The sequence below is a fragment of the Cynocephalus volans genome, chromosome X, assembly GCF_027409185.1.
Source record: "Cynocephalus volans isolate mCynVol1 chromosome X, mCynVol1.pri, whole genome shotgun sequence".
Lineage (NCBI taxonomy): Eukaryota > Metazoa > Chordata > Mammalia > Dermoptera > Cynocephalidae > Cynocephalus > Cynocephalus volans.
Window position 1 is genome coordinate 5,921,379 of NC_084478.1, and position 144,179 is coordinate 6,065,557.

General features: G+C 43.0%; 1 protein-coding gene across 1 annotated transcript; it reads right to left on the bottom strand.

Annotated features, from left to right (window-relative positions):
- Positions 1-27,307: 27,307 nt before the first annotated feature.
- On the bottom strand, positions 27,308-112,917 carry PUDP (pseudouridine 5'-phosphatase). Its single transcript, XM_063083632.1, has 4 exons — positions 112,811-112,917; positions 75,585-75,803; positions 47,514-47,743; positions 27,308-28,161 (listed from the first exon to the last, which is right to left on the bottom strand). Exons 1-4 carry the CDS (start codon positions 112,878-112,880, stop codon positions 27,985-27,987), a joined length of 696 nt encoding a protein of 231 aa, XP_062939702.1. The 5' UTR covers positions 112,881-112,917; the 3' UTR covers positions 27,308-27,984.
- Between the last annotated feature and the right edge of the window lie 31,262 nt (positions 112,918-144,179).

The window sequence follows — 144,179 nt, forward strand, 5'->3', positions numbered from 1 at the left end:
CCTTCCATATGATGATTTCCATTCCTTTGGGTATATACTCAGAAGTGGGATTGCTGGATCATATGGTAGATCTTTCTGTAGTTGTCTGAGGAAACTCCAGGCTGTTTTCCATAACAGCTGCACTAATTTACAGTCTCACCAATGGTGCAGGAGAGTTCCCCTTTCTCCACATCCTCGCCAGCATTCGTTATTCTGTCTTTTTGATTACAGCCAGTCTAAAAGGGGTGAGATGATGTCTCGATGTGGTTCTGATTTGCATTTCCATTATGATTAGTGATGTTGAGCATGTTTTCAAGTACCTGTTGGCCATTTGTATGTCTTCCTTCGAAAAATTTCTCTTCAGATCCTTTGCCCATTTTTTAAATGGGTTATTTATATTTACGGTGTAGTTGTTTGAGTTCCTGGCATATTATTCTGCTCCACTGGTCTGAGTGTCTATTTCTATGCCAGTACCATGCTGCTTTGGTAACTACAGCTTTGTAGCATAGTTTGAAGTCAGGCGGTGTTGTGCCTCTGGCTTTATTTTTTTCTGCTTAGGATTGCTTTGGCTATTCGGGGACTTTTGTTGTTCCAGTGTGTCAGATATTCTGCATTGCCATGACATTTGGGGAACTGGCACAAGCCTAAGCTCAGCTTGCCCTCTCTGGTCTTGTCCATGGTGCTGGGATTCTGATGACACCCATTCCAATGGTCTGTCTCAGTGATTCTCCATCAAGGGTCACATCGCCGACTGCCCCCAACCCACTGGAGACATGTGATAACATCTAAGACATTTTTGGTTTCCACAATTGAAGGTGGGTGCAGCTGATGTCTAGTGGGTGGCAGCCAGGCATGCTGCTAAACATCCTGCACTGCACAAACCACCTCCCGCAACAGAGAATGACCTTGTCCAATGTCAGTAGTGCCAAAGCTGGGGACTCTGGACTGTCTGACAAGGAAACCTGACATTCTCTCTTTTCTAGGATTGGGCTCCATCCCATAACTCCACCTCCATGACTGGGATTTTGATGCCTAAATCTTCCCAGCTTTCCTCAGGAAACGTCCTTATCCTGTCAGTGCTCCCCAGCTGGAGTTTGACTTCATGTTGTTATTGGTTTTCTGGAAATCCCTACTGAGTTCTCTCAGGCATCCATAATGCCCAAACCATGCCCACGTGTGAAACACTGTGTTTAGATTGCACAGCATCACACGTCAGAGTTGTTCCCGGCAGACCTGCTTTGGCTCATCCTCCTGCCCTAGCCCTGGGTTCCCTGCAGGTCTCCCACCTGAGCTTGCTTCCCCAGGATGAAAAGTGTGGCCAGGAGACAACATATAATGAGGCAAGTTTCAGAAGTCATCTCAAATGCTGCCCACCATCAATTGAGTAAATAAACATTTGCTGCAGAACCAGCCATGCACGTAAATGTTGACTAATATTTTTGCTGATTTTTCTGAGCCTATACTAAGAGAACTTTTTCACGCTTCATTTGCAAAGTGGGAAGACTCTCTCTTTCTCCTTCTCTAAGCCTGTGTGTATATATGTGTGTGTGTATATATGCACGCATTTGTGTGTGTATGCATGCATGTGTGTGTGTGTACAGAGAGAGAGAGAGAGAGACAGCGAGAAAGAGAGAGAGAGAGAGAGAGAGAATGGAGAAAGATATACAGCTCACTTTTTACCCCAGGTGAGACCCAAATACATGTATTACTGAGCAAAGATACCTGAGCAGAGATAAGAAAATTCAAATTACTGGCAAGGTTCCACATATAATTGTGAAAAAATATCAAGCTTTTCTACCTCCCAGCCAAATCACTCTGACTCATCACAAGATCATGCAGACAGGCTGAGTCATGTGAGCTACAGGCTGCATGAGAGGTCCCAATTCACCCAGGGTGCAGGACAATGAAGTCAGGACACAGATGCTGGGGCAGCTGGTCTGTGCAGAGATGAGGTGGGGAAGGCTGGGTCAGTGGAAGAGCAGAAGAGTGGTCCTAGAGAAATGAGCTCAAGATGTAGCATAGCAGTTCAAGGTGCTTCGTTCTGAGGTCACAGGAACTAAATGGCTCAGTTACTGCTGGCCACCAAATCACAAGGGTAAGAAGGGTCACTTGAAATGCACAAACCAGCATGACTAGGAAGATTTCATAAGCATCTATCAGTATTAGTCTGCCAGGGCTGCCATAACAAAGTACCACAGACTGGGCGGCTTCAACAACAGAAGTTTATCTCTCACAGTCCCGGAGGCTGGAAGTCTGAGATCGAGGCATGGCAGGGCTGCTCTCTCGCTAGGCCTCTCTTCTTGGCTTATAGATGCCGTCTTCTCCCTGTGTCCTCACACGGTGGTTCCTCTGTGCCTGTCTGCATCCTATAAGGACATCAGTCCTAGTGGATCAGGGCCCACCCTAGTGACCTCATTACCTTTATCATCTCTATAAAGACCTTATCTCCAAACACAGTCATATTCTGAGTTCCCTGGGGTTAGGACTTCAACATATGCACTTTTCTGGGGGAGGCGGGTACACATTCAGCCCAGAACAGTATTGTTCTGGTGGTGATTCTAAAGTGTTATTTTAAGGCAAGGATTCATCTAAACAATCACAGTGGAAAAGACATAATACAAGTAGTAGGGTCCTCCTGGGATAAAGGGCCCCTTCCAGGCAAACCCTAATAGGGCAAGGAATTGAATCAATCAAGGGCATTCACCGAGTACAAGGTGAGGGGTGACGAATGCTCACTTACCAGTGCCGATTTCAATCTCGTTATAGATTTCCATTTAGTATGCTGTAAAAGAAAATATCCCTCCAGACACCCACATGTGTGGGATTACAGTGCTGGGGGGAATTCCCTTATTTATTTGTGGAATCCAATGAAGCATATTACTGGCCACCTTCTGGGGATAACCTATTCACTGCCATCCAGTAAATCAATAGCCTTCATTTAGATCCTTAATTGGCAATTTAATCTCATTCAGTTTACCCAATAGTCATTGGCTGGCAGGATGATGGGGATTGGGAACATGTTTCTGGAAAAGGTTTTGAAAATGTTATTTCAACAGAGATCAATTTGAGGAATTTAGAATTTCAGAAAGGTTCATGTTATTTTCTAAAGCTCTTCTAAGCCAATCTTAAATGAAGACTCAGAGGCTTTATTTCAGAGTGTGTGTGTGTGTGTGTGTGTGTGTGTCTGTGCATGTGTGTGTGTGTCTGTGTGTCTGTGTGTCTGTGAGTGTGTGTCTGTGTGTCTGTAGGTGTGTGTGTCTGTGTGTGTGTCTGTGCGTGTGTGTGTCTGTGCATGTGTGTGTGTCTGTGCGTGTGTGTGTGTCTGTGCATGTGTGTGTCTGTGCGTGTGTGTGTGTCTGTGTGTGTGTGCCTTGCCCCCTCCCAATTCCCCATCCCCAACTGAAGAGGATGAAGGAGTCAGAGTGCAATCAGGTGGATGACAATGCTGATGAGGATGATAGTGTCAGGTAGCTTAGCAGTCCTCACCAAAACACGGGTCATTTTTATCTTCTCCTCTCATTTTTCTGCACTGTTGGAAGCTAAGTTAATCACCCTTAGGAAATACTGAGACTTACCAGGGGGTTTGGGTCTGCGGCTCCCACCACAACCTATTGTTAGTTTTCATGCCGATGCTTCCCGGCTGAATGACAGGAATAAGAATAAGAAAAAACTAACAACGCCTTTCCCCAGTGTGTTAGACGCACGCCTCTCAAAGTGCGTCTTGAAGCAAATGCACATGAGCTATTTGATAAAAGGGTTCCACGATGAGATGACCTTGGAAAGGCTGAGTTAAATGAAACCAGACTTCTGTGCCACATGGCTCCTCAGACCCTTCACTCTGCTGATGACATGTGTAAAGTTTCTTAGACGAGCACAGTACCCTCCATCTTCCAGGCTGACGTGACCCTGTGAACACCCCTGCTCAGCCCCCTTTCCCAGCTGATGGTGTGTAGAGCAAACATGATAGGAAAATGCTGAAAGGGGACGTTCACTCTCTCGCTTGGGTGCAGTCCTAGCTCTGGCACAAACTGATGAGGTGACATTGGCTGATTTGTTTCATCTCTGTAAGCTGCCTTTGCTCATATCTAAGAGGGCACTGCATGCTGACCTCTCCCAAGCCATCTGGCTGTATCATTTTTGCCAAAAGAAATAATAATGGTGGATGTGGAGCTGACCAGCTACCCACTGGCTTCTGAAACAGAATGGACCGACATTGATCTCTGAGGATAAAGCAAGCCACCAGCTTTTCCCCTCCAACTTCATGACGAGCTTTCGTAAATCTTCTAAACCTATCTCACCTTCTGCTCTAAAGCCTCAAGGACAACCAGCTAGAAATCCTGCACCAGATGAAGATCGGCCTTTTGAAAAGATTCCTCTGATATTACTGTAAATATGTTCCCTTTGACCGATGTCTCCCCAACCCTTCCTCCCCACTAACTACCACAGCTTTTGGAAACCACCACTCTACTCTTTGCCTCTAGGATATCAGCTTCCTTTAGATCGTACAGGTGTGTTAGTTGTGCAGTGTTCATCTTTCTGTGTGTGGCTTATTTCACTCAGCATAATGTCCTCCAGGTTTACCCACATTTCCTTTTCTAAGGCTGAATAGTATTTCATTGTGTATATATGCCACGTTTTCTTTGCGGCTGTAGTTAATGATGATATATTGTCTTTTTACAAAATGCTGAGACAGGATGGTGTGTTCTCACCACAAAAATCACAACTATGTGAGGTAATGCATTTTTTAATTAGCTAGATTTAACCATACCATAAAGTATATATACTTCCAAAGACCATGTTGTACATGATAAATACATGCAACATTATTTGTCAATTAAAAAATAAATTTAAAAAAATTGGCCTTTCTAAAGGCTGAATTATATTTAAAAGGAACTGCGTACCACTTATACAGTCCATTGATTTTGAACAAAGCTGCAAAAGCAATTCAACAGGAAAAGAATAGTCTTTTTTAACAAATAGAATTAGAGAAACTGGATACCCATATGGATAAAAATGACCTTTGACCCCCTACTCATACTATACACAAATATTAGATTGAGATTAACTAACATTTCACTTAAACGTAAAATCTAAAACTATGAAGCTTCTAGTAGAAAACAAAGATTCCTTAGACAAATACCTAGCAGCAAACATCAGAAAATTCATACATTGTATTTCATCAAAAATAAATCTGCTCTTCAAGACAGATAAAAAGGCAATTCACAGGTTTTGAGGCCAAGTATTTGTGCCAGAATATGTAAAGAGATCCTGAAAGTCAACATTAAAAAGACAAAAAACAAAACAAAACAAAAACATGGGCCAAAGAACAAACAATATAATATAGGCAAAATATTTCCGCAGAAACTTCACAAAAGAAGATATACAAATGGCTACCAACCACGAAGAGACTCGCAGCATTACCACTCACCACGTCTCCCACTCTAGCACGGGTGTTGTTGAGGGTGGAACTGAAACGGTCACGTACTGAGGGAGCACATAAAATGGTTCAACCACGTTAGACAACTACCCTGTGACCCGGCACCTCCACTTATAGGAGAACACCCAAGGGACATGGAAGCACGTGCCCATCCACACACAGACCTGTACACAGATATATTGCATCATTGCTCATAATAGCTCCAAACTGAAAAGAACCGAAAGGCTCACAAGCAGATGAAGGGATAAACATACTGTTGCATGCTCACGTAAGGGCCCATGGCTTAGAAACAGAAAACAAACTACTATTGCTACATGCAACAAAAACATGGATTGGTGTTCAAAACAGTACATTGTTCAGTAGGCCAGATGCAAAGAATATACATTGCATGAGTCCATTTATATAAAGTTATAGGAGAGGCAAAACCAAGCCGTGGTGATAGGAACCAGAACAGCGGCTGCCTCCTGTTCTGGCGGGGTGGTGTCCTGAGAAATTTTCTGGAGTCACGATGATGTTTCCATGGGTGAATGTATTTTTCAAAACAGAATATATAAAAAGATCATGCAACTCAAACTAAAAAAATAAAACACAAAAAACCTGTACACTTTTTATTATACATAAATATATCCCAATTAAAAAGCAAGCCTTCTCAATCCCCCAAAAGAGAGTTTCTGTCTGAAACGTGACCATAAGTTTAAAGTTTGCATTCAATAATGAATTTGTAAAATACCAGAAAATAGCATTTGGTATTAATTTATTTGCTGAGCACTATCGGTGTGGTTGGGTGTGGAGTGGGTGGACAGGACAGCCATGTTCCCTGCTCCTCTGGCTCACGGTTGGTCGAGGGGATGGAGAGAGTTGGGGCATTTGCAATTGGGACTTTGGAAGCGGTGGGAAGGTGGTGATGCCAGGCTCAAGGATTCATCTCAGGAGTAGAGGGAGGACTAGGATTGGAGACATGAGATATGGGGCAGGTCAACAATACAGTTGCTGCACTGAGCCAGTGCATGGCTAAGACGGAGGTGGAAAGCACGGCAGGGATCCCAGAGTTTAAACTGTCAGTACAGAGAAATTATTCTAAGATGGCGGTGGCTGCGGCGGTTGGCGCGGAGTAGCTGAGGTGGAAAAGGTGGCCACTGGGCCTTAGGCAACCGGGAAACTTGTGGACCTTCCTCTTGCTGTCTCTTAAGGGAGGACCGCTGCTGGTGGCCGGTCGTGGGGAGTGACCGCCACTTTGCCCCCAGCAGGAGAGGCTGCCTCATTTACAGGCAACAGCTTTGAAGTATGGAGCAGGAAAAGAACTGTTTCTTAGCTGCAAAAGCGAGTCTCTAAACAGGGAACACGGCGGCGGGGCTGCTGTTAATGCTGCCAGGATCCTGGAGGCCGGGGCCGCGCTGAAGGTGGCCAGCTGCCCTATTCAGGATTCGAGGTTTCAGGCCGGCATTAAAGAAGATTCCTGGGAGTGCCTGAGCCACGCGGCGGGACCGAGTGAGCAGCCTGAAGTGGTGGCGGCCGAGAATGGGGACGCCGACGATGCAGAGGCAGAGAGGGAGCCGCCAGACCAGCACAGCCCCATGAGTGACCCCCAGCCCGGCCCTGCTCGGGGGGGTGGACGCCCACCCGGCTACCGCCTGCCCCACCGGGGCACTCACCAGCCCCGGGGCTGCCTCCATTTTCTCAGGTGGTGGCGGCACAAGCCCGGCTCGGCCAAGCCTGTCCTCCTCGCCCAGCTCAGCTACTCACTGAGCCCTCCCACATGCTTGCCCTGACGCGGGGCTTCTGGGGCCTGAGGGCTGGCCTCCCCTCCCACTCCCTCTGTGGTTCTCTGGCGGGGCTGGTGTCGTTAGGCATCCCCGGCCAGCATCGGGAGGGCAAGGAAGTACGTACGGGTTGGGCCGACTGTCACTCCACCACACCCTGGGCTCCGGCCCCCAGTAAACTTCCTGTTACCGGGAGGCAGATACCATCTCTGTGGCCACCAGTTCGGAAAAACGCCTAACCGATTTCTGGTTAGGAATAGTGTGATCGGAGAGTTCCCAGGTTCGCTTGAACCTGCCGGACAGCTGACTGCGAGTGAGCACCAGACTCGGTCAGCGCCGGGGGGATTCAAAGGTGAACTGTGTGCTGCGGGCTCCTCCCCCGAGGAGCTCACACTCTGGTGTGGGAGATAAGACAAGTACACAAATAACTGCGATACCAGGAGGAAAGTGATAAGTCCCGAAGAAGATCTACACAGTACTACAAAGGCACCCAGAGCGACTGGTCATCTGTGCCTAGCAGAAACCTGGTAGATTTCCTGGGCGAGGCAGTGCCGAGCAGGGTCTTGAAGGCCCAGATGATAGACGAGGGTTGCAGAAGACACGTCCCAGCCCAGCCCAATGCGCACAGAGCGGGGAGACATCTGGCTAGGGAGGCGGAGACTCGACAGAAACCACACACACTGTGGGGTCGCCACTGCATGATCAAACAGCCCGGGCCAGAGTGCATGGAACAGGGAGAAGTCCTGCATGGGAAGTGGAAGCTCAGCAGAGACCACACACCCTGCGGTATCGTCCCATGATCCAGCAGCCCAGCAGAGTCCAAGCTGACCAGAGAGGTGGCTCCCCAGAGAGGCCCAAGACCCGAGGCAACCACACACACAAGGCACTAGAGGCCAACTGAGCAGTCACGGAGGTAGCCATACCAAATTGGCAACCACAGCAACATCTTAGTTAGTCAATAGTCTCAAACCGGTGGACTATGAAACTCCCTGCCACAATGAATAAACATCAAAAAGAAGATACCAGAAATACAAAAAATCAAGAAAGTACACCACCAAAAGTTAATAAATCTCAAACTCTAGATCCTATAGAATAAGAAGCCCTAGAAATGACTGATAAGGAATTTCAAGTGATAATTCTAAGGAAACTGAATGAGATACAAGAAAACTCAGCTAGACATCATGATAAAACAAGGAGAAGTATACAGGACCTGAAAGAGGAAACGTACAAAGAAATCAATGTCCTGAAAAAAAATGTAGCATAACTTGCTGAACTGAAGAAGTTATTCAGCGAAATAAAAAACACAACGGAGAGTTTAACCAGCAGGCTTGTCAAAGTTCAAGAGAGAACCTCTGAACTTGAAGATGGGCTGATTGAAATAACACAAGCAGACAAAAAAAAAAAGAAAAAAGAATCAAAGACATTGAAGAAAATCTGAGAGAGATATCAGACAACCTTAAGAGCTGAAATATCCAAGTCATGGGTATTCCAGAAGGGGAGGAAAACAGATTGCATTGAAAATATATTCAACAAAATAGTGGCAGAAAACTTCCCAGGTATAGGAAAAATCACAGATCTTCAGATCCAGGACGCTCAACGATCTCCAAACATATTCAACCCAAAAAGGCCTTCTCCAAGACATGTTATAGTCAAATTGGAAAAACTCAGAGACAAAGAGAGAATCTTAAAAGCAGCAAGAGAGAAGCGTCAAATCCCCTATAAGGGAGTCCCAATCAGGCTAACATCAGACTTTTCATCACAAACCCTAAAAGCTAGAAAGGAATGGGATGATATTTTCAAAATACTAAAAGACAAAGATTGCCAGCCAAGAATACTCTACCCTGCAAGGCTATCCTTCCGAAATGAAGGGCAAATAGTATATTTCTCAGACAAACAAAAACTGCGGGAGTTCACTACCACACGACCACCCTTACAAGAAATCCTCAAGGGAGTACTGGGTTTGGTTCCTGAAAAATGGCTACCACTGCCATAAAAACTCAAGAAAAATCAAACCCACTAGTATAAGAAAAATGGCATTCATGAAGAGAAAACAAACAAACAAAAATGCTATGTACAACCTAAGGAACCAACAAACATAGAAACCAAACAGTAAATCAGAAAGCAAGGAACAAAAGACACCTAAGACAACCAAACAACCAATAAAATGTTAGGAATAAATCAACACCTTTCAATAACAACTCTTAATGTAAAAGGCTTAAATTCCCCAATCAAAAGACACAGACTGGCTGACTGGATTAAAAAGGAGGACCCAACTACATGCTGCCTACAAGAGACCCACCTCACCCATAAAGATTCACATAGACTAAGAGTGAAAGGATGGAAAAAGATTTACCATGCAAACAGAAAAGAAAAACAAGCTGGAGTAGCTATTCTTATATCGGACAAAATAGACTTTAAACTAAAAACCATAAAAAGAGACAGTGAGGGACACTACTTAATGATAAAAGGACTGATCCATCAAGAAGACATAACAATCATAAATATGTACGCACCCAATGTTGGAGCAGCCAGATTTATAAAACAAACGCTATTAGACCTAAAGAAGGAAATAGACACTAATACCATAATAGCAGGGGACCTGAACACCCCACTGTCAATATTAGACAGATCATCTAGGCAAAGAATCAGCAGAGAAACACAAGATCTAAACAAGACTCTAGACCAATTGGAATTGGCAGATATCTACAGAACATTCCATCCAACAACCTCAGAATATTCATTCTTCTCATCAGCACATGGATCATTCTCCAGGATAGAGCACATATTAGGCCACAAACCAAGTCTCAATAAATTCAAAAAATTGGAATTATCCCATGTATGTTCTGAGACGACAATGGATTAAAACTAGAAATTAATAACAAACGAAACTCTGGAAACTATACAAACACATGGAAATTAAATAGCAGTCTACTTAATGACCTGTGAGTCCAAGAAGAAATCAAGCAGGAAATCAAAAAAATTTATTGAAACTAATGAAAATAATGATACATCATACCAAAACCCGTGGGATACTGCAAAAGCAGTATTAAGGGGGAAATTTATTGCATTAAATGCTCACCTCAGAAGAATGGAAAGATGGCAAGTGAACAACCTAACACTTCACCTTAAAGAACTAGAAAAACAAGAACAATCCAAGCCTAAAGTTAGCAGACGGAAAGAAATCATTAAGATCAGAGCAGAACTGAATGAAATTGAAACCCAAAAAACAATACAAAAGATCAATGAATCAAAAAGTAGGTTTTTTGAGAAGATAAATAAAATTGACCAACCATTAGCATGGCAAAAAAAAAAAAAAAAGAGAGAAGATTCAAATAACAAAAATTAGAAATGAAAAAGGCAATATTACAACTGATCCATCTGAAATACAAGGAATCATTCGAGACTACTATAAACAACTATACACGAACAAATTTGAAAATCTGGCGGAAATGGATGAATTTCTGGACACACACAAGCTCCCAAAACTGAACCATGAAGACGTAGAAAATTTGAACAGAACAATAACAATAAAGGACATTGAAGCTGTTATCAGAAGGCTCCCAACAAAGAAAAGCCCAGGACCAGATGGATTCACAGCAGAATTTTACCAAACATTCAAAGAGGAATTGACACCAATTCTTTACAAACTATTCCAAAAGATTGAAACAGACACAAATCTCCCAAACTCATTCTATGAAGCAAACATCATCCTGATACCAAAACCAGGTAAAGATACAACCAAAAAAGAAAACAACAGGCCAATATCCTTGATAAATATAGATACAAAAATCCTCACTAAAATACTAGCAAATAGAATACAGCAACACATACGTAAAATTATTCACCACTATCAAGTGGGATTCATCCCAGGGATGCAAGGTTGGTTCAACATACGCAAATCAATAAATGTGATACGCCATATTAATAAAGTCATACACAAGGACCATGTGATCATCTCTATAGATGCTGAAAAAGCATTTGATAAAATTCAGCACTCATTCATGACAAAGACCCTCTATAAGTTAGGTATAGAGGGAAAGTATCTCAACATAATTAAAGCCATATATGACAAACCCACTGCCAATATCATCCTGAATGGGGAAAAGCTTTCAGCTTTTCCTTTAAGAACAGGAACTAGACAAGGATGCCCACTCTCACCACTCCTATTCAACATAGTGTTGGAAGTACTAGCCAGAGCAATCAGAGAAGAAAAGGAAATAAAGGGCATCCAGATTGGAAAAGATGAAGTCAAACTGTCCCTGTTTGCAGATGACATGATCCTATATATCGAAGAGCCTAAAACCTCTACAAAAAAACTGTTGGGATTGATAAATGACTTCAGCACAGTAGCAGGATACAAAATCAACACACAAAAATCACTAGCATTTCTTTTCTCCAATAGTGAACATGCAGAATGAGAAATCAAGAAAGCCTGCCCATTTACAATAGCCACCACAAAATAAAGTACTTAGGAATTGAGTTAACCAAGGAGGTGAAAAATCTCTATAATGAGAACTACAAACCACTGCTGAGAGAAATTAGAGAGGATACAAGAAGATGGAAAGATATCCCATGCTCTTGGATTGGAAGAATCAACATAGTGAAAATGTCCATACTACCCAAAGTGATATACAAATTCAATGCAATCCCCATTAAAATTCCAAAGACATTTTTCTCAGAAATGGAAAGAACTATCCAGACATTTATATGGAATAATAAAAGACCACACATAGCCAAAGCAATGCTGAGCAAAAAAAATAAAGCTGGAGGCATAACACTACCCGACTTTAAGCTATACTACAAAGCTATAATAACCAAAACAGTATGGTACTGGCATAAAAACAGACACACTGATCAATGGAATAGAATAGAGAATCCAGAATTCAACCCACACACTTACTGCCATCTGATCTTTGACAAAGGCACCAAGCCTATTCACTGTGGAAGGGACTGCCTCTTCTGCAAATAGTGCTGGGATAACTGGATATCCATATGCAGGAGAACAAAACTAGACCCATACCTCTCACCGTATACTAAAATCAACTCAAAATGGATTAAGGATTTAAATATACACCCTGAAACAATAAAACTTTTTAAAGAAAACATAGGAGAAACACTTCAGGAAATAGGACTGGACACAGACTTCATGAATACGACCCCAAAAGCACGGGCAACCAAAGGAAAAATAAACAAATGGGATTATATCAAACTAAAAAGCTTCTGCACAGCAAAAGAAACAATTAACAGAGTTAAAAGACAACCAACAGAGTGGGAGAAAATAATTGCAAAATATACATCTGACAAAGGATTAATATCCAGAATATATAAGGAACTCAAACAACTTTACAAGAAAAAAACAAGCAACCCAATTAAAAAATGGGCAACAGAGCTAAGCAGGAATTTCTCTAAGGAAGATATACAAATGGCCAACAGACATATGAAAAAATGCTCAACATCATTTAGCATCCGGGAAATGAAGATCAAAACCACGCTGAGATACCATATCACCCCAGTTAGGATGGCTAAAATCCAAAAGACTCTGAACGATAAATGCTGGCGAGGTTGCGGAGAAAAAGGAACTCTCATACATTGTTGGTGGGACTGCAAAATGGTGCAGCCTCTATGGAAAATGGTATGGAGGTTCCACAAACAATTGCAGATAGATCTACCATATGAGCCAGCTATCCCACTGCTGGGAATATACCCAGAGGAATGGAAATCATCAAGTCGAAGGTATACCTGTTCCCCAATGTTCATTGCAGCACTCTTTACAATAGCCAAGAGTTGGAACCAGCCCAAATGTCCATCATTGATGAGTATATACGGAAAATGTGGTACATCTACACAATGGAATACTACTCAGCTATAAAAACGAATGAAATACTGCCATTTGCAACAACATGGATGGACCATGAGAGAATTATATTAAGTGAAACGAGTCAGGCACAGAAAGAGAAATACCACATGTTCTCACTTATTGGTGGGAGCTAAAAATTAATATATAAATTCACATACACACACACAAAAAAAATGGGGTGGGGGTAAGAATATATAACAATCACAATTACTTGAAGTTGATATGACAAGCAAACAGAAAGGACATTGTTGGGGGGGAGGGAGGACAGAGTGGAGGGAGGGAGGTTTTTGGTAAGGGGCAAGAGTAATCAACCACAATGTATATCGAGAAAATAAAATTTAAAAAATAAAATAAAATAAAATAAAATAAACTGTCAGTACACATTGGGGTGTGACCAGCAGATTGATGGACTATGGCAAAGAGAAGGGAGGAGCGGCAATACTGAATAGTGTAAGGTGTAAAGGAACAAGGGATTTTGGAGAGAAAGGAAAGGCGATGGTCCTGAAGCCGTGGTAGTATCTGTGGCCCTTCCAGCCTTAAGCAATGACAGGTAGGACAGGAAGGAATCAGAGTCCTCAGGGGATGGCCTAGTTTTAATGAAAGCAAGAAGTGGACAAGAGTGTACTGAGGAACATTCAAGGCCACATGACAGTTTCCTGACTATGGGGAGGGGTAGAATAAAGTAGAGGGATTTGGAACCATGTTCTGTTCCTTATAACAAAATACCTACAAGTGGGTAATTTGTAAAAAAACAAAATTTATTTCTTACAGTTTTGGAGGCTGGGAAGTCCAAGGTCGCGGGGACCATCTGGTGAGGACCTCCTTCCTGGACAGGACTCTCTGCAGAGTCCTGAAACAGCACAGGATATTAGACGGCAGGAAGGCAAGAATGAACTAATGTGCTTTCTTCCTTTCCTTATGAAGCCATTGGTCTGCCCCCATGATGACCCATTAATCCATTCACCCATTGATCCATTAATCCATGAATGAATTAATGCATTTATGAGATCCTCAATCATCCAAGCGTCTTTTAAAGGCTCCACTTTTCAAATACCATACCAGGGGGTTAAGGTTCAACATGAGCTTTGGAGGGGACACACATTAAAACCATATCAGAGGGTAAGGATGGGTCCACACCAAGCAGGAAGCCATGACCTTTCCCTTACTTGAAGAACCCACATCTGTACTGTTTCAGCCCATTTGAGGCAGGAATTACATGACTTAAAGCTGAACCATCCTGACCTATATGAGTGGTGATACTAGTGGTGGTGATATGAGCCAGCACGAAACACAAATATGTTTTGTGGATTCATCCGTGTAACGTTTTTTGCCTGAAAAGTTCAAACTTCTATTTGGGGATTTATTTTTTCAACGGTATCCTAAAGAGGTCTTTATCATGCAGGTGTTTATAGGAAAGGCATATAAAAGAGAACATAAGGTCATTTCTAGCCCATAGTGTCAATACATACATCTCACAGATTTGGGTCTAATTATGACTGTTGGGTCTATGGGTATTTCATGTAGTAGAACTGTAAAAATTACAATACTGGGCCATGCCCACTGCCCCTCACTGTTTTTCATCTTCAAAATCAAATTTCTGGACACAGGCTGCGAAACATAAAATGAAACAGCTCATGTGCAATGGGCTAACACTCTACTGCTGAAGAAACCCGCAACATCCAACTGGGTTTTTCATTTTTCACACCAGCAGGTCTAGTTCTCTGTCATCGTAGAGGGTATTTTAATTTTATTAGGGAATAATTCACTTTTTATAAGAAAATTATTAGATACCAAAATATAAAAAATCTCTTTATAAATACAAATAAATTATGTGTATGGGCACAGGTTTTTTCAACTTAAGGACAACAACATTTCTGTTCCCTGCATGTTATTTTGAAAGTTTGAATTAGGGATATAAACTTCCTGAAGACGATATAAACTCACAGTTGAAAACTACTCACACTTTGTATAGAAGTTGCTTAATTAATATTGGTGATTTTTATTGAATTGAAATAAAATCCACTGAAACTTTCTATGGGGTATATATTTGCTGGAAAATAGGTAAAACGCTTCAATATTCACATTTCGAGATAAATCACATAGTCTGCACATATTAGGTTTCCTGGCACCATTAGCCACTTATGCAATTATTTTTATGAAAGGAATAAGCATGCTGTATAGCAATTTTACTTGATGTGAGTTTGAAAACAATACCCCTTGAAAGCTTGGAATTCAAAATGAGAAAATTAGCATCTCTCCCATCTCGGTTTCATTTCATCTGCAGTTACCGTTTTCCTTTTTTAATTGGTTACATTATCATCTGTACATTGTCATGGTCGGTTGCATTTATTTTCTTTTCTGTGACCATAATTTCCACAGGTTTAACTATAATGCATCCTGGAAGTTCAAAATGAATCTTTCAGACATAGATTCTCTTGGTTGCTGAGAATTAAACTTATTTTCATCCGTGTGTTGGTTTTCTTCATGAACATTATTCCTTGAGTTGTGTGCTTTGACATAGCGCTTGTATGGCCTGAAATTTATGGAGTTCTGGCTGCATTCTTGGGACACACTTTCTTTTTTCCTGGAGGACTTTTCATATCCTGCTACACTGTCTTCTGGCATTTCATGTATGACATAAAGACATCTTAGCTTCCTGGGGTTTTTTCCTGAATATTAACCAAATTCGTTTCATGACTTAAAATACCAGTCATTGACTAGACTATTTCTTTGTTGACTGATCTATGTAAACACAGCCTTGGGGTTCATGGTGCTGGTTCTTTCTGCAGATTCAGATTTCCCTGTACTTTCAGGAGTTTTACCTTGAAATACATGGTTGAGTATTTTTTTGCTCCGTTCATTCATTTCTCACTTCCGCGCGGCACCAGTTTTACACGTTCTCTCTTCCACCTCCTCCTTGGTCTGTCTTTCCCTCCGTCTTGCATATCTACGATTTTCCCCGATTTGCACTTTTTGTTCTTTTCCGTTTCCCGTGCTGTTTTCTCAGAAGTGCCCACATGTCCCTTCACCTTCTTTCGGTGGTGTCCCATCTCCTTTCCGACACTTCTACCATGACCTTTGCTTTTGATCTCTCTCTCCGTCTCTTCGTCTCAGAGACCCTGAGGCTCTGCCTACAAACTTTTCATTCTCACTTATTCCTATTCTGAGGCTCTACCTTCTCACTTTTCGTTCCCCTCTAATCTAATGTATTACCAATTCTTCCTGAAAGCCTCATATCCCTTTGTCAAATTCTCCTGTCAGAGAAACAACATTTTCTTTACTTGATTTCTTAGAGATCTCTTTGTTTGTGGTTTCGACTGCTTTATGGTATAATCTTTCTGGTTCTTGTCTTTATCAATCACGGTCTGTTCTTTTTTTCTTTCAGCATCTTCTTCAAAAGGCCCCTGGCTGGCTCCATCTTTTCAAAGTAGTATTATTTCTCATCTTTTTAAACCAGGTACTTGAGCACAATGTGGGGGAAGGAAGCAGAAGGTGGGGTTAAAGGGATGGGCAGTGTCAGATTCAAGCTGTTATCCCCGGGACTTTTGTCAACTGCACTTGGCCTGTGGTGACCTTGCCCAGCTACCCCTGGACCCATGAGGCTATGCGTCTTACAGAATGTTTTCATTTTACCTTGACTTATCTTCAGCAGGCAGCTTTGGGCAAAGATGGCCCGCTGGTTCATTTCTTATTGATCCTTCCTCCCATCTTATGCTGTGACTGAAGCATGATTTTAGGGGGCTTCCAAGACCAGCCCATGAATCCTGACCTTACTCTTCTGAGCAAGGAATCACTGCTTTTCCTCCTAACGTGTGCCACCTACTGTGGAGAACTCCGAGCTGGGCCGTCTGCTTAAGGCAGGCACAGAGAGACTTTTCTTGGTGTGACCACTTCCCTTCTTCCAGTGTCTTATGCACTTGCCCGTGCTGTGACCCAGGGTTATGGGGCACCCCTAGCATCATCAAAGATAACATCTGTTTGTTGTTCTCTTGGTTGTCTCAAATTGGCTTCATAAAGGTAATGAGACAAAACTGTGTTTATGCCACCACTTAAAACGGAAGAGAAAGTCCTTCCTTTAAATCCTTTTTTTTTTCTCCCCAATGAGCTTGATGAGAGTCGCAGGTGCAGGGCACAGAGAGTTCTATGAGGACGATGGTGGCACTTTTTAATGCTATGTGAGAACAGGGGAAGCAAAAATGATGTTTATGAGGATAAAGAACTTACAGAAACAAACCTGACAGGGAATTTTAATTCTTTCTATTAGAGAGATGGTATATAGCCATAGTATTTTTTTTCTTACGTACCAAGCAATTTAATTGCTTATACAGATAGCCACACTCAACTCTTTTTAGGTTATTTAATTGAAATGCACCAGAGGATGAAGATATATGTGCGTGTATGTGTGTGTGTGTATATGTATATACATATATATATGTATATATAAATAGATATACGAGGGTACTTCAAAATTCATGGGAAAATAGGATTGAAATAACAGAACGGTTATGAGCTGAATTGTGTCTCCCCCAAACTCATGTCAAATTCCTAACCCCCAGGGCCTCAGACTGTCACTTTGTTTGGAGATAGGGCCTTTACAGAGGCGATTATGGTAAAATGAGGTCACAAGAGTGGGCCCTGGTCCAGTGTGATGGGTGTCATTATGAGAAGAGGAGATTAGGACACAGACACACATAGGATGACCATGTGAGGACACAGGGAGAAGACGCCACGTACAAGCCAAGGAGAGAGGACTCAGGAGAAACCAGCCCTGCCACACCTTGATCTCAGACTTCCAGCCTCCAGGACTGTGAGAAATAAATGTCTGTTGTCAAAGCCCCCCGAGTCTGTGGGACTTTGTTAGGGCAGCCCTGGCAGACTAATACAAGGACTTTCTTAAAATAACGCATACCAATCCTCATTTGGAAATCAGTATCCAGTAGTGAGTTCAAAAACTTTATCTTTATGGTTGCTGCTCTGGGTAAGTGTATAACTTATGGGTATAATATAGACATTGTTTGGGGAAAATTCTGCATGTAGTCAGTGCAGAAAATGGCACAGAATGATGTTTGTTTTATAAATGTCCTCCCAGCCGCCGCCTGGTTTGGGTCACAAGGGGGAATGCTAGCTGTGCCAATCCTAAAAGGTGAAATTGAGGAGACAGGGTGTACAGGTTTCTTTGTGTGAGTTCACCCCCTCTGAACCTCACAGGTAAGGGTGGGAGATGAGGCACAGCAGAGAGACAGAGACACCTGCCATTTTAATGTGACCTTTTATCCAACACCAAGGCTGAAAATTCCATGTGGAGGAAATCTCACTGCACCAATGGACTTCCCTTTGTCCCCACATGGGGGCATTTGTCTGGAGGTGAATTTTTTCCTGGAGAGCTCAGGGCACTCTGCTCTCCAAACCTGGTCCGGCTGCGTCTGTGCCGCCTGCAGGAAGAGCTCTGTTGAGTTTTCACAGACAAGAGAGAGCACTGAATTGTGCAGGAAAAATATGTGCTTGAATCACGCAGTATGTACGCACTATTAAACTCTGGAAAACGTTACAGGCCCCTCTGATATTCAAGGTCCCCAAAGGCTCACGTCAACGTTCTAATTCCCGTCCCCAAGTGCACATTTACCTACTCTACCCAACAACTAAACAACACAGGATGCGTAAAATCATGGATGCGTGTTGTCGTCCCCTTACTGGGACCCCTCCCCACTAACCCTTGTCTTAGTCCCCTTTCCTCCCAGCACAGGCAACCTCTCCCGCATTCTAAGAAACACCTGCTGAAACCTCCTTCCTCTCCTGCGGTGCTTCTTATCCAAAACATCTTTGCTTTCACCCTCCCTTCCTTCCGTGCCCTCTTCCCTGCATCAAAATGTGATTCCCTCTTACAAGCAGCTCTCAGCCAAAAATGAGAAGGAAGCAATCTGATTCAATGGGTAAGGGGGGAGTCATGTTCTTAGGGAGGATTTGCATTTTTAAAAAGAGACCAACGAACATATCTGACAATGTCACCCTGGAATTTTAGGCAGAGAGACAGGGGAGCAGGGACAAGCTCCGTTCAGTGCAGGGAGCGAGATTTTGGATCTGAAGTATTTTTCAGGTGCTTCGAGGACAGGAGAGTGAGGCTGCTTCTTTGGTGGAGCTGTAAACAAACACCTCTTCTGACAAGTGCGGTGAAGAGAGCTCGAGAACACGATCCAAGAGCCCTTTCATCCCCGGGCTGTTAGACGTGCAGGATTAAATGGAAGTGAGTGGAAAAATGCCTTCCCTCCACTCAGCTGGCCTGTCACCTTGCTTTCCCCTGTCCTGTCTCTCTGAGGCTCGTTTCTGAAGAGAGAAATTTAAACTCTGTCCACCTCTGACGGGTCCACATTCCTCTAGGAGAAGCTTAAGACTGCCTGACAAGATCCTTTCGCATCTGGAGCCAGAAGCTCCCCTCCTCTGCCCACCCTGCCTGAGTCTCTCATTGCACAGCGAACTTCAAGTGCTCTGTCTTGCTCATAGGGACAGGCCTAGCTTCTCGGCTTCCCTGATCAGCAAAGCTTCCAGGAGTCTTCTACATTCACGTCTCCACTTTGTCCCTCTGGCCTTCTCCTATTCATCTTGGATCTCCAGGCGTCCCTGATGGTCCTGTCCAAGCCACCATGACCACCCTGTTGTCACACACAGTGCCCACTCCCCTGTCCTCCCCTTTCCTGACCTCTCAGATACACCTGCTGGGACTTCCACTTGCACGAAGCCCTCTTCTCCTCTGGCTGCTCAAGTCCCTTCCCCTCCTTTCCTTTAATTCCTTTTTTTCTATTAACAGACCCATCTTCTACAAGTGATTCATTTTCCTCTAAGCCAGAGTTTGGCTTATCTTGCAAACTGAGTCTTGAATGACAATATCCACTGAAATACAAGATAAACCCTGAAGTGATGTAAGCTCCTTCTCTTCTGCTTTCATCTCTCTTGGTTCTTCACACCACTGTCCCGTACTGCAAGTAGGCTCATGCTACTAAAACATGCACATATTTTACAACAGAAAATGGACTGGGTCCATCGATTCATTTGGCATACTTTACATCCCTAGCTGAGATCTTCGTCTGTCTCTTGTCCAAATTACATAAGTTGTTAGAAAAACAGGAACAACTTTTTGATGTGAGCTAATTAGGGGGAAACACATTGAGTGTTGGTAGAAGGTAGACATAACACTGGACTTTGTGTGATTTCACTGGAGAACCAACTTCCCCCAGTCCTTCACATGTTTCTCTCTTTTGCTGGCTTCTGGTCGTTTTCTCCTTTGGGCTGTTATCAATAGTGCTGTGAACATTTGTGTACAAGTCTTTGTGTGAACCTATGTTTTTATGTATCTTAGGTAGACACTTAAGAGTGGAATTGCTGGGTTGTAGTCAGTCTATGTCTTATCTTTTAAGAAACTGGCCAGGCTAACTTTTACTGCCTTCCGATTTCATCTTCAACGACATTTCTCCTTGACCCTGTAAGACCCAAATTAGAAGCTCACTGCAGTTCTCTCTTAGGCTCTGTTCTTTTACTTGGCAGCAAGTGTATCAATTTGCGATTGTACTTTTATGTGTGTGATTTCTTAATGTGTCTCCCCCACTAAAACACAAATTCCAGGTGTGCAGGGCAATGTCCATCTGGTTTACCACTTCATCTCCACTGCCCAGCATGCTGCCATGAGACCCTAGATAAACAGTGGGAAACAAGAGAGTCAGGGGAATTGTGTGCAATAGATTTTTTATTGCCTCAGAAGTCCTGGAATATGTTTTTGGCTATGGTAGAAGGGCAGGTGACTGTTCATAGACAACACGAGGACGTGGACATTAGCGGGACCTGCAGGAGGCAGGAGGACACGTACACCTGCCTGTCTCTGAGACACGCATCAGGACACAGGGAACAATTTAGCAATAGGTTCAAGGCATATTTTCATCATACTGAAGTTGGGGTACCAAGAGTTCTCACTGGTGGTTGTTGAAGGTGGTGGTGTGGAGTGTGGAAGTGAGCGGTCTGGAAAGAGGAGATCAAAGTAGAAAAATGGAAGAATTGAGGTTTGAAACAGTCTGAGGGAGGGAAGTGATTGTGAAAAAACAGGTATGAATCCTTGAGAGGCCTTAAAAAAACCTTACTTAGAGGTAATTAGATGTTATTAGTATTAGATGTTAAGAACTTTGAGAGTAGACATGTGCTGACTTTTAGGAACCTGCGCTGTGGCTGACAACGCACGCAGATCACCGTTGACTCAGATCCACTCTTGAACTGGCTGATAACTTTCTTCATAAACATGACTGTACATTAGTAAGGACATCAGCAAGGAACAAAATAGCTCATCACACAGGCCTGATACGTATTTGCAAAGGAGCACTCGAGACTGACATTTTTCAGTGTCTTCCAGAGACAGGTTCAGAATATTGAAGACCAAAGTAACAAGGGAGCATCTTGTGCATAGTTAAGCAGAAGCGTTCCAAGAGCCTAACGTTTTCCCAGGTAGCGACGATCTCGAACTTGTCTAAGGAAAACACTTGATAAATGGACGGTGCAGCTAAAACAGAAATGCCTCCTGTGTACTGCCTTAAACCCCCTGGGCACATGTCCAAACGCTGGGAGGACTCAGCTCCCAGAAGGACCCGCACGAGTTGAGTCTACGCCGGCAAAGTGACAGTGGGACTCCAAACATCCTGTTTTTTACGCTAATTACCATCAAAATTATTTTTTTCCCCAATGGCTGAAGAAACCACTGTTAGGAATGATTACTCTTTCTAGAGTGTAAAGTGACTTTGCCATAGAACCTTGATCCTCAGCGTCACCACTTCACCAGTGGCTTTGCAAGTTCTATAACCTAATTGTGCCTCGGCTTCCTCAGAGGTAAGTCTTGGGATGTCCTCAGGCACTATAAGGTGGGGGTCTCAGACACAAAAAGAACAGAGCAGAAGCCCCTGGGGCGTACACTCATGAAGCGCCTGGCACGTGATCAGAAATGGACAAATGTCAGACAACCTAGTTCTGCAGAAATGGAGAGTATTCTGCAATTTTCCAGTGATCAGTATGTGTGAATTCTTTATGCCAATTTAAAGTGTTTTCCGTGAGGTTTTATTTCAGCAACTGGCCACCTTTCTGTTCCTGGTTTTGCCCTCATACAAGATGAAGAGCTTGCACCTCTGGTAAAGGTGAAGGAAGGGTTCCCTTCAGGGATACAGGTGGCGTTTGGGCTCTACCCTGGGCCTTCGGCAGATGCCCTCGTTCTTGATTCTCCGGATTTCTGACTAGTGATATACTTGATTCCTGGTGGGGAGGGTGCTGGTCTCTTCCTGGTTAGTATCGGTGTGCCTACGTTCTGGTTTCATTTAAAAATCTAACTCTTTTTAGGTGCATATACTCTGATTATGCTTCCCAGTCCCTAAGTTCCCTCATTCGTTGGCACGACCCCTGCCTGGGCACGACTTACTGATGACAAGAATTGCTAAGAATTCACCTTTTTTTGATCTGTTATTATCAAAGTGACCCCAAGAGGTGAGCCAGGGATATCTGAAGACCTAATGGCCTAGAGCTTTGGTCATACGTAAAACAAACCATAGACCCAGGAAGATCTACAAAAGCCAAATAAGATTAAAATGAAGCAAGACACACCTCAGCAGATGAAAGACCAGGAAAAAAATTTCAGTGGTAGCTAGAGAAAAGAGACAGATCGTCTTTTTTTTTTTTTTTTTTTTTAAACAAAAAGATGACTGGTAAGGGGATCTTAACCCTTGACTTGGTGTTGTCAGCACCACGCTCACCCAAGTCAGCCATGGGCCGGCCCCTGTGACCGATTGTCTATAAAGGTGTAACTATAGGACTAATAACTCGTTTTTCAACTGAAACTGAGAAAACCAGATAATAAGGAAACTGTATTTTAAAAAAAAATTTATTTATATTTCTTTTTGTGGGGTACAGTGTGGATTCCATACATGTGTATCCTTCGCAATGACTCACTTAGGGTAGACGGCATAGTTTTGTACCTGTTAGTCCACCCCTTCTCCTCCCCTCCCCCACACCCCTCACCTCCCAGCCTTTGGTAACCATTATTCTACTCTCGGCTTCTACAACAACCACTTTATTATTTTTTTTTTAGATTCCACATACGAGTGAGATTATGTGGCATTTGTCTTTCTGCACATGACTTACTTCACTTAACATGACGGTTTCCAGTTCCATCCACGTTGCAGATGACAGGACATCATTTTTTTTTTTTTTTTTATAGCTGAACCGTATTCCATTGTGCATATACACCTCAGTTGTTTAATCCATTCATCTGTTGATGGGTATTTAGGTTGATTCCATCTCATGGCTATTGTGGATAGTGTTGTGACGAACATGGGAATGCAGGTGTCCCTTTGACATATTGATTTCATTTCTTTTGGGCATATACCCAATAGTGGGAAAGGTGGGTTGTAATGTAGATCTCACTTTAGTTCAAGGAACCTCCATACTGTTTTCCTCAGTGGCTACACCAATTTACACTCCCACCAAAAATGTAGGGGTTCCCTTTACTCCACATCCTCAGCAGCACTGGTTATTTTTAAATGGTGAAAAAAAATTGCACTCAAACTGGAATTCAATATCCAGTGAAAACATCCTTAAGAAGAGTGTCAAGTAAAGGCACTGTCAGAAAAACAACTAAGATAATTTTTCACTATGAGACCGATATACATGTATATATATATAAATATTAAATGGTGCTATTCACTGACTGGAGTTTAAGAATGATGAAAGTTAATTGTTAGTGGGAATCCTTTTTTGTTCACTTGTATTATGCACTCAGTCATGTCCACTCCAAATTCACATGTTGAAGGCCTAACCCCTAATGTGACTGTATTTGGAGACATGGCCTTATTAGGAGGTACTTAAGGTCAAGTGAGGTCCCAAGGGTGGGTCCTAATCCAACAGGATTGGTATCCCTATAATAAGAGGAGATTAGGACATGAACACACATACAGGGAACGCCCATATGAGGACACAGGGAGAACATGTTCATCTAAAAGCCAAGGAGAGAGGTTCCAGGAGAAACCAGCCCTGAAGACACCTTGATTTTGGACTTCTAGTCTCCAAAACTGAAAGAGAACAAATTTCTATTGTTTAAGCTGCTCCGTCCACGGTCCTTTGTTATGGTAGCTTGGGCAGGCTAAGACACTCTGTTTCTGACTTAAATAGATTGCCTATTTTACCAGTAGGTACAATACTGACTCTCGGTTTACAAAGAAATAGGTATTCTTTATCATGTTAGTTAAATATCTGTCTATTCTTAATTTATTAAGACTTTGAATATGAAATTCATGCCAATTCTTTTCTAAAGTGGATTTTAAAAATAGAACATTTTCAGCGACTTTGCATAATACATATATGAATTCACCATTCCTTTGACAAGGTTGTTAAATACATATGACTGCATGTTTTCCAAGGCTTCATGCCTGCTAAAAGAGATTAGAGAATATTAGTATTCTTAAATAATTTTTAAAATAAATTTTGTCCCCTAGAGAAATATATTATTAACATTGTGATAAGTATTCAAAAACATTTTAATGAAAAAAATATTCATTTCCCTCACAATGTTGCTGAAATCCATGTAGAACTTGGGAATCATGGGCATTTGCCGTAAAGAAAAAGCAATGCTGTCATACCAAGGTGATAGTTTTACTGTTTCAGAAAGACTTTGTGACAGGCACCTGCTATTGGGAACAAAGAAACAATTGGCAATTACTTAATCCTTCAAAAACAACTTGGGTCAAAGGATGCACAGAAAAGTTGAATTAATTTGAGGAACAATCAAATCAGACCAGGCAACACCATGGTCTCATTGCAAACTTCATTTCTATCTCTGTCCCTTGTCCTGCAGACATGATGTTAACCATGGTGCTGACAAAAGATGTGGACACCAACTGAAGAATTTTGCGACTAAAGTTTAAAAAGATAAACGTCCTAAGACATGTTCTTATTCAGTTTTGCATGTCTGCAATGTCTGGCGCATCATACATAAACAATGGTTCTTGAATTCAACCTGGATAATGGTTTTTCTGATGAGAACAGTCAAAACCCATGGAAACATCATGTGGCTAATGACCGAGATAAAAATCCAGTGCTTATGTGCACAAGATATTATCCATTCAAGAGACTCACAAGGAACCAGAGCATTTTGAGGCATCCTGAAGATCTGCTTTCAGTGATAATGTGAGCTCTTCAATCAACAAATATCCTCCCAAATATCCTTTGTAAAACCAAATTATCTTCAATCAATAAAAACTACTGCAGAATAGTAGGTAGACTTTGAAATAGCAATAACGTCCATTGCTCCTTAATGCTTCTTTTTCTCTTGAGAGAAAATGATGATTGTAGAGATTGCTCATGATGGGCGCAGGTTTGAGAGGCTACTTGGAAGACCAAGGAGTTTTAGACCACTCCTTGGGGACTGGTGGGATAGTGTAGACTGTAGAACAAGGTTCAGCAGAGGAGTTACTAGAGATAGGCTAGAATTCCCTATTTTTTATTATAAAACTTATTATAATGTGCAAATTTGTTTTTGAAAATATGGAAACGCTATTCAAAGCATGCCAAATTTAGCATCAAAGTGTCAAGTGTATTCAAAGAAATATGGACTGCAGTAGGTAGGCGTTGACTATGGCTGCATAGCAGAAATCGTTCCTGTCCCTTAATAAGTCGATTCTTGCAAGTGTAAAACAGGTGTCTTCCAGATCGTTTTTCTTTCATATAAATCACTGAACTCCAACTGAGGATTTATTAGGTGGAAAAAACTTTAATAAGAAGCAATTAGCAAGTTCTTAAAAGTGTCCTGTGTGTTTAAGTGTTATTAAGAGGAGATTGATAGTGCCACCTCTCAAGGACTGTCACTAGTATCTCAGACCTTTCTCATGGGCGTTCACAAGCGAACACTAGGTGCTAGTTGGGGCACAGCTGTATGAATTCCACTAATCACTGCATGTCCCTAACCGAACACACTTCAAATGAGCTACGAAGCTATGATGATTACTCTATAAACTTTCTTGGCATGTGTCATTGTGGTGTAAATTTTCATAATCATACCTCCATGAGATCAGTGAGTTATTCAGTGGAATATCATCACTAAAATGTATTGAAGCAGGCAGGCTGGTGTGAAAGAATAAAAAACAACGTATGTGCTTTGGCCAAGGATGAGTATTTTTCATCTGTACAAAAACAGAAAAACTGGGCTGCAAATCTTAAGAATTTGAAACCTTGCAATTCTTAAAAACTTGAAACCTGCAATTCTTAAGAATGCGAAACCTCGGTTCAAGCAACACCACACTTGAGATCAAATCTACCCTATGGGAAAACCTACCCTGATGTAGATCTGCATCATTTACATATGTATTATCTTTGTCTAATTCATGATTAGAAGACATCAACATAAGTAGGTTGGAAGGACAAGATACCAAATCAAACAAGCGACTACTTCATCCAGAACCTGTATTTGCTGTATGCAAGGGCACTAGTGTTCAGTGTTCACCTAAAATATTTGTCATTTTACAGGTTAATAAAAAAAAGCTAATTAGCCGCCTTTATATTTTACATTTGTTACAGCATTTTTTTTTAAAGGTAAAATCATGACTCCCAGATAAATACTACATGAACGTGTTTGAAAAGATTTTATTTAAATTAATTTGTGAGGGAAACAGTAAAATGTTATAACTGGTTTAAAGCAGAATTCAAAGAGCAGAAACATACGCAGGCAATCAGGAATGCTGGAATAAATTTGCTAAATGGATGCAAAGATGGTCAACAACCAGGGGCCACCATCAACAGACAAACACAGGCACTATTATGGTTTTTCCATAACTTACAGAGTTGAAAAATAGCTCAACGACAATAAAGGGCAGAGACCAGGGGGTGCTAAGCCAGGACCTAGTAGTGCTCCTTTATTCCCCAACTCCACGGCTTTCACAATTTTTCTCTAACAAATTCCAGAGGCTGAGTAAATCTACAAAAGGGGTTAATCATAAAAGTGTAATGTCCTATAAATTATTCCAAAAGCGTGCCGTGGCTCTCAGTCTTACCAAGCAGATATTCTGAAACCAAATTCTATTTCTATCAAAGAAATGTAGAAAATCAATGTTCTTAAAGGAGGGAAATGATTTTTCTTGGGGAGAACACATTCTCCAATGTGGATGAGGATGTAGGTACTCGATGTATGCTACAGCTGCGCTCACACTAAAAATAATCTATTAATGACATGGCTCAGAGGTAGTCATTCAGTGAAGGTCCAAAGACATATTTTGAGGTCACAAGAGGAATTTTAATGTTAGATAAAAAGGAGAATCATTTCTTAGGGCTCATCAAAAACATGGCTTTCCCACTCAGATCAGAAACCAGAAAGAACTACCACCTCCACTTTATCAGTTGCTGTGGCGTGTTAAAATCAACACTGAGGAGATGGAGGGATGGAGCATGTAACATACATAAATATAATATCGATGTACATACAGGTAACATATCTGCATATATAGATTATATTTTCCAGCCTGTGTTCAGAAAAACTAAAATGAAAAAGAAATGACCAGAAGTATAATTTCACTCTGTTCTGGAAATGTATTTTACCTATATATATGCACACACACACATATACATGAGTACATATATATATACATGATACGCACGAGTATTCACAGACTAGTATGCATATGTGTTATGTGTATTCATTTTTTCATACACTAATTACATCAGTTTGATTTTTCACGCAGTAATTAAGGTTTGAACGTGGTTCTGGGCTGTGTCAACTTTGCTTTTGCTCAACTGTCAAGTTCTGGTTTATCAGCACGTTAGTGAGAGTGGGTCGAGCCAACAAGGGAGGAAAAGGCTGACTGCACAACGCGGCCTGCAGCTCAGGGGCTGCCAATTTCCTTCTCTTTCCCTGGGCAGCAGGGATCACGACAGCGGGCCCTCGGGCACTCTCACTCATAGGGCGGCAGGCCAAAGAGCTCGGGCTGGAAGTCGAGCAGGGAGCCCAGCACCAGGGTGGCCTTGCTCGTCAAGTCGGGGCTCAGGTTTGCATCGGGCACCATGACCACCTGCATACCAGCTGCGAGGGCCGCCTCCACTCCGTTGGGAGCATCCTCAAAGACAAGGCACTGCAGGAAGAAAAAGAAAAGTCGAGATGGCCTTTTACTTAACCAGATACCCAGATTAAGCGGTTGTTAGAATCGGTGCCATCGGCTTCGCGATGGTGCAAAACGAGACAGAAATACAGCGTCGGCTTCCCAGCGCACGCACGGTGCCCACAGGCTGCCCACCAAGGTTGCTCTCAAGGGGACAGGCTTCTGTCGCTGCCAAAGCATGATCGAAATGAGCGCAGCTGTGGAGAGTGGAATTCTTGGTTTAAAACTTTATTTCGATCATAAACATGTGTTCAATCAATAATTGAACATTCAGAGCAGGAGGGGAAACTGTAAAAAAAAAAAAAAAAAAAATCATGATTTGAAAATGTAGTACCACTTCAGAGCTGCTCATGTTTTATGTAGTGTAGTTTGAAAATTAAATGGTTAGGGTGTTTTAGTTAAAAATTCAGTCCCTGTGTGAGCTGGTGTTATTCGAGAAAAAAGTCCCGAGCACAAAGGTTTAGTGCGTGTGCTCTCTCTTAGGGACGGCCATGAAAATCCGCTTTATTATCAGGATTAATGACACAACAGCATTCGGAACCTCTGTGCTCTCTTCGTTCACACGCCCACATTGAGAATGTGGAGTTTGCACGCTGCACTTATCAGTGAGCTCCTACAGAGGCCACCATGGCAACATTACAGCAAGTGTGCGGTGAGAAGGACTCCCTCCAGACAAGTCACCGTGGCGTGTATTCAACGGTAACAAGCACAGCCTGTGTGTGTTGTCTCTGCGTCACCCTCCGTCTCAGGAAAGCACGCACCTGGAAAGTGTCTTGACTGCGTTCCTGTGACTTGACACACTGAATGTGAAAACAGGCTTATGGATGCTTTTAATCAAGGTCCTGCAGGGGCCCAGGCAGCTGTAAGGCGAGGGGACCTCCACGCCTGCCCTCTCCACTGTGAAGCGCTCTGCTTGGTCCCATTCTCCACGAGCGGCCAGGGCTCTAGCAGTCCATGGTGAAGCTTGCAGCCCTCCAGTTATCTGTTCTTTAAGCCCTCTGTCCCTTTGTCATTTGTTCAAATCCTTTCTCCCCTCATCACCAGGCATAGTAGCGACCCAATGTGCTGATGTCCCACGAAGGGCTCGTGGAAGCCAGATACCAGGTCAGATACTGAAGCCCCGTGCCCTGGGGTGCCCGAGGAGCAGAAAGCTCTGCCCTCAGATGCCCAAAGTGGTGCAAAGTCCTACTTCCTCAGATGCCCCAGGCTGTGGAAAGCGTTTTCTCTCTCTCTCTCTCTCCCCGCACAGACACAATCCTAACTACTAGTGGGCCACTCTGCGGAAAGGACAGCTTTTTCTTTACCCTCCTTCCTTCCCTCTTTCTCTTCTAGCGTCCTGTTCTTGTTCTTTCCTGCCCTCTGGGGCTAACACATCTCATTAGCCAACTTCCCCCTGGGGACGAGGAGTTATTTCCTGACCATAATGACATTGAGTGCTGTGCTGCCTTCACAGAGGAGGCTGGCCTGTCCACCTGCTCCTGGTTGTTCAGGACCGAGAGGTTAGCATGAGGCAGGACTCGCAGAGCCCTGGGCAAGCTGCACAGTGAGTCCCACCCATCGCCTTCCTTCTGAGAACTTCAGAAGCCCCCTCTTTTCCTCCCTTGAGACACCGCTTTCCTTCTGAGCACGGAGGAAAGGATGCCGGTTACCCCAGCCTGGTTGGTTATCTCAGTTACCTGACTCACAGGCTACCTGTTCCTGGTTTTCTATTCCAGACTTTTCAAAGTTATGACTTGATCGTACTCAAAACACTCTCAACTGGTTTTCTCTGGGACCACAGACTGGCACTTAAACATCAAATGACATTTTTAAATATCTGCCATCTCCTCTGGGGATTCTGAAGTTTTGTGGAGTCCGCCTCTGAAATTTAGGCGGGGGCAGAGGAAGGGATTGTTTTATCCCTTGGGGTGATGGCTTGGCTGAAGTCATGGAAGCAGCTTTTATTCAGTATCTGTGCGAAGCTGCTTCCGAGGAGCACGTGGGCAGGTGTGACGGAAGACGGGTGGCTCACAACTGCGACACTTCCCAGACAAAGAGACAGCTGGAGCAGACACACCAACACATCTGCACTCCCCTACAAGGAGTCTGCAGTTCAAGGGGATGAGAACACTGTGGCGTCCATTCACACCAGCTAGCTCTTTCTACATGCCCAGCTGGAAGGTACAGGAAACAAAATGAGGACCACAAGAGTGGCGAAGGAAAACACTCCAAACGAGGAATGCAGGGGAGGTGAGGGAAATGACGTACAACAAGCACCCACAGAGCACAGGGAGAGGAACTGACACAGGCGCTCTCAGAAATGTTTACTGTTTTTCTGTTTTCAATTCCTAACGTATCCCCACTTAATTTCAGAACGAATAATGCAGATTTGGCACTGACACCTGAAACATTATGTACAATGGATGAGACAGGCGCAGTAGATAAAGGCAGGGAGCCCTGAAAAGCATAGAGTGGTGAGAGGTCCTCAGCACAGTAAGAGGGCCACGTAAGAATAAGCTCACTCAGCAAAAGGGCCATTTGAAATTCGCCGACGTGCCATATGTGAGTAAGACCCCAAGCACTCAAGCAATTTAGGGAAAGCCAGGAAGACGGGCCAGCTGGTTTGGGTTGCCCAGCTCAAGCCACATGCAATGCCGACTGTCCCACAGGTCAGAAGCAACTGTGGTTTATAATGTGAATACAGTCTTGGGTTACTTCAGTCGCAGGAAAACAAGTAGAAACTCTGTAGACGTTGTGTGAATGGTGCCTGAATTCCCTGTCTTTTTCCTCCTTTCATGGGGCCATTTCACTTAATAGCTGTCAAGAAATGCTCTTCAGTAACACTAGCTGAACTCCTGCACCTCACGTCGGCTCACAACGATTCCAGCCGAGAAGCGTGGCAACGATTCCAGCCGAGAAGCGTGGAACGTGGAAACGGGATGCGCGGCTTCAAAGGCAGGCAGGACAGTCCATGGCAGCAATGTTCTGCCAGACCAGAGCCAGCCCTTCTCAGGAAAATGGAAATGCTGGCCCCCTGAGACCAGGCACCATTTCCACGCAATTTCAAACCAAGCAGCCAGCACAGGACAGGACAGACACCAAGTACAAACCCTGCCGAGAGCCACCCCGGCAGGGCCCACGCGGCCGACCACACCTCACACTTGCACAGAACCCAAGGATGCTGAGGGATCCCACGGCATCTCCACTTTCAGTTGATTCATCTCAGAAGCAGTAGAATTATAAAGCAGACCAACTATTATGTTTTGAAGTACCTATTAAAAATGTACCAGCAGGTTTTCATGTCTTTATCAGACTGTGTGTGTTGAGTCCAGTGATCGAGTGCACTTCTAAACAGGACCGTTCCTGCGAGAAAAGTACCGAGTACCTAAAAACCTAGACATTTTAAGAATTTCCACAGCATGGCTTGTGTATCTACTGAAATCAAAGAATAAATCTTTAAAAGTCACCTGGAGAGACAGCCTGCTAATCACAGGACTAAAGGGAGAAAAAAAAAAAAAATTGAAGGTATAAGCTAAAGCATTACAGCTTATGCCTTACACAAACACAAGTAAGGAGGAAGTATTGTTTTCGTTCTAAGAGTAACATATCTCAGGGTAGTTTCTGTCCACCACGCCCAGTGGGAGGGAAAGGAGTTTCACTCTTGTTGAACTTGGCCTCCAAGCTTCCTTTTAAGCACCTGGTTTCTTCCCTCAGGGACTAGGCCATCCCTTCCCACCTCTGGCTAACTGATTACTCCTGACCTTAAACTCATTTGTACCATCAGGCACACAGTGAGTCATACATTTGCATTCTGGCATCTGTGGAAAGAAACCTTTCACTCTACACAAAAGGACTAAAGCCTCTGCAAGCAGGTGGGTGAGGCTGGGAGCAGGCTCACTTTCCCTACATGGACATGGTGGGCTGCTCCTTTGAGGGTGGCCTGGGGCAGGTGGGCTAGGGAGGGCATCGATCCTGGTGCTTTTCTATCATGGCTCCCGTGCCATCAGTGAAGTGGGAGACCTGGGCTTGGTGCAGGGGTGCAGGGCATGGTGCTGGGACCTGAGCGTGCTCCCAGAGGCCCTTCCTCCGCAAGTCTTCCTCCTCTACCCACATTTCATCTCTCAGCCAAGAGATGTGTATGAATGTGCCTGTGCACACCCATGTTTTATAAGACTTTAATTCACTTAGTGGTTATTTTGTTGCATGGTGTGTTTAGTGGACATTCTAAGACACACTTCCACTACTTCAAGGGAGTTTTCTGTTCCAGAAGAATCTTCTCTCAGCTTGTGCTGACACCAACGTATCAGCTGTCACTAGGCAGGGCTGGTTTTCACGGCACCTTCTCATGGTGCTATGGCAGAGAATGAGCATCTGATAAAATGCTCACTAAGCTAGCGAGGACGGGGGAGGTGTCCTGGGCCAGGGCTTAGGGACACAAAGGGGCCACAGAATGTCGAAGCTGGAAGACAGGAAGCAGGGAATCTGGCCTCTCCTCATGTGCGAAGGGCTGAGTCGAGGTAAGTTTAGAGGTGAGCTGGAGGTCACACAATCATGCGGACGACAGAACTTTGGAACAGAATCTGGGTCTACAGAATACAATGTTCTTTTCACTCTACCAAGCTGAAGGCTAAAATATATCTGATTTCCATCTCCAGGAGAGGAGATGAGCTTAATTAAACTGTTGCTACAGGGATTTAATTTAGAAAGAATGACATTTCCAACTATAAGGGAGGTAAAGCATTTTGGTGGCTTATTGCCTAGAGGGACTGAACTTACTTCTCTGAAGACGCTTAAGCTCAGCAGTGGCTGTGAGACAGTCCACGTCTCTGTTCATTGCCCAGTCTGCTCGTCGGGACCACAAGGGGAGCTTAAAGGTTCTTGCACTTTAGGTTTTTAAAGATAAATACCATATAACTAAGAAGTTCCACTTTATAATTAGGAAGTTCCACATAACAATATCTTTGTCTGATAACACAGCCAGGTGTCTTGGTCCCTTTGAGCTGCAATAACAAAGTACCATAGACTGAGTGGCTTAAACAACAGGCATTTACTGCTCACAGCTTTGGAGGCTGGAAGTTCAAGATCAAGATGTGGTAGAGTCGGTGTCTAGTGAGGACCCTCTTCCTGGTTCATAGACGGCAGCTTCTCACTGTATTCTCACATGCTGGAAGGGGTGAGGGGGCTCTCTGGGGTCTCTTTTGTAAGGGCACTAATCCCATTCACGAGACTCCACCCTCATGACCTCATTACCTCCGAAAGTCCACACCTCTAACGCCACCACCTTGGGGCTGAGGATTTAAACTTCTGAATTTGAGAGGGACACAGACATTCGTTCTACAGCACAGGAAACAAGTAAAAGTGGAAGGGATGAGAACCACTTAAGAGGCTTGGGGGAGCTCCAAGATAGTCTCATGAAAAAGCTGACCCCAAGGTTTCTAAGGCGGTGGGTGCTGGGGCCACCTTTTGGTGGAGGGAAGGAGAGCTGGATTTTGTGACAGGCTGGGTCTGAGGCCATGGTGGGACAGTCAAGCAAGGGATTGGAGTCAGTGCATGTGGTGGGTGTGAGCTGGAGGAGTGGACGGGTGTCACTGCAGCAGAGAAGCAGCTGAAGCTGCAACTAGGAAGAGGCAGGAGGCGCGCTGACGAGGGACCCAGGCAGCTCCCAGAGAGCAGCAGGATCCAAGATGAGGTTGCAGAAGGGAGGAGCACCACCACCGCTGTGACATTTGCTCCGAGGTGTGTCTGTCCCACGGACGAGGATTGCCCTTGGCTCTCACTTCCAGATGATGCTGTGACGTTCAGTTCATTACACATTCCCAATCACCATCCCCAGAGTGTTCCTACGTCATTTCTCCTCATCCGTCCAGACAGACAGGGTTAGGAGCAGATCAGATGGCCACCAGGGGGGAAGAGACAGCAAGGAGCAAGTCACTGTCAGTCCTGGGCACTCGGATCCCTTCAGGTCTCACAATGAATCTCATCCTATTCTCCCTGGGACTGCATTTAGTACTGATTTCATATTTAAAACAATTATGAGTGTGTGTTTTAAATTATACACTTTAATGGAAATAGCAAGCTTCTCAAATGTAACTGTATCGTCTCGAAGGACTAAACCTTTTCCTTCTGCTTAGTGAAACCCAGCATTCGGTATAAAGTCCCTGAAGGGTCACTGTGCACGCTCTCAGAAGATCTGGACTCCTACAGCAGTGCCTGTGCCTGCTAGTCCTACAGAAAGCCGTGCGTGGCCCGCAGCTCATCACTAAAACCAATACTTTTCTACGGTACACTTTTCCTACACATTAATTTTGTAATGTCAAGTGCAATTTTCACATTATGAGACACTGAAACTTCAAGAGGACCCTAAACTTTATTTTCAGTTGATTTTCCATCAGCAGTGCTCATGTCTGAGGTTTAAGTTATGTCTCCCTGTTCTTTGACAGTTAATTATCTGTAAATAAGCATCATAATCTTGTAAGGTTAAATATGTATACTTCATTAGATATTTGTTTAAATAAAAAAAATCTTTAAGTAATGCTATAAAAATAACAGTTGAAGTTTGCATGTATTTTCTGTTACTCATTAGTACTTCATTTATATTATTCCTCTGTCCATCCACCCATGTCTGTCTGTCATTCATCTATCCATCCATATCGATCAATCTATCATCTACCTATTATCGATCATTTATTCTATCTATCCATACATACCTACCTACCGTAAACCAGGTGGTGTGCTGTGTTCCCTAAGTAACAGTGTTTGATGTGGAGTTCAGTGTCCCTTGCACATGGCAGAGCTACTGTCTTAATGAATTAATTATAAAAATTAATTCAAAATAAAACTATAAAACCAGCACTGAAATAAACATATTTATAACCAAACCCTCTAGAGTTACCAGCTAGGTAAATGAACAGACCGTAACACTAATTAGATTCCTTGTCCTTTTGAAAAAAGTCTGTGAAAAAAATTTAGGACTTCACAACTTGGACAAGGTGGAAAGCTTCCTAAAGAATTCTCTCTGTGTCATTTTACTCATGAAAAATACATTACGAGGCACTCTCTGCATCCATGTTAAAGTGCATGTACGTAAATTAAGTGCTGAGCAAAAGACCTCAAGGCAGCTCAAAAAACCTTGCCTAATTTTCTCTTTTAATAATACAGACTCCACGTCCACCCCCCTGTCAGCAACCAATGAAAAGTCCAGCAAGGCCCTCAAAGGTGCCAACTGTTTATGAGTCATAAAATAAGTCTTAAGAATTGGTCAACAGAATGCTTGTTTTTGTTTTTTTTTTTTTTTTTTTTCTTTCTCTACTTCCTCCATGTACTCAAGTAAAATGTGCAAAGTCATATCAGGTTTCTGCAGCCTTCTGCATGAGACTTGTAGTACGCGGCAGTGACAGGAAGCCTACATAAGTTTCACGTGTGAAGAGGTACAGGATGACCACAGACTCTTGACAATTAACCATCTACACAGACGATATGTTTGAACACGGAGAACAACAGGTTATATTTAATTTTCAGTTAGTGTCTTCCCAGTGGAGAAACCACGTTTAGGTATCTCAGGTCAGAGCTGCTTCTGGTTTGGGAGAAGAAAACCACTGTCTCCTGGAGGACTCGGTCCCACATAGCCCACAACAGCAGAGCACAGCTGCACTGCACCTGCCCCCGAGCAGAGCTGCCGAAGAGGCTTCACCAGTCGGCACTATCACAGCACACAGGGTGCCTCTGCCCACCCGTGCGAGTGATTATTCCACACCGTCTCCAAGTGTGCTATATAGGAGAGGCTGACGACTAGTATGGGAAGCGAGCCACACAGAAGAAAACACCCAAGAAACTCTTTGGACTTGAAGGGGAAAAAACTCGCGATGAGCAAATGAGCCTCCAGAGGAGCTGTCCAGGTGGTGACCAGGTGGCAGCCTCCAACGCAGTGGCCTCTCCTCAGCACCTAGCATGCCACACCCGGGATTCTGACCTACAGAACTGGGAGATGAAGTTCTGTATTGTCTGAAGACACAAAGTTTATGGTGATTTGTTACGGCAGTGGTAAACAGTGAATCCAGGTGGCTCATTCAAGGTTAAGCATCAAATTCATTTTTAAGGCTTTGTAAATGTACCTAGCTATAGATAGTGTAAATAATGGTAGGGAAAGAAATAAAACAAAACCGGCATACCCTGTGGTTGTGCTGAGAGGCCTTCAGACAACCATCTCACCAGATGGACGCAGCAACTGGGAAACTGGAGGTGTGGTGAGAACTCCAGGCAGAGAGAAGAGCTGGGAAAAGGCACTGAGATAGTTACTGGTAACCCCCAGTGCAGAGAAGCTCATGTGGATGTGACAGGCATGGGGACAAGTAAACATTTGTGTGTATGGGGGAGACAAAAGAGAAGGCTAGTCCAGAAAACCTGGAGCAGAACAAGGGAGAAATGGCCAGGACAAGAGGTTGACATTTCTGGGGGTGGGGGTGGGGGTGGGAGAGTGGGAGGGGTGGTCAGAGCACGACAACCTGATCTTATCAGTGCTTTAGAAACTTCTAAAAGGCAAAACCACTGACTTACAAAGAAATTTTTACCACTGCTGAATGTCCTTGCTGCCCTATTCTAGCAATGTTGTTTATATCTGGTAAGATTATCTGAGGGCATGATTGCTTAATTTTTTTAGAAATCCAAGCTACAACTCATCCTTTTAAACATCTGGCTTAGTGGCAAATGTTTCATTCTGTGATGATGGCTTAATACTGATAGCTTATATGCTACATGCTATTATGATAGCCTAATGAGAAGCATCATTCCTCGAAATCACTGATACGTGGAGACTTCACAACTGCATGTACAAATTTACACAGAAGTGAGATAACCACTTAGCAGTTCCACTGATGCAACACCACTGCAAGAACAAATCATGAATGAACCCTCAAGCACCACAACACACAAGGTAACAGAAAGTCGCTATGGCATATCATTGCAATTTACATGTTGTTTGATGTATGCGTCTATATGCATGAATCTAAAGAATGAGAAAAAACTGATTGCTTTGTGATCTACTTATCAGGAGTTATCCTGAATAAAACTTAACAAAAACACCAGAAGCAGCTGCGGCATGGAGCTTCTGTCGGGCCACGGTCTTTGTCATTGCAAAGGAAAATGCTGTTACCATCATCTCTGTGTGTTCAGTTCGGTTTGTCTGAAGCGGCTGGGAGACACTGAGAGCAATTATTAACTGAACTTGATGTTAAAAGGAAGGCATGTACCATCCAGTTGCTGTGGGAAGAAGCGTGTGTATGAGGTATGGTACTTGCTGTCTAGGGGAGACTGAATCTCCCCCGTCATTCCATGAGCTGCAGGGCATGCCAGATCATTTTATTTTTAAATACTGCAGGTACAGTACTGTGAGATATGTGTTCCCAAGGCTAGGAACTGCTGCACAGCCAACTTCTTAATGACAACTGCAAAAATCTACGAATGCCTGTATAACTTGATGATTACAACTGTGTACTACGGTCTTTATTTCAAGCATTCATATGAGAGAAAAGACAGGTTATGATATGCATCTAGCACTTCTCTCTATGTTGGGACACACACTGGCACTTCCTTCTTACAGTGAGTGGTCACTGGACGGAAGAGTTTGGTATTTGGTTGTAAGATCTCCTATTTGGGGAAGAGATACAAAGATTGCAACCATCACACACTGCCAAAAAGTCTCGATTAGAGACAGGCAAGTTGCTGATGTATATTTACTGGATGTCCATTAATGAATAAATGAGGAGGACACGTTCCATGCTGAGGTGGTGGGCAGGTGATACGTTCACTTGGTAACACAACCAGAAAGTGTAGCTCCCAGTGGTGTTATTTTTCAGATATGACCACTTGGAATTGATACACAGAGCTGGGGAAGAGGCAAGTACGGAGGTGGGGAGGAGAGTAAGACTGCCCCATTCCTTGCTCCTACTCAGGTTTTCAATTGTGTGGAAGGTATGCTTCATGATTCACTGGACACCAAGGCTGCAAGCCTGGGAGGTACTGAGAAGGCCCCACATTTGCACTGGATGTTCCAAGAATCACACTTTTCGTTGAAAGTTGTATTTGGAGGACAGCATACAGAGAACTTGGTGAAGCCCCTTGACTCCAGGCTTCCAGAACCTCCCAGGCTGATTCCAAACAGTATCAGATTCCTTAAGCCACAGAAATTTAGCTCAAACAACAATACTTTGGATGATCCACAGACAATGTCTTTTCTACAGAAGACATTTTCGTAACCCCCAGTCAGAATAACAGATAAAAGAGTAAGAAAACATGAAGTATATGAGACTAAAAATGTACCTATTCGGTGAGAAATTTAACACTCGGATATTAAGAAAACCAGTCCATCCTTCAACTTTTTTCTTTCATTTTTAAACAACATCAAAATGGTGGTTCTGCTATTTCAATTTCCTACAAAAAGACAAACGTGTGAATAATGACACGCCACCCATGCACGCATGATGCTAGTCTCTCAAGGCTGACACTCGGCAGAATCACACACTGAAGGGGTAGTGTGGCCTTCTATTGCTCAGCAGGGTCTTTCTGTAGTGCACCTGCTCACCTTAGAGAATCGCTCCTCCCTGCCCTCATTTTATCACAGCATATACAATCATGTGTCATATAACAACAGGATATGTTCTGAGGAATGCGTCATTAGATGACTTCAGCATTGTGCAAGCATCATAGAGTGCATTCATGCGAAGCTACATGGTATAGCCCACAACACACCTAAGCTATGAGGTACAGTCATTATAATTGTACAGGACCACCATCTACATGGTCTGCTCCTGAAAATATGCCCTGCACAAAGAGCACTGCTTTGCCACATTGTGGTTATTTCTGCTCTCTAAGCCAGCTGTTTTCAGTGTGGGAGTCCATAAGGCACTTCTCAAGGGTCCACAAGGTCAAATCCACACCCATGGCACTACTAAAGCACCATCTGCCTCGTGCATTGTGTTGACATCAGCATTTCTGGTGCAGAAGCCAAGACATGAGGAAGAGCCGTAACCTGAGCAAGCATCAGGGAGGGGGAACGGTGGTCCTCCAGTGAAACCATTTGTTCATCCACTGGGATGGCAAGGTGCAATGGACACATAATTACGGCTTTCCTTTTCTGTGACATAGTTTTTAATTTGAAAGAACGACTGATAGACAAGCTGTGATTTCTCTGATTTGGGCATCTGGCAGAATTTTCCCTGAAAATTAAAGAGAACAAAAGAAGATAGAAAGATATCCCATGCTTTTGGATTGGAAGAATCAACACTGTGAAAATGTCCATACTACCCAAAGTGATATACAAATTCAATGCAATCCCCATCAAAATTCCAATGACAAGAAGATGGTGGACTGGGTGGGACTGCACATGCACAATCACATTAGACAGGAACAAGGAACACCTGGGTGCACATGCGCATATTTACATAACATGCTTGGCAAGATTCAGACCATCTGAGGGGCCCTGACCATTTTTTAAATGTTTTCCCAAGAGGACTAGAGAGGCACCCACCCAGAGAGGCCAAAGTCCCGCGGACATAATGCACCCCACGGCGCCAGCACACGAACAAGCAGACACTGAGGCAGCTGTGCCAAATTGGCAGCCCCAGCAGGATCCTAGCCAGGCAATAGTGCTGAACCAGTGAGCAGTGAAATCCTCTGCCACAATGACTAAACATCAAAGGAAAGATACCAGAAGTATGAAAAATCAAGAAAGTACACCACCAAAGGTAATAACTCTGAAGCTGTAGATCCTATACGACAAGAAGCCCTTGAAATGTCTGACAGGAATTTCAAGTGATAACTCTAAGGAAACTAAATGAGATACAAGAAAACTCAGCTAGACAACACGAGGAAACAAGGAAAAGTATACAGGACCTGAAAGAAGAAATGTACAAGGAAATCAATGCCCTGAAAAAGAATGTAGCAGAGCTTGCGGAGCTGAAGAGTTCATTCAATGAAATAAAAAACACAACAGAGAGTTTAACCAGCAGGCTTGCAGAAGCAGAAGAGGGAACTTCTGACCTTGAAGATGGGCTGTTTGAAATAACACAGGCAGACAAAAAAAAAAGAAAAAAAGAATTAAAAACATTGAAGAAAATATAAGAGAGATATCAGACAACCTTAAGCGCTCAAATATCCAAGTCATGGGTATTCCAGAAGGGGAGGAAAAAGGAGATTGCATTGAAAACATATTCAACAAAATAGTGGCAGAAAACTTCCCAGGTATAGGAAAAGACACAGATCTTCAGATTCAGAAAGCTCAAAGATCTCCAAATGTATCCAACCCAAAAATGTCTTCTCCAAGACATGTTATAGTCAAATTGGCAAAATTCAAAGATAAAGAGAGAATCTTAAAAGCTGCAGGAGAGAAGCGTCAATTCACCTATAAGGGAGCCCCAATCTGACTAACATCAGACTTTTCATCACAAACCCTAAAAGCCAGAAAGGAATGCGATGATATATTCAAAATACTAAAAGACAGAGATGGCCAGCCAAGAATACTCTACCACACAAGGCTATCCTTCCGAAATGAAGGGCATGTAGTATAATTCTCAGACAAACAAAAACTGCAGGAATTCACTACCACACAGTCACCCTTAAAAGAAATTCTCAAGGGAGTACTGGGTTTGGTACCTGAAAAATAACTACCACTGCCATAAAAACTCAAGAAAAATCAAAACCTGGGGGTAAAATAAAATGCCAAAAATGAAGAGAGAGAGAGAAAAAAAAAAAGCTTATCTACAACCCAAGAAACCAGCAAATACAGATGACAAACAGTAAATCAGAAAGAAAGGAACAAAAGACACTTAAGACATCCAAACAAAAATCAATAAAATGCTAGTAGTATATCAACACTTTTCAATAACAACTCTTAATGTAAAAGGCTTAAATTCCATAATCAAACGACACAGACTGGCTGACTGGATTAAAAAGGAGCACTCAACTATATGCTGCCTTCAAGAGACCCACCTCACCCATAAAGACTCACATAGACTCAGAGTGAAAGGATGGAAAAAGATTTACCGTGCAAACAGAAATGGAAAATGAAGTGGAATAGCTATTCTTATATCTGATAAAACAGACTTTAACCTAAAAACCATAAAAAGACATAATGAGGGCAACTACATAATGATAAAAGGATTCATCCATCAAGAAGACATAACAATCATAAATATATATGCACCCAATGTCAGAGCAGCCAGATTTATAAAGCAAAGTCTATTAGACCTAAAGAAGGAAATAGACACTAATACCATAATAGCAGGGGACCTGAACACCCCACTCTCAATATTGGACAGATCATCTAGGGAAAGAATCGGCAGAGAAACATAAGATCTAAACAACACTCTAGACGAGTTGGACTTGGCATATACCTACAGAATATTCCATTCAACAACCTCAGATTATTCTTCTCATCATCACATGGATCATTCTCCAGGATATATCATGTTAGGTCACAAATAAAGTCTCAACAAATTCAAAAAAATTGGAATTGTCTCATGTATTTTTTCAGACCACAATGGATTAAAATTAGAAACCAATAACAAGTGAAATTCTGGAAACTATAAAAACACATGGAAATTAAACAGCATTCTACTTAATGACCTGTGGGTCCAAGAAAAAAATCAAAGAGGAAATAAAAAAATTTATTGAAACTAATGAAAACAATGATACATCATACCAAAACCTGTGGGATGCTGCAAAAGCTGTACTAAGGGGGAAATTTATCACATTAAATGCTTACTTCAGAAGAATGGAAAGATGGCAAGTGAACAACCCACTACGTCACGTTAAAGAACTAGAAAAACAAGAACAGTCCAAATCCAAAGTTAGCACATGGAAAGATATCATTAAGATCAGAGCAGAACTTAATGAAATTCAAACCCAAAAAACAAACAAAAGATCAATGAATCAAAAAGTTGGTTTTTTGAGAAGATAAATAAAATCTACAAAACTTTAGCAAGATTAACTAAGAAAAGAAGAGAGAAGACCCAAATAACTAAATTAGAAATGAAAAAGGTGATATTACAACTAACACATCAGAAATACAAGGAATCATTAGAGACTATTATAAACAACTACATGCCAACAAATTTGAAAATCTGGAGGAAATAGATAAATTCCTGGACACACACAAACTACCAAAACTGAGCCAAAAGGATGTAGAAAATCTGAACAGACTAATAACAATAAAAGAGATCGAAGCTATTATCAGAAGGCTCCATACAAAGAAAAGCCCAGGACCAGATGGATTCACAGCAGAATTTTACCAAACATTCAAAGAGGAATTGACACCAATTCTTTGCAAACTATTCCAAAAGATCGAAACAGAGGTAATTCTCCCAAACTCATTCTATGAAGCAAACACCACCCTGATACCAAAACCAGGTAAAGATACAACTAAAAAAGAAAACTACAGGCCAATATCCTTGATAAATATAGATGCAAAAATCCTCAATAAAATAATAGCTAACAGAATACAGCAACACATACAAGAAATTATACACCATGATCAAGTGGGATTCATCCCAGGGATGCAAGGTTGGTTCAACATACGCAAATCAATAAATGTGATACACCACATCAATAAAATCAAACAGAAGGACCATATGATCATCTCTATAGATGCCGAAAAAGCATTTCATAAAAGTCAACACTCTTTCATGACAAAGACTCTCGGTAAGTAGGGTACAGATGGAAAGTATTTCAACATAATTAAAGCCATATATGATAAACCCACTGCCAATATCATCTTTAAGAACAGGAACTAGACAAGGATGCCCACTCTCACCACTCCTATTCAACAGAATGTTGGAAGTACTAGCCAGAGCAATCAGAGAAGAGAAGGAAATAAAGGGCATCCAGATTGGAAAAGATGAAGTCAAACTGTCCCTGTTTGCGATGACATGATCCTATACATTGAACAGCCTAAAGGCTCTACAAAATAACTCTTGGAGTTGATAAATGATTTCAGCAAAGTTGCAGGATACAAAATCAACACACAAAAATCAGTAGCATTTCTATTCTCCAATAGTGAACATGAAGAAAGAGAAATCAAGAAAGCCTGCCCATTTACAATAGCCACCAAAAAAATAAAATACTTAGGAATAGAGTTAACCAAGGATGTGAAAAATCTCTATAATGAGAACTACAAACCACTGCTGAGAGAAATTAGAGAGGATACAAGAACATGGAAAGATATCCCATGCTCTTGGATTGGAAGAATCAACATTGTGAAAATGTCCATACTACCCAATGTGATATACAAATTCAATGCAATCCCCATCAAAATTCCAATGATGTTTTTCTCAGAAATGGAAAAAAATTATCCAGACATTTATATGGAATAACAAAAGACCACACATAGCCAAAGCAATTCTAAGCAAAAAAAATAAAGCTGGAGGCATAACACTACCTGACTTTAAAATATACTACAAAGCTATAATAACCAAAACAGCACGGTACTGGTATAAAAACAGACACACTGATCAAGGGACTAGAACAGAGAATCCAGAAATCAACCCACACACCTACAGCCATCTTATTTTTGACAAAGGCACCAAGCCTACACACCGGGGAAGAGACTGCCTCTTCAGCAAATGGTGCTGAGAAAAATGGATATCCATATGCAGGAGAATGAAACTAGTCTCATACCTCTCACCATATGCTAAAATCAACTCAAAATGGATTAAAGAATTAAATATACCCTCTGATACCATAAAACTTCTTAAAGAAAACACAGGAGAAACACTTCAGAAAGTAGGACTGGACACAGACTTCATGAATATGACCCCAAAAGCATGGGCAACCAAAGGAAAAATAAACAAATGGGATTATATCAAACTAAAAAGCTTCTGCACAGCAGAATAAACAATTAACAGAGTTAAAAGACAACCAACAGAGTGGAAGAAAATATTTGCAAAATATACATCAGACAAAGGACTAATATCCAGAATATACAAAGGAACTGCAACAACTTGATGACAAAAAAAACAAGTAACCCAATTAAAAAATGGGCAAAAGAGCTAAATAGGCATTTCTCAAAGGAAGATATACAAATGGCCAACAGACATATGAAAAAATGCTCAACATCACTCAGCATTCAGGAAATGCAAATCAAAACCACACTGAGATACCATATCACCCCAGTTAGGATGGCTAATATCCAAAAGACTCTGAACAATAAATGCTGGCAAGGTTGTGGAGAAAAAGGAACTCTCATACACTGGTGGTGGGACTGCAAAATGGTGCAGCCTCTATGGAAAATGGTATGGAGGTTCCTCAAACAATTGCAGATAGATCTGCCATATGACCCAGCTATCCCACTGCTGGGAATATACCCAGAGGAATGGAAATCATCAAGTTGAAGGTATACCTGCTCCCCAATGTTCATTGCAGCACTCTTTACAATAGTCAAGAGTTGGAACCAGCCCAAATGTCCATCATCGGATGAGTGGATAGGGAAAATGTGGTACATCTACACAATGGAATACTACTCAGCTATAAAAACGAATGAAATACTGCCATTTGCAATGACATGGATGGACCTTGAGAGAGTTATATTAAGTGAAACAAGTCAGGCACAGAAAGAGAAATACCACATGTTCTCACTTATTGGTGGGAGCTAAAAATTAATATATAAATTCACACACACACACACACACACACACACACACAAAAGAAAAAAAAAAAAAAACCGGGGGTGGGTGGGGAAGAAGATGTAACAACTACAATTACTTGAAGTTGATACAACAAGCAAACAGAAAGGACATTGTTGGGGGGGAGGGGGAGAGTGAGGAGGGAGGGAGGTTTTTGGTAAGGGGCGACAAAAATCAACCACAATGTATATCGACAAAATAAAATTAAAAAAACAAAACAAAACACTATGTTTCCATTAGTATCCTGGCTTGCAAAACAAGGACTACGTGTTCTTGAAACTTATTTTAACCATCTTAGCAATGCCAACAGATCACAGTAAAAAGGCACATATCTAACCTAGTCTTTATCTGCTTCCTACTCTAGTTCAAAAGCAAGTGCCTAGCTACTGTGATCCACTCAGGGAACCTGTTTACAGAATATGGCACTTTCCCTTTGCTAGCGAACAGCAACTTATGCTGAACGGAGAAGATGGGATTTCTGGGAGGAAGACTTTAGAACCTGAAAGATTATTTTATAAGGCGGGCAGTTCTTAGGAAAAATGAAGACCTTTGGGTGGAATTTTTGAAAGGATGCCAAGTACGTGGACATGTCCAGATACAAGAAGCAGATGCACACCCACCCAGGACCTGCTCCAGCTCCACTGGAGGCTCCACTTTGACTCTCTGACAACTTCCCAGCTGGGAGGTCTCAGGCATGTCCCATGTCACAAAACTGCTGTCAAGCTAAATTCAGTAATGAGATCTGAGTCAGCCCAGGTATATGTGTGTTGCTACAAACACGTTCTGTCGTTCAGTGATTCTTTAGGCTGCAGGATCATAAAAATACATGTTTGGTCATCATCCCTGGTTCATGGCACAGAGTTTCTAAAACCCTCGGTATTTCCTGAGGGGTTAACAAGCCCTTTCCCACCATACCTGAGTTCATGCTAATAAGGTACTCTTGGTGGACCACAGGACAGTTTCGGTATGGGGTCTGGACACCAGAAAGACCAGATATGTGATTAGAAGCGTGGAAATTTCAGCACCACTCCCGACCTCTGGGGACAAGACAGGGGCCCGAGATTGAATTCCGTGATCGATGGTCAGTGATTTAATCACTTGTGTCTAGGTAATAAAGTCTCCACAGAAACCTCTAAAAGGCGGGGCATGGGGAGCTCCATCCCAGGGGAACACATGGAGGTGCAGGGGGGGTGGCCTGCCTGGGGAGGGCACAGGAACCCCCTTACACCCAACACCACACCCCATGCATCTCTTTTACTTGGCTGTTCCTTAGTTGATTCGTTTATTACAAACCAGTAAATGAGAGCTCTGTGAATCATTCTAGTGAATTATCAAACCTGACGAGGGGGCTGCAGGAACCCCCAATCTGTGGCTGGTCGGTCAGAAGTAGAGTTGGGCCCTGGAACTTGCGACTAGTGTCTGAAGTGGCGGCAGTCTCCTGGGACTGCCCGTAACCTGCGGGGTCTGCACTGACTCTGGGAGTTGAATTGTTGGACTCTGGCTTGGTGCTGGAGAATCAGAGGACGTTGCATTGAGTCACATACTTCACCTTTTTTTCCAGGTTCCACGCAGTAAGTCAGACCCTGGGGCAAAAAAACAGGTCATTCAAAAATACTCCACTGGCCCAGATTTACTTGGAAAGAAGTTTCTGAGTAATTTCCCAGAAGCTGGTGATCTGTGTAGTTAAGGACCAGTGACCCTATCTCCGTCTCACCAATTAGAGGTGAAGAATGAAAAAGACCTTTCACTGACACGAGCTTCTGAGAACTAACTCGCCCAGACAACTAAATTCCTCAAATACAGGAACCAAGAGGGGCAGAGGAAGCAGCAGCGGCCCCACCATCACCCCAGTGAACGCCCCTGGGCTAACACATGGCATCAGCACAAGGAACCCCCCTCCAGAAATGTCCTGCTCCCGTCCTGGACTCTGTTCCTGCAGATGGTTCAGGCCAGGTATTCCACCTCAGCAGTCACAGAGCGGCCGAACCACCAAGATCGATTCTCCCCTAACACTCTGGCAAGCCTCAGCCAGGAGGAGCCGTGTGGCGGGCAGCAGGAGGAAGGCTGTGTCCACGGCGCACGCTGTGTGATCAAGCAGTCCGCCCAGGCAGGAGGGGGCTGCAGCTCCCAGTTCCTCTGGCTGCCTCATCCCCATGGAGAAAGAGCCGCGAGTCCGAAGATGTCACGACACCAGCAAAAACTCTGCACTGACAAAGGATTGCTTTACAAGCAACTGGGGAAGGGAAGTGAGACTTGATGACTGACGTCTGAGTTGCAATGAATACCTGCCTTACGTCTGTTAGTTAAAAATATGGATGTGGAAAAAATATATAGATAGATCAGTGTTGTAAGCACCAAACTGTTGAAGCCCTGTTCCCCGTGAAATGTCAGAATAGGTTGTTCTGCCAAATGTGAACTCACTCAGATACGATCGTGCAGCCCAGAAGGTTCTGGCCAAGCGTCACTGGCCTGGAGACTATGGCACGGTGGCTGTGATCCGTCACAACATCTTTCAACAGGTGATCTCCCCTCCCTTACAGCCACGTCCTAAGGAGCATTCCACAGTGGCCCCTCAATAGGGACAACAAAGACCTCCCGGAGCTAACAAGCTCCACGTGGATGTTATTTGGCGAAATGCGGCCTGTTGGGGCCATTTCTCATCAACACCCAACTTACCTTTTCCACGGGAGGAGGAGGCGAAAACCTCCTGGCACAAGCGAGAAATATGTCGGGGTCTGGCTTGCCACTCTTCACCTCGGGATCGTCTCCCAGAACGATGTGATGAAATGAACTGAAGAATTCCTTGTGCCTGCTTGTCTTCATTTCGAACGACACGAGCTCTGAGCTGGTGGCGACGGCAGAAGGTATGTTGTGCTGTTGCAGGTGGCAGATGAGTTTTTCAGCCCCTGGGGAGGAGGAGGGAAAGCTTCGGTGAGCTGGCGAGGCACCGACGGCAAGGCCTCCGTCCCCGGCACGGCTCTCCGGGCTGCGCATCAGCCCGCTCCTTGCTACCTCTTCTGAGCAGTTATTTGATCTACCAGAGAGACTGTCTACACCAGTGTTATCAGATCTGAAACATCCCTACCCCAAGCAAACAAACAAAATAAACAAGGCAATTCAGGGCTTAGCTACATAGCATTTCTCTAAGTAACAGAAGATGACTTGACCAGAAAGAAACTAGCCTTGTTTGCTGATCGTCATTGAATTGTGGAAAACAGGCAGAGAGGAAGCAGCGGAGGTGACTGTCAACTTTGGGAAGGCGATGATGCCAGCAGGGCCTCCTTGGACCATGTTTTTTGTTTTGTTTTGTTTTGTTTTCTCTGAAGCAATGACTACACAAGGGCTAGGCTTCTGCTGTTTTCTGAGAAAACCCCGTGCCCTACAGAAAGCAATTCAGTCATTCCTCATATTCCTGCAAGAGGAAATCATAAAACGGCCTCCACCACGTAAGAAAAGGTCAGAGAATAAAATGAACCTTGCTTCCTACAGCTGAGCAACAACGTACCCTGTGCAAAGAGCACTCCCACGTCATCACTGGCTGTCAGGATTAACCGCAGGGAACACACAGACTAACGCAGTTATTCATAGAGCCAATTAAGAGAGGGCTAATTATCAGAAATGTGTCAAAAATAAAGGGAGTACTTTCCTCCTTTAACCTGTGATGATTGGGGCAACAGTCACATCTAAATCCACCCAAAGCACGATGGTTTATCTAAAGTGAAATCTTAAATGATCATATAATAATTACTGCTTTAATAATAACATGAGGGAATGTCTCTACCTTGTCATCTGCTACAAAAAACATTTTTTTTTTTTCAAACACCTGAAACCATTTGGGGGAAAGCAACAGACAGACTATGAGCACATGACCATCTAGAGAGTGGAAGTCATGGACAGACCGTAACTCTGTGCCTGGACAACATTAAACAGAGCAAACAGGATAGAGCAAACTCTAGCACTCCACTGGATGTAAATTCATGTCTACCATCCAATCAAACAAATCACCAAGCCTGGACAAATGCAATGCATAACCCAGAGGGGGAAGAAAAAAAAGTAATCAGCAGAAATGACACAGATCGATAAATTAGGTCAGATAATGACCTTGAAACAGCTTCATAAGTATTATAAATAGCCCAAGGTAGAGACTGTTGGAATTGAAAAAAAAAAAAAAAAAACAAAAACAAAAGCAACACCCAACTGCATGTTGTCTACAAAAACCTACTTTAAATACAAGTACACATTAGTTAAAAATGAAAGGACAGAAAACAATAGAACATGTAACTACTACTCAAAAGAGAGTTGAGGTAGCTGTATTAATAACACACAAGAGGCTTTAGAACAATGAATGGCTGTAATCAGGGATAAACAGGAACATTTCATAATGACAAATAGGTCAGTTCATCAATAAGACATAATTCTAAATAAGTATGCATCGAACAACAGAACTACATAATCAAAACACATAAAGCAAAACCAACTGAATGAAGAAACAGACAAATACAGATGAAGGTTTCAAACTCTTTCCTCACTAGCTGATACAAACAGACAGAAAGTAAGGATACAGCAGACTTCAAAGATGCTATCAAGCGACTTGACCTAATTGACATACTTCTCCCAACAACAGTAGAATCCACATTATTTTCCAGTGCACATGAAACATTCAACAAGATGGAACGTATCATGAGTCATCAAACGATTCTCAGAAGTTTCTGAATGATTGAAATGATACAAAATATGTTCTCTTACAACAGAATTAAAATTGACATCAATGGGCCGAGCCCGTGGCGCACTTGGTAGAGTGCTGCGCTGGCAGCGCGGCGACGCTCCCGCCGCGGGTTCGGATCCTATATAGGACTGACCAGTGCACTCACTGGCTGAGTGCCGGTCACGAAAAAACGACAAAAAAAAAAAAAAAAAAAAAAAAAAATTGACATCAATAATAAAAAGAAATTTGGAAAAATCACAAATATTTGGATTTTAGACATGGGTGAAAGCTAAAATCACAATGGGAAATTAGATAATATATTGTAGAGACCTAAATCATATCAGAACTTGTGGGATGTAGGTAGCTAAAACACTGTATAGGGGAAAACTGATAATGTTAAATGCTATATTAAATAAGAACAAGGTCTCAAATCGGTGATCTAAGGAGTCACATTAAAAATCTGGAAGAAAGAAGATCAATCATGATTTAAGCTTTCACCTTAAGACAGTGAAGGAAAAAGCAAATTAAACTCAAAACTAATAAAGAGAAGGGAATATTAAAAATAATAGAGGACATCAATAAAACAAAAAATAGAAAGGAATACAGAAAATCAACTAAAACAAAAGCTGATTCTTTGGAAAGATCATTTTAGCTATACTCATGAAGAAAAAAGAAACAATATCCAAATTTATCAATATTAATAATGAAAGGGGGGACATCACAACAGCTTCTAAAGTCAATAAAGGAATAAAAAAGCATAAACTTAATGCCAATAAATTTGACAATTTTTGGTACTTAGCCTTAGACAAAATGAGTTAATTCTTTGAAAAATACAAAACTCACTCAAGAAGACACCATTAGCCTGAATAGCCCTCTATCTATTAAAGAAATTAAATTTGTATTTAAAAACCTTCCCATACGTAGAATCAGATGGTCTCAATGGTGAACTTACCAAACACCTGAGTTAGAAATAACACCAATTCTACACAAACTTTTCAAGAAATTGGAGGGAATGCTCCCCAACTTATTTTGGGATACCAGTACTTCCCTGATACCAAAACCAGACAAAAGCCAGACAGGAAAATTACAGATGCATATTTTTCATGAACATATACATATACCTGCACATGTAAATTCAACATTTGACCAGTGTAAAAGTATTCTGATTGAAGAGTTTCTATGCAGCTTGAATCCATTAGTTAAAAATATGGAATGCCATACCATTTAATTAGTTTTCAACAATCACTGATTAGTATTGTGGAGGATTAAATTTACTATCTAAATTTCAGTATAAACCTTAACCTAACTGGTAAATAAGGATTTTTTTAAAAAAGGATAAAAATAAAAATACAGCCAATAATGAACTTCTGTCTGTATATACATAGTGACTAAAGCTAAGTACCAAATGACCTAAATTTAAAACAATATCTTAAAATTACTATATCACACAATTTTAAACCAACATTTTAAAAAAGTCATGGGAGCATACTCAAACACATGGTTTTCTCTGAAACACTGTATAAAAAAATTGTTAAAGATCTTTGGTGCTGTTAATTTTAAAAATTTAAATAGTTTAATTCTATTTTAACTCATACTTCTAACATTTCTGTGAATATCCTGTAACATACCTAATGTAAGAGTGTGCCCGTGTACTTTGACAAATGCACATCAACGTGCACGTCAGCATCTTCACTGATAGAGAAACAGGTCAACACTGTTTTCAGATGGCTGCTTTAAACCACCCACCGCACACTGACATCCTTCAAAATGTCTGGGGCCAGTGTGAAGATGAAACCCAGCATGAGGCCCTGACTGTGGTGCTCAGGCTTATGGGACAGCAAGCAATTATATTCCCTTTCTGGGCCTCACTTTTGCCACCTGTCAAGGAGCAATGATTAATTTCCCGATGGAGTTGCGGCGAGGTAACGTGCAAAGGGCAACACGTGCAGAAGGACATGGGGAGGCACTTTCCCTGCAGGAAGGGAAGCCCAAATAAATGTTACCTGCTATCATTACCATTAGAGAAAACTTCAGTGTGTCATCAGTAGTAAATGATTCTAATCTCCTGACACGTAATTGCCTGATTCCTTCACAAACTCTTCTGTCCTTTAAATATTGCACACCAACTAATTCGGATGCTCCCCCTGAGGAGTAAAAGATTAAAAACGTAAACGTTCTGTCCTAGGGAGAGGCTGGTTAATTAAGTATATAAATGAAATCCAGCTAATAGCTCCTCGCACTTGGTGCACTTAAGTCGGTTTAAGAGAAGGGAAGAAAGATATCTATTGCTACAAAGAATCAGCTACCACAGGATTAATCCCTGCGGGAAGACATAGGAAACGTGAAGAATCAGCAATCTTCATAGGAGGAATGCCTCTATTTTCTATTTTACTTCATCCTAGAAACCAAGGCAGGTGAGAACAGGAATGCTGCAATAAAAGTGGATGAAAAATGAGAAATGCAGAAAAGACTCACAGCTGGCATGGGTTCTCTAAGGAACGCTCTTGGGATTCAGTCCTTGAGTGGATGAGCCCTCGGGGCTCAGGCAGTATCTGTAATACCCGGCCCTGACCATAGAGACCAGCAGTGGGAAGAGAAGCGAGCCTGGGCTGTCAGGGAGGCGACCACCTAAGAACTGCCCACGCCACTGACGCCGTGTGTGGTGAGAACTGTGCACGGGTCTAAATCTGCAAGTCCCGGGACCAGATATACTGTGTGGTAGTCTGCTGAGCCTCCTACACAGGTACCTCGGTGAGGCCACGTGAAGACAAAGGCAGACACTGGAGTGACATGGCCAAAAGCCAAGAGGTGGCCTCCTCCCAGCCAACCCTCGCTGCACGTAAAGTGCTTTGGCAGATCACCTTTCTTAGAAGGTGACTTTTGCAACCACCTGCAAGGTGGGCTGGCTAACACCACAACGTTGCAGATCAAAGGCTATGTGACCGAGTATAGTGGGTTGAATAGGACCCCCAAAAGATATATCCAAGTCCTAATGCCTGGTACTTCTGAACATGACCTTATCTGGATATAGGGTCTTTGCAGATGTAATTAAGGTAATGGCCTTGAGATGAGGTCACTTGGGATTTAGGGTGAGCCCTAAATCCAATGACAAGTATCCTTATAAGAGATGAAAGAGAGGTGATACAGACAGATACAGAGGAGAAGCCACGTGAAGACGGAGGCAGAGACTGGAGTGATGTGGCCACAAGTCGAGGGACACTTGGAGCCACCAGAAGCTGGAGGAGGCAGGAAGGATCCTCCCCTGGAGCCTCCAGAGAGGGTGCGGCTCTGCCACACCTGGATCTCAGACTCGTAGTCTCCAGAACTGCTGTTGTTTCAGGCCACCCAGCTAGTTGTAACTGGATACAGCAGCCATAGGAAACTCATATGCGCACCCAGGGGGGCAGAGCTAGAGAAACTGAGGCCTTGACTTGGAGAAGAGGGCATAATTCAAGACTGTAAAAATGAAAATGTGCTGGCAACATTTCAGGGATTGTTAGCAATCAAAGTCAGAGTTCAGGAAAGAAAAAGGGAAAAATACCCAAAACCCCCACAAAAAGTCTAGAAGCTGCTCTCTGTATCAGTAGGAGGAGGCCCTAGGAATCGCTAGCTACCACCTCAGACACAAAAGGGCTTGGCATCAGTGGTCATTCCATACTCTGACAATCCCCCTCCCTCCCCGAGACATTCAACAATGTCCAGAATGTCCAGGTTTTAAGTCTGCTCCTTGTTTCTGATCAGCACTTTGCAGTGGAATGCACACAGGCAATGTGGTCACGTTCCTAGGAGAAAGTAAACTGCAGACTCACAAAGAGGACTTGGGCCTGGCCCTTTCCACAGTGGATCCAACCAGGTCTGAACTAAGCTTGGGGTGATGACAGGGGTGACCGGGCATTCCGCCCTCACTCCAGGATGCTGAATTTGGAGAACAGACCCTTCAGGACAACCACAACCCTTATGAAGGGTTCTCCTTCCGAGGTGGCCCTCACTGTGGGGCATGACACAGGAGCCTGGAATTCCCTCCCGTCTCATTATCCTTATAAGAAGGGAGGACACAGGGACACGGGGAAGGTGGCCACAGGAAGATGGAGGCAGATGTGGCCACCAGCTCAGGGACACCTGGAGTCATCAGGAGCTGAAAAGGCAGGAAGGATCCTCCCCTGGAGCCTCCAGAGGGGCACAGCCCTTCCACAGCTTGACCTCAGACTTCTGGTCTCCAGAACTGGGCGAGAGTGAATTCCTGCTCTCAGCAGCTGGTCAGTTTGCAGTGCTTTGTTATGGCAGCCCAAGGAAATGAAGGCACAAGTCCTCTGTTTCTGAATGTGAATGAGCAGAATAAACATCAGCAGGTGTTCGTGGAAGGTCTCAAATGTGTAAGACTGCAACAGAGAGGAATCTGTCAGAAACAAAAACCTTCCGCAGGAAAGTGGGGGCCGAAGCAGCAGTTTTAATGATAGCATTTGCAGAGATACACAAGTTACTGAATCTATAAAACAAAACTAGAACAGAACGCTACAAAAGACCAGCACTCAGAAAGAGAAAGAGCCCTTGCAGGTTAAGAATAAGACAAACTCTTTCTAAAAAATCAGGAGAGGAGAGAGAAAACAGGAAATCTCAGTGATTAGGCCAGGCTCTGTCTGGGTGTGGGTCTAGGAGACTGGGGTGGGGTGGCCAGACGTCTGCTCTCTCTCTCTTTAGAAATCTATGACTCATGTTTGGTTTTCCAAACACTGAAAATGCTAAAAAAAAAATAACTTGAACAACACTGCCCAGCTGCTGTTGCTTTATTTCCTGCAAGGTAGTCTCCGTTCCTTAGGGTCAGGGGAAAACCCTGCGCCCAGCCTTTGCAGGCCACCCAGTTCCAGTCACGCCACCTCTTCCCTCCGCCGTCAGCATCTGGGCTGTTCCCCACTTCTTTGCTGTTGCTCTGTCAACGTCCACTGAAAACATTCTCTGTCCCCTTCTGTCCACGGGGGAAGCATGCTTCTGTGAAGGCTCGGCTCACTGTCGTCCTTCCTGGGAACTTTTGCAGACCTTCCTCCCCAGGCACAGTGGGCCATTCCCACCTTCGTGACCTCTGGCACTGGCTGCAGGTGCCAGAGCTGTACGCCTCTGGCTACACACCTCGGCTAAAGAAGGGACATCAAGCCCTTCTACCTGCAGCACTTCTGGGCCACACGTGCCTGCAGCATAAAGGGAGTGTATACGGTGATCGGTCGGCACATGTGCTGGGCTTCCTTTGGTCACCTCCATGGCTTATGAGGCCAGCGGCAGTCAAGCAAGTGCACACGGGTGTGCCAAGGCCCTTCAGACAACAGCGTCCGGGCGTTCTCGGGTCCTGCATTTCGCATTAGAAGGCCACCTCCACCATTTCACACACAGCTGGCATGTGCTGGCCCCTCAACAAATAGCTGCGGGCCATAGTGAATGAACAGATAAGGCAAAAGTCATTAAAAATAGCATTCAGCTACTTGAAAACGCTGAGAGAGCAGATTTTAATTGTTCTTCTCACAAACATGGTAAGTATGGGAGGTAATGCATACGTGAACCAGCTCAGTTTAGCCATTCCACAACGTATACATATTTCAAAACATCATATATACAATTTGTATTTGTCAATTAAAAAATAAATGTTAAAAATTAGTGTTCAGATATTTGAGCTCATGAGGGCGCAGCCTTTCTGTGAGTCTGTTAGCATTCTTCTCCACACATCATGCACTTCCTAACTTTTATAATAAAATACTGCCTATTGGCAAATGTTTATTTAGGGAGCAACCACCCTCCAGTTGACTGTTGTTAGAGCATATCACATATAGGCAGAGAATATGATTTGACTGACAGACGCAGTATTAATCCCACAGAGCATTTTCTAGATCTGATGGAGCAATAAAGCATCGAATATCGGGAACTTAGGTGTCCATTCTTGTTTCTCCACCTCACTGGACCTCAGCTGAGCGAGCTGGAACCCCTCATTCTTGCGATGCTTCCTAAGAAGATGCCTGTTCCACGTTCTTCACTGACATCGCACATGATCGTAGAAGTGAACCATGTTCTGGATGATCAATGGACAGTCGGGCGCTGCAGGCAGAAAAACTGCAGGTGTGTGGAAAAGCTGAGTGAGTTCCAAAGAGCAGAGAGAAACCTTTACGGGTCAAACGGGCCCCTAGGCTTCCATAAAATGGACGCACGTTAGCTTTAAATAAGGCATGTAGGTCAGGGATTCATATGTGGTGTGTAAAAGGGATTTTAGCTAACTTCCTTTCTTTTTTATATTTTTTCTTAAACATACACTGATGCATTCATTTCTCTCTCAAAATTTATTGAAGGAAACAATTTGTAAGAATAGGTAGCTAGCACTGTGAGAAACAGATTGGTCCCTCCTGGTGTCAAAGCCTCTCCTTGACCAAACTCCAGCCGGGCTCCTCTGGGCCCTCTTCTGGACTCAGCCTTAGCCTTGTAATGTAAAGAGTTGGACAAACACTAACATAGTTTCCCACAGTTGCAACCCTGGTGTCACCGGCCCCCTTAAAGTGCTCGGCTGAAAAAACTCAAGGCTGCGAAAAAAGTGTATGCTTTGTTCCACAAACAACTAAAGACAGCACGCCACCCACCCCCAGCCTCTAACCTCCACAAGCGCCCGAGCACACCCAGACGGGTTTCAAGGGGACCAACCCCCATCCTGCTTTCTGTAATTTTTCACTTCCCTGACTCTACTGTGCCCCAGACTGTCACCTCCCCACTTCCTCAATTTTCCTTTAAAACATCAGTCGCCTCCCTTCAAATGAAAGTTCAGTTCAGTTCACGCTGGACTCTTTCTTCCCTATTTTAGTAGCATATTATCGATGAAAATATGTGCTGACCACTTGAACAAGTGTCCGGTTTTGTTTATCTTTGACACTAGAAAATAAGCAAAATCAAACTCCCCAAAGCATCTGGTATTCATGTTCATATGTAAAGTTTTAAAAATTGTAACTTTAATTATAAATTTAAAGGAAATACTACATGATTTAGGAAATCTGGCTAATACACAGATTTTTAGTATTTTTTATAAGTTGTATATATTTACCGATTACAACAGAACCATCATTTAAAAACACTGCTGTCTGCTTGTTAGTTTCCTTACAGGAAACTTATATTAGCCACAGCCACTGTTACTGGTCATCTCTTAATTTAATTCAGAGCCATGCCTCGGGCCATCAATTTTCAGATAGTTTCCAAGCTCCTGGGAATAAGCTTTCTTCTTAGACATCACTGATTTCAGCAGAGCACCTCTCTCCTTTTTCCAGGCATTCCAAGTGAATTTTCCTGCTTTGAAAAGATGCTGTCTGTGAGGCATAGGGCCTGTGGCCGTACTCAGATCTTCACTACTAATTTACTAGGGACCTTGCACCAATCCAAAGCTGATACCCTGGATCACAACTGCTTGCAAAACTGTATCCATTTTATGGAACTGAGCAACTCAACTATACCAACTGGTGGCATGGAAGGAAGCAAATCAGGAGGAAGGAGTTGGGTGGAGGGGCTGGAAGATGAGAGCCCTCAAGCAAGACTAGCGGGACCCCAGACATTCTGGAGAGATGCACATAGCTGACCTAGGGTCCCTGCTCAGAGCAATGAGCCTCTGGGGCACCTTGGACAGTGATGGCCTGACTGGGAGCACGAAAGTATGGATGGTGTTGTACTGGGTTAAGCATTGAGCAGAGCCCTCCCCGCAAAGGTCATGTTCACCTGACACCTGGGAAAGGGACCTTATTTGGAAACAGTCTTTGCAGATGTAATCAAGTTAATAAGAAGCCATACTGAATTGTGGCTGGGCCTGAAATACAACAACTGGTTTCTTTATAAGAGCAAGGAAAGAGAAATTTGGAGACAGAGGCAGACAGGGAAGACAGCCATGTGAAGACGAAATCAGAGACTGTAGAGACACCGCTGCCAACCACAGAATGCCAAGAACTGCTGGCACCCCCTGCAGCTGGAGAGGCAGGGAAAATGCTCCCCTAGAGCTTTCAGAGAAAGCATGGCCCTATCACACCTTGAACCCTGATTTCAGACTTGGAGCCTTCAGAAGGTCAGACAACACATTTCTCTGTTTTAAGCCACCCAGTTAATTTGTTATGTCACACAGCAGGGATACTGGTCAACGTAGGAGAGAATTTGAGTGGATTCATGTCCCATCTTTGAGACACCTCAGAGAACACTGACTCTCCTTTCTAAAATTCTGGTACTTGGGCCGGCCCATGGCTCACTTGGGAGAGTGTGGTGCTGGTAACACCAAGGCCAAGGGTTCGGGTCCCTATACAGGGATGGCCGGTTAGCTCACTTGGGAGAGTGTCGTGCTGACAACACAAAGTCGGAAAGGGAAGGGAAGGGGGAAGGGAAGGGGGAAGGGAAGGGGGAAGGGAAGGGGGAAGGGAAGGGGGAGGGAAGGAAGGAAGGAAGGAAGGAAGGAAGGAAGGAAGGAAGGAAGGAAGGAAGGAAGGAAGGAAGGAAGGAAGGAAGGAAGGAAGGAAGGAAGGAAGGAAGGAAGGAAGGAAGGAAGGAAGGAAGGAAGGAAGGAAGGAAGGAATTCTGGTACTTGCCATATACATTTATGATACTTGATAAGATAGTGCATGAAACCTGTGTTTTCTTCGTCAACAAACCTTAATGACAGAAGTAAAGCAGTTGTGAAAATAAGTATAAAGGAACTCCCTTCCAATCTTCAAAGACAGCTGAACGAGTCAGGTCTGCGTTGACGGGGCCCGATGGTCCCCGGTGACATGGGCGTGAGGACCAGACTGCCTTCACCGCACTGCTGTTTACCCATTGCAGGTCTGGTGGCTTGCAGGGCCATGCTGCTGCCAAATGTTCTCTGGGGTCACCAAAAATTTTATCAGCCTGTCTGCTGTTATTGGCAAAAACTCCTCCAACCAAAGCTGCACCTTTCTCTAGAATCTCTTTATCAGTATCACAGATGGTGCACTTTGTGTCTGGGTCCAATTTTGTAGATGTAAGTTGTAATGGAATCTTAGACTGAGTGGAAACCCACAAAGACAATTCACACCACTGAGCAATGCCTACTGACTACACAGTGGCCAAATAATAGAAATAGTCATTGAAAATAAGCAAAAATAGACAAGACAATATTGCAAGTAATACAGAAATCTTACTTAGGAAAAATAGAGTTAGGAATTCTACATTGGTTTGTATAAAATCAGTGGAGGGCTAAGGACTATAGCACAGTAATGAGGGTGACCCTCTTGTCTTTCTCTTTCCTCCCCTACGCACTAGGACTTGAGAGGGAGGGGGTCTCAACCTGAGCCTTGTTCCCCTCAATGCCCCTTGTCCAGGTGAGCCTTGAAATCTTAATGTTAAAAACTGGCCCTAAGTTTACTTCTGTTCTTGATTTGCCTCTGTAACACTTACACGCAAATTTCCCTGTGACTCTGGCATGGTGTACTGATTCTTGATCCCTGCTTTCTGCCCTTACAGAGCAGGACGAGGCTAGGACTACAAACAAGCCGTGATGCTAACAGTGCGGCTGCATGCAGGCTGGCCTCCGTTCTAGATCTGGGACCACATGCACGTGAATTGCCCCCTGACTCTAACATCGGGGACTGACTCAGGATCCCTGCTCTCCCCCTTTTGGAGAATGGCTCTACGAGAACTGTACAGTATAATATCAATAACAATGACTACCAGAGACCTAAGACAAGCATTATAAATGACAGAAAATGCTTCCTTTCCCTGTGTCTGTTGTGAATGAGTGAAGTTGAAGTTCCAAGTCTCCTGGAGGGAAGGGAAGAATAAATATACAGATGACAGGGGTGTGTATGAAGAGCACAGATGCCCCCAGAGAGGACACGATTGCAGACCTGGGTCCCACAACAGAACGGTGGGACCCAAGCAGCCAGGGGAACGTGTGAGCCACACAGTGCCAGCGTGGGCACAGGCAGGCAGGAACCCGCCTCACCCGAAAGTCGCTGCCTGTGGTTGGCTTCATCACCGCGGGCCTCGTGATGTTGGTAGTTGATGGTCTTTGTTCTGAGGCAACTTCTTTCTCCAGAGAACAGTTTTCCGGTAACTTTTTTGGTTGTGCATATAAAGGGAGTGAGGGGAAGGGACCCAGGGTCTCCCAGCTCGGGTGCAGACATCCATCTCCAGTTCTGTCTGCATTCTCCATGGGACTGTCGCTGGAGGTCTCAGGCCTCCGACTCTGTGTCTGAGCAGAGCACTTGCCCTGTTTTCTGCCCACGGCGGCATTGTGGATGCACGGCTACTGATGCAGGGCCTTGGCCAGTCCTGCCACTCTTTCCTTCCCTTTATCCTGCCTTCTGAAAACACAGATCTGTTTTTAAATGCAAAAGGGGTCAAAAGAAGTATATTTTGTGACACATGGAGAAGTGACGTAAAATTAAAATTTCGTGTCCTCCGAGAAAGTTGTCCTGGAGCACAGCCACAGCCACACATTTCAGTGCGTCTGTAGTTAGTTTCCTGCTAAAATGGCAGAGCTGAGGGCTTGCGACAGACACCGGAAGGTCTGCAAAGTTGAGAACACCAACCCCCGCTAGACAGCAGACAAATCCTGTGAATGCACAGGAGGTAAAAGAAAAGAGAGGACGTTGGAAGAGATTGAAAAATAAGAGGTGAATTTGTAATGAAGGAAGCCAGCCAGGTGCTGACAACCGACCCCCTCCACCCTCACCCTCTGATGCTAATGAGAAGAATCACAGTTAATGTGAATTCTTCAGGAAATGGATGCATAGACCAGAGAGGAAACTAACCTTATTAGAGAATGACCATCCTAGAAGATGAATCCAAAATCCCCAACAACTTTCTTCCATCATCCAATTATTCTCTAATAATGCTCAAATTATTAGAACATTGTTAGAGCAAATTATCAACAATCATGTTGAGAATTTAATGGAGAAGCGTACTTTCAAAAGCTCATGGAAAGATTTAGATTATCTTTCAATTCTATTTTTCGATGAACTTTTTGAAGTACCCTTGTATATACAGTATCTACATATTATATATACTATAAAATATTATTTCTCATGGAAAAATACATAGCATACAGGTTAATTAGTGTTTATTAATGTCTAATGTTCAACTCCTGAACTATGCAGCCAAACCCCATTATGGATAGTGTTAGTTTACCGTACATAATTTTATAGACCCCCTGTTTCAACACAATTAGTAAGTGGAAGAATTTTTTAATTAAAAAAAAAAAATCTTAATTCTCCTATGAGACTGAGTTCATAGAAATCCCTAGTAGACAAAAAACATGCATACAAAGATTCAATTCATTTGATACACCCACACTTAAAATCTCCTTATTAAACTGCCCTTCCAATAGGCTGTGCACTGAAAAATCAGTCAAATAAGATTCATACAACCCAGATGGTATCTGAGTTGAAAGTTTCACATTACTTTCTGAAATGTGGGACATTCAAAAAATGAATGTCTTTTCCCTCAGGCTAGCAAGAAAGTGACCCTTTCTTTGATCACAGGTCTCACATCTAGTCTCAATTTTATAGGGACATTGGGTTTCAACATAGGAAGTTTCTCTGTTCTCACAGTACGGATGCTAGAGACTTCAGTGCAGGTTTCCACTGCCTTCCCTTCACCTCCAACCCCAGGCCCAACCCTGCCTCCCCAAACATAACCTTCTGCCCTAACCACATGTGACACAGGTTACCATTGCAAATTCCCAGTTCCATGTAGAAATCTGTTATCAGATTCACTTTCAGATCTGCTATCTTAGTGCTGTGGATTGAATTGTGTCCCCCAAAGTCCACGTATTGGAACTTAATCCCCACGGTAACTGTGCTAAGAGGGTGGGAAATCCTATTGTGGTAATTAAAAGATGGGGCATTAAAGAGATGATTGGATTGTAGGACCCTGCAGTCGTGAATAGATTAATAATGGTGGTCATGGGCATGGTTCTGAGGGCTTTAAAAGCAGAGGGCATGAGGTTAGTCTCTCTTGCTTCTGCCTTTCTTGCAACGCGAGACCCTGCGCAGCTGAAGTCACCACCAAAGAAGGCCCTCTCCAGATGCATTCCCTGGACTTTGGACTTCCCAGCCTCTGAAACTATAAGCAATAAATATTGTTCCTTTACAAAGTACCCAGTTCCAGGTATTTTGTTATAAGCAATGGAGAAGGACTAATGCACTTAGCTTTCAAGTAAAATGTGTTCTTTTGGGTTACATAACAGACGAGACAGGAGGAGAGACTTTGCAAAGTTTTATTTCAACGTGAAACAAATTACACTGAAGAGTTCAAGTGTCACTGGTGATTCAGTTAAAAGACTTTATGATCATCAGGCGCTTCCTGTCCTTACACAAGCAGTAACACCATTCTTTGTGGAGTTACTCCGTGTTTGTCAGTCATTATTTTATTTAATGAATAAAATAAAAAAGGGGGAAAGAACTCGATAGCAGAGCATATTTTGCTCTAATCAAGTGATGCCTACCTAGTTCATTACCTGACTGGTAATTCAGGTCTCTCCGTATTCAGCAGAATCAAGAGAGATCTGGAAACTCAAAGAAAAAGCATGTTTAACTGGGACTTTGTCTCCCACTGGCTTTGTTAAGATCTGAAGAAAATAACCAACTATTTCAAAACATCAACAATCTTGGGGGAAAATATTTCACTCTGTACCTTCATTTATTTACTTGAAAGCTGCTTAAAGTACTAATTTTATTTACTTCTAAAGTAAATATCTTTTAAAGTCGCTCCTTGTAAGGATCTGTCACTACAAAATCAATGTACAAAACAGCTATTTAAATAGCTTATTATTAACAGCCAAAGAGAGAAATATAAATTAGAAAGTGTTGGTAGCTCATTGAATCTTCCTGATTCTCTGTTACAGCTCTATATGTGACAAAGCAATTTAAATTCACTTATCTAAAAAAGCACCAAGAGGTTTACAAAACCAAGTCTAAAGTAAGGCATTTAATTCTTCATAGACGACACTATATTTGATATTCCTGATAAAAGTAGCCTGGTAATGGCCTACATGTCCAGAGGTCAAATTTCTCGTTCTTCACTTCTGTATAACTGTATCCTCACCTATAAATTTGAATAAGGCTGGCCCTGCCTACTTCACAGAACCAGTATAAAACTGCAAATGATATAAACATGTAGGAAAGACGTTCAGTTTTCAATTCCTACAAAGACAGGAGGTGACAGAAAAGAAAGGTATGCTCCTTCTAGATAACTGACATAAAAATTGGATTCCTTTTGCCTTATACTTTCCACAATAATACGAAAACGACAGTACACCTTACTGTGGCAATCCCAAACTCATCTGAAAGCTATCAACCCAATTTGTGGCCTTCAACGGTAAAATACGATAGTTTCCCATTGCTAATTATTTTTTCTTGCTAAAGAAATTTCAACTCTGTGGTCAGAGTTTTTGTTGTAATGAGTTTCTCTTGACGTTTTCTGTCAATAAACTCGAACATAAAATTCTTGCCATTATATTCTACGCTCCGAGGAATCCTGTAGTCTTGTGTCTCCTCTGCTATAGATATGCAAAGAAGGTCACCCCGGGATTTGTGTTCCCTACTTTCCGTGGCTGCTTCGGGAGCAGGATGGGCAGTCGGGTGCTCCTGACTTCATTACACTGGGCTGAAGTCACCACGGAGTGGGTGCTCAGGGGGACAGGAAAGAAAGGTCTCCTCCCTGATGGGGTGTGCAGTCAAATCTGGGGGAGGAAAGACAAGCCTATCTGCAAGGTTTCTGTGAAAATTTATAGTGCACACTTACCATGCTTTCTACCTCATCTGCTCAGGAACGTTACCAAAACACAACCACGGAATCTTTAAATGGCTTCTTACATTTTAAAAACGAAGTATAATCTTTTTTTTTTATTGTGGTAAAATACGTATAATATAAAACTTACAATTTCACCCATTTTCACTTGTACAGTTCAGAGGCATTAAGTACATTCACGTTGTTGTGAAACCATCACCCATCCGTCTCCAGAACTTTTTCATCTTCCCAAACTCAAACATCTGTCCTCATTAAACACTAACCCCCATGCCCTGTGCCCCTGACAGTCACCATTCTGCTTTCTGTCTCTAAGGGTCTGGTTACCTTAGGGGCCTGTACAAATGGAATCATACAGCACCCTTTTGTGACCGGCTTATTCCACTGAGCGTAATGTCCTCAAAGCTATCTGCATTGGCGCACGCTTCAGGATTTCCTTCCACTGTCTGAACACACTGCACTTTATCCACCCACCCACCCATCGATGGACACGTGGGCTGCTTCCACCTTTTGGCTCTTGTGAACAATGCTGCTGTGAATGTGAATGCACAAATATCTCTTTGAGACCCTGCTTTCAATTCTTTAAAAAAGAAATTTAATTTTTTTTTTATTGCTTGAGAAACAATAACCAAACGCCAAAATACTTCATTTTGTCAGTTGTGTAATACATCCCTGAAATAATGCTATGAGCAGACTTTCCCAGATTGAAAATAAGAAAACAGACCCACGCTGTAAGTCTGTATGTGGCTATCTATTCCCATCACCACTGCGGTTGGGATGCTCTACGTGAGCTGTGGGATCCTGGGTGACATGGGCAGCGTCCTGCACCCAGCTGCTCATCGGCATGGCACGTCCCTCCCCGCTCCAGCAGGGGCCACCACATCCTGACTGCACCTGTATGGCAAAGTACCTGCAACCAACACACCCAGGGCCTTTCTGAGCGGCCCCCGTGCTGCCATCTTATGCTTCAGGTACCCCATCCCCAGGAGGCAGAGACTTGGTTCAACCCACAGTGCTCAGTTATCCATTTTCTCTCCTTGAGGTCCTTGAGAGTCCTTGAGGTAAGGATCTCACCTAACCATCATCTTATAAGAACTTAAAAATCCACAGGAAAACTACCACACATTTTAAAATAGAAAATGTAAAAGCAGTATTACGGGAGAAATTTATTGCATTAAATGCTCACCTCAGAAGAATGGAAAGATGGCAAGTGAACAACCTAACACTTCACCTTAAAGAACTAGAAAAACAAGAACAATCCAAACCTAAAGTTAGCAGACGGAAAGAAATCATTAAGATCAGAGCAGAACTGAATGAAATTCAAATCCAAAAAACAATACAAAAGATCAATGAATCAAAAAGTTGGTTTTTTGAAAAGATAAATAAAATTGACCAACCATTAGCATGGCTAACAAAAAAAAGAAGAGAGAAGATTCAAATAACAAAAATTAGAAATGAAAAAGGCGATATTACAACTGATTCATCTGAAATACAAGGAATCATTTGAGACTACTATAAACAACTATACGAGAACAAATTTGAAAATCTGGAGGAAATGGATAAATTTCTGGACACACACAGGCTCCCAAAACTGAACCATGAAGATGTAGAAAATTTGAACAGACCAATAACAATAAAGAAGATTGAAGCTGTTATCAGAAGGCTCCCAACAAAGAAAAGCCCAGGACCAGATGGATTCACAGAAGAATTTTACCAAAGATTCAAAGAGGAATTGACACTGATTCTTTACAAACTATTCCAAAAGATTGAAACAGACGCAAATCTCCCAAACTCATTCTATGAAGCAAACATCACCCTGATACCAAAACCAGGTAAAGATATAACCAAAAAAGAAAACTATAGGCTGATATCCTTGATGAATATAGATGCAAAAATCCTCACTAAAATACTAGCAAACAGAATACAGCAACACATACGTAAAATTATTCACCATGATCAAGTGGGATTCATCCCAGGGATGCAAGGTTGGTTCAACATATGCAAATCAATAAATGGGATACACCATATTAATAAAGTCAAACACAAGGACCAGACAAGGATGCCCACTCTCACCACTCCTATTCAACATAGTGTTGGAAGTACTAGCCAGAGCAATCAGAGAAGAGAAGGAAATAAAGGGTATCCAGACTGGAAAAGATGAAGTCAAACTGTCCCTGTTTGCAGATGACATGATCCTATAAATTGAACAGCCTAAAACCTCCACAAAAAACTCTTGGAATTGATAAATGATTTCAGCACAGTAGCAGGATACAAAATCAACACACAAAAATCAGTAGCATTTCTTTTCTCCAATAGTGAACATGCAGAACGAGAAATCAAGAAAGCCTGCCCATTTACAATAGCCACCAAAAAATTGAAATACTTAGGAATTAACCAAGGATGTGAAAAATCTCTATAATGAGAACTACAAACCACTGCTGAGAGAAATTAGAGAGGATACAAGAAGATGGAAAGATAGCCCATGCTCTTGGATTGGAAGAATCAACATAGTGAAAATGTCCATACTACCCAAAGTGATATACAAATTCAATGCAATCCCCATCAAAATTCCAAAGACATTTTTCTCAGAAATGGAAAGAACTATCCAGATATTTATGTGGAACAATAAAAGACCACGCGTAGCCAAAGCAATGCTGAGCAAAAAAAATAAAGCTGGAGGCATAACACTACCCGACTTTAAGCAATACTACAAAGGTATAATAACCAAAACAGTATGGTACTGGCATAAAAACAGACACACTGATCAATGGAATACAACAGAGAATCCAGAAATCAACCCACACACTTACTGCCATCTGATCTTTGACAAAGGCACCAAGCCTATTCACTGGGGAAGGGACTGCCTCTTCAGCAAATGGTGCTGGGATAACTGGATATCCATATGCAGGAGAACGAAATTAGACCCATACCTCTCACCATATACTAAAATCAACTCAAAATGGATTAAGGATTTAAATATACACCCTGAAACAATAAAACTTCTTAAAGAAAACATAGGAGAAACACTTCAGGAAATAGGACTGGACACAGACTTTATGAATACGACCCCAAAAGCATGGGCAACCAAAGGAAAAATAAGCAAATGGGATTATATCAAACTAAAAAGCTTCCGCACAGCAAAAGAAACAATTAACAGAGTTAAAAGACAACCAACAGAGTGGGAGAAAATATTTGCAAAATACACATCTGACAAAGGATTAATATCCAGAATATATAAGGAACTCAAACAACTTTACAAGAAGAAAACAAGCAACCCAATTAAAAAATGGGCAAAAGAGCTAAGTAGGCATTTCTCTGAGGAAGATATACAAATGGCCAACAGACATGAAAAAATGCTCAACATCACTGAGCATCCAGGAAATGAAGATCAAAACCACACTGAGATACCATCTCACCCCAGTTAGGATGGTTAAAATCCAAAAGACTCTGAATGATAAATGCTGGCGAGGTTGCGGAGAAAAAGGAACTCTCATACATTGTTGGTGGGACTGCAAAATGGTGCAGCCTCTATGGAAAATGGTGTGGAGGTTCCTCAAACAATTGCAGATAGATCTACCATACGACCCAGCTATCCCACTGCTGGGAATATACCCAGAGGAATGGAAATCATCAAGTCGAAGGTATACCTGTTCCCCAGTGTTCATCGCAGCACTCTTTACAATAGCCAAGAGTTGGAACCAGCCCAAATGTCCATCATCGGATGAGTGGATACGAGAAATGTGGTACATCTACACAATGGAATACTACTCAGCTATAAAAACGAATGAAATACTGCCATTTGCAACAACATGGATGGACCTTGAGAGAATTATATTAAGTGAAATGAGTCAGGCACAGAAAGAGAAATACCACATGTTCTCACTTATTGGTGGGAGCTAAAAATTAATATATGAATTCACACACACACACACACAAAAAAAAACCGGGTGGGGGGGAGAAGATATAACAACCACAATTACTTGAAGTTGATACGACAAGCAAACAGAAAGGACATTGTTGGGGGGGAGGGAGGAGAGGGAGGAGGGAGGGAGGTTTTGGTAAGGGGCAACAATAATCAGCCACAATGTATATCGACAAAATAAAATTAATTAAAAAATAAATAAAAAATAAATAAATAAAATAAAATAAAATGCAAAAAATAAAAATAAAATAAAATAAATAGAAAATGTAATTCTTTGAGAAAAAAATCTTTACGTGCAGTTATGTACTATCTGGGATCAATGAAAGCAAAGTCTCTATTTTATCTCTAGGATGTCTTCACTGTAATTTCTAAATAACAAGGCAATTAGCAGTCTTTGAACACCAGAATGTTTAAATCAGAAAAAGGAATTATGCCCATGTACATCAACAAATGAGCTGATATTTCAGAGAAAAAAGGGGGTAAGAATTTTAAAGGCTTGTCACTTACATCTGACCAGCAAACAGTCTGTTTCTAGGGCTTCTTCCCCCACAATCATAAATTTTCCGGGACACGGGCCTAACTTTGATTTGTTAAACAGGAAAGGCGCACGGCATAAGCTGAACGTATTACCATAACTGCTAGCTTACAATCTTCCTTTTCGCTTGTTTAGTCGTGTGGTTGCCCAATAAATACAACAAGCCTAATGAAGACTCAGGACTCCCAGCTTAGCCAGTATAGCCTCCAGTAATTAAGAATCAGCTAAGTGCCCCAAATCAAGAGCACTGCCAAGGACAGAGCCTTTAAAGGCAGAGTCCCTACACATGCAGGCCTTCTCTACATGGATCATGTATGACTTAAATGGTCAATCACTGTGGACTATGTTGGAACACGCCCTCCAACCTTTCTACCGTACTGCTGTCTACCTTGACCACAGGCCACCACCCACATAATGGGGCAGCAGAGCGTCGTGGCTAAGTCTGGACTCTGCATTCCCTGCCAGGGGTCGAGGCCAGCCTCCATAACCAGAGGCTGTGTGATGCTGGGCAAGTCACTTAAACCCTGCAGCCCTTCAAGCCATTCCCTCTGAAATCCCTGAAACAGGAATGCTGAGGGATGGCTTCTCATCAGGGGGCAGGAGGATGACATACAACCCCCAGGGTGAAAACTGAGAACTCGACCCCCAGGGAGAAGAGCCCTCAGTGCTTGTTAGCCAGTGTGACCCTAAGGGATGCTGACTATGACGGGGGGCTTACAGTCCCTCAGGTGCACCCCCATGTGGCTTGCTTCCTGGATGTTGCAAAGGGGACCATGCTGGGAGTTCCCAGGGACGGTCCTAGGAGACTGGAAGCCCCCATGCCCTCAGTAGGACTGATATGGGTTGAATGTCTGTCCCTGCAATTCTCATGTAGAAGCTTGACCCCCACTGCAACAGTGCTAAGAGGGAGGAAAATCCAATGGTGGCGTTTGAAAGCTGGGGCTTTTAAGAGGTGATCAGGCGGTGAGGGCTGTGCTCTCCTAAATGGATTCATCTGTTCATGGAGTAACGGTTGATGGTTTAACGGGTTGTCATGGGTGTGGATTGGTGGCTTTATAAGGAGAGCACTTGAAAGCTCTTTCTCACCATGTGACACCCTGGTCACCACAGGACCCTGTAGAGAGTTCCCACCCAGAGGAAGGCCCTCACCAAATGCACTCCCTGGACTGTGGCTTCCCAAACTTCCCAGCTTCCAAAACTGTAAGAAATAAACCTCTTTTCTTTATACACCACCCAGTTTCAGTTATTCTGTTATAAACAACAGAAAATGGACTGAAACAAGGATGTGACTGGCACAGCCCCATGACTGAGTGAGGCAATCTGGCCAGGGAGGCCAGCACTGATGAGGACGTGGAGATGCTGCTGTGACACTTACATGATGGGTCCCTTTTCTCTGCCACCTACAGGTTATCCTGCCCCCAAACTGAGGCCGCCTGCCCAGAGGAACTGTAAAGTAATGGACTGTCAGAGCATACTGTCAACCACGGGCTGCAGTTTCTCTGCTGGCTGCCTTACTGGCCTGGAAGCTGACCTAGGTGCTTTCTGGTTCCTAAAGGTAACAGGGCCCTGAGCCCACTGGGATAAAAGAGAGATAACGAGATGTGACTGTGCCAATCTGGATATAAGAGACTCTACAGGAGGGTAGTGCAGCAATATTAGAGCACTTAACTCCTCTGTCATCAATGAGGAGAAACGAGCAACACAGCTTGCTGTCATCTTCATGAAACTGTACCCAACACAAGAATCACGTCAACACTGCAGCAGATTAACCGAGCCTTGTACTGCTCCAGGCACGAAGTACTCAACGCACCTTCTAGTTCCCAAGGGATACTCTGCCCTTCAAGGGGCCACAATGGGGACTAATGTAACATCCCAGGAAATAATGTCCTCACTTGCTTTATACCTGCCTCTTTCCAAACAAATTACCTAACAATTCGGTTAAATAATTCAGGATTTCCATCCCATGAATCAGATAGAGAGGCTCCTCGACTTACAGTAGGGTTAGGTCTTGATAAACCTGTAAGTTGAAAATATCCTAAATCGACTAAACCACAAAGCTTAGTGAGCCAACCTTAAATGTGCTCACAATATGTACTAGCCTATAGTTGGGCAAAATCATCGAAGCCTACTTTACAATAAACTTATGGTTAAATAATTTTGAATCAAAATTCAGAGTACCATTTCTACTGACTGTGTATCCCTTTCACATCATCATAAAACCATATTCCTAAGTGGAACCACAATAAGTTGGGGACCGTCTGTACGTCCTTGCTTTGGATCTTGGTGAATTGTGTCAGCTGCCTCATTCCTTGAAGGTGCACGTGGGGGTGTGTCTGTACATCTGTGAATATGTCCACATCAAATACATCAAAGAAAGGGGCTGGGGCGAGGCACCCTAAACACTTAGACTAAGTAACAAAGCAGGAATGAGAAGGATCTTCCATTTTTACTCTATATTTTTGTATTGTGTGAAGCACGTGTCTTTGGTGTAATTTAAAAAGCAAAACAAAAGTAAATGAAAAAGGAGAGTGACATCATGATTGTGGTTTGACAGCAGGAAGGGATACTTTCTCTACTTAGTACGTTTCTTTCATTCCTACAGTGATACATTTCATGAGGTGAAAAACTACATATATCCTGAGACTCTCACCTTCTCTCCTCGTGCTGTCTACTAATATGAGATTCCTTTCATCTGCGCAGTTCCACAGCCTCAATGCTCAAGTAATGAGTCTTACAACTTCTGTCTGGCACCAGTTTCTTTTTGCCAACACCATGTCACACCATCACCTTGCGTGGGCTTGCGGTCCAGGCAGACACCGTGTATCTATTCCTATTGTGAGGAGCTGGCTCACGTGATTATGGAGGCCGAGCAGTCCCACAATCTGCCACCTCCAAGCTGGAGACCCAGGAAGGCCAGTGGTGTAATGCAGTTGAAGTCTGAAGGCCTAAGAACCAAGGAACTCTACGGTTTAAATCCTGGTCCAACATCAAGAGAAGGCAAGATGAGATGTCCCAACAAAAGCAGGGAGGCAGAAAAAAGGGGTAAATTCTTCCTTCCTTCACCTTTTTGTTCTCTTCAGGCCCTTAACGGGTTGGATGAGACCTACCCACAGAGGGGAGGGTGATCTATTATCACTGATTCTACCAATACACATGGTAATCTCATCCAGATACAGTCACAGACACACCAGGAAAGATGTTCAATCTAGACACCCTGTGACTCAGGCAAAGGGACATAAAAAATTAACCATCACACTGGTCTTCCTCTAGCCCATCTCTCCCTAGCTCCGATCTACATGTGCCAGGAACCCAGAGGATTCTCCCAAAGTATGGGTATCACTCTGGCACTCTCCTCTACAAAAATCCCAATGGTTCTCCACAATTGAGAGCAGCAAACACACTAGCTCAGGACTAAGGACCTCAATTAACTTGGCCGAAATGTCTGCCTATTCCTCAAGGACCTCCACAATGAGAAGCTCAGCTTCAAGCTGTAACAGAAGCATACTCGCTTGCTGATGACCATCCTCACCATGTGCTATTCTTCATCTGGAAAACCACCCCGCTTCACCCACCCATATCTTATATGCTTTCCTCAGTCTCCCCCAAGTTCATGCACCGCCCCCATAGCTGCCACCGCTCCAAGAATAATTTGTTTTACTTTCTTCTATATTCCTTCAGCAACTCTTTCCTGAATTTCTCATTTTGACATGTAACTATATGCTACTATGGATTTTCACTTAAACTTCATAGATACACATGTTCCTTCTTCCCTAAATTGATTACACATTCCATTAGGAAACAGACGTTTCTTTTGTGTCCCCCTGAGCACCCACTCAGCACTAGATGTGCAAGGATTAAGTGAAGGAAGAGGAAAGTTATAAGCTGACTTCAAGAGCATGAATGCCTGCTCGATGGATGGAGGGTGGAAAGCATACTCCAAAAAGAAAGAGTGGGGATGTATCTGTGCACAGCTGTGAGAGATGAAAGGGATAAGAAATAAATCAAGAACAGAAAAAAAAGGAGGGGGGGGTTACAGACATCATTACACAGGATAAATCAGCTCGGAAAGAAAAAATCATTAGTCACATAGTAATTGCCTACAGAACTTAATGTGCAAAAGGATTTCCCACTGAAGACATTCTTGGCTGACCTTTACATGGAGAGGGGCTTTCAGAGCATCGAGCAATTAGCAATTGATGTGCATGTGCACATGGTCAGTTCTGCCTGTGCTTTTAAGTCCCATGGGTTTGCCCTGTCTTCTTGTGGTTGGACTAGCCCAGGAAAAACAGCCCTGCATCATAGTTGGGCAAAGACAAGCCCCCCGCATCATAATCAGGGCAAGGCTATGCCCCAGTACCATCATCATAACAAAGGCATGCCTTCAGCATAATCAGGGACTGCTTCCCGATGACTGGCCCAGGCAGACACGACCCTGCAGCACAATCAGGGGGCTGCTTCCCTGGTGACCTACCATTCACTCCTCCAATTTAACTTACTAAATACCTTCTATAAAAACTACCCACAAAGAAGATCCCAGGACCAGATAGCTTCACAGAAGAATTTTGCCAAACATTTAAAGCAAAACTATGGATCGATATCACTGATGAATAATGATGCAAAAATCTAAACAAAATGCCAGCAAACAGAATTCAACAGCAAATTGAAAGGGCATAAAAATACAGTGAACAAGTGAGGTTTATTCCTGGAATACGAGGATGGTTCAACATATGAAATCACATTAACAGAATGAAGGACAAAAACCACATAATCATATCAAGTGATGCAGAAAGAGCATTTGGAAAAAACCTAACACTCTTTCATGATAAAAACACTCAACAAACTAGGAATAGAAGGAAAGCACCTCAAAATAAAGTCCACAGCTGACATCACACTTAATTAAGAAAGACTGAAAGGTTTTCCTCTCAGATGAAGAACAAAACAAGGATGCCCAGTCTTGTCACTTCAACATAGTACTGGAAGTCCTAGCCACAACAAATAGGCAAGAACAAAAAAAAGGGCATCCAAATTTAAAAAGAAGTAAAATTGTCTCTGTTCAGAGATGCCATTTTATATGTAAAAAACTCTAAAGATTCCACACATACCAAAAAAAAAAAAAAGAACAACTGTTAGAACAGATAAAACAATTCAGAAAAGTTGTAGGATATAAAAATCAACAAATATCAGTTGCATTCTTATACACCATCAAAGAATACTTAGGAATAAACTAACTTGGGTAAAAGAACTGCACACTAAAACTAGAAAACTTTGCTGAAAGAAATTAAAAATGACACAAATGAATGGAAAGTCATTCTGTGTTCACAGATTGGAAGAAAAATATTGTCAAGATTTCCATAGACTGCTTGCAATCTACACATTCAGTGCAGTTCCTATCAAAATCCCAACAGCATTTTTCACAGAAATAGAGACTCCACCTTAAAATTCATGTAGAATCTCAAGCAACCCCCAAATAGCCATAACAATCTTGAAAAAGAAGAACAAAGTTGTAGGTTTCATATTTGCTCATTTCAAAACATGCTACAAAGCTACAGTAATCAAAACAGTGTGGTACTGGTATAAAGACCACTGGAATAAGTAGCTCAGAAATGAACTCCCACATATATGGTCAAATATCTTTAACAAGGGGGCCAAGACAACTCAATGGAGAAAAGATAAGTCTCTTCAACAAACGGTACTGGGAAAACTGGATATCCATATGCAAAAGAGTGAAGCTGGACCCTTACCCTACACCACATACAAAAAATAACTCAAAATGGAATAAAGACCTAAAAACAATACCTAAAAACTATGAAACTCCTAGAAGAAAACACAGGGGAAAGCTTCATAATGTTGGATTTGGCAATGATGATTTCCTGGCGATGACACCAAAAGCACAGACAACAAAAGCAAAAATAGATGAATAGGTCTAGATCAACTAAAAAAACTTAGGCACCTCAAATGACACAATTAACAGAGGAATAATGCAACCTACAGGATGGAAGAAAATGTTCCTAAATCCTATGTCTGATAAGGGTTAATATCTAGAATACATAAAAAACTTCTACAACTCAACAACTGTGGAGTATTCATAAAGCAAATGTACTACACAGGGCCTGGTTTTCCAAAGCCTTGCAGTTTCAAATATTGACCTTGCAAAGGACAGGAAATTTTCCCCAGGCTATAAAGTTTCTATTGTAAGATAAAGAATTGTAACACAGCAAGGTTGCTGGCTCAAAGACAGACAGGTTACTGACTGACATGTAAAGATACTGGGAAATTGCTGTAAGAAGAGAATGTTTGCTAAGATCAAGCTTTTGTTAGTGGATTGACTTACTAGCATTATAGAATATCACCTTGCTTGTCTTACTGAATGTTACCAGCTTCTATTGTTACACTTGTTAAACTGTACTTAGCAAAAACCCCACCTATGTGCTCTTCCCGTAACTTGCTGGTCTGGAGAATAAATGCAGGAAGACAACCCCAACTCATGGTTAATTTCCCAAATGGAAGGAATTCCTCACTCTTGAGGGTTTGGGGAGATTAACCCCTTTCTGGGGCATCTCACTGCTCAGAAGAGATGGGATTTGAGTAATCTTTGGCAGCTCCGTCACCCAGGGGAAAAGGGGTGACAAATCCATGGGAGGCAACGCAACAAACAACAAATGAATAACCAAATTTTAAAAACGGGCAAAGGACTTGAACAGATATTTCTCCAAAGATGATATATGATTGTCCATAACAGTGCAGAAAGACACAAGATGCAGAGAACTGAGTATCATGGCGTTTTTGCCCACACCCAAGATCCACAGACACTACCATTTGCAGCAGACGCAGAGAGAATGATTACAAAGGGTATGCGTTTGCATCTGTGTGCGTGTGTGTGTATGTTTAATCCAAGAGTACCTCATGTGGTTTCTACATGACACAGGCCCTGCCATTAGCAGGGTCCTTGCAGAAACAGTCTCTAGTTCCCAGGAATGTTTAATCTGCACGTTTGGATATATGTTCATGTATAAACATAAACAATAACATATTTCAAAAATGTGTATGATTCATATTAATACAATTTTAAATCCCAAATTACTGCCGTAAATGCATTTTTTTTTTCTTTTCCCCTTTGCACCAGGAATTCTAAAGACAGAGTAATCACACTATTGTCCTACAGGAATCTTCAAACAGTCCATTTTCAAGCATTTTGGGGTCTATAATCGAGGATATTCTTTACCTTCTCACTTTAAGCAAGAAGCAGCAGGGAATCCAGTTCTGACTGAACATCAGTTAACATGTCCAGAGAGAACAAAGTTGTCTTTCCTTTCAAAAGAAACCTGGATACAAGTAAAGAAAGGGCTGAATGACATACAAATAGATTCACTAAAAATGAATGAAGCCTTTAACTTAAAGGAAAAAAAATTAAGCCTTTCTGGAGAGATTTAGCTGCTTATTAATCTGATAAAGTTTGAATAGTTGCTGAAATAGTAATCCTATATCTGATTTTGAAAATAAAAAGGTAAAGCCACCTATGAAACTTTGAAGCAATTCCGTCTTGAACATAATCTTCACAGAATATTGGTACAAACAAAACTCAAATGTTTTTGGACTCCAGAAATTAGTGAAACTAGTATTATTTTAAGAAGTCCTAAAGAGAAAATTGAATCATAGCATCACACAGTGTCAGCCAAACTCTCTCAGGAGTACCAAGAGAGACTTAGTTCTGAGACTGAAGACAAAAGAAGACAAACTAAGCATGTCTACACCAGACCTTAAAACTTACTGTCAACAACGATGCTGGCATTCCCAAACACAACCCTGACAGCCGCGAGGGGACCGCACCTGGCATGAGAGCAGCAGTGGGGAACACGTCCTTTAGCTTCCTCTGGCTCTCTTCCAACAGCTCCTCTTTGGACATTGGGAGCTGCAAGACATCTTTTATAATCTGTGCTGCCTCTAATGCCGTTTTACCCATAACCAAGGACTTCACCTCCCAGGAGTATTTCTTTTCATAGCGATCACATATTTCTTGAAATACCACTGAATACAGCCCCTCGGTATCTGCAGAAAGAAAAACAAAATAAAGATATAGAGATTTTCAGAGTGCAGGCTACATTAACACGAATTCTGTATCAGATCAATATAACCATACACCGTGTGGGTCACATTCCATGAAAAAATGTTTTCGCAGAGACCTAAGTAAACAGTGGGAAGGTTTGCAGGTAATTCTTACTAAATGATACCCTGGGCAGCCTCCTCTGAATGTGCTGGAGTTACCGCTGGAGTTGTGATCTGGAAAGTTAGAAATTAGGAGAAAAATGAAGTCCGTATCCTGTCTTTGGTATTGGCATGCATGTGCTTGAGTCTGAAAGTACACTTGAAATCGTCCATTCCATCCAATGGTACAGGACATCGCTACCTGGTACTGCCAAGTGTGCTGAAGGCAGCACCACACCACACAACGTGGCCTCGCGCGTGGCACACTGCTGCTGAGGACACACCCACTGCCCCACGCAACGACTCCCCGATGCAGGGTGCCTGGCCACGAATGCTATGAAGCTTCCAGGTGAGAACAGAACACTTACACAGAGGCCTTATCACAGAACGGTGCAAAGCTGGCCTGAGAAGGAAATCCCAGCTCTGCACTTGCTAGGGATACAGCCTCAGCAATGGAGTTAACCTCCCAGTGCCTCCCTTTCCCACGTTTACACAAAGTCAGCAGAAGTATTGGTACTATTGTTACGACTACTACGATGTAGTATGTTAAATTACATACAACATAAAAAATAGTAGTATCTATATTGCATTCATTTATATTTATGGGCCCTTTTTCTATACTTACACTTGATATATATACACAGTATTAACAGCACTACTGATGGTACTACAGTAGTACAATGATACTGCTGTGAGGACCGAATACTTCAGTACACATAAGTCACGTTCTCAGAGCAGCATCAGACTCACGGTGTGTGCTCACAAAATACCAGCTACTCTAAAACTGTCACTGTCTCTACCATGGTCCTAGAAAGATCAGTCCACTGAAAAACCAACTAACAACCTGCTAGGAGGCATTATTTACAATGGAAAGCAAAACTCCAAATCTGAGGACTATCAAACACAATTTTAAAACCAGGAAAGCCAGCCACAACGTGCTGAGTGTTTTGGGTGACAATGATCTCGAGGGCTCAAACGAAGAGAGGATTTTTGTCCCAAAGCCTCAACAGGGCCCCGGTCTTCCCATTTGACATGGCCCTGACAGAGGCATTCAAAGAACTGAAGAGACCATGAGTGGAGCTGTTCTCACGTGGTTTAAAAAGAAGACACACAACCGGTTGGGGCATAGTGTTATAACAGCAAGGTCAACGATTCAGATCCCCGTACCAGCCAGCCTCAAAAGAAAAAAAAAAAAAAAGAACACACATGGCCTCTTTGACAAAAATGTGAATTCAAATTAGTTACAAGAGTAACTGCCCTGTTCTAGATTTAGCACGAAAGCCTTCCCACAGGTGCGAAGCAACATTCTGTCCTGAATTTGCACAGCTGGACCCAGTAATGGTTCCTGACACAAGCTGGGTGACATAATGTCTGTACCTGGTCTTCCCACAATGAAACTGAGAAACACAATAATTAACGATGCCTAAGTACTACTTTCTTTTTCCTAACGAGGGTGCTTCAAAAAGTTCTCGGAAAAATGCAACTGAAATACCAATCTTTCCATGATGTTTTTGAAGTACCCTCGTACTGGGAAACAACGAGGTGAAGAAACTGAACACAGAGTGAAGGCTGTGTGTGCACGCGGGGCCTGTGAGCGCTGCGCATACGTCTTCATACACACGTGTGCACATCCACATGCGTGTAGGTGTACGTGCTGGCCTATAATCGCCTAACCCACTGTCACGGCTGTCAGGGTATGAACTGCTAATGACAGAATGAGTTGGGCAGGTCTTAACTCCAAACAGCTGCTCCTCCCCCAGGTCCCCGGCCCAATGTCTGCCTGTGCCACGAACAGGACTTGCTGCGTCTGCACACGAGGCAGGGGACTGTCTCTTCAGGACCACTGCCAGGGTAGGGTGGTGCCACCTGTGCTCTACCTTCTACATCTGTCATGCAGAAGGGACACCTGTGTAGACACAGGGCCTGAGTAGTCTATCTTATCCATCACCGTTTTGCAAAATTCCTGTGTGAACCAACGGTGGAGAGCGGTTAGTTCTCTTGCAAAGGCAAATCTTCTGCATGTACCCCACACCCTCTCCCTTAAGGGCATCTGACCTGCTTCTTGCCGTAGCCAGAGGTGTGTGCTCTGGCTCTGGCCGCTTGACACTTATAGGACTGGGCTCACTGATGGCGTGGGCCACTGCTTCTGTGGACTCTGCCCCGCGCTCACTTCCGTCCTGGTCCCAGAGCTCACTGTGCCTGCTCTTGGAACTCTCTGACTCCTCCTTGGAATGGAGTGGAGGCAGCCCCTTGGCTCCCTGCCCCGTGTGAACACTGGTGACCAGCACAGACTGGTCAGTGTGACCCTGGCTCTTCCCTGGGTTCTCAGAAAGGGCAGCCAACCCTGCCCTCCACTCTCCAGCCCTCCTCCGTGTGCACACGGAGCTCTGTCTGCAGCCATCTTTCCTGCAGCAGGCCTGCACTCCTAAGCCCCTTGATGGATGCTTAGGCACTGACAGTTTGTAGCAACAAAAAAGAGCTCTCCTTTATTCTTTCTCTGCTTTTCTCAGCAAAACCACCCACAGCCGCATGTCAGGTGCAATTTCATCTTTAGCACTTCCACTATTTTTCTCCTTGCTTTTCTACTACGGTCTGTACTTTGTTGAGATGCTGAAAAATGCACAAAGCAAATCTCAGAATCTCTATCCTTCTGAGTACTTAATATTGCTAAGGCATGAGCCCTGCATTAGGGAGTAAATGCCCTATTCAGGGGTTACAAAAGATAGTAAGACTCTACAGAAAGTCTTCCTGGGGTGGTTTGTAAAGGAAGCCACAGTTTGGATACTAAGGTAACTCGAGGTTTTCTGGAACTTGCCCTCACTTCATCTCCCTGAAGAAGATCCACAACAGCGAGAAGGGTGGTCCCCTCTGTTCCTAGCAGAAGGGTGGAAAACCTTCCTCTGACAGAGGCCACCCATCCACAGTGCACTCTTATCTGCTTCTTCCCAGTGCGGGGCGGGGGGGAAGACGAGGGCTGTCAGGGAGAGGAGACGGACTGGCAGTATGTTGCACTTTCTTAATTCAACTTTTTCTTCTAGTGGTGGAGAAAGAAAGACTGACAAAAAGAAAACGAATGAGGAAGGAACTCCTGTCGGGTTTGAAAAGCAAAGAAAAGGAGCAGAGGCCAGGCGGGAAGACGGAGGCACCACTGAGGGCTGCTGCTAAAGCAGGTGTGGGGGAGGAAGGAAGGAGCGCAGAAAACACAGGTTCCAAAGAGAAAAATAGCTGCATCGTTTTAAAATGCTTTAAACAGCGTTCATTTAAAGCTTAAAGTGTCATGGAGTTTCTAATTTAAAAGATACACAACTGTAGGATTATAAATCTGTAGGGGACTGCACAGACAGCCACTTTCCTTCACAATTTAGATAAAAATCATCCTAAATCCTCCACGGAATAAGAACGGATCTAAACAAGTAATTAAACTTAGATCAAATGGTGACTACACGAGCTGATGACAGCATACTCAAAATTAAAGGGGCAGCATTTTGAAAGGAAAAAAACTAAAATAAAAAGAAGCAGCATAAAATAGCTGTGCCAAGCTATCACTGCGTCCTCTACCCAGCTTGCTCGTGAGCCTGAAGCTTTTCAAATGGCTTCAGCCTTATTCTTATCAAGAAACTCAATATTTTTTTTTAACACGCTACGGCCACGTACACCTCCACCTTCCTTAGGTGAGTTAGAAAACATTCTGCGTAAACCCGAGCCTCCCTCCTGATGGAGTCCGCGCAGGACCTGTGAGCAGCTGCAGCTGAGCGGAGGGCGGTGCGAGGGGGCAGATGGGGGCAGCCACCCGGGCGGGCAGGCTGGCGCTGTCATCATGAGCATCAGGCTTTGTTCCCAGGTGGGAAATGCAAATCACTGCAGTTTAAATTAAGCTGTTATAGAAGGACCCGAGCACCTGGAGGAAGGCTACACCCCATGGGCTCTAAGTGTCTAAGGCTGAGGTTCTGTCATTGTGACACGTAGGTAACACCTTCTATAACCGAAAACGTTATCTCAGTGCTGGCTGAGTCGGTATCAGTTTGTGTTTTACCCAACAAAGGTATGAGAGGTGAGGGTACTTCCCCCACTTCTCCCTTTCCTGAAGCTGCACCCCGTCCCCATGCAAAGGGGCACAGAACTCTAATCCTAAAGCAGTGAGTGGTATTTAATGGGGAAACATCCTAACCCATTGGTCTGTTGCTAACGAGTGCGTGTCCTACGACCTGATTGTTCTCTCCACCCCCATTTTCATTTTCCTGCAAGACCTAAGATGAAGTCCTAGGAAAAAGCGAGGGCTTCGGGGGTTTAAGAGGAAAGCAGTAAACTCCCAGCTCAGCCACTTTTAGCTGGGCGTCCTGGGACAAGGTTCCTGACCTCTCTGACTTGTACTTTCTGCCTGGGTCTGAAATGTGGTGAGCAGCCTGGCCTGCAGGGCAAGGTGGATGTGAAGTCACAGGAGGATCCAGGTGAGAGAGGCCGAGGACAGCAGCAGCATTCTGAGGCCAGGTGGCCTGTGTCTGAACTCTGCCCGCAGCTTACTAGCCACTGTGGGAGCCTTGGTGTAAGTATAAAATGGAGACACTAACATCCTACTCAGACATAGCCTACAAACCTGCTGGGCCTTGGCATACATGTCTGTAAAATGGGAAACTAATATAATCCCACTACACACCTTCTAGGCTGTTGTGTCAATTAAGGGAAATAATCTATACCGCGCTCAGAGCACAGTGCCTGGCCCCGAGTTGACTCTTGGCATCATTATGCAGAATTGTCAGGGAACGCTTTTAGTAATCATGAGTTCAGAGGAAACAAGATCTGCTTTCTCTCTGTACACTCATGCTCCACTAACGGCAAACAGCTGTTTAAGCTGACAAATTAAAGTGCCTCATACCAAATATTTTACTACACAAATACAAACAAAACAAACCCAAACCATTAACTATCTGGAAAGCATCACAGCTGCCCAGCATGTGGAACTAGCTACATGAATACTTGTTAACTAACTCCTGGTCTGGTACAGGGGCGAAAGTCCCTGTCCCCTATTACATAATCCAAAAACTCCTCGAAACTGAAAGGTTTCACTGAGCAGCCAAATCTGACCCAGACTGGCATGAGGTGGTTTTCATGTTTCATACTTACCAGGCTGAGTGTGAATTTTCATGCATTTCCCTATCGAAATATTAATGGATTTGATTATGAGTGCTGCTTGAGAACCTCCTGAGAGTGATATATATCACGGAACATAAGCATTCTAATACCTTTTTAAAATAATAATGAAAATTTAAATCTAAATACATCTGGCTCACAGAATTTGGATAAAGGACTGTGAACTGAGTTCATTACTGCTTACTAAGTACAGTTAGTGCATCTTGCTTGCACACTGTGAACAAATCAACTTAATGCATTTTTTTCAAGACTTATCTTGATATATCTTGAGCATAGTTTTATTTATAATAATTACTTCCAATTACAAAAAAAAAAAAAGGACCTAAAGACTGTTTTGTGTTACAGTTAGGTTGGTTCCCTGAAGACACAAAATAAACATCTACAGGGAAGAACTCATCTTGAGCTATCTGGCAGTGACAAAGATGTTATCAGACTGCATGCTTTCTTTCACCTGGAAATGTAGCAGTGTTTCTGAATGTGATGAAAACTACATATTTTAAATGTGAAGTTGCTTTAATAAAAAACAAAAAACCCAGCATACAGTACATTTTGATGAAAGTGGTGGTGTCATTTTTCGAAATGCTTTTAAAAGTACATAGTAGGTAACAGGTAATCATTGAACAGATTTAAAATATAAATCAACTACTTTTTGTTCAACTGTAATTTTCTACCACTTGTTCCTTTAAACCTGTTTCTCAAAGTGTGGCCGCTGGGCCAGCAGCATAAGCATTTCCTGAGAAGTCGTTCCAAACGCCAATTCTTGGGCCACACCCAGATCTACAGATTCAGAACCAGTGTTCTGAGAGCCCTCCAGGGAGCTGGAAGTGTGCTAAGTGTGCTACGGTAGGGAGCCACTGGCCTGGCACTGTGTCTTCACTGAAGGTCTGCACTCTATAGTCAGCGATTTTAAAAATGGGTCAATCTTCACTAAAAAATATTTAATTTTACTGTATATATTTATTAGTAGAAATTAAAGAGAAAACAATGTGTGATGACATTCATCCCACTACTTTACACTTTCCTTTTTCTATTTGTATTTATTTCCCTGTTTCTTTCCCTCACCTCCAAATCAGATTTATATTAACATATTTGTAATGAAAGTAAGATTTTAAAAATAAATCTTAAATATGCTGCATTATTTCTAAAGTTAATTGCAGCAAATGATTCCCATTAATTGGAGTTCTGAGTTAACAGAAGTTAGTTAAGTAATTCTGGATCAAATAAAATGTGGATTTCAATGAAAATTATGCCCAGCATCCTTACAAAAATGGCAAGGGTAATTTACCTCTTTTGGAAAGACACTCTAATAAGCTCGTTTCTTCTTAAGAAACATATATCTTGGAATAAAAACATTAACAACTTAATGGAATATACTGTATTTAAAGGATTAGTTAAGTGGTTCATCCCTCTCTTAAATGAAAATAAGGAAAAAATGATTTTCTAGTACTGGGATCATTATATATGAAGTAATAGTTGATAATGGTGGTCTTCTTTTGAGAATAACTACTGAAACTTTTACATATTTACTATATAGTTGTATTAGTCCGTTTTGTGTTGCTATAACAGAAATACCTGAGACTGGGTAATTTATAATAAACAGGTTTATGTGGCTTATGATTCTGGGACAGCATCTGGCACGGGCCTCAGGCTGCTTCTACTCATGGCGGAAAAGTGGCAGGCAGCTGGTGGGTACAAGCAGATCACATGGAGAGAGGAAGCAAGAGAGAGAGAAGGTGCCAGGGACCTATGAACAGCTCTTGCGGGAACTACTCCCCCCTCCCCCAAGGAGAGCATTAATCCATTCATGAGGGATCCGCCCCCATGACTCAATCAGTTTCCAACACCGCCACATTGTTGATCAAATTTCCACATGAGTTTTGGAAGGGACGACACATCCAAAGTATATCAACAGTGAATGTATGTTCAAGCACAGAATCCTCTAGTGAAAGCATTTCCAGCTTTATGAAGGATATTGTCAGAAAATAAAGGTCCACCGCCCAAAATTAACTATTTGGTTAGTAGCATGGCTATCCTAAAAATTGAGCTTTGACTTACATGAGCCTGGGAACCCAGCCCTGCACAGGAAATAGGTCTGAGCTTCTGAAATGGCTGGATCTGATACCTGGGGTTGCCTCGGGCTGTTCTTGACCTTCTTATACAGCCAAGCTGGCTTCATAATTTCTACAACACTAATGGCAAAAACCGTTCTGGAAGGTCACTGCAGGCAACAGCTGTTAAACATCGCTCTCTACACTCCTGGCACACAGCATAGAGCCCAGATGCTGTCAGCAGCACTATTTTGTGTCTCAGAGAAGCTTCCGAGCATGTGGCTGCGAGAGCGAGGAGCAAGGCCAAACCAAACCACATGTCGATGCACTGGAAGAATGCATCTGCCCCACATATCCCAGTTTGAGCAGTAATGCATATGGTCACCCAAGGTGGCATTATTAAATTTGGAGGAACACAGGAGGAGGAGTGTATGGAAAGACCACATCCTGGTAGGGGGCTGGCAAAGGAGGAAATGAGGCACTGAGTTACAAAGTGCGAAATTACAAATGTCCCTCATGTGTGGAAGCAAATGAAGGTCTCCCCAGATGAGAACAAGTAGAGGCTGTTTCTTCAGAGCTTGTGGAGCAAGAGCATCAGCCGCTGTCCCTGGAGTTTGGCAGAGGCTTGGTGCAGGCAGGGGCAGGGAGGCTTCACAGTGTGAGAGGGCAGGCTTTGGGTGAACCTGATGGGAGGTAGCCACTAGAAGTGGGGCATCCCCTGTGCCTGGTGTGGACAGCATGCTTAGCTTTCTCTGGTTGGTCCTGAATTGAAGATGGGACAAAAAACGGAAGGGGGCAGTGAGTGACCACATCCTGACCGGTGACAGCTGCAGAGGTTGAGGTCTGGCTTCCAGCTGGTGGAGGAGAGGTTGTGGGTCAGAGTTCTGTTGCTACCTGCATGCTGGACACTGTTTGCATATTCAGTCTCTCACTATTTCATATTTCACTCTTGTTCAGAGTTCTGGAGACCGCCCTCCTCGACTTCCAGATGGTCACCCAGCAGGCCTTGTTAAGGGCGCTAGCATGGTAGAGGATGACTGTCCCGTCATGGTGGTAGACACCTCTGCCTCCAAGGATGCATGATGATAGATAGTGTGGAAAGCCATTAGGCGAGATGGCTGGCCGTGCGGACTCTATAGACACACCCCAGACATTAAAGTTCCACTAAAAGACACAGTCTCTGAGCCAGCCAAGGCGCTGGGCCACAGGCTGGACCCAAAGGACCTCTGTGGCCGCCCCCAGCCTGCCCTCGGTCTTTTCCTGACCACCTCAGAAATCCAAGAAAATCCTTAGTGTGTCCCCAGTGGGACAGTGGGCCCAGTCCCTCTCTCCTGCCCAGCCTGGTTCAGCACTCTCCCAGGTGGGCTGTGTAGTATACATAAAGCAAATGTATTTCACAGGGCCTGGTTTTCCAAAGCCTTGCAGTTTCAAATGTTAACCTTGCAAAAGACAGGAAATTTTTCCTAGGCTATAGTCTCTGTTCTAAGATAAAGAATTGTAACACAGCAAGGTTGCTGGCTCAAAGACAGACAGGTTACTGACTGATATGTAAAGATACTGGGAAATTGCTGTTAAGAAGAGAATGTTTGCTAAAATCAATCATTTGTTGGTGGATCGACTTACCTTCTTGCAAATTGCATTATGGAATGTCACCTTGCTTTTCCTACTGAATGTTACCAGCTTCTATTGTTAAACTTGTTAAACATTACTTAGCAAAAACCCCACCTATGTTCTCTTCTTGAAACTTCCTGGTCTGGAGAATAAATGTGGGCAGAGAACCCCAATTTGGGGTTAATTTCCCAAATGGAAGGAACACCTCTCTCTTGAGGGTTCCAGGAAATTAATCCCTTTTCAGGCCTTCTCACTGCTCAGAAGAGATGGGCTTTGAGTAATCTTTGGTGGCTCCATCACCCAGGGGAAAATGGGTGACAAATCCGTGGGAGGCAAAGCAACAGTGGGCTGGCATTACAGAGGCACCCCTGCATCCTCAGACATGCCCTGGCACCTCTTGTGGAGATGGCCATCCACTTCCATGCCCAGAAGAACCTGCACCAGGGCTAGGAGTGCTTACGAGCAGAACTGTGTAGCCAGGAAACGTAAAAACAGTTAGACAGTACTCCATCTGTATGTGGGCTTGGACGCCAACGCATCTGGGTTGTGTCCTTTGCTGCACTGTCCAGGTCTGCCACCAGACCTAATCCATCTCCCACGTTTTCCTAGCCCCCATGCATTGTAGCACAGTGCCCTAATAACAAGTGTGGTCTCTGGGGACACTTCAGAACCGGAGAATGGTGGGGCTGGGTGTACAGCAAAATCAGGTGTAAGCTCGTCCAGAAGTGGAAACCAAAACAAATGATAGACAACGACAAAATCTAGTGCTGTCCACATCCACAACGCAAAACACGCCCCTGTCTCTCAGGCTCTCCGCAGTCCCTAGCAGATCGCATTCCGTGAATAAATACCCTCTATAAACCATGACGAAGCACAAACCTACCTTGTCCAGTACTTCATGGCATGGCCTGCTTGTTATGCTTCAGGATGAACCAGCCTTGCAGCGGCCACCGGCTCACACTCTTCGCTGTTGTACGTGTGCCGTTTGATTTACACTTTGAACACCAAAAAAAATCGCAATGATACAAACGAGAATCCAAACCAACCTAAAATCTACCCTTCCCCTAAATTAAAATTCAGTCCACGTTTCAAATGACTGAGCACAGAGGCCTTTCTGGGTCAAATATTTATAAGTTAGGGACATCCTGTGTCACAACAGTAAACATAACATGTAACATTGATTGGAATCATAGAGGAACAATCTTGAGAAGCCAGATCATCAATCTCAGGTATGCAGAAATGGCACAGGCTTGGAATGCAGTAAGTCCCATTAAAAAAATATTTACTCAGTACCTACTTTGTCCTGGACACTGAGAAAAACCTGACAATTAAGGCCAAAACACTCCTTGTGAGGTAACTAAATTAGTATTCAGAAATGAGAAGTTCCTTAATATTTCTTGGAAAAAAATGAAGAAACAAATACCTGCAAAGTTAAGAGAACCCTTGCAAAGAGCGATTAAGAAAATGCCACTGCATAAATCAGAACATTTTGATCACTTTTGATCACCTGAAGACATACTAATATGTCACCTTTACCTAACTACAATGACCCTTTATCCAAAAAATTTCCTCTAAGACCTAAAAACAGAAGTTAGGTAGAAGCTATGTTGGAAGCTAAACATGAATTCCTAGCAGTCTGAGCCTGAGAGAGGAGGCAGGAAGATGGGAACGTAGACTAGGAGAAGTGCAGTGATCTGTCCTTCAACCAACGCAGCAAGCTCTTCACACATTGACGCCACTAACATGCTTTCCCTACAACCACCACCATTTCCTGTGCTTTATGTAGGCAGGAAAGACACTTCCATAGTACTTCACTATGGCCGTTTAACCTTTACAAATGAGCTTGCATGTAAAAGGCCGGGCTTCCTTGTGTTTAGGAATTTAAAACACTGAAATGAATAATTAACAAGAATAAAATTATGAGTCTCGGTAATGTTTGCTTCAAATTAGAAGCTTGCTCTAGTGGGCTTAAAGAAAAGCATTCAAGTATTTGATATATCGCTTCCTGTGGCTGTGAGCTATTATTTTTTTGAACTGTAAAGAAAAAAGTAATGCATATGATTGTGTAAAATAAAGGTCAGTAATGATAGTTTAACTGAGTGATTATTTGCAAAGTAAGCTTTTGATTAGCGTATAGCACAATTCACTGGCATTAGCAATTATTCCATTTAACAGGTATTGGTCTAAGAATTTTTCTGATCATCCATATTTAAATTAAAAAATCATTAAAAAATGAGCAAGTTCAAGAAATGTTGCTGAATTATGTATATGCATATGGAAACCTATCCGTGTTTGGGAAAAAAAAAAACAAAACATCAATCCTTAGTATCATAAACCTAACTGTAAAAACAAAATTATGAAACTTCTAGAAGAAAACATAAGAGAAAATCATTGGAGCCTTGGGTTATGTGAAGGTTTCACACATAGAACATGAAAAGCAAGAGCCACAGGAGACTCCATCAATAAAGGGGCTTTCTTCAAAGTTCAAAGGCATCAGTAAGAAAGCAAAAGGCAAGCCACGGATTGAGGGAAAATATTTACAACACACACACACACAGAACCTGTATCCAGAATATATAAAGAACTGAACTTTACATCTCAGTGATGGGAAAGAAAAGAAAAAAAAAAAAAAAAATGATTGAAATGGTTGTCCAAGTCTTAGTCCCCAGAACCTGTGAACAGGTTAACTTCTTTGTAAAAAGAGACTTTCCAGATGTGACCGAGTTAAGAATCCTGAGATGGGGAGATGATCGTGGATTACCTGGGTGGACCCAATATAATCCCAGCATCCTTATAAGAAGGGGGCCGGAGGGTCAGAGTCAGAGAAAGAGCTGTGAAGAAGGAAGCAGAGGTCAGAGTGATGCAGACCTCGAGCCCAAGACTGCAGGGGACTGCACCAGCTGGAAAGGCAAGGCAGCAGCAGATCCTCGCCTGCAGCCTCCGAAGGAACCAGGCCTGCCAGCACCACCTTCATCTTAGCCACTGACACTGACTTTGGACTTGTGGCCTCCAGAACTGTAACATAACAAATGCGTGTCGTTTTAAGCCACTAGGTTTGCGATAATTTTGCGATAATTCTTCTGCAATAAGAAGCTAACATACAACCCCACATAAAACCACTTTGGCAGTTTCTTTAAAAATTACCATATATCTACTAGTAAGGGGTTATCCAAGTCCTAGGTATTTACCCAAAAGAAATGAAGCATAGGTTCACGCTAAGACTTAACGCATGAATAGTCACAGCGGCTTAAAAACTGAAAACAATCCAAAAGACCATCAACAGGGGAAGAGCTATTCAAACTGTAGTGTTTGAACAGGATGCTACTTAGCAATAAAAAGGATAAAAACTATTAGTACAAATGACAACGTGAATGAGTTCCTACCCTCAGTGAAGGAAGCCAGATTTTAAAAAAGACACAGTTTGGCTCCATATGAAATTCCAGGAAATGCAAACCATACAGTTACAGAAGCAGATCAGGGGTCACCTTGAGACCTGGATAGGGGTGGAAAGAGGGAAGGACTGCAGAGGGGCAGGAGAAGACACTTGGGGGTTGTGGAAACATCTGTTACCTTGGGTGTGGAAACTGTGTTTCAGGTCAGGTAATCACATTCCCAAACCTGCCAAACTATACACTTTAAATACTTGCAGTTTACTGTCTTCCAACTATACCTCCATACAGTTGCTTAAGAAAGGGAAAAAAAAAACATATAAGGTTGAAAAATAAAAAAAACAGTTAAAGTGTCAACAAATGGAAGTAGTCCAAAATGGTTACAAACTAACAAGCCACACCATCAGGACACCAGTAAACCACGCCTGCAAGTCTTGCTGGGATTTCTCAACTTTCCTTCAGAAAATGTCCTTTCTGTACTGTTGCAGAGGAATTTGCTATCTCATTGAAAGTCAGTATGCTCTCCAAAGGCGATCTTGTACAAAACTGTTCCTTCCAGGATTTGAGACAATTTGAAGCACTGTTTGGAGGGATATGTCACACATTTTGGGGGGAAAAAAATCAGCCAAAACATAAAAGCTCTGCCTTTACCAACAATTTCAGCACTGCATTAGAAGTACAGCCATCATAGAAATAGTCGGATGAGTTAGGATTTCCCTAGAGCACGACAGACCAGAGAAGAAGAGGAGAGGAGCTTGCAGTGGAAGAGCAGCAAGGCGCCCACCCCTAGCACCAGCCCCTGGCTACCTCTGCCACAGTGTGGGGTACTCGAAGATGGTCTAGGTCACCCAAAGCAAAAAGTCCTCTTTTAGAGATCACGACATTTATGTGGAAGGACAAAAGCCTTACCAGTGCTGTCTATCTTTAGCTCAAGAAGAAAAAGACTTTCTCAGATTTAAGGAACAAAAGGAGATTTCTCTGGGGAGATGCTGTCCTGGCAGATGTGAATATTGGCATCTTAAAAGTAAAACTGCCACACTACTCTTCTTTTTCCAAAGCGCGTCTTTTCCCCCTTCATCTGGGCTTCCCCTCGTCCCCTGTCTCCTGCCTTGTGATCCCCTACCAACCACACAGCTCGTCTTCCTGCCCTCACAGAGAAACTGGAAGTGGCGGTGAAAGGCGGGGTGTTGGGGCAGGAGCGGGGCAGGGCTCCGTCTGGAACCAGAGGCGGTGGAGCGACACACACACAACACCTCCCGAGATGCAGGAGAGTGGGCAGGAGGGTTGGAGGCAGTGGGCCAGAAGGAGAGGAGACAAACTGCAGGATTAGGAGGCAAGGTAAGTGAAGAATGTGGTGGCGACAACTGTCTTTCAAGTTTAAAATCTCCAAAACTCATCCATGGGATTGCTTCACAATTTATTAACTACTTTCCAATGTGTGCTGAGATATATATGCTAGTAGGCTAATACTGCCTAACAGCAAATGCTATTCGGCATGTTTAAAATAAGAAACAAAAGAGGTTTTGGTGATGGGCAACAATAATCAGCCACAATGTATAGCGACAAAATAAAATTAAAAAAAAAAAAAAAAAAGAAAAGCCATTTCCTCCCAATTGCCATTAAAAGGCAGGTACATCAAAAAAAAAAAAAACAAAAAAAAAAACAAAAAACAAAAAACAAAACCCTTTTAAAAAAATAAATAAATAAGAAGCCAAAGCTTTGTGAGTAGCAATGACTTATGCCAGGTCACCAGGCTCATTGATACAGGGGATAATACCCGGGACTGAAACCAAGTCTCTTATGTGCAGATCCCTCAAGCTCTGTGGGTTTTTAGTTTTATTTTTTACAATTTTATTTATATTTATTTTTGTGGGGTACAGTGTGTGATTTCAATACATGCATATACTGCACAATGATGCACTTGGGGTGGACAGCAGAGTTTTGTACCCGTTATTCCACCCCTTCTTCTCCCTGCCTCCTCTTCCCCTCCCAGCCTCTGATAACCATTATTCTACTGTGTACTTCCATGAGAAACACTATTTCTTTTTTTATTTTTAGATTCCACATATGAGTGAGATCATGCAGTATTTGTCTGTGCCTGACTTCACTTAACATGATGATTTCCAGTTCCATCCATGTTGCTGCAAAAGATAGTATATCATTTATTTTTATAGCTGAATAGTATTTCATTGTGTATATATACCACAATTTTTTTATCCATTCGTCTCTTGATGGCCATTTAGGCTGATTCCATCTCTTGGCTATTGTGAATAGCGTTGCAATGAACATGGGAATGCAGGTGTCTTTTTGACATATTGATTTCATTTCCTTCAGGTATATACCCTGTAGAGGGATTCTGGGTATATACCCAAAAAAGTGAAACTAGACCCCTATCTCTCACCATACACAAAAATCCACTCAAAATGGACCTAAATTTAAAACCAAAAACTACAAAACTACTAGAAGAAGACATAGAAGAAATGCTACACAAAATGGGGGTTGACAGCACTTTTTTGAGCGAGACCACAAAGACACAGGCAACTATAGCAAAAATATACAAATGGGACTACATCAAACTAAAAAGCTTCTGCACAGCAAGGGACACTATCAACAAAGTAAAGAGACAACCTACAGAATGGGATAAAGTGTTAGCTCTCTGTTTTAACGGTGGCCTCAGCACACACCTGCAATACCTCACTGACTCCGGGTGCCACTCACAGACTACAGCAGTGGTTCTCCCGGTGCAGTCTCCAGACCAGGAGCATCAGCATCACCTGGGGGCTTGTGAATCTGAGAACCCAGATTCTCAGGTCCACCCCAGACCCATGGAACTAGAAAGCCCGGGGATGGACACAGCAGTTTGTGTTTTAAGGAGCCTGCAGGAGATTCTGATGCCTACTCAGGCATGACAGCCAGAGGACTAAGGTGTCATTAGCATCTGTGGCCACTGCGTGACACAGAATGTCTTCATTATCATGACAGCCACTAAAGCATTTGGTGATAAAAGCCAGCAAGTGTTGGGCACTCACCGTGTGACGGTGCTCTGAGCACTACTGAAATCTCAGGACAACCCTCCCTGGATGTACTAGTGTCAGATGCTGTTTTCCAACGGTCAGACAGGTCTGTAGGGTACATTGTCCAAGACCACAGAGGACAGAGAAAGAGTCCACCTGCTTCCTTCTGACTTGAGACCACATACTCTCATTCACTATGTGAGCCTGTCTCTTCCCTGAAAAGCTCACCTTTCACGAACACCTAGTTTTCACCTGTGCTGGAAACTGTTGTCTCCTTAACTTTTCCTTCATTTTGCAAACCCAAGCTCTGAGTATCACATTTGTCCCTGTTTCTTTCCATCCCACTGGAAAAGATGAATCTAGAATCTCACAGGGGCAGCATTTTTGTATGGTACTCCCTGAATTTGAAGCTAATCTACCCAGCTAAGAGAGTAAAGAGAAATGATTATCAGAGTCTTGGCAATGAGCTAGCTGTCTGCGGGGTATCACCAAGGGTAAGTTCTCATAAAGATTTCTCTTGAGGTCTGGAGCAGGATTTACCAAATTTGAGCACAAGAGGGGTCATTATGTCCTTGACACCCACGGACGTTGACCCATCCCTTTGCTACAGAGAACCTGTCCTTCCATCCTCACCACCCACGGACGTTGACCCATTCCCTTTGCTACAGAGAACCTGTCCTTCCACCCTGTGCCACCTGCTGTCAGCATCTCACTCTTACACCAAAGTCATCTCCATGACCTGCAGCACCAAGCAAAACCTAACAGTGCCTGTAACTAAAAAAGCAAAAGAAGATTCTGTTTTCACTCTTAGGTTGTAGGATCACTTGAGAAATACAAGGCAGAAAAAGTTTAAAAGTCTGAAAAGCACAATGAGCATGTCTTTCTGTGAGGATACATCTAGGAGGTGGCCTGTAGACTCCGAGTGCAGTTGGAAATGGACTGCACAGGCACAAGTGGGCTGCTCCTGGTGGATGGGATTTAGAAATGGGTCTCTCATCCAGAGGGACAGGTGAGCTTGCCTCTGTCACATTAGTGCGTGTGCCCCTGGGGGCGCAGGCAGACGGGATGGCAGTGTCCTGAATCGGAACTATCCCTCAGTATGAGATGTTGTCCGGTTCACACAGGGGTCCTGGGGGTACTTGGGGAAGCCCTGCCGGTGGGGGAGTTGGAGTGGCTGTCCAGAGCACGCCCTTAGGAGCCGGGTGTGTGGGCTCTGCCGCTTCCTAACGGGGTTACATTGTCAGAGCAAAACACCCTCTGAAAACTCAGTTTCCACAATGGTGCAATAGAGACAATCTTCCCTATCACCTGCAGTGGTTTGGGGTGAAACAGGACATGGCATCAAAACTGTCCAGAACAGAACACGTGCTGGACAGAGATGTTACCTGTCATAAGGTAAAGTCGGAAATAGCGCTGAGGGTATGAGGGTGCTTGTCCTACGAAGGTCTCAAGGGGGTCCACATAAAATATATAAAGATAGTAAGTAGAGACAAGGGAGAGGGATCCCTGAAGAGGACCCTCTGCTGAGCCTTCTTAGGTAGGAGGGGACGCCATGTTTTGCCAGCTCTTGTCACCAATCCTGTCCTTCCTGGGGCACAGGGGTGCAGAGATGGGGCATGGGGCTGTTCTCACCATGAGTTTCAGGGACTCTTCCCTCTACGCCCACACCCTCCTGGCTAAAAGCAGGTTCTACTCCTCTTTATGTTTAATTATGGGGGAGGTGGGATTGAAGGGATCATTTAAGAGAGGAGCAAGGTATCTTTGTTCACAGGAGGTGACAGCATGCCCTAAACACGGAGAAGACGGAGCCTCCTCCAAGAGAAGACCCACAGGTAGGTGGCTAAGGGGAGGCAGGCATATGGGACAGTCCTGGGTCAGTCTGAGGGCTTTCTGCTGTGTTGTGAGGCCCCTCCTGCAGCCAGAAGGACAGTAGGTAGGTTCGGAGGCTAAAGAGCTGTTGATCTGGATTTATAAATTCAAGAGAGCTACAAGATCTTTAAGTTGAACTGTCCAAAGAAGAGTGATTCTTAAATCCTGCAGATACTGGAATTGAAAGAATATATTTACATTCATTTGCACAAAGAGGTTGATAAACATAATAAAGAGAAAAGGAAGCATATTGAATAATAATGCGATCGACATGCATACTGTTCTCTTTTTAAAAGCTCGCTTTTAGCAGTAGATCACATGAGCAAAAAAGGCATTAAGTTTTAAACTAAGTCTTAAATTAATTTCTTCTGGTCTCAAAGATGAATCACCCCGCCCTTTCCTATAAATATACTTTCATTCTCACCTTTTCCACATGGATTTTTCAAAGCAGAATCTCAGAAGGTGCAGCCGCTGATGAAAGAACCCTTTTCTATTTCCTTTAAGGCAGCAGAATCTTGTGAAATTAGACTTACTGGCCCCTCCCCCCCTTCTTAAATCCAGGCTGTATCAGCAAGAGTCACCCAGCAGCAGCCTCTTTCCAGGGTCCACACCCATCCTGAACAACACTCTGAGTGTTAGGGATGACTTGTAAGGACCGTACCAACACAGGACGCTCAGATTCGGACCCTTATCACCCAAATTACAAGCGATGACTTTCTCCAAAAAGACTTTTCCCAGGTCAAGTTTACTTGAGATTATTCCTAGAGTTCCATTATGAATCTAAATGTATTCCCTTCTCAATCAACATGATTTTCAATATTTGAATAGAGCTTAATGAACAACAACAAAAAGTTCCAACCTGAAGGTGGCATTTAACCCAAGAATTGTTACAGGTTTTTACTTTATTTTTGTTTTGCAAAACATCATCAAGCCAGGTTTGGAAACACTTCAAATTGTAACATCTTTTATAGATGAACTATTTTGGGGTTTGTTATCCAGTAACCCAATCAAAAGTGTCTTTTGTAACCTTTCCAAATTATGGTAAATTACTTTAAAATGAGATGAAGAATAGAGATAGCATAGCACAGATTTTTTTTTTTTTTTTTTAAATACCTTAAGGCAACAGATTACAATTGGAGGTTGACTTTGCCCCCTGGGACATAAAAAACAATATAAATGTATTTTTTGTTTGCAAATCTTTTTTCCTCTTATCTCATTCAAAAGAAAACTAACTGCAAAAAGCAATAATTATACATCTCTGCTGATGGGCACACAAGTATAAAGATGCAGTTTGTACGACACCATCACAAAGGAGGGGGTGGGAACAGAGGTACATAGCAGCAAAAGTTTTGTGCACTATTTAAAACAAGTTGGTATTAATACAAACTAGATTGGTATAAACTAAGATGTTTATTGTAATCCACAGAGCAACCGAGAAAGTAACTCAAAAATATACAGTAAAAGAAATGAGAATTAAATTGGTAAACTAGAAAATATCTAAAGTTAAAAAAAGCCAATAATAAAGGAATAAAGAAATAAGAAAGACATAAGACATAGAGGAATCAACAAAATGTCACACATAAACCCTATGTTAACAATAATGGTGTTACATGTAAATGGATTAAACACTCCAATTAAAAGGTAGAGAATTAAAAAAAAAAAAAAAAAAGATCCAACTATGTGTTGTCTACAGGACACCCTTTAGATTGAAAGGTGCAAAAAGGTTAAAAGTAAATGGATGGAAAAGATATTCCATGCAAACAGTAGCCCAAGGAGACCTGGAGAAGCTATTCAAAGTAGACTTAAGACAAACATTTTCGCAAGAAAACAAAAAATTGTAATAAACATTTTATAATGATGAAAGGGTCAATACATCAAGTTGCAACAATTATTAACATACATGAACTTAACCACAGAGCTCCAAAATACACGAAGCAAAAACTGACAGAATTGAAGGGAAAGATAGCTGATTCAACAATAGTAGTTGGAAACTTCAATACCACACTTTCAATAATAGAAAAAACAACTAGACTGAAGACTAACAACAACAACAAAATACTCGATTTAAATCACATAAACATGATAAACAAACTAGACTTAACAGACATCTATTGAACATTCCACTCAACAATAACAGAATATACATTATTCTCAAGTGCTCATGGAAAATTCACCAGGATAGGTCATATGATAGGTCATAAGAGAAGTCTCAATAAACTTACAAAGAATTGAAATCATACAGTGTAAATCCCTAACAAACAATGACATGAAATTAGGAATCAGTAACAGAAGAAAACTTGGGAAATTCACAAATATGTGGAAATTAAACAACACACTCCTAAATATTCTTGGGTCAGAGAAGAAATCACAAGAGAAATCAGAAGATATTTGATGAATAAAAACAAAAAGACAACAGACCAAACCTTATGTGTTGCAGCAAAAGCAGTGGCTGGAGGGAAGTTATGGCTATAAAAGCCTATATTGGAACAGGATGTTCAGAGAGGTTAAACATTGGCAGCTTTGAAGGTGAGGAAGGGAGCCATGAGCTAGGACATGTGATGGCCTCTAACAGATGGAAACCAGACAAAGATTCTCTCCTAGAGCCTCCAGAAGGAAGGCAGCCCTGCCTGCACCTTATTTTAGAACCGTGAGGTGGCGGGGGACTTCTGACCTCCAGAACAGCAACATGATAAATGGCCTCAGTTTGTGGTAATTGTTACTGCCGTAATAGAAAACGAACACATTAAGAAACTTTCTTAGCCATATTTTTCCCCCAAAATCTGGCTTCCGTACAATGACTCTCAAACATGTCAAAACACATGAGAATAAATCTTAACATTTCATTCACAACCAAAGGTGAATGAGAGCTACAGGCAGAACTCTCTGGAAGACTTCCCTGAGGCAGCCTACCAGTTTGTTTAAAAATAGCATGCTAGGCTTTCATTATTGCTATGGAATAATCACACATATAAGTCTTATTAAATGCCACTTACATATCATGGAGGGCTTTTTTATTTTTCCATTTCATATTGACACACCATGACACTTCAATTTAGTTAAAGTCAATAAATTTTTCTCAAATTTTAAGAGATATGTAGTATAGTGTGATAGAGCTCTGGATGTATATGTACCTTTGCCCAAGCCCTCTTCAGAGCTAGCATCCCAATGCCCTAAGCTTTATGGAATAACACTGAGTCTACACATCCCTAGGCCTTTTGAACAGATGAAAACCAGCAGTAGTCCTCCACAAAATGCACAAAGTGGTGAAAGATGATCTTCCACACCCAAATTCAATCACTTCTGTTCCTTCTCAGGGTCTCTCTTTAGGGGTCTTCTCCTGCTACCCTTCCATTTCTACCCTTACTGTTGGTATCACAGCATGCTGTTTTGAAGGCCTGCTGCAAATTATTACCAGGAATGTATGCATTAGTATGGAGACAATGCCAAAACCACATTTTTTAAAAACGTAGGGCAATGCAAATTGTTATGAAATCTAGGAAAGACATTAAGAATGAAACAGCGATAAGCAGTACGAAGTGCTCCTCTTTTAGAGACACACAGGTGGTTGTGTCATGGGCATATTCCTCTAGCTGTTATGGCACGCTTTTTGCTCACTTTTTGTTTTCTGTGGGTGGTGGCAGAGGAGTGTCAGAAACTCGACTGTAAAATGAGGAGTTAAGGCTGGGGAAACTTCTGTGGTGGTCCTGCTGGCTTGGACACCTACTGCACAGCCCTGGGCCATTCACTGCCCACCTTCCTGGTGAGGTTTGCCCAGAAAACCTGAGAAAGATTGGTCCAGATCACTTGATTTCTTCACAGTATCAAAAAACTTAAATTCTTGGGTGTATTAGTCTGCTAGGGCTGCCATAACAAAGCACCACAGACTGGGGGCTTAAACAGCAGACATTTATTCTCTCACAGTCGTGGAGGCTGGAAGTCTGAGATCAAGGTGTCAACAGGGCTGGTGTCTCCTGAGACCTCTCTCCTTGCCTTATAGACACCATCTTCTCCCTGTGTCCTCACATGGTTGTCCCTCTGTGTGTGTCTGTGTCCTAATCTCCTCTTCTCAAGAACACCCGCCATATTGGATTAGGGCCTACCCTAATGACCTCATTTTATCTTAATTTTACTTCTTTAAAGACCCTATCTCTAAATACACTCACGTTCTGATTTCTTGGGGGTTAGGACTTCAAAATATGAATTTTAGGAGGACACAATTCAGCCTACAGCACTGGGTTATAGATCTTCATCCACTCAGTATTTCTTTTTGTAAAAGGCAAGGACAGCCAGTTAAAATCCCTATATGCCTCATTTATTAGGGAAAGGAGGTTATCTTAACATGGGGAAGAGACAAAGGAAACCATTAACATGTAAGAATCAAGATCCTTTTTAAAGTATATATTTGCATAATATAAAGGTTCACATATTTCAGATTTTATTTAATTCTACCTAGGATTTCTCGAAAGAACTGGAAAGCATTAAGGTGTGGTTTCCTCCACTGCAGAGTGCACCGCTGGTACTCAAAAGTAGTGAAGTGGGAGTTTTATTGACAAAAGCAAGCATAGCTTGGTAATCACAGGCATGGCTCAATTTACCAAGCCTTCCATACCCAGGGGCTATGAAGGATTAGGAGTCAGAAATGCCCACTCACGTTCTGAAAGAGTGACTGACCTTTATTTCACAGCTCCGATTACTAGATTACTAGAGAAGGTACGGCTGATGAGAGGCCACCTTCTCTTTGAACAGCTAGAGGCTTAGCAGACACATAATTAAGGCCAGCTCGATGTTCATTTTCTAACTTACGTCAGTAGTATGGCCTTATGAGCTGTTAGTGTAAGAAAGTCAGACACACCACAAGAAAGATATCCAGAACTCAATCAGGTATCTTTTTAATAGCTGCCCCTATAACTTGTACAAACCTGGGAGGTATAACGAAATAATGTAGAATTCTTGTCAAGTTCAAAGACTATTGGATTTTGGTGGAAAGATATTTACGAATGTTAAGAAATGAAAAACCCAATCACCTGGATGAGAATTAAACTATTTTTCTTAATGGACAGGTATCTCTCAATTCCCAAAACATTTACAGAGATGCTTAGAAGAAACAAAACCACTGAATACATTTTTTGTGTTATTACTTGTATTCTTTAATTGAATTTGGCCTATGAGGGTGATAATGCTATAAATTAACTTCAAATGCATACCTGAATTATTTACACTTGTAATTTAAGACATCATTATTGGAACCCTGCATGAATAGTTAAGAGCTTTAGGTTCATCATCTTTATAAACTTCATTTATTAGGCTTAAGATGATCACTAACTACTCAAGTTTCATTTGTTAATTCAGACAACTGATGTACTGAACAAAGAAATAAAATATATTAGTTTTATAAGTGTGGCTTATCAAGTATAAAATTTGTAAACAGAGTCAAACAGTATTATGGCCTCTTAATGGTGACCGTTAAAATTTACTAGGTTTACTAGGTTTATAAACAGAAAAAGCAGAAATGAGAAGTTTAAGGAATACGAAAGAGTTTGAATCTCTAACTTTAATCACTTACAAATTTTTAAAGCCAAAGTGTACAGCAGTGAACTCAGAACCCAAGAAGTCCCATCAGCAATGTGAAGCATTTGTAATACACCATCCCTGTGGGTGTCAGCTGATTAGAAGAGAAGGGAGTGAAAAAGGGCCGGATCCAAGGGCATGGACCGGAGAGTTGCTGCCCTGGGGCAAAATTATGCTCCTGACATTCCAAGTTGGTACCTAAATGGGGTTTCCCATCATAAATATGAGGTGGTCAGGGACACTCAGAAATAAGACAGCTCCGCAGGAACGTGAATGATTTTCTGAATATGGGTGTGGGTATCTAACTTCTATTTATAACATTTCTATCCAGGGAAACATGTTCTAATTATCCAAGTACTGAACTCCCAAAGTATTCTAGGCCCTTTGTTTACACTCTAGCGTGGATGCCAATGAATGACAATGTGGACAAAATTCAGGCAGCCATCAGATGAAACAGCAGGGCCCACAATGACCATTCATAAATAATCAAGAATTCGTATAGGAGGGTACTTCAAAAAGTTTGTGAAAAAATAAAGTTAAAAGATAATACAAATCTTTCTACGAACTTTTTGAAGCACCCTCATATATATATATGATTATAAAGTGCCAGCCCCAACCCCCACAATCTGTCTTTTCTGTTATCGGTAAATGTTTATTACGTATAATTGCATGCAGGTGGACAATTAGAAGTTAAAGCACAGTCCCGACAGTGAGAGCCCTTAGCCTCTGGCAGACCTGGCAACCATGACTTTGAACATAATTAGAGAATGCAAGGATACGGTGCCAGGACACAATTAGTTATACCCAGCATCTCGTTAACCACACTTAATAACGCTTGAAGATCACAGGGCACACACAGAATGATAGCCCTTCTTTCTGTCCACTGTATACTCTTGTATTGCCTGCGCTGTGTCGAAAATGAAGTGTGGGGAGAAGGGGGACCTGACACATCGGCTCCACCTAGGCCTGCTCTGTCATGTAACCTGTCAGGTAAGCTGTGTTCATTCATTCAAACAAGCAGACATTTACTGACTGCAGCCTGTCCAAAGTGCTGAGACTCCCACAGTCAACAGGACAGACCTGGATCTAAGCCTTCGTGGAGGGCAGGCTCCAGCCCCAGGAGAGCAAGGCACAGCTCTGCTGGGCCTTCAGGATACTGCCAGCATTCTGCCTACTGGACGTCGCCTTAAGAAAAGAGGACTGCTGTGCAAAAACCATGACCAGCAACCACTACCTCACTGGGAGGTCTTGTTTGTTTATTATTGTATTGTACAACTTCCTGGACTTTTATTTTAGAATATGATTTCATTCCTTATTCAAGGACACTGACCTTTAAACACCAGACATCTGGGCAAGACAAGTTGGTGAAGTTAAAGAAAGCGACCACCCTAAACTTCATTGCCACTAGAAATCTCATACGCAGAGCATACACAGAGCATCCTCTGTGCGGTCCTGACCTGATAGGCAACGACTGGCAAGAGAATTACTTAGGAAGTAAACTATGTAGCATAAATGCAGCACAAAGCACCGTCACATGCTTGTTATTTTCTCCAAGTTTATCCCAGGCTGGTGAGCAACTCCGTTTATTCCAAAGCACTTTCTTTCCTCTCCATTCTCTGGAAAATGAACTTCTCTGTTTGGAAGCCACAAGCTACGTACACTGCTCTAGTAGATGGAGCTGTGTCCTCTGCAGCCAAGCTGCAGCAAGAAGGAAAGAAGGGGAGGAGTGGAATGACTTCAGTCGTGTGCTCCCTCACACCCTGACACCTACGTGTCAAGGGCCAAACCTAACATGGCAGGCTCAGGCGCAGGCTTTAGGGAAGAATCAGAGGCTCAAATGGAAGCTGCAGAGTGACCAAGGACCTGGAGCCCACTTGCTCCCTCTCCAGCAGCCAGCGCAGCGCACTCTCCTGCTGGCTTCCCCAAGCATTTCTTTTTCTCTATTTCTATGCAAAGGAGAAGGAGAGGGGGAAGAGGAGAAAGAGGGGGGAAAGGGGGAAGAAGGGAAAAAGGGGGAGGAGGAGGGGGAGGAGGAAGGGGAGGAGGAGGAGAAAAGGATGAAAACATGGTGGGCATATGTCAATATGCTAAATTTCCAGATCCTCCTTGATCAGCTATCCAACTCTAAGTGCACGTGATCTTTGGGGAAGGGAACTTCAAAATGCAAGTGTGACACAGCTTTACATCCTGCCGCTGTCCAAGCATGAGCCTAGATCAACAGCCATCTACTTCAGCATTCCTTTTGGGATGATAGCACCAAGGTCTTTGTCTGTTTGAAACAGGAAATCATGCTAGTTGCTATCCATGATGTGGACCTAAAAGGTGCCCAGACTTTCAAACTCAGCGTGTCCAAATACCTGGAAGAGAACTCATCCCTTCCTCAGGCCTCACCTCCTACCCTGGTCTCCACTTCAGCGCCAGACGGAGCTGTCCCCGGCTGCTCCCCACCCCAGTCCCACCACACCCAGCTGAATCAGGCCAGTCCTCTTCCTCTCACTGTGACCCCGAATCCCAAGAGTGGCCTCCAAAAAGATGTGTCCACGTCCTAATTCCCTGGACCTGGGAATGTGAGTTTATTTGGAGAAAGGCTCTTTGCAGATGTGACTAAGTTAAGGATTGAGAGATGAGAACATCCTGGATCATCCAAGCAGGCCCTAATCAAATGACAGGTCCTTGTAAGAGAAGAAAAGGAGAGGAGAGAAGGCCGTGTGAAAAGAGCAGCAGAGACGGGGCCATGCCACCACAAGCCAGGGAAGCGTGGCCCAGCCTACGCCTTGGCTTCAGACTTCTGGCCTCCAGAATAACTGTGAGAGAATAAACTTCTGCTGTTTCAAGCCACCCAGTTTGTGGCACTTTGTCACAGCATCTACAGGAAACTCACGTAGTCCTGCTTCTCACCTGGACAATAACAACAGCCTTCTAGCCAGTCTCCCTGTGACTGGGCTCTCATCACCCACATCATCAGAAATACCTTCCTACAGCATCCTCTGCTTGTGGGGCTGCACCATGGCTATGACATAAAACCCAAATTCCTTAGGAAGGCATGAGGGCTCTCCACAATCTGTCCTGTTGTTCCCTGGAGCAGCCCTTCCTCCTTCTCCACCTAAGCAACTCCCACAATCCTGGAGGCAGGTCTGACTGGCCAACTTCCTCTTCCTGGTTCCCAAGGAAACAGTCATCTGTAGCAGATGAATGAAGATAATGCAATGGGACAGGCAATGTCCCATGGCACACACTCCACCGCACCTGACTGCAGTCCCACCAGCTCAGGGACTGCGCTGCATCCCTTCACTGCAATCATCTCAGTTCCTGGCAAGTGGGGGACACACTACAAAAACCTGTGGGGTTCATGAACCCAGGGAACACTCCATTCATCATGCTTTTCTCATACTCCTTTTGAACTTAAAGCTCTCTCCCCAAACTCCTGACAGCAGAAAGTGCCACCTGTCTCCTGCTGTCTGAATGGACCCACCTCAATGCTGGCAGTACTGAATTAAGCCATTTATTTTAACTGCCTCTAATGGTTGGCTACCCATATTGCTCAAATGAAGGGGTAGGTGACTTTAAATGCTTTTATCAGGCTGCTCTCAGCCAGGTAAGGTCAGCACAACTGGTTTAACAAGATGGATGCTGAGATAAGGCTAGAGCTTGCAGAAAGGAACAAGACATGATCCACACCCAGAGATAACTTGCACCCTTGCACTAAGACCACATAACCAAGCACAGAAAAACCAAAGCACAGAAGAGGGCATTACATACTCCACAGATAAAGTTCAACGTTATTTTTATCCACATAAACATCCCTTCTTTTGAAAAGTACTTAAGGACCAGTTTATGACCAAATTCCTTTAACAAAGGAATCTAATAAAATACAATGGGGGGAGGGGGTGAGCAAAAAACAAAAAAACCACAAACAAAACTTCTGGTGAAGTCTACCCTCTCACTAAATCCACGTCCTTCCGAATACACCCAGTCCCCAGAAGTGTTTGCAACTTCATCCACGTGAGCACCAAAATTCAACAACCACCACTGATCTTTCTGCAGCTAACGAACAAGAAACAGGTAACAAACACTGACCTTTCTGCAGGTGTACAAAGTAAAGGTTCTCAAGAAGTACTGATTCTTATTAGATCAGAAAAAAGTCTGAGGGCCTAAAAGAAGAAAGGACAGCTAGAATGACACAAAGTGGCTTTGAAATATTTATAAATCAGTACTGGAATGTTTGCAGTGGGGGGCAGGCAAGGACTTAAAGAGTGGAAGACAAGTCAGCTGTGCGCCTCAGTGAGAGTGCAGGAGAAGAGCAGATCTGGAGAAGAGCAGATCTGGAGAAGAGCAGATCTGGTGGAGAGCAGCAGGCTCGGTTTACAACTGGGTGCTTGGGTGCTGCATCTACCACTCAAGGTGGAAAGAAGTTGGGACGTACACAGGAACTGCAGAGACGAGACCACAGTGGAGGCACAAGGGTCAGCAGGGCATGAGCACTTGATACCGCCAGGAGCTTAGGAAACATTTCCAGAGAGGAGAGGGTCCAGGACAAAGCCAAAGGGACACCAGCAGATGTGAAGAGGATGAGAAAGAGGTGAGGAGGCCAGAAGAGAAACTATAAGTGCACCAAAGAGAGAGCTTCCCAGAAAGTGGGGACACAGCAAAGGATGAAGAAAGTTCTCGAAATGCATGACAAGGGTGCCCACTGCACCCAGCAGTGTGGGAGTCACTGCTACCTTTGTCACAGCAGTTTATGTGAGCTGTAGGGCTGAGGAGCCATCTGCAGTGAGGGGATGGGAAAGGAGGAAGCAGAGACAGTGTAGGGAGCGAGAGTGGACGGCTTTTCCAGGAAGCTTGGCCGAGAACAGAAGCAGAAAGAGAGAAGCCGTTTCAAAGCACACCCTTAAAATCAGGAAGTGAACATTCCCCACCCAGGTGGTAAAAACAATAAATACAGTAAATATCAAGATAGGTACACAGCATTTATTATTCAGTATTACAGATGTTAAGCTCTTCAGGCCACTTCACAGAAGTACCGTCCCTTCACTAAGTGGGATATGATTTTACTTGACCTAATAACAAACACTGTGGCATAAAGGGCTACATAATATATTCAGATGATTAAACCTCTTCTGCAAAATCGTGCTTAACTACAATAAGAGCCTTGGGTCAGATATCAACATGGTCTTCAATCTGATTATATTTTGATAAGCCTTCAACATCCTGGAAGACATCAAGCGTCCGATATGACATGCCGCACACCGGAAGGAAGATAAGGAAGACGTGGAACGTGCAGAGGTACTCAGGGACACAGGGGACGGCGGCGATTTTACCAAATCAGTACAGCAGCCAAACTGGTGATGAGACAGGCTGGGCTTCCTTTAAGAATGCGGCACCATTCCCCTAAGCTAAAAAGATCTTGGGCCATTGGTACTTCCACTGGATAAATCATTGAAGAGATAAAATTAAATCACTAGACAGCAGTTGGTGGATCTCCTAGGAAGGAGCTACAGTGAATGGCACCTGTACCCAGTGAGGTCTGGCAGAGCGCCAGGCATGTCCGCAAGTTTGAACACACGTATCAGGACTGCCGCAGCTGGAAGTGACGCAGCGTTGTCAAGGGGAGTTTTAGAAGCGCCGGATTTTCACAGGGCTCTTCCAACTAGCTTGCCGGGTTGTCCTGCCTCAGTTTCTCTGTAGAGAGGATGAGTTGCTTCAATTACAAATCTGAAGTTCGACTGTGATTCCACGTTAAAAAGCTCACCTCCTAAACATACTACATTGAAAGCTGATGTGTCATCATCAAAATGTCAGAACCCAACACAGGCACTAACTCAGCTAACTTTTGAGTCTGCCTTGGTCACGTGAAGTAGTCATACAGAAAGAAAAACTGCATGTAAGTTACCTGTTTCATCAAAGGAAACGCTTCATGCTAAGATAAACGAGGGAAATGAATTGAGACGCAGAAAGAAAACGAATGTACCAAGGGCTATATTAAAATTAGCAAAACGTTTAGTATTTAATGAAATCTCATGATTATTTGTGGCTGGAACAAAAACATGAGTAACACTGCTGCACAGAATGTTTCTACGACAACCAAATGATTTTCTTTTTTAAAAAGCAAGGGCTAAAAGGTTTCTAAGCTATTGAAATTGAGGCAAATAAGGGAAAAAAAACTCTGTATATGTATAAATAGGTAGCCTTCGGGGTTCTACTGTCACAGGTAAAACTGGGTCTGGGAGAACATAAACAAAATGTGGGCATCACTTTCAGAAGCCTCTGCTCCACCTCCCTGCTGCCATGCTCCGAGTAATGTCTGGGAGCTGGAAGGCTTTTCTGAAAAGCTGGTTTGCAGTTCAAGCTCCAGTTTCCCAAGGCACTGGGGGCCTCCGGGTAGGAAGGAATGACACAAGCCCAGGGCAGAAGTCAGCTGGGAGGTGCAGAAGAGACTAATCACAAGGCGCCCAAGGACCCATCCACTTGGGGGCATTTTCAGCCACGTTTCATTGGCAAAAGATGTGAGATACAGGTTTCAGTGGCTGTATTTCCATGAATCTTAGGAAGTTTTCATCCCTTTTTTAAGTGTGAACTCCTGACAAAATATCAGCTTCCACTTAAGTTACCACCAAAAGAAAACTTTTTAGACAAGTCCTGGGGGGCCGCACAGTGAGAGGAACATGAGGAACACGGGATGAGAACAGTGGGGGGGGCTCCGGCCTCTGGGATGTCTTGTGCTATGACACCACTGCAAGGAACGTGTGGCCACTTCAGGTTTCAGGGAGCTCAAGGTTCTGCAACTGCTTCTTTTATGCCCCTAACGTGAATCTTCTAAAGCTGCATGCTTTACATTCTTGCGTCTTACATAGAACCCACTGATTACTACTTAACAGTTTGTTTCTAGTAGCTCATGCTCAAGACTTAATCCTCCCTTCCCATTTTTTTTTTCCTTCACTTTTCAAGTATACAAAAGTCAAAAGTAGTAAGGGCCCATGTACCCCACACCTGTAAGCAGCACACCTTCACATAAATGCACACACCATGACAGCTCCTCCCTTTATCTCTTGGCATGTTGCTCCAAAGAATAAGGATGCTCTTCTACACAGCCTGGAGCCACAGCCAAACTGCCAAAGCCAGGCAAATTAGCAGTGATGTGACAACACCACCAACCCAAATAGTCAGTGCTTATCACAGCTCTCCAACTGTCACAAAAGTCTCTTTCATAGATACTTCCTCAGTCTAAGGCCCACTGAATTTGGTAGTTATGTCCCTGTAGCCTTTTTTAAAGTAGAGAAGCCCACCCTATTTTTGTCCCCATGATTTCAACATTTTCAAGAGTCCAGGCCAGTGGATGTAACCTGTGGATGTCTCCCATTCTGGATCTGTCTGGCTTTTCCCCACGGTGCCACCTTACGTGTTCTGCTGTCCCCCTGAAGCTGCTCCCAGAGTTTCACCTGACTCAGAGCAACTGTTTCTGGCATGGCCTCAGAAGGTGCACAATGACACATGCTCTGCTGTTGGCTCAGTTGGATCTGTGAGGTGATCAGTGACCACAGTGCCCACAGCGAAGGGACCTGTCTGCCTGTCATTAGTAGTCACCATAGTGTGGCACTCTGGTACTGGGTGGACCCCCTGGTCCTCCTGCACGTTCAACCCAAAGGTCTTGGCTTCCATTGGTGATGCCTGTCCAAACCACTCATGGTGGGCATTGCACAATGATGATCTGACTAGTTCTACCAATCTTTCCATATCTGTCAGCTGGCATTCTTCTGCAGAAGAGCGTCCCCCTGCCACCCCTCTCTTTCTTTTGAGGATCATGACAGGCAGACTTCTTTTAATTTAGAGTACTGTATTCTAAGGAGTCTTATGCTAAAGCTAGGGGTGTCCTTGGATCTCATCAGCAAACGTCACTCAGAGAGATCACAGCATGTGGTGTGATGTAGGCAGAGCTGAAATAGTCTGAGCCGCACAGCCGCTCTCTCCTCCCTGCATCACACTGCGAGGGGCACATGAACCCACGAGGTACGAACCTTCCCGTGCTCCTGGGAGTGCCCTCTCTTCACAGAGCACAGCAGCAGAGCAGCAGCAGGGCAGCTCGGTGTCCTGGCTTCCCCACCTTCTGGCTTATGGCTCAGGCCTTCCAAACACACATGCATTAGAACTGCCACCCAGAACTGTCTCTCAGGCTCCAGATTTCCCACCAGAACATTCCACGCACCACCAGGGAAGTCAGAAGTTGGATCAGCAACTTTCCTGACTTCTCAGCAGGGCTGGGACTAACATGGAGGCACGGACCACATGTGGATTGCATATTAACAGCCCCCCAAAAGGAGGTGACAGGAGGCAGTAATGTTCTTGCCAGAAGTGGCTAACCCAAGTCCAACTGAGGCACTGGGCACAGTTTCTAGATTAGAGGAAACACAAAGAATAGAGGGGCAAGCAAGGAGGCACCATGTAGAAACAATCAGACAAATCCAGAACGTAGGACATGCTCAAGATAACTGTCCCGGATTCTTCTGAAAGCCACCACCACCCTAGGAAAAACACAGGGTATGTGGTTGCGGAATAGGGTAAGAACTTCTGGTTTAAAACAGGCTAAAAGAACATAACTACCAACTGGAACCCAGTTTGGGAAATACTGGACTAATCTCAACCTGATGAAGAGACTGTCCTTAATCCCTCATGTCAATGCAATCATTAACAAGATTTTCTTCCTTTTTTTTTTTTTTCCCCTTCCTTCCTTCCTGCCTTCCCTCTCTCCCTCCTTCCCTCCGTCCCTCCCTTCCTTCCTTCCTTGGAACATGACTACCACTAGAACCCAATTTGGGAAACAGTGGAGTAATCTCAGCTTGACAGAGACACTGTCCTCAACCCCTCATGTCAATGCAATCATTAACAAGACTTCCTTCCTCCCTCCCTTCAACACAAACTCTTTGCTTAATAAAAAACAATCTTTTCACGGGCTGCCACCAGGCAAGAGTGTTGAAGCAGTGACTGTCCCCTTCCCATGCTCAGGCACCCTGCAGCACAGCCACTCTGCATGCAGGTGCTTAGCTTCTGACTGTCAGCATCACAGCAAAGGACGTGGAGGAGGCAGAGAGTAAAGGAAGATTAGGGAAGTTGGCGACCCACCTGCCAAACTTTGCTCAAAAGACACATCGAGAGGCGCTACGACGATGGTCCACCTTTGCAAAGCCAGGGGAGAAAAAAGATTCCCTTTTGTGCTCTTACACAGGAGAAATGAACATGTAAGGATCACTACGTTTTTGGGTAAATTTCCATTAGGCACCAACAAGGCAACCTTAAAACCACCAATTATCTGTACCACAAAACCAAGGCTGCCCCTACCCCATGCCTTATCGACATGACTAAATGAAGCTTTGAACACATCGAATGCTGTATTTATTAGTCACTGGTATTCACTCATATCTGATGGTAGGTAGGACGTATTTTCAAATGTAATTCATTCTGTTATAACTTCATTGTAGCCTCCAGCTTTAGACTGTGTATCAATCACTTTTCAAACATCTCATCCAAAGTTCTCACAAATCACCTAGGCATCCATATAAGTGCTTTCAGGGACATTTTCTTAGGAGGCATTATTTACCTTACTTTTTTACTTTGCTTTATACCTCCATCTATCCCTGATAGAGAATAACTGACATTAAAATTATAGTAGTTTTTAAAAAAGAATCAGTAAAGTGCAATAATCAGAAAGAAAAAAGGGACCAAATAATCTCCAACACAGCTTTCCAAGGGGAAGGAAGAACAAGGTAAGAACTAATTGCAGGAAAAAATTTTTTTAAAAAAGGTGACTGCTTTGTCAAAATTATATCTAGTTTGAATCGCCAAGATTCCAAACAAAATTACGCTATGAAGAAGAGGAAGCTAGGAGAAAGTAAGGAAAGGACATTTTATACCTGCTCTCACAGAATTCTGCTAAATATTTTACTCACATTGCCAGCTGGACAAAAGTCCTATTTATCTGCAGAATTTTACAATTTAAACCTTGCCCCACTCTTAATTGTTCTAGAAATAAGAGCAGCTGCGGTGGACAAGGAACAAGTAACTATAAGAATAGACTTAAGGTTGACATGGTTCAGGTCTATTAGGAAGCTGAGTCCATAATCTGATGCTTTTTCTCTAACATAACATATAGCGTCTTACTCCAAATATCTCTGGACGTTTAGTTATGAATGTAGCTGTCCTGTGCTTGCTATATTCCAGAAGCCTTTCCAGTTTCCAGAGACAACAGAAGATTACTCACTGATCACACTGTAATGAAGCCAGTCACGGCCCCTTAGATGTGGGCTCACCTCTGTCCCACGGCCTCAGACTGGCCTCCAAATTTCCACCAACTCCTTTGCAAATGTGTAAAAGAACCTAAATTTCACCTAGCAAAGTGAAATAAAACCCAAGGATACACTGTTATCTCCCAGGGGAGTCAGGGCATAGACAGAATGTGAACCTATCACCACACAGCCTTGCTGACATCCAGAACCAGACCCCAATACATACAGCAGGGGAGGGGGCCTCCAAAATGAAGAGCACGCATTATCTCACTCCAACTGGGATCTATGCAAGTCCCAAGCTAAACAATAACCATAGGCACCATACACAATGCCTCTTATCTGCTCTGCCTTCCTGAAAAATGTGCCCAGCCTGTTTGAGACCCCTCCTGGAATGAATGACTCCAAAACATTGACAAGAAGCAAGAGACACCGAAAAGCTAGTCATCTACACTCTTAAATCTTCGAAGTATTACACAGGGTCAAGTGACCACATGTAGGTTCTTCCAAATGGTCTCAAGTGCCATTATCTGGCACGGAGGAAACTATGGTAGTGTGAAGAGGTACAGAGCAGGTGTTCGTTCTACTACATGAAGCAGGAGTAGAAGTCTCCTGTCACTCATTAAAGTCCTGCAACCTGTGTACATGATATATTATGACCAATACTGCATATGTTCTTACTTCCCCTCACAGACATATTGTTTTCTGCTGATTTTTAAAGAATTTAAAAATAAGCATATTTTTCTTTGCTGTTTTATAAAAACATTTATATTATTACTGCGTCAGACTCCTGGAAAACACATTTTACATGTACATTTTACCTATACCAAAATTCCTAATTCTGAATATTCTTAACATCCACCCTCTGCCTGTCTCTCCCCTCACAGCTCTCATCAACAGCAGACATCACGGGTTACTCCCCAGAGATCTACACCGGTGCTCTCCAAGCCACCAAATATGGCTCTTGAGCACCTGAAATGATGCTAGTTAAAACTGAGACGTGCCGTTAGTGTAAAATACACAATGATTCCAAAGACCTAGTATCAAGAATGAATGTAAAATATCTCAATGATTTTCTTATATGGACTTGAATTACAACATTTTGGCTACATTAAGTTAGATAAACTACTCATAGAACATCCAAATCAATTTATTCTGTATCTTTTTACTTTTTTAAAGTTATTCCTGGAAATTTGTATGTCGCTCAATTCTATTTCTACGAAGCAGAGCTGCTCTAGACAACAAACTTCCTTCTCTTTTAAAGAAACTGGTCCTATTTTTTATGCTCCTAATTTCAGTTCTTTACAGACTAGATAATCTTCCCTATCCAGGTGCTGAGATATTGTTTAATACTTGGCATCTTTTCCTTCAAAATCTTCTTGAGGTTCATAAACCCAAATCATAGATGACTAATGTTATCTTGCATCAAGAAAACCAGAATTCAAAAGTGTCTTTTTTGTTTGAAAGGACAGAACTAGCAGCACCACGCATGTCAAAAGCAGTGGAAGGGGCCCTGGTGTTCTTGTTAACATTTCTACTAAAATCTCCATTTACTTCCTCATTCTCCTCCCATTAAACAAACTTCCTCTGTAACATAAATTTCCCCATGAAACTATTTGTTTTCAGTTTTACTTCCCTGAGAACTTCAGTAGTGGGGCTACACCAACAAATGGAACTTCCTGGGCAAATGCATTCAAAATACTGAGAAACAGACTTACTGCAAAATAACTCATTATAAACTGATATGTTGTTATGAAAACAACATATATATTGAAGTAAGGTGCTAAAGAATTAGAGCAGGCATAATTTGATAGATAAAATGAAATAAAGTGGTATATTCTGGAAAGCTGTGTTTTATACGAGACATTTTGTGAAAGAATAAAATAAGCAAAGATGAATTTCTAAGAAAGTTCTGCAAGGCTTGCCACCTCAAAGGAGAATTAGGACAGGAATTAAGAAAAAAGGCAGAAAATCAAGGAAGAAAAAAAAAAAAGAGCTAAGGTTTATCTTTCCAAATGGCACTAACTCTTGGTTCTCTGACCCGATCATAAGATTGGGTGTCAGGTCAATGCTTGAAAAACCATTAAACTTGCCTTAACTAGACCCTGGTTGGTAACTTCCCCATAAGTATTGCCATATAAATCACATTCATCACTTCAGGGCATGGGTATGTGCGAATCTAGAATCAGAATTAGGCATCAAGTTCATTTAGAAGTTTAATAAATTTAATTTTAATAAGACATCTTGGTTAACATTAAAATTCATGAGACTCCCAGAACAGGTTTTCTGAACCTTTCATTAAAGGGTAAGAAATTTATTTGACAATTTAACTTCTTGACCACCTGAGTAGGAAAATTCATGTCTACAAACTATACTTATGAATCCCAGAAGATTTCTGAATTGAGTCATTTCACATTTAGTAGCTACAAACACTGCTCGCTCCAATTAGTGACCTCTGTGGGGACGTTTTTTTTTTCCCCTTTGGATTTCATCAGTTTATATGCGTCCATAAAATGAAGAGACTGGTTTTTGTGCACCTTTAAAAACACCAGTCTCACTGCTACTGAACCACCCACAGCAAGGTCACATTCACAATTTCAGATGAGCAGAACATCATCTGCATTTAGAACCAGATCAATCCAGAGTCATTTCTCAGCTTGACTCCTTATTAGCGGTGTGACCTTGGGCAAGTGCTTTACCTCTCTGAGCAGCCGGGTATTTTGTTTTGTTTTTTTTTTTTTCTTTTTCTAATTAGTCAAATGCAAATACTTCCTCCTACCTTTCAGAGTTTGGAGATGAAGCAATCATATATGTACACCAGCAGGTCAGCCATCTACATAAAGTATGTAGACATGTTTACAGATCTATGAAGCTTTCTGGCGGATATGAGGTGAGAACATGTGTTCTATAGAGCTAATTCTGTTGAGGCTTTGGGTACAGTTCAGCGTAATTCTCTCTTGAGTGATAAAACTGAGTGTTCCAGTCTCTGAATTCTACCTGAATTGCTCCTGGCTGGTGAAGTTCATGTCTGCCACGATTGACTCTCTGACTATTCAGTCGACTGACGAGATTAGTTACTGCCTCAGACCCACAGAGTAGTGCTTCTCAAACTTTCACACACTTACGTCAAAATGCCAATTCTGATTGGGCAGGTGTGGGGTGCGGCCCCAACTTCTTCCTCTCCAAGCGGCTCCCAGGTGATGCCCACGACGCTGGTCACTGAGCATCCAGGCCACTTGGCAGGGCTTCCCACCTCCGCACTACTGACAGTTCGGGCAGGGTCACTCCTTGACGTGGCACGGGGCTGTCCTGTGCACCGCAGAAAGTCGAGCAGCATTCCTGGCCTGGCCCCCACTAGGTGCCTGTAACCCCTCGCCCCCTACTCCTGCTGTGACATTCAAAATGTCTCAGGACTTTGCCAACACCGCCGGACTGGGGACCACTCCCACCTAGGATGCTACACTCAAGGTGCGCCCGCGGCAGCAGCTCTGGAGAGTGAGGGCGGGCAAGTATCCCAGAGGCTATTTTGCAGATGGGGAAACTGAGGCTGGCCACCGCTCATGGTTGCACAGGGTGGAGGGAACGGGAAAGAGTCGGGGGTCCTGCCAAGCCGGGCTCCTCCGGGCGGACCGGGGGCCGCGCGCCCGCCGGTGGTCCCCAGGGACCGCGCCCCACGTGCTCTGGCCCCACGCGCGGCCAGCCCACCGGAAACGGGTGCTGGGGCCGCGTAGACGCCGCGGACACACGCTCCCGCCAGCCCGGACATGGGACCGCGGGCGCCGGCTGCAGCCCGACTTCGGGGCCGGCCCGGGCCGGAGCGCGCGGGAGCCCGAGGGTCCCCGCGGGGACACAGACCCGCCGCGGTCCCCCGGCTCTGAAAGACCCCGCCCGACCCCGGACAGCCCTCGCAGGAGGCGGCCGCAGGCTACCCACCCAGAAGGAGGCCGTCCATGTCAAAGATGAGGTGGGTGACCGGCCGCGGCGGGGGCGCGGGCGCCGCCATGGTGCTGCCGTCTCAGCCGGGGTGGGGGCGGGGAGCAGGCGCGCGCGCACGCGCCTCCCGGGCCTCCCCGCGCGGCCGGAGCCTCCCTGCGCACGCGCACCACGCACCTCCACGCGCCGCGCCGCGCCCGCGCGCCTCAGCCTAATCCGCGCACGCGCGCCATGAACCGCCCTTCGCCGCTCTGCGCACGCGCGCCTGGGACTTTGGCCACTGCCGCTGGTCCGGAGCCGTGGGATGCTGCGCGGGCGGGCGCGACACGTTTGCCCGTATTGACACACTCCTCCCGCGTCCCACTTCACAACTGGAAACGGGCTGGGCCGTTCTGCGTGGGGCCGCGCAGAGCAGAGTCCCTAGTCAGGGGACAAAGTCATAGCTTGAGTTTGGAAAGGGCATGAATGAGGAAGGAGAGACCGTGCAAGGACTTGTGAAGAGAAAGGCGCGAAGATACTCAGGATAGCATCACTGCGAACCACCAGGTCGCAGCCCAGTGGCCTTGGTCACGAAGTCCCCTGTGGGTTCGGCCGGGCCCAGAGCCACAGGCCCCGGACCGGGCTGGTTCCCCTTTTCGTTAGCTCGCCCGCCCGCCCGCCTTCCTCCCTGCAGTGCTGGGCCAGAACCGGCGGACACGCGGCGCATGCGCGGTGGCGCGGGAGGCTGCGCATGCTCCGCACCTGCGTCTCTGAGCATCCCTGGCTGGTGCATCGTCCCAGAGCAAGCCCGGCCGAAACCTGATAAGAAACGTGCGCCAGGAGGATGCCTAAGGAGCCACATTTTCGAAGAATGCCTTGCCGTTTTTGCCTTCTTAGGTCTCGTCTGTCTTTTGGCTGCTCTGATTTTCTTCCTTTTCCAGTTTTTCTGAATGCAAACCGAAATTGTTTTATTTTGTTGCCTATGTCAGAAAATACCTTTTTGTCCCTGTTTGTGTTTAGTGTTTATACGTGTAAGGATAAGGATAGGACCTCTAGAGAAGCAAAAATAAGTAAGTTATAGGGACTTCATCTGTGAGGCTGTTTTTCTGCTTATGCGCATAGACGGTGGCCGGGGACACACCTGGATTCAGCAAGAACGTGTATAGTCTGTGATAAACGGTGAACCTCTGTGCTTCAGTTTGCTCGTGTGTAAAATGGGGGTTTTAAGGAAAATGAGGCTGTAGTACTAGTGCATATATGTTCAATAAATGTATATCTTCTTCAGGCTGGTGCTGTAAGAGACTTTTCCCACACTAATTGCAATTATGATTTCTCTTTGAAGACCCTGTGCCTCGGAAAGACAATTCATGAGCAATATAGTTAGGGGATTGAGACCCAAATGCAGTCATTCATGGATTCTGTATTAGTTTGCTATGGCTGCCCTAACAAAGTAGCACAAACCGGATGACCTAAACAGCAGACATGTATCATCTCACAGTGCTGGAGACTAGAAGTCCTAGATGAAGTTGTCCACAGTGTTAATTATTTCTGAGAACTGTGAGGAAAGGATCTAGTCCAGGCCTCTCTCCTTGGCTTGTGGGTGGCGGTCCTTTCCCTGTATCTTGTCAAATCATCTTCCCTTTATGTGTGCCTGTGTCCAAATTTTCTCTTTTTTTATATAACACTAGTCCTACTGGATTAAGGCCACCCTAACCACCACATTTTAACTTGATAACTCTTTAAAAACCCTATTTCCAAATAAGGTCACGTTCTGGGGTAGCAGAGTGAAGATTCCAACATGTTTTTTGTGGGGAATGCAACTCAACTCCTAACAGATTCATTCCACAAACAGTGCCGGGGTGTCTGCACTATGCTGGTACTCGCTGGCTGGATGCACAAATGAATTATTTTTCTTTCCTATTGTAACAACATTACATTTCTGTCTATTCATTAGATAAAAAGAATATTTTTAAAGGGGAGGAAGGCCCCAATGCCAGGACTGGGAATTGAAAGCTGCAGTGATAACATCTGTGTGCTATAGTTGATCTCTGTGTCAGGTATGGTTGACTCCTTACAAGGAGTTTAGGGAGTTGCCTGGCTTTTGAAGCCTGTTAGAGATTTACTGCAAAAATAAGTAAATGCATAGAAGTATGTGATGAAAGTGTGAGGATCCCTGGGACAGGAGATACTTGGAGAGGGTCACCCTTGCCATGGTTCATCCACTGCAGCTCAGGGCATGACTCAGGAGAGAATCTGGTGTGTTCACCTGTAGGAACCAAGGCACTGCCAGGAAGTTCCCAGTGAACTGCATCAGAAATAGCAAAGTCTCATGGTAATTGCAGAAGAGATACTTTGGGAAACCTTATGGACTTCAGTCCTGCACAGACATGAAACATTGTTCATGTCATTTTTTAAAAATCTTATTTTCCACACTTTCCAGAAACATCTCTTGCATGCATAAGCTGGAGGATGCCTCTTTGCATTTTTTTTTAAATGAGCACATGAATGCTTCCTTACACAAGCTAGATTTTTAAAAACTGAAAATTTGTTCTAGTGATGAGATTTGTATGCAAGTAACAAGTTACCCTTTAGCTTTTCATAATTCTCCTAACAATCAAGGATGGACAGCTTCTGTGCAGAAAAAGGGTGCATTTCCTTTTGTAAATCACCATTTATGTTTGCACAGGTGTGATTTTCCCGTGGGACAATAGCTTACTTTTCCTGACAACTTTAAAATACAACAGAGAAGATCCAGTAAAATGTAGTATAAAGGTGCCAAAAGCACATTAACAATTAATGGCACAATAAAAGATGATCTTTTTCATACAGTATACATATAAACTTAACCATGCCATTTATTATAAATATATCTAATATATATAATCTATCTGCCATTCTTTATAGAGTCTTAGCTTATTTCAACTTCCTTATTTTGCTATCTTAGATTATTTAATAACATCAAACTATAAACAGCATACAATTATACAAACTAAAGGACCAGAAACATTTAAAGTGAATCCTAATGGTCTGTTGATTTCAGACACTTGTAAATTCATTTTGTTGTTGTTTTTATACAAGTGTCTTTTTTCATAGACAATGCAATTTTTAAAAATTTTTTATTGTGTATGCTTAAGGTATACAACATGATATTTTGATATGCATAATGCATAGTGAAATGATTGCTGCATTCCCAGAAAATTAACATATCCATCTCCTCCTATAGTTACCGTTGTGTGTGTGTGTGGTAAGAGCACCTGAAATCTAATGTGCTGGCAAATTTCTAGTATACAATACAATATCATTAACTGTGGTCCTCCTGCTGTCGATAGATCTCTAGACTTATTTGTCCTCCATGACTGTAACTTTGTACCCTTTGGCCAATGTCACCCTGTTTCCCCCACCTCTGATAAACACAGTTCTACTCTCTGTTCCTATGAGTTCAACTTTTTTAGATTCCACATATAACTGAGATCATGCAGTGTTTGTCTTTCTGTGTTTCGCTTATTATCCATAATGTCCTCCAGGGTCATCCAGGTTGTAGACTTACTAAGAGAGGATTTCTTTTTTTTTTTTTTTTTTTTCCCCTCCATTCAGTTCTCTTCAGATTTTATAAGCTGAGGTCCCTTAATTACTTCTCTCCTGAGGTTTGCCCAGGACTACCAGTTTGAGCACTGATAGTTCTGCATTGCTGGCACATTGGGACACGTGGTCATCTTATCCTAAGCTACCAACTAATGTGGGGTGCAGTAGAATCTGACTGAGCCAATGGTCTCAGCATTGTGGAAATACAGTGACAGGAGTGTTTCCATTCATCCTGCCCTTTAAAGCAAGGGGTGTCTGTTGTTGGAGGCAAATGACTAAACCAGTCTTTGCTATAAATGGCAATCCAAATGTGACTCTGGGGAATGGAAATTCCAGGTGACTCCACAGACCTCCAAACCTCCATGTCCGGGTGGGCCAACATCTCCTCAAAGATGGCAATAAGAGTGTTATGTTAAAACGGGCGGCCTTTATAATAAAGCAGCAGGTGTTTTGGGGAGACTGTGGAGGAGACCCCTTCTCCCATCCTTACCATGCACAGAAGGACGACCATGTCAGGACACAGAGAGAAGATGGAGTACAGAGCAAAGGAGAGAGGCCTCAGAAGAAATGCTCCTGCCACACCTTGATCTCAGATTTCCAGTCTCCATGACTGTGAGAGAATAATCCTCTGTAGTTTAACCACCCAGTCTGCGGGACTTTGGCAATGGCCCCATTATACCAACACAATAATTCTCCACGGTGAGGGCTGTCCTGTATACTCTAAAGTGTTGAATAGCATCCCTGGGCTCCACCCAACAGATGCCAGGAGCAACCCCCACCCTGTTGTGACAACAAAAATTGTCTCCAGACATTGTCAGATACTCCCTGGCGGGCAAAATCTCCCTGGCTGAAAACCACCATTTTGGAGAATCGTAGGTATAGCTAACTTTGGTTAATTAGTATTAAATCTGTATCTGTAGATAAAATGCCAATAGCCTAATGAATCAGGAAGGACAGGGCAAGAGTATAGGGGTCCCATTCTGCAAATGCACCAGCCGTTCATTATAGCCCTTGAGTCTAAATTCATGACCCAGTTAGAAGAGCTGTCTGTCTAGAGTTCAAGGGAGAGAGAAGACTGTCTATACAGCTGGAAAATGTCAATACATGCTTATACCATTTACCTGACAAAAACATGCTCCTTCCTGCTTAGAAAATGTGTCTTCCCATGCTTGTCAAGCAAACAATTTAGTGTCCCAGGAATGAATCCTTTCCATGGAGACTGCAACTGAGTAAGGTAATTATAACTTACTGTCTGGGTTACATTGTTTGCATTTATGAAAGAAATCAGCCTGAGATCTGAAATGCCCACAGAAGCCAATTAATACCCTTTCCTTGGTAGAGGCTGGGGAGTTGGACACAGTACCATGCTTTTGTGATGTAGAATGTCCACACTGGACCTCAGGACACCACAGACTCCACAGCACTCAGGTGGAAAGCCGATGGCCTTGGGGAACCAGAGCAGTCGAGCTACAGGAGCCCCATGGGGAAGGACCACAGGCCAGGCCAGGATCCCAACCTCTGAGGGTTCCGGGAAATTCCAGTCTTCCCTGTACAGGCAGTTCTGAAGGCCTGGCCTCAATCTCATCCCCTTCTTGAAAACTTCTCCCACCCCTGGCCCCTAATATGTGTGATCTAACAGGAGCTATTTCTTCTGAGATGATTTTGGAACAATTGCGATGGAAGGGCCCATGAGGATGCCTGCATCATAGGAGATGAAGGCAGAATCCAAGTGCCCTCTCTCGGCTCCTGGGAGAAGAAGAATCTGTTTCTTCAGTTCCCAACTTGCAACGCCCATTTTTCATGACCCTTCTGTGGCTCACACTTCTCTTTACTTCTCTGGGGTACACATCCCTCCCAACAGAGGTGGATGGGGGCAGACTGGACTGGGGGCTGTCCTCAGTGGCCATCCACGCCCCTTCTGGATGATGTCGAGAGACAAGAAAGCTCTGGCTTCTGTCTGACAGGGCTGCAACCTTAGCTCCTTACTGAGGATTCACCGTCCTTCTCTCCCTTCCCCCAGGTAGCTGGCATGGGAATGGAGACCTCAGGAGCCTCTGGCTTGGGAGGCGTTGACTTTTCCACCTCCGCCCTCTATTTTCCCCCAAGCCCAGTGAGTTCTGGAAGGGAGGCCTGATGTAAGTGGCTGTACTTGCTGCTCCTGACTTTGTCTTCTAGGATGTGTCTGGTGTCTTGGGGTGGGGGTGGGGACCTATTGTTCTTAACCCTCTTGTACCATCAGAGTACAGTCTAGAGGACCAGCCTCCAGGAGAACGGTCAAGGTGGCCACTCTGCAGTGATGCACGACAGAAATGACCCCTGGACCAGCAGCATCGGATCCCTTGAGGACTTGCTAGAAATACAGAATCCCAGGCCCCACCCAGACCTACTGAGCCAGCATCCATATGTCAAGCAGGTCTCCAGGAGGTCCAGCCCATTGGCCCCCTCCTGGGGTACACCCTATACTTCATTGTGGAATGGGACGTATGAGAATCTCTACTAATGACTATTTTATTGTAAAGAAGTGGGAAACATGTTAAGCTTAATAGCATTTAATATCTGTGCGGACACTGGCAAGTGGCCTCCATAGTGTATGATCTTGCATCCTGGTTAGTTCTCCCAGGGTAGACATTGTTACCCTCAACCATTTTATTTGATTTTAGCATAATACCACGGACCTGTTAGGGCAGTTTATATGATCTATTTTTTAAACCAGCCCTTGTGAGATGGACAGTGGGATTGAAGAAACTCCTGCATAAATAATGCAATGAAGTTGCAAGTTAATAACAAGAAAATGGAACTTCCAGCCTCAGCTTCGTAGCTGTCGCTAACAAAAAACGAGCCACGTTTTGTGATATCTGTAATGTTGGTGCATAAGTAGATGGACACCGCTCTAAATGGCATATATGGAGGGAGGAAGAATGCTCCAAACATTCGGGGGTGGGAGGCTCTGGCCAGCTCCTACTCTGCTTTAGAAGCCCCACTCTCCTGCAGGATACTCACTGACCAGATAAGGCCCTGGCGCCTGAGGGAGGGGCTCTGGGCTCGTCAAGCCGCCCGCTAGCAGCACTGTTCACCGCTGCACTCTTCTAGGGTTTCAGGCTCCTGGCCCCAAACAATTCCGTCCTTGCTCTCTCCCTCCTTTCATCCTTTCTTCCCTTCCTTTCCTCCTTTCCTCTCCCCTTTCCTCCCTCTTTTCCTTTCTTCTTTACCTTCTGATTTTTAGATCTGGCTCAATCCTGCATAGCCCCAACTCTCCAGGACCTGGTAGGGGTAGCCGTGCTCATAATGGATAGGCACTGCAGATGTTGGCACCTTGGACCCCTGCTGTCTCTTTCACCAGACCCACAAGGAGGGTGCCCACCGGCCCTGCCCGCTGGATCTTCTCACCTTGGACAGAATCGCGGCTTGACCTGGCAGTGCAGAGTTCTGTCTCTAACAAGTGCCCTGCGTAACTGCTGATTCTCATTAGATTGCTTGATTGCCTGAAAGGCTTTGATTCCGTGTGGCATCTCATACAACTTGCATAGTGCTCTGGTAGGTTTTTAGAAGGATTTATAAAGGGAATGTGCTGAGAGTCCAAGATTAAAGAATGATTAGTGGCTCATGGTTAAAAATTGGCTCTTTGTTTCATAAGCACTAGAGTGATAGCTGTGAACCCTCAAATGACTGGGACGTACTCACTACTTTATAAATGATCTCTTAGTTTATTCTCTCAACAACCTTGCATGGTAGGCAATGTAATTATTCTTCTTATAGAAATAAGGAAATGGTGCTTTGGAGAAGTTCCATTTTGAGGAAGCAAAATTCCTCAAAAAGAAACAAAAAGCAAAACCATCTATTACTATATATTTCTAGATATTTTAAAAATTTCTTATATTATGGGTAAGCAATCAAAATAGTAACCTGAATAGATAATTAGCATGAAAATCAAATACAGTGGTGATTGTATAAATGAAGGGAAAATGTATTCTAGAAACCACCAACAAAAAACTAAGGAAAAAGGAAGCTCCAAAAAATAAAGAAGAGGAAACATCTTTCTTTTCTTCTGCAATTGGGATGTCGATCCAGAGTGGCAATGACAATATAGTCCTACCAGACGGTTATAGAATTGCAAGTTTTCTCCTTCGTTTTGCTTGTGCCCAACTCCTGTGTTGGTTGATACAAGCAAACATCAGTCACGAGATGGTAGAGAGCTGGTTGCATAGCCTTGTCTTCTAACTTCCCTGCCATCACATAAGCCACATAATGGAGGAGTATTGTGTGGGTCTATCTGTACCAAATCCACAAGCCACGTGTTCACTTAAAACACTCCCATTGCTGAGGTCAAGGACCATCTTCTCATTTGTTTTTAAACACAGCATTTCTCAAACTTGCTCCATGGGGACCATCACACACCCTCCTTAAAAGGAAAGTAATACCTATTAACTTCCTGTTCTACTGGGTCCCTCAAACACACTTTAGAGATGCCAGATTACTGTGGTGCTTAGGGCCCATTCTGACTCTCAAATTCTGTCTCCCCACCAACTATCTTGCAGCAATCATTCAGTAAGAATTTGGGATCTCAGCAAGCTGATGGGACACCAAACATGTTGAAAGAGAGTACGTTTACATAGTAAAATTCCCAGAATGAGACTCTTGTTAAGTGCCTCAAATAGTTAAGATCCTAAGAATGTTAAGGGGAAAGAGATGTGTATATATATATGTACAAACACACACGTTATATAATATATTTAAATAACATATTGGTGTGTGTGAATTTAAGAAATATAAAAGGAAATATCTTTATATATAATATAAGTATATTTAATTTACACATATACACATATAGGTAGATATATGCGCATGTGGGTTTTAAGAAATGTAAGATGAAAGGTCTTTATATTTAACATATATGTGTGTGTGTGTGTATTTATATATAATTGCACTGGTTTGCGAATTGTATAGTAGATTAGGTGAAGTAGATGGATCAAACAGGTACAGTAAATGTGTGAGCACATTTCAATTGAATATGTTTGTTGACTGCTGTTGTATTAATGTATAAAGAACAACATTTAAAAAGCATATATTTCAACTCAATTTCCTAGGGCCATTTGAACTACTTTGAAAGAACCTTAGAGGCAATCAGTTTCCATGACTCCTTCCTCCGGGAGTAAACTGGAATGCTGCTTAAAGAGAGCTAATTTACTAGGACTTAGTTTTTGGTTTAATAGTAAAGCTATAACTTCAAGACCCAAAATGCAATCTATCAAGGAGAAAGCTGTGATTAGCCCTGCTAGTGAAGAACAAGTAAATGACAATTAAAAACCACAAAGAGCCAAAAACACCTACCCTGAAACTACTCAGACTGTGGCCCCTTCCTCCTTTCCTCAGTCCCCTCTGCATTTCATATAACACAAGGAGGAATTCTGCGAGGGAGTTTCCCACGTGTTTTTGCCCTTTGTCTCCCCATAACCTTCTTAGAATAGCCAGGGAGCATCCTAAGACCAGACGTAGCACCCTTGAGATGTTTCAGCATTTCTAGACTCTAGCAAGTTGGGAAATGGCTTGGTGGAGAATGGTGATTTCATCCCATCCTGGATCTACAGAGCTCCCGGTAGTTGTGCATGTACTGATCCTGGGTCATTGCACGTGATACAATAGGAAGGCTGTACACCGGATTCTGGGGCTCCAGGCCTCTTCCCTCCATACGGCTAAGAGAAGAACCTCGGGTGAGAACCATGTTGCTCTTATCCCAATGGCGTCATTTGCATTGAGATGCTTGTTCCTTGATTCAGGGCCCTCATTGCCAGGCCTTGGTCTTACTCATGCATGCGCAACATGTTCAGTCTTGGAGAGTGAGTCTTCGCTTGCTAAGCTCTGCAGGATGGCATGGTGCCCTCGTTCTGTTGGACTCCAGGATTTTTCACCAACAGTCTCTCTGTTGGGTTTTCTTCCTGGATAGAGTCCAAAGTAAGAGGCATGCCCAGTGGTAGCTTGAGGGTCCCTGGGTGATGCCTCTCATGCACAATGCAATTATAGAAATGTGAAACGTCAGGTGGGTTCAACACTAAACAATTTCATAAAACACCTACAACAGATTCATATAACAAGTCCCTGACCTTAAACTACAATCTTTTTACTTCTGTGCTCTAAAAATTGCCAGAAAGGAGCGTCTATTTATTTGCCAGGCACTGTGCCCTGGACCATTATTTCTAATCAATAACCCTGCCTGGAATGTATTTTTCTGCCTGCCTTACTGATGAGAAAGCCAGTGCCCCCAAAGGGTGAGCACTTTTCTGAGTTCACGAGCTAGCAAGTTCTGGGATTGGGAATGGATTCCTGTCTGTCTGACTCCAGAGTCCCCCTTCCACTTCTTAATATAAATTATTCTGGGGAAATGTTTATTGTAACAATATTCTCAACTGATAGCATCATCTGCTGAGGGGCAAAGAAATGGTATCTGGGAGTGATCTTCCATGTGGGTCACTAGGAACACCATGGATCTCTGGCTTCACAGTGAGGGGATTAAAGGAGACAGGAGGGGGGTTTGGAAAGGTTTCTATAGCACTGGAGCCCTTCACTTTCTCCAGTGCATGGTGTGCATCTCTCTCGACCTCTGACCAGTGAGGAGATTTTGGCAGGACTCCTGAGACAGGTTAATGTCTGACTGTGCATCATTTGGATCCCAAGGGGCTGGTGCCTGACTCCTGCCTCATACAGCTCGAGAAAGTCCTGAGATGGCAGGCTAGGGGGATGTGTTGGCATAGGCTACACTTCCAGAGCTCTCAGACAAATGGTGCATGACCAGGTGACCTCAGTGACAAGATAGGGACCGACAAGGAGGAAAGACTTTTGCTGAACAAGATCTCCTGGGAGGAGGAGAGTTCTCCAACAGAGAGGGAGCACCAGAGAACCAGCTGAAGGGAGAAACGACACGACCCACCTCTCAGGAGTTACAGATGGGAGAATCCAGCTGTTTGTCTTCCAAGAACCTGAGAAAATGTCCTTTAGAGGAAGGATCAGCTTCCAGTTTGCCTGAAACCATCTCCTGATGGTACCAGTGAGAGAAGAGCATCCTGTCCCTTTCCACCTTCTTTTCCCATCTGCAATCCAGGCATGCATGGATCAGGAACCGCTGCCACTGGGGTGAGGGTGGGGTATGAATGAGAAAATCAGAAGCTGTCCCCCAGACACCTTCCCTTCCAGGACCACCAAAGCCGTGCCTTAGTGGGGATGGGGCAGGGAGTAGAGGAGGAGGTCTCACCCGAGAATTAAAACTGCAAACATTTAGTATTGCACTAGATATTTAACTTGGAGCTTTAAAGCGTTCAGTGATCAGACAAACCCTGCAGTGTGCTGAAATCTGACCATTAGCTGCATAAAACATTTCTTCAATGAGTAAGTTCTATAGAGATCCTGGGAAACAAAACATAACCTTTGAGTGATAATGTGCATCATATGTGTTCATGCTAAAATATTTTGCACATTTCAGTGTTCTTGAATCCTTGGTTACTATTGAGAATGGAAAATAGGTTAACACCCGCCACGTTATCTATTATCTGAGTGCCCATTGAGAGCCAGAGGTACACAAAATAATTTAAAATAAGCAATGATTTATGGATAGAAGTGAAATCATGAAAACAAATGCTCAAAGTAAGGCTTTTTCTTCTTCTTCTTCTTCTTGTTTTCTAAAATAAATAACGTGAGGAAAACAAGAAGAGTAACATGGGAAGTTGTTTTTCCTGGGGTATGATTTTCCCTGAGGTATGAGGTCAGAGGCTGCCTGCTGTTTCATCAGCGTAGACAGGGCACCTACCTGCCTCAGCATTCGGCACCAATGGAGCTGAATGGTGGCCTCATGCATTGCCCAACCCTGGGTGTTGACACAGAGAATGAATTCCTCAGGGTCCTTTGTGCTGTGTCGTATGTGTAACTCACTTAACAAACAGGCTCGTGGGGTGCATCAGACTCTAGACAGATCATTCAAAACATAAGCCTCGCCATGAATACCCTAAGTCTGTGTCCCATGTTGTTATTGACAAAAAAGCAGTAATCACCATGTGTCTAGCCCACCCCACCATTTTATAGCCTCTTTCTTTTTGCAAACCCATGCTGTCTTTCCTTGCTGTGCATGGTGAAATGCAAAATTCCGTGTGCACAGGAAATGCTCTGAATGAACGTCTGGTTTTTTTTTTTCAAGTCAGGAAGCCAGTAGGTGAATTAGGATTATGGTGAGGTATTCAGAACTGGTACCTGAAGCTCTTCCAATGCGATGACTTGGTTAAGGAAGTCCAGCTTCCCTCTGATTGATTTTGGAAACATGTAGAACGTGGGGGAAGGCCAGGTGGAGAAACACATGTAGTTAAATAACTTTTTTATGATAGATTCACTAATGACCCAGTGATTACTTTATTGCCAGTGATTGTCCAATATAACTGCCCGGGCTGGCAAATGATTATTCACACGTGAGCATTTGGCTGGGGTGCTGTCCAATGTTTTGTGAAAAGCTGTTTGAGATCCTTGAAGGAAAGGTACAGAGTGTCTGAGTCTCCCAGTGAGAAGCCCTGTCTGAAAACCCCATAAGAACCGGTGAGTTGGATTAATATTTTTTGGCTTCTCTGATAAGGTATTGAGATAAATACATAATGTCAGGAAACAGCTACTGAGAATATTTCCTTTACTAATACTGTTTCAAAGGAAGTCTCAAGGTTACTATTTCTTTCCCTTTCTGGAACAGCTAAATAGCAGGCAGGGTAAGAGTTAATCTAAAAAAGTGGAAGAACTGAGTCTTAGATAGAGTTTTAAACTCTCTTCTGTGGGACTAATGAAAAAGTGTGTACATTAAAGTGTAGTGTTACATTAAAGAACATTTTTATCTGTAGTGTTACATTAAAGAACATATCTGTAAAACCACCTACAACAATTTATCTCCTATTTTTTCATTTGTTCATTCACCCTGAAACGAGGGGGTCTTTAGGGAGAAGAAAGTAATTGCTAAATAGTCTTTCTTTCTTTCTGGATTAAAGCAGTAGTTTGAAACCACAAGTTTGGTAACAAGAATAACGGACAGCTGAGAGGAAAGAAACCGAAAAAAAGAAATGAGCAAATAAGGAGGTGCCACAGCTTACTCAAAAGAGAACTTAATTAACCTGACATACGGAACTATTAGAACCACTGCTTCTGAGTTGGATACAATGAATATATACAAGATATATTTGCTATCCAAGGCACTGCATGAAAGAGCAGTCTTATTCTAAGCTTAATACTCATTGCTTTTCTAAAAAATAAATTTGAGAAGGAATTAATAGTAGTTATGCTTTTTTTCTTTTTACTTTTTTTTTCATTTTGGCATTTTTTTTTTCACTTGACATATACAGATTCAAAGTCTGTCATGAACACCTTGAAAATGTATCATAAAAAAAAAAAATGGAAAAAAGAACAGAAATCCGTACTTTATTGAGGGGCATACACATAGATCACTGAATTTATCATCAGGACCATGGAGTCAAATGTTTCTTAACAGGCTAGGTTGGTTTTGTTTCAGGATGTGGTATTTATTACTGATTATTGCTCCATAGTTTAAGATTGTGTTAGGCTATGTAGATGATCTCTGTTAAAAAAAAAAAAAAAAAAAAAAAAAAAAAAAAAAAACAAAAAAACTTGGTAACTGAGGAATGAGACTGTGGTTCAGAAATTGGCTACTGTTTCTGAATATTTATATTAATTACAGACAATAAGCATCTGGAACAATGTAAACTTTGCAGTGCCTGCCATACATAATCTACCACTCATGAACCAACCAAAGTGTACTTTTTTTCCCCAAAGAGGGATGTATAAGAAATGTATTTAATCCTTTTTAGGGAAACCCTCCATGTCACCATATGAGTAAATTAGATGAGTGATCATAAAGAATTAAAATGTCCAGTTCTTGCTTACTTTACTTCTTGTCCAGGGGTTAACATATTTCACATATGCATCAACATCGTCCCGTGTGCCAACTCTTGCAGATTGAATTAGTGGGGCGTTAAAAAGAATTTCCATTGAAACTGATGTCACTAAAAGTGTGGAAACTATTTTACAGGAGGATTGCTCCATTTTATAGTCATTTACTGCCTATAGTCTGTCTTGATGAGCTCATGATAATGCTTGACAGAATACCCCTATGAATTGGTGTCTATAGTGACATTAGTGTTTGCCAGCTGAAAGATGGCTTCATATTCATTTATAATGAGATTATAATATAACAGATGATGATATCAGGATACAAAACTCTAAAAGCTTTCAGTGCGTGTAAAAAAAAGATAATAACAACTTCTATTTGCATTAAAAACCTACACAGTAAATATCAGGCATCCCTTAAATGGTTGAATAAAACATGCATTGAAAGTCAGTGGGTAAAAATCCTAAGGCATGCTCTCCAGACCAGCCTTTATCTCCATTGTTTTGTTTCCATCTTGTCTTCTCATTAAAATTCCAGCCTTGTTGGGAAACTAGCCCTTGTAAAACTCAGCCACTGAGTCAACAAGCCCTTCCCTAGTGCCTCCGGGATGCAGATAGCAGAGGATGTGATGAAACAAAAGTCCAGTCTCACCTCCAGTGTGGTCTAAGAAGGAAAACAAACACTCAGTATAAATATTGCAAGGGCCAGTGTCAGTAACAATCGAATGCTTATTATAAGGAGGATGTGCAGGGTAGAGATTTGGTAGTGGGCTGATTAGGAACAGCGCCTTTGACTGTGAAGTCTGGTAGAAAGCCTGGAGATGGAATAGAGGTGGCCCAGGCTCCCAGGTCCCCCGTGATGGTTCCAAGGTTGAAAGATTTCTGGTCCAGAGAGAGACTATGAGATTCTCTTCCACAGTAATTTGTCTGTGCCAGGGTTTCTCAGTGCAGGCACTGTCGATATTAGGGGCTGGATGATAGGTTGATGTAGGAGCTCTCCTGGGCATTTTAGGATGTTTAGCATCTACCTATCAGATGTCAAGATCACATCCCTTTCCCAAGCTGTGACAACTAAAAATGTCTCCAGATATTGCCAAATGTCTCCTGGTAGGTAGAATCATCCTCCCAGTTGACAATTGCTAGCCTGGAATGAGCATTTAAAATGCATAGGACAAATTTATGACTTAGAGCAGGGTTTCTCCACCTTGGCACTATGGACATTTGGGGCAGGATCATACTCCATGCTGGAGACTGCCATGTGTGCTGTGGTATGCTGGAGAGCACCCCTGGCCTCTACTTACTAGATGCAAGGAGCACACACAACCCTACCCCCACCCACTGCAGCCAAGTTATAACATTCAAAATTACCTCCAGACATTGCCAAATGTTTTTTGGGGGCAAAACCAGCACTCCTTTAGAATCACCAGGTTGGAAATGGACAGGAAGCAGCGCCCGAGGGCATGGAAGAGGAGTTGAGATTGCCTCTTAAGGTCTGTTCTTGGCCCTTTTTCCAGATCACCAGGCAGCTCTATGCTTCTGCTGGGGCCTGTCACAGCCAGTTCAACCTAGGTCACTGGGTAAGGGTGCCCTGAGTCCCTACCTGTCACCTCTTCTGCATATGGGGTAACTCTGGAGTTATCTGCATTGAAGCAACTTGGCCAATGTGCATTTCAACATAGGCAGCTTTTCCAGCACCTGACTCCCTGGCCCACAAGACCGCACCACTCTCTCCAAGCCCTGCCTTCACAGATATGGGTCTGCAGTCCTTTGTCCGTAACCAAAAAGTTAAGGACAACATTGAAAATCAACAGTTATTGTAACTTCTTTGGCAGTGACACCAGTTTGGAAGCAATTAACATAAAAATAACCTGGGGGAAAGTCTTTATGCAAATGGGAATACAGTCAGCTCTGTGTATCAGCCCTCCATATCTGCAGATTCCACATCTGTACATTCAGCTAACTGTGGATCTAAAATATTTGGAAAACAACAACAGCAATAAAAACAATACAGCAATAAAAAATAATACAAATAAAAACAATACGCTATAATCTACTTGCATAGCATTTACATTGTCATAGGGATTATAAGTAACCTAGAGATGATTTAAAGCATGCAGAGGATGTGCATAGGCTATAGGAAAATACTACACCATTTTATATCAGGACTTGAGCATCAGTGGATTTGGGTATCCACAAGAATTTCTGGAACCAATCCCCCAATACCAAGGGAGGACTATTCATTTTGTTTAACTGCAGAATTATTAATATGGGTGACTACAATTTGCTGTATAAGTCTTTGCTCATGATGTTATTGCATATTATGTGGAATATTCACCATTACCTTCTCAAATCCAAAATATTCTGAATTCTGAAAGATGCTTGGTCTCAAAAGCTTCCATTTCAAGGCTGTAACCTTGGATTGTAGTTGCAGATAGAAAAGGGTCTATTCTTAAGCCATTGTGACTTTGAACATCAAATGATGCTTGTACTTACTATTTGTTTTTATTCCTATTTATGGTCTCATCATGTACTTCCAGTATGTGAAACCTGCTTTGTGGTAATGTGGGAATTCTCAGGAACCTAAATACAGCCAGAAAAGTTTGGGCAGAATAGCTGTGCCTTTTGGCCTCTGTGCCCTGCCGTAAGCACCTCTGGCCCCTCCCCCCCCAGCACACACGCCTAAGGTGCAAAGAATCATTTACACAAATCTATGGGGGGGGGGGCAGGATGACACAACCTGGTGACTCTATGGCCTGGGGATACTAAATCAAAAGGTATGTCTTGACTATGGCAGGCATTACTGCAACTAGACCAGGGTTTCTCAGCTTCGGCACGTTTGATATTTGGAGCCAGATAATTCTTTTTTGTGAGATGAGGCTGACTTGTGCATTGTGAGGTATTTAGCAGCATCCCTGGATTCTGTAAAACCGATAGCCCCCCTCCCAATTGTGACCACCCAAAATGATTTCAGACATGGCGCCATGTTCCCTGGAAGGCAAAATCAGCCCCAATTGAGAAGCACTGGTCTAGAAAAAAGCACTGTAAAATGAGAAATTCAAGGCATCGTCTTAGACCAGGATTCTCTCCCTCGACACTACTGACATACGGATCATTCTGTGTTATCAGAGACTGTCCTGTGCATTGCAGGATGTTTCGTAGCATCTGTGTCCTCTACCCACTGGATGCCAGCAGCGCCCACAAGTTGTGACAACCAAAAATTGCCAAGTGTCCCCTAGGGTGCAAAATGGTTCTCACTGAGAACTACTGGTACAGGCTTGTGCTGTCGTCTACAGAGTTACATTCCTTAAACTTCGTGTGGTGACTTCTATTTCACTTTCTCATATGATGCTTCATTTAATTCTCTGCTAACTTCAGCCTTCTGAGGTGGGTATTTTGAGTCCTGTTTTGTAGGTGGGAAAATCAAGTCCAAGAGTCTGTACACAGTGTCAGAGTCAAGGGTTCTGTTTCTGCCCCACTGTATTGCCATACATCACATCAATGACTCACCCAGTGGAGCGTGCAGAGCCCTTTGCCCTCATTGGCAGGCTGAGTCGTTTTAAATAATTTACATATTACTAGGCAGCCACCACAGTCAGCAATATGAAATGCATTCCTGGAACTTCTTAATTGCAAGTTAGTCCAAGTGGCAGATTAATTACTTAATCTCGGAGGTTATTGTCACAGGTGCCAGGAGCTTGTAGGTTACACGACTCAGAAGCTTTTTAGCTGGAAGTGACAGAGACTCAGTGCAACTTTGCTCAAACCTAGAGAAGGATTTTTCAGTGGCATGTTTGGGAAGGTCACAGCATCAGAGGAAAAACCATGAGCCAGGGATGGTTGCCTTAAAGACAAGCTGAAAATTCTTTGTAAGCCTTATTGACCTGACCTGTAGCTACTACCTGTGGCTACTGGTGGAGAACCCCGATGTTTCTGAAAACACTTAGCTTTACCTTCTGGTTAAATGCTGCCGTGTGATTACTATTTTATGTATATTTCAGAGCAGATACTGTAGTCATTATCCATCCCCGCATAGTGAATGACCACAAACTTAGGGACTTAAAACAACACCCATTTATGATCTTACAAAGACTATGGGTCAGGAATCTGGACATGGCTGAGCAGGGTCCTCTGCTCTGATTCTTACAAGGCTGCCATCAAGGCATCGGCCAGATGTCAACTGTGTTCTCATCTGGAACTTGGGCTTCTTTGCCAGCCTCATTCAAGTGATTGGCAGAATTTAGTTCCTTGTGGTTGTGGGATGGGAGCCCTCAGTTTCTGGGACCACCCCTCACTGTAGGCATTTTACAACATGGCTATCTGTTTCATCAAGGCCAGAAGGAGAGGGTCACTTGGCTCGGTGTCTCTCTTCAAGCACTCACCTGGTTAAGCCAGGCCCACCCAGGATCATTGACCTTTTGATTAACACAGAGTCAACTGATTGGAGACCTAATGACATGCAAAATCCCTTCACATTGTCATACCCCATGGAAGTAAGACACAGGTTCCAACCTCACTCAGGAAGAGGGATGACAGAAAGGTGTGAGTCTTAGGGGCTGGGAACCAGACAGGTGATTTTAGGATTCTGTCTCCACAGGTGCCTTTTTGTGGGTGGACCTGGGAAGTGAATTGTAATTAAGAAAAATGTGTTGCGAGAACCAAGCCTACTTAATTACAAACAGATGTCTGGGCAAAACTGACATATAAGCTGAGGTTGCTAGTCTAGGTAGCTAATTTGAATAATATTGGTTTATATTTGATGATGATAAAAATAGTGAGAAATTCCACAAAACATTGAATGGTTTATTTTTACAGTGCCAGAGTGTCCTTTACTTATCAGAATAATATTCTCATCTTGCTCAAGAACATGACTAGCTCTGGCAGCCCCTCTGCAAACATGAGGTGATTGCATAACATGCCCATAACAGGCAGGGAAGTCTCTCTGGATGGACCATGCCTCCCTCCGTGTAGGGGACCCTACTAAAATACTTTCTCTGCCACCCTAGCTCCTGGATCAGCCCTGCCCTTCCTCTCTGTCCAGCCAGAACTTGGAGTGGTACATATCCTCTTAGTGGTTTGGAATTATTACCCCAGCATCCGCTGCATCCCTCTTCCTTCTGTCCTCAGCTAGGGTGTTAGAACAGTGGCTCGGATCCCTGGGCCTGAGGCCAGGCTGGCTTGGTTTAAATGCTTCACAGCTGTGCAACTAGCGTTCAGCTTCTGCTCATGGCAGGGTTTGTGATATTCATCCAGATTTCATTATGGGGATGTTATGTCATGCCAGTGGTATCAGAAGGCTTGATGGTTTTTTAAAAAAACAAACAAACAAACAAAAACTTCAGCTTTCATATCTCTTTTTTTAGTGTTTATATTTTTATTGAGGTGAAATTTGCATAACATAAAATTAACCATTTTAAGTGTGCAATTCAGAGGCATTGAGTACATTCATGGTGTTTTTAAACCACCACCTGTCTACTTCCAGAACATTTCCATCACCCCCAAAAGCAACTGCATACTTTTTAGCAGTCACTCCCTGTCCCTCCCATCCTCCCACCCTTAGGCAACCACTAATCTGTTTTCTATCTCTGTGGATTTGCCTATTCTGAACATTTCCTATAAATGGAATCATATATTATGTGGCCTTTTGTTTCTGCCTTCTTTCACTGAGCACAATGTTTTCAGGAGGCATTCATGTTGTAGCGTGTGTCAGAATTTCATTCCTTTTCCTTGCCAAATAATATTCCATTATATGGATATACCACATGTTTCCCTATCCATTCATCTGTTAATGGGCACTTGGATTGCTTCCACGTATTGGCTATTGTGAATAATGCTGCTATGAACATTGGTGTACAAACATCAGTTTGAGTTCACGTGTTCAATTATTGTGGGTATATACCTAAGAGTATAATTGCTGGGTCACATGGTAATTCTGTTTAACTTTTTTTTTTCTTTCTTTCTTTTTTTACATCACGGATGAACCTTGACTATTTAACTTTTTGAGGAGCCAGCATAGTGATTTCCACAGCAAGTTTTAGTATCTCTTATTTTTTAAAGTCCTCATCTTAGAGACTTTCCTCTGCTTTGGTTGAGCAGCCCAGAGAGGCAAAATTACAGTATCTCCTGTCACAACTTGCATTGAGGGGAAAATAGGTTTGGCTCATCAAGGCATAGTTTGCAAAGCCTCAGTTTACATAGTAGCATTGGTAAGAATTGTTTCTGTCTGCCCCGCAGCCTACTGGGAAAGGCAATATCCAAGGCAGCTCTGATCAGGTATAGAAAAACTTACTATAACACAAGGGTAGTGGGGGGTTTCAGAAACACCAGTCACTGGATACACAGAGTCACATGGTTGCAAGGTCGTGAAATGGCCCGGAGGCCAACTGCAGCCAGCTGGTAGGCAATCCTGGGGGTCCAGATGAGCCATTCCAATCCATCCTTGTGTGACTGCAGTTTGGTGCACCTGCCGGTAGCAGAAAAGTCTGTCAGGACAATTCTGCGGCCAGTGGCTGGCTGGCTGGCATTCCAGGATAGTGGCAGCAATTTCAGGAGTCTCTGATTTGGTGAGTTGACTCTGATGCTCTCTCTGGACCAGGAGGTTGGGCCAGAATCTGTGAATTGACCCAGGGTCTCTTCTTGCCTTCCAAGAGGAGTTACCTACCTTTCTTTTGCCACCTGACTTCTCTCTTCTGTACCCAGCCACACCTCCAAGACGTGAACCCCAACTCAGCCTGCCCTGGTCTGGGGATAGAACTGGATAGAGGATGGAACCAATGGCTGGTCACCTTATGAATATTCTAATTCCAATTACTTCAGGAGCCGTTATCTTTGGGCTGACTGTTGCCAATTTCTGTCCACTGGAAGGAGCCTCTCTCCCAGCAGCCATGTCCTCACCATCAACAAACACACTTGGGTCCAGCTGATAAACGATGAGATTTGGGATCTTATTAGCCCTAATAGCATACAAGTAGCCGAGTGACTCATTACAAATTATTTTCAGCAAAAAGTGTGCTCCTGGAAGCTGCCCAGCCATTAATAGGAAATGAAATATCCCCTAGTACAACGGTTTCTGTGGAATATATGTGGCACTTAGTTATATATGTAAATAGATGAGTTGCAGGGATCAATATGACGACTCTTGGCGGCCTTCTTTAAATAATGACAAAAATTTCACACATTCCCAGCTACGCTAGGACATCTCTTCCACTAAAGTTTTCAAATGTAATTTCCATTCCTACGGTTTCTAGATGCCAGCTACATTTGCATCTTTTAAACTAAATGAACCTTGTGCCTAAAGCTATACTTTTGAGTATCATTATTTTTTTCTAGGTTCAGATGGTGACCTTTAGAGAGGGTAAAGTCATGTTGGCCTGAGATAAGTACATATTAGAAGTCTTAATAATCTAAGACTCTTTTACACTTTCCAACCGACATAATAGTTATTTATCCCCTGATTTCTTAGAGTACTGCCAATAGTCACTATATACATAGAGCCTGCCTTTTTTTTTTTAATAAGGCTTTTAGAATTTCTTTGTTTACGAAACCTATATTCTCTTAATGTACTAATACTACCCTGAGAGAATGTTGCATCTGGCACATAATACTTAATTAGATTGTCATCTCCATCATCATCTTGGGTAAGAAGTATTTCTAGTCATCCTGCTCAGATATGAATGCTTTTTTTCCCCTGGGATGTCACAAGAACAAAGATTCCCAAATGGAATGTCTCTCAATGCAGTTGCAGAGCAAAGCTGATGTGTAATTGCTACATTTATAAAAACATGTTTAGCCTAGGAGACAGGAATAATTGCATTGCAGTAAGTTTGAGTGGAAATAATTAGCATCCACTCCTGGAAACCTTTCAATAATAGAAATGTGTTTGGGTTCAAAATCCAATTGGGTTCAAAAACCATTACACGACCAATTCTATGTTCTAGGCCCCAACACATAATAAACATTGTTATTCATGTTACTTGTCAATTTAGAAAGATACTGTTTGATTTCATTGCACTGTGAGCTCTTTACACATTCACTCATAGATACACACCAAGGCAATCAAAATAATTCAATCAAGAATTGTAAATATTTTTCTTCGTTTACTAAGAAAGTTTACCAGAACAATATGTTTGAGTTATGTAATGTAATGTTTCTACCTTTTGCTGTCCTACATATATTAAAAGAAAGAGGAAAAGGAGGAGAGGAAGAGGGAAAAAAGGAAGAGGAAAGAAAAAAGAGTCACAGCATGAGGGAAAGGTGGCAGCTAGTGTGATGGAAATAGTCCTGAAGGTATTGCTGTCTCTTCATATATAAGCTCTGAGGGCATCAGGGGTCCAGCTGATAGTAGCCCCATATTTAACACAGGGGAAATAAAAAGCATTCTGCCTGTCCCCTGGAGCTCTACAGAGCCTCAAGCTACCCTGCGTCCACCATCAGTTCACCTCCCCTGAGCACCGTCCACTGGTGAACTTGGCTCTGAGCCACCCACTTGGGCCATTCCCCAACCTTCCATCCTTCCCTGCAATGTGAGTCCAACTGGTGGCTTCTCTGTCTCCCCTTTCTACCCTCACCTTGTTGACTTTTGTCCTGAGACTTTGGCTACTCAACCCTGCTGCTTCTCTATTCTGGCTATGCTGACTCAGAGGGACTTGGGTCCCACGCAGAGGGTCTCCTGGACCCCTCCTCTCCCGTTGGCGCCCTGGGAAATACCCCCACCCAGCATGAAGGTGCACTTGGCAGAGCTGAAGGTGCACTTGGCAGAGCCTGGGCAGCCTTGGCAGAACTGAAGATGCACTTGGCAGAGCCTGGGCAGCCTTGGCAGAGCTGAAGGTGCACTTGACAGAGCCTGGGCAGCCTTGGTCCACCTGCCTGCAGTGAGGACCAAGTGAGATGCCGTATGGGGGGGCGTCCATTGTGAGAGTTAGGCAGGACTAGCGACTGTGCACTAGAGAAATATTTAATAGCTTCTTATTTTAATACGGTTTCTCTTGAAGCAGTACATGGCCAAAGACTACTAACCTCCATGGACATCAGGAGAAAATCACATCTACATTTTCACATTTGACAGAAAAAGAAAAAGAGAGAGAATAAAATATGGGAAGGTCCAACCTCTTCGTTCAGTTTACAATCTCATACTATTAAAAAAAAAAAATATTGTGTATATATATATGTGTGTGTGTGTACATGTGTATATATATACACACATGAGGGCACTTCAAAGAGTTTGTGAAAAGATTTGTATTATCTTTTAATTCCATTTTCCACAAACTCTTTGAAATGTTGTCATATACATATATTTGTATGTATATATATATCTTTGGGCTTCTTGCAATAATTTTGATGAAAAACACGTTTACAACCTTTTGGAGGCCTATTTCACATTTCATTTAATTCACCCACTTGTACAATTTAATGGTTTTTATTAAATTACCTACTTGTGCCATCATCATCATTAATCAGTTTTAGAACATTTTCGTCCCCCCAGTGAGACCCTTCGCGGACACTGCTGTTAATTCCCATTCCCACCCCCTGCCTGAATGTATTTTTAAGAAGTCAAAGTTTTCTAGGTCTCGTCATATTTTCTCGAACCCGTGGCATGTGAATAATGTTCTATTGCTCTCTGGGGCATTGATGATCATCAGATTACATCACTCTACTTTATGACCCTATAAGCAGTGATCATTACTATATGGCCATATAATCAGTGCCCTCAAAGGACCCAGAACTAAATTGCCAAGGCATAGGGAAATAACACCCATGTGTTCTGTAGACCTCTGTGCCCCTCACTTTTGCACTGACTGTCTGTGATCTGCCTCCACACGAAGTCATCTTACCCTTCTTCTGCCATTTTATCTGCATTCTCCTCCCCCCTTTAATTATGGTCCGTTTCTAAAAACTTCCTATGCAATTCTTTTATTCACTTAAGTCCTTCAGACTGATTTCCCTTATAAGCAGGTCAACATCTGTCATTACATGTGTATCTCAGGCTGCTGTCATGTGTACACATGTATACTTACTTCAGAAGAAAAAATAGGAGAGAACATACCAAAGACTGGCAAATGACACACTTGTAAAATAAAATAAAAAGATTTCAATCTGGACATGGAAGCAAGGGGGGTATTATTCAGTAAGGATTTTTATAAGAGAGAATATCCAAAGCCAGGTAATTTGGGTATATCATGGACCACCAGGCATGGTCCAGACCATGCATAATGAATTTTTACCTACAGATAGAAAAATTGGCATGAAGGTCTGATCTGTTGGTGATATGGGACTTCAGCGATAGGGCATCTGCTGGGAGTCTCGCCCCGCTAAAAGCTTAAGATCTAATAGAGTCATTTCTTTCTGGAAACTTCATCCCGCAGATAAAATAGTACTTTGAAATTGACTGTGATGAAAAAAGAGGAATTGGTTGGTGAAGCGTGATTGATAGAATCTTCTGGAGAAAGTGGCCATACAGTTTTACGATCTGTAATAGTAAATGACCAGCATAGTTCAGCAGGTGCCTTGGGGTTTGGAAAAACAGACTTTGGAGTCATTCAGGTAAAAATATAAATATTATTTCTTGGCCAGGGACTCTGAAAAAGGAATGGTTTAAGCATTAGGATGTACTCAGAAGTGAAAGTCTGCCAATACAATCACAGAACTATAAAGGATCCAACAGAGAAGGGAAACTGTAAAAACAGTGAAGGAAGCCAGTGTAGCCATGTGGGGTCTCTCTCATGAATGCAGACTTTGAAAGAGAATATTTGGGAGGTTGTGGAAGGTGCAAGACAATCGTCAAGTGAGTGGCTTACCTTTCTACGTATAATGTCAGGAAGACCAAAACCCCAAAGACACTGACAACAGTACTCGTGTCGTGCTCCTGTTCCTAAATCTACCCTGATTCAATTCCTTGCCCTTTGACCGGACAGCACACCTGCTCTGTCAAACCCAACCCTTATCCCGCTAACCACCCTTTAAACCTCATGCAGAACCGGAAACTCCAATACAGGCGTGGTGTATGCCCAGGCCAGAATTTGTAGGTGGTAACATTTTCCCATATTTGCATGATGCATCTAGCACTAAATGGTGCTGACGAGTTTCCTTGAGACAATTGCCTGGAAATGCGTCCTTGATTCCTTCCAAAGTGCTGATGCCTGGCCTCCACTGCATCTTTGGTCCTGCCAGTCGATTGATTTGCCAACATGAAGAAATGCTCCTTTTCCATTCTCCAGTGTTCCAAATCCACCTCCCTCCTGGAATCCCAAACCTCACGGCTGCTCCTCTCACTTTTAGCAGAAAACTTTGCCTCTTAAAACTCTGAGCAAAGACACAAACTGACTGAGAGGCCAGCAAGTGGAGTAAACTCAGCCTGACAAAGACACTGTCCTCGACTTGTTCTGTTCAATCCTGAGACCTGCCCTGATTTTAATCTACCTGAGTGATTCTGCCCCTGGCTTCACAAAGCCACCCTATTTCTCCATCCTCTTGATTCACATCCAGGCCTTCATCTCTTCCTGCATCCGACTGGCTTTGGCTTCTTCTGGAACTTTTTTCCCAAGGTCAGCATCGACTTTCTACTTGTCAGATCCAGTATCTTTTCCTTGGTGGTGATTCTTGCTTCCGATTCTTCTCAGATCTTTTAGCTCTCTCTTTCTGAGCTCTGTTCTCTGGATCCTATATACTAATAATCCTGATTTGAGCATCACATATTGCACACAGGTGTCGATATTCAATGCTGTAACCCACAGATGTGCAATCAATTCTGTTTCAAAAATAAAAAAGTACACACATACATACATAAAAGTAAACTGAGATCCAAACCTAACTTTTTCACATAGAAGCAGAGCTGGAAAACACACACACACACAACCCTCTGTAAATGTCAGTTTCCCCTTCTGTAAAATGGGAAGGAGTAAAGGACATGATGAGAGATAATATACAGTTACGGTATGAGGATGTAATTGTTAAGTATTAAGATGCACATTGTTAGTACATAATAATGGCAATGATAAGTTACTGTGTGTTTCCTCTGGCATGAGCTACAAATATTTTTCCAAACTTGATATGTTCAAAATAAAGCCTTTATCTTCTCTTCTATAGATCTACCAAACCTTTAGTACGTCCCAACTCAATGAATGAGCGTCATCCAGTCCTTGCCCTGCAACACAGTGTCCGTCTCCCATGCCCTTATCCAATTAGTCCCACCCAGTTGGCTTAGTTTCTAAAATACCTCTTGAATTTACCTTTTCTCTGTCTCCGGGGCTACTGCCTGTCAACCCTGTTCTTAGACTTTAACATCCATGCCCTATTTTGATGCATCAGACAAAAAAACACCTTTGGGCACCACGGCCCTTTCTGGGGTGAAAATCCATGATTTTCTTTCCACGTTCCTATCTTGCTTCTCCACTCACTCTCAGTTTCTGTACTTTCCTGGTTCCTTGCTAGATCCCTTAACTGTGTTTCCTCTCCGTCCAGAGTGTTTCTTGAGAGTGGATTTTGGGCTGGCACTTTGGAACCATTTTCATTGTTTCCCGCTATCTCCTCAATTAGTCTAGCTCCCAATCCCTCTTGGTTGATTTGGCCAATATCCCATCAAAGCCAAGATTTTGCATTGTCACTGAGGCATCCCAAATGGTTTTCCAGCTAAGTGTGATATCCGTGGTAGGAGCCAGGATGAGAAAAATGCCTTTTGTGTAAAGTGTAGTAAGGTCAACTATAAAAGAATCAACAGACTTGGGAAACTGACAGATGCCGAGATAGCGGAAGTACTCAGGCAGCTCAGCTGTGAGCAGAGCATGGACGGATGTTGAGGGTCTGGAAATTGATTCCTTTAGAACATCCTCCCCCATGCACCCTGTCAGCACATCTTTGCATATCTCTAAGAGTAGGCGATCCCCAGTTTAAAGATGATTGGCTTAGATGAATGGAGTCAGCTTCTCCCTGGTCTTATTTTCTACAAAATGCCATTAAATCTAGAATCTACCCATTTTTCCTCTTGCAGAGTAATTTTCTCACAACATTTGTTGTTTTTCTTTAAACACCTGCCTTATCTTACTGTGAAAACCCTTGCTCTTGGTCCTCTGGGATAATTCAGGATAATCTCCCATCCCAATATCCTCACCTTAATCTTATCTGCAACATCCCTTTTGCCATGGAAAGAAACATATTCTCAGGATCCGGGTATGAGGAAAAGGACATCTTTGGAAGTCATTCTCCTGTCTCCCACAATTGGTTTCCATTGATGGAGCTTGTATACGTGGACCTTGATCAAAACTTTCTGTGAGCACATTACACAACCCTTTCTATGTTCATTAGTAGCAAATAGCATTGTTTGCTAAAAATGCTACACAAAAAGTTTTTATATCAATACTAATTTTGATCTATTCATAAGCAGGCAGTGTGGACATGATCTTTTCCTGCCTTTTTCCCACATGTTGACTTTATACAACAGAAACTTTTTACACTGGTCGGTCAGTTCAAGGATCTGATGGATGTAGAGAGTAGCAAAAGTTTATTTGTTTATTGTACAGTAAATGAATTAACTCTGTTAATGCAGAGCACATAAACAAAACCAGAAGGTTTTTCCATCATAATTGGACATTAGCAAAAATATAAAAGTAAGTCTTACCCTTTCCATTTTTTTTTTTTTAGCTACCCAAGCTTCAATGTTGAGAGGTACTAACTGTTGAATGATGCTGCCTTTTGATGTTTGTTTAAAAATTTTTAATTAAAATTAATTTAGAGGGAAAGATGTTTTGCTATAGAGACAGTGAAAGAAATTTCAGTTCCTGCCCGCCTGTGTACACCCTGGTTCCCTTTGATGTGTAGCAGGTGCAATGATTACATCAGACGAATTCATTGGTTTTCCCCTCACTGTTGTTTTTGGTGTTGTCCCCTTGATGGGGTTTCTTTTTCCAGTCTATAAACATCTTCAAGGTCTTGTTTTTATTTTGAACCTCCTTGAGGAAAACGTTCTACTTTCTTTCCCTTCCCTTTCTTACCAAACTTTTCAAAAGAGTCATAACTAGCTTTCTTGGTCCTTCACCTTGGATTTCCTCTCTGTTCGTTAGATGTCCCTTCATGGCACAGGTATTCAGACCCAAGTGTCTTGTTTCAAAACCAACTGGTGGTGAAACAGCAGGAAATGTCAGCGTTCCCACTTACTAAAGTCACTTCTTGATGACCGTAAGTCACCTGCGATTAGTTACCCATCTGCGGTCACAACCAACCATACCTAAAAGATTCGGAAGATTTGCTTCATGAACTCATAGAAGCAGAGAGTAGAACGGTGGTTATCGGGGGCTGAGGGTAGGGGGTGAAGGGACAGGGAGAGGTTGGTCAAAGAGTACAAAGTCTCAGTCACACGGGAGGAATATGTTCAGGACTTCTATTGGACAACATGGTGGCTCTAGTTAACGATAATAGATTACATACTTGATAATTGCAAGGAGAGTAGATCTTTACTGTTCTTGCCATAAAAAGATAAGTATATGAGGTGGTGGCTATGTTAATTGAGTTGGTTTAGTAATTCCACATTATATACATATACTAAAACATCACATACACCATATACTATTTTTGTTAACTATATGTTAATTTTATTTTATTTTATTTTTTTTAAATTTTATTTTGTCAATATACATTGTGGCTGATTATTGCTCCCTATATGTTAATTTTAAAAAATTCAAAAGAACAGTTGATCCATGGGGCAAGGGAACATGGTGTTGTTGGGTAGCATAGAACTGGGGTCCGGAGATCTGGGAATCTGCCGTGGGTTTGCGAGTTGCATTCCTGTGTGATGTGGGGTGACGTATTCAGTCTTCACGAGATTCCATCCTCTCACCTGTGCAGCGATGTCTTTGGATTGTAATTCCTAGACATCCTTTCTCCTACTCTACAGAGTCAGCCTACCTCAATGCCCACATTCTCCAACACCCCCAGTTAAAGATCTCACATCAACTGTCCTGAGGTTTCTTCTGGCTATACTGCTCGGTGTTAATTTAATGAATGTTATTGCATGTGTGTGCGCTGGGGAGGTGGGGAGACATCAAGTATCATGTAATTTATAAAAGTCGTCACCTCAGAGAGCTGGCAAGAACTATAAATTTTTCCAGCTACCCAAGATTAATAATTTTATGCAGAAAGCAAGTAATTACGAATTTGCCTCTAAATCACTTTTTTTTAAATCTACACTCACAAGTTGACAAACTGTCTCATAAGTCAGACGCCACTTATCAGCCTGTTACTGGCAAGGAAAATCCAGAGCCGTTTTTCCTTGATGGCAAGCTTCAAGATGCCATAACCCCAACCTGCTCTTTCAAAGAAAGGAATGTTGAATGCCCTTCTTATTTTGGTAGGCAGGGCCACTACGTCTGCTAACCAAAGGATATGGACTTTCTTCCATAGTAGAGAGACAGACTAAAATAGTACTTAACCATTCATGCTTTTAAAGTTCTACACTCATTCATTAATTCAATAAATTATCACTTTTAGCATAAAATGTTAAGCAATCTTCCAACTGTCAGGTCGCTGGATACAATCAGAATCCATGTGTTGAAGCTGTCATTGTGTCATCATGGTTTAATAAGGCAAGGCCATGCCAAAAATGTTAAGGCTAGAGAATAATAGAGACACCGTTTTAGCATTATCCTGGGAAGCTGGCTATTGATGAGGTGTCAGTGGAAATGCCTTAACGACACTGTCCGAGCAAGGAGGTGACTCTGAAAAGGCCTCCTGGCGTGTACTGCTCCAGGTCCCCACAGTTAACTGGCCAGTGGCCCCATGGCCCCGCGCCATGGTGGAGAGGCCGGCCATGCACTGTGCATCCCTTCCAGCCACCTGTCATGCTGTGAGTCATGCTTACATCATGGTGACAGGGCAGGTTTCAGGTGTTTACTGAGTTACTACTGGGCTGGAAAACCAGCAGCAGTTTCAGGAAACTCCTGTTCTAGGCTGATCATGAAGCTTGTTTGTACTATGAGTTGATGCTGAAGGGACAGCCTTTAAAAAAAGCAGTGGCCATTATCTTGTTATATCGTGATTCTATTTTCAAAGGCTTCTGTCATATTGGCTTTTGCTATCAGAAATGTAGTTAGTGATTTTTCATGGTGTTTTTATTGAAGCAGGACTTAGCAATTCACCCCACAGCAGACACAAGAAACTGCCAGAGTATAGTTGAAGAGAAGCGAGGTAAAGCTATTGATGTGAGCATGCTTTGGGTGTTGGCTGATATTGTGCCCTCCATATTGGATATTGATTACACGATCGATAATGAGGACACAATACTGATCTTGTACTCGGTGCTGGGCTTCCCGGTGAACGAATTCTGTTCCCCTGGCAGCTTATGGACATTCCTCCTCATGGGGTGACTCTAACCTGCAGCAAGGCTATGACTAGGCCTCTGGTGTAGCTTTCGGGCCAGTGTTCCTGATTAAAAGTGGAAGTGGACTCTAACATCAGCACTGACCTCTAACCTCTCTGATCCTTTTACCTGTAATGGGCAAAACAGTCTTTTCACAAATACAACCTGTTACTGGAGAGATGGGTGGGCTCTTGAAAGGAAAGTGGTTTGAGCAGCAATAAATGCATATGAGTGTATAAACATGCTGGGGTTGGCTTATGGATGCTGGGTTGAGAAATAATAGAAATGAGAAAATCTCTGCATCCCATAGATTTGAGAAAAGAAGGTCTGCTCTGGGGCAGCTCTGATTTCCTTCTCTTGTCCTACCTCGCTGTGCTCTAGGAGGGCAAGCTGAGGACCCCATCAACCCTGCAGAAGGCCCCCCAATCATCTCATTCCCAGAACCTCAGAAAATGACCCTCTTTGGTAATAGGGTTGTTGCCGATGTAATCAGTAAAGTTAAGATGAAGTCATGCTGGAGTTGGGAACACCAAGGTGTACCAACAACCATATTCATGCTTTAGGTTTTACTTGATTTTTTTTTTTTACATTTACAGTTTGCATATATACAGATTGATATTTATAAGATATATGTTTGCACAGCTCTTCATTTCTAACTCTGTGTGAAACCCCAAGACTATTTGTGGTCCCCGAGGAGAAACCTCCAGAACTCATTCCACAACAAATTTAAGCAATACACACAGCACACATTTTGTGAGGCCTCCCTCTGTCCACTGCTGAACACAGCCTTGCAGACAATGGAAATAAAAATGAGATGTGGCCTCCACTGGGAGAATTGTAGAGTGGATTTAGGGAGACAAGATGGAGTTGACCCCAATACTAAGACGCAATCCCTCAGCTGGAATCACACAGGCAATAAATCACAGATCTGGAATTGGAACACTGGAGTCTCCCTGTGCTTGATTCCAAAGGTAAAGGATTTTACTACTTCTCACGGTGCACAGAGGTGATTACAGCGGGTACTAATTGCATCACCAATGCGATTTTGCAAATGACATTGTCATTATGCAGCATATGTATGAGAATGATTGCATGATTCCAATAGCCTTCCATTTTTTTTTGAAACAGTAAATCACCAACTGACTCTGAAAATTTATACCCTTAATATAAATTTCAGACAATATCAACTCTCTCATCCTGAGCAAATTAATAAGTAGCCTCAGGAAATAAGCAAACACAAGTCAAATTCATTGGCAAATTTGAACCCCAAAGCAAGAGAAAGCAACAGAGAAAATTCTGTGGTTGAAAAAAAATTTTTTCCCTCATTGGGGTCAACTTTATTATGTTTAGCTGATTTAAGGAATCAGTTTTGCATCATAAACTCAAATTCAGGTCTATTTCAGGCATCAGTGCTGTTTTATAGTCAGGTACTAAAAATCCTAGCAATTTTGATTGTGGTTTTTTTTTTTTGTTTTTTTTTTATCTTTTTCACGACCGGCACTCAGCCAGTGAGTGCACCGGCCAGTCCTATATAGGATCCGAACCCGCGGC

Excerpts from the sequence above, each read along its gene's own strand:
- PUDP (XM_063083632.1), bottom strand. The coding sequence starts at position 112,880 with ATGGCGGCGCCCGCGCCCCCGCCGCGGCCGGTCACCCACCTCATCTTT. Across the intron at positions 47,744-75,584 it reads CACTGCTGCTCTCATGCCAG|GGGCTGAAAAACTCATCTGC; the intron begins GTGCGGTCCCCT and ends CCTCCTCCCCAG. Across the intron at positions 28,162-47,513 it reads CTCCTCCTCCCGTGGAAAAG|TGCCTTGTCTTTGAGGATGC; the intron begins GTAAGTTGGGTG and ends TTCTTCCTGCAG.